The sequence below is a fragment of the Aythya marila genome (genome assembly GCF_965140915.1).
Source record: "Aythya marila genome assembly, chromosome: 15".
NCBI lineage: Eukaryota > Metazoa > Chordata > Aves > Anseriformes > Anatidae > Aythya > Aythya marila.
This window is the reverse complement of record NC_139056.1, coordinates 4,796,000-4,929,502: the sequence shown is the minus strand read 5'-3', so window position 1 is coordinate 4,929,502 and position 133,503 is coordinate 4,796,000. Positions and strand designations below refer to the sequence as shown.

The 133,503-nt window shown below is 55.3% G+C and overlaps 7 protein-coding genes across 21 annotated transcripts; 2 read left to right on the top strand and 5 right to left on the bottom strand.

Annotated features, from left to right (window-relative positions):
• Positions 1-1,281: 1,281 nt before the first annotated feature.
• On the bottom strand, positions 1,282-4,022 carry NHLRC4 (NHL repeat containing 4; the record flags this gene model as incomplete). The annotated part of the gene is made up of 2 exons (XM_082772612.1): positions 4,000-4,022; positions 1,282-2,353 (listed from the first exon to the last, which is right to left on the bottom strand). Exon 2 carries the CDS (start codon positions 2,335-2,337, stop codon positions 1,282-1,284), a length of 1,056 nt encoding a protein of 351 aa, XP_082628738.1. The 5' UTR covers positions 2,338-2,353; positions 4,000-4,022.
• Positions 4,023-9,273: 5,251 nt separating this feature from the next.
• On the bottom strand, positions 9,274-25,618 carry PRR35 (proline rich 35). 4 transcript variants are annotated; one of them, XM_082772161.1, is made up of 3 exons: positions 25,495-25,618; positions 13,495-15,303; positions 9,274-12,767 (listed from the first exon to the last, which is right to left on the bottom strand). In XM_082772161.1, exons 2-3 carry the CDS (start codon positions 15,114-15,116, stop codon positions 11,834-11,836), a joined length of 2,556 nt encoding a protein of 851 aa, XP_082628287.1. In that variant the 5' UTR covers positions 15,117-15,303; positions 25,495-25,618; the 3' UTR covers positions 9,274-11,833. The 4 variants fall into 4 exon arrangements, with proteins under 4 accessions (XP_082628287.1, XP_082628284.1, XP_082628286.1 ...); XM_082772158.1 differs by lacking the exon at positions 25,495-25,618 and adding an exon at positions 23,327-23,463 and having other exon boundaries at positions 13,495-15,306; XM_082772160.1 differs by lacking the exon at positions 25,495-25,618 and adding an exon at positions 23,327-23,463.
• A 27,033-nt stretch (positions 25,619-52,651) lies between these two features.
• On the bottom strand, positions 52,652-97,149 carry CAPN15 (calpain 15). 12 transcript variants are annotated; one of them, XM_082772436.1, is made up of 16 exons: positions 97,069-97,149; positions 93,204-93,556; positions 92,935-93,116; positions 88,590-88,735; positions 83,017-83,336; positions 63,165-64,662; positions 60,332-60,540; positions 59,937-60,120; positions 57,545-57,768; positions 56,456-56,581; positions 56,211-56,363; positions 55,716-55,877; positions 55,194-55,426; positions 54,839-54,999; positions 54,450-54,628; positions 52,652-54,307 (listed from the first exon to the last, which is right to left on the bottom strand). In XM_082772436.1, exons 5-16 carry the CDS (start codon positions 83,190-83,192, stop codon positions 54,130-54,132), a joined length of 3,483 nt encoding a protein of 1,160 aa, XP_082628562.1. In that variant the 5' UTR covers positions 83,193-83,336; positions 88,590-88,735; positions 92,935-93,116; positions 93,204-93,556; positions 97,069-97,149; the 3' UTR covers positions 52,652-54,129. The 12 variants fall into 12 exon arrangements, with proteins under 12 accessions (XP_082628562.1, XP_082628558.1, XP_082628563.1 ...); XM_082772432.1 differs by lacking the exon at positions 97,069-97,149 and adding an exon at positions 96,919-97,025; XM_082772437.1 differs by lacking the exon at positions 97,069-97,149 and adding an exon at positions 96,919-97,025 and having other exon boundaries at positions 83,017-83,315.
• Positions 97,150-103,877: 6,728 nt separating this feature from the next.
• NDUFB6 (NADH:ubiquinone oxidoreductase subunit B6) lies at positions 103,878-105,737 on the bottom strand. Its single transcript, XM_082772456.1, has 4 exons — positions 105,469-105,737; positions 105,292-105,384; positions 105,086-105,130; positions 103,878-104,032 (listed from the first exon to the last, which is right to left on the bottom strand). The coding sequence occupies exons 1-4, from the start codon at positions 105,646-105,648 to the stop codon at positions 103,964-103,966; spliced, it is 387 nt and encodes a 128-aa protein (XP_082628582.1). The 5' UTR covers positions 105,649-105,737; the 3' UTR covers positions 103,878-103,963.
• Positions 105,738-105,936: 199 nt separating this feature from the next.
• On the top strand, positions 105,937-112,198 carry EEF2KMT (eukaryotic elongation factor 2 lysine methyltransferase; the record flags this gene model as incomplete). Its single annotated transcript, XM_082772611.1, has 8 exons — positions 105,937-106,023; positions 106,101-106,163; positions 107,385-107,465; positions 107,694-107,795; positions 107,989-108,122; positions 108,975-109,273; positions 110,601-110,750; positions 111,414-112,198. 8 exons carry the CDS (start codon positions 105,937-105,939, stop codon positions 111,512-111,514), a joined length of 1,017 nt encoding a protein of 338 aa, XP_082628737.1. The 3' UTR covers positions 111,515-112,198.
• A 37-nt stretch (positions 112,199-112,235) lies between these two features.
• ALG1 (ALG1 chitobiosyldiphosphodolichol beta-mannosyltransferase) lies at positions 112,236-123,069 on the bottom strand. Its single transcript, XM_082772454.1, has 13 exons — positions 122,588-123,069; positions 122,429-122,506; positions 122,030-122,133; positions 121,390-121,538; positions 120,262-120,351; positions 119,490-119,606; positions 118,417-118,538; positions 117,624-117,662; positions 116,997-117,056; positions 116,150-116,260; positions 114,995-115,109; positions 114,186-114,261; positions 112,236-113,845 (listed from the first exon to the last, which is right to left on the bottom strand). The coding sequence occupies exons 1-13, from the start codon at positions 122,799-122,801 to the stop codon at positions 113,711-113,713; spliced, it is 1,410 nt and encodes a 469-aa protein (XP_082628580.1). The 5' UTR covers positions 122,802-123,069; the 3' UTR covers positions 112,236-113,710.
• A 1,567-nt stretch (positions 123,070-124,636) lies between these two features.
• Positions 124,637-132,927, top strand: LOC309883940 (UPF0764 protein C16orf89 homolog). Its single transcript, XM_082772455.1, is given in 9 exon segments — positions 124,637-125,039; positions 126,727-126,794; positions 126,798-126,876; positions 127,315-127,465; positions 127,642-127,759; positions 129,197-129,332; positions 129,760-129,864; positions 130,364-130,447; positions 132,540-132,927. Coding segments are annotated over 9 exon segments (987 nt in total). The 5' UTR covers positions 124,637-124,867; the 3' UTR covers positions 132,614-132,927.
• The last annotated feature ends 576 nt before the right edge of the window (positions 132,928-133,503 follow it).

Below are 133,503 nucleotides of genomic sequence, written 5' to 3'. Positions count from 1 at the left end.
TCCCCCGGCTTCTCCCAGCCCCGCTCCCCGCTTGTGTTTCAAGGCCCGGCCTCACGGAGCCGCCGCCGCAGCCCCTGGTGGCTCCGCTCCCCCTGCGGTGCTGCCCCCGAGGCTCTCCCCGGGCTGGGCGCGCTGAGCCCGCTGATAAGCAGCCCCGGGAGCCGATATCGCTCCGGGGAGGGCAGGGCAGGGCCTCGGCGTTGCTGCTGGCACCCCCTTCCCCCTCCCTGCACCCTGCCCCCGTGAATGCCCTGGCCGGCAGCCAGCGGTGCTGAGCTCCCCTGCAGGCAGGCTCCTGGGTTGTGGGGTCAGCAAGGGGAAGAGACCTTCAGTGGGGGTGAGGGACGAGGGTTTGGGTGCCCTGTGTGGGTTCAGAGCCCTGCAGCAGAGCCGCTGCCTTCAGCACATCCACAGAGGCCTCGGTGCTGTTGGTGCACCCTGCCCCAGCAATGCCTGGAGCAGGAGAGGAAAACGCCCTTCCCTCCGCCACCGCGCCCTGCCAGCTCTCTGCTGATAGCGGCAGGGGCTGTGGCACCCCAAAACCCCCAGCCCCGGGGGTCAGCACAGTCCCAGGGCTGTGTTAACATTGCACATGCACACAGGCGGCCTACGCCGTGCAGTAGTCGCTGCTTCCCTGTAGAGGTCAGGAACGCAGCATGGAATGGTTGCCTTCCATTTCCCCTTCTCCTGAAGGCCAGGCCTTACCCCTTCAGCCCAGCTCTGCCGCTGGCCTCAGGAAGGTGGAACTGTGGCCACAGAAAATGTGCGTGTGTGGAAGAGAAATTATTGTTTTATCTTTGAAGAGGCACGCAAGAGGGTGGTGATAACGAGTTTCCAAGACACCAGCACACAACCATTTTTAATAGAATCAAGTCCTGAGTTGGAAGGGACTCGTAAGGATCATTGAGTCCAACTCCTGGGTCCACAAAAGACTACCTAAAAATTAAAACATGTCTTAGAGCACTGTCCAAACACTTCTTGAACTCCAGCAGGCTCGGTGCCATGACCATAGCCATGGGGAGCCTGTCCCAGTGCATGACCACCCTCTCGGTTTTGAGTAACTCAGTCCTTCTTTAGGTGCTCTGGTGGACCCAGGAGGCACAGAGGACATCCTTCGCTGCTCCAGTCCTTGCTTCTGCCACCTGGAGAAGCTGGAGGGCAACAAAGTTAAGTGTGGGGACGATGCCTGGCTGCGGGAGCAGCATCATTTGTGGACCCAAAGCTCCTCAGGGTTGCGGTGGCACCAGCCTCACTCCCTGCCCGGGCACTAGGCTGGGGTTGTCACAAAGTCCCCAAGGGCTGGCGGGGCCTCATGTGGTACTTAAAGACCTTGACACAATTCTCTCCTGTGTCTGCCACAAAGAGGTGCCCAAAGGAGGAGCAGGCCACGCCGGCAGGTCTCCTCAGCCCCGTGGACACCAAGCAGACAGGAGCCCCGCTCTCCGGGAACAAGTGGACCGTGCGGCGCTGCTCGTCTGCCACCACAATGCTGCCTTCCACGTCAACACACACCCCCGCCGGGTTGCCGAACTGGTGTCCGTATTTGCTGCCGAGGGAGCAGACGAGCTGATGGCTGCTCGTGAACACCTTGACGTCCCCGCACTCCTCGCTTATCACAAAGCCTCCGTTGGGCGCGGGGCTGACGTAGCGAGGTCCCTGCAGGTTGGGGACCGAGCGGACGTTCGATGTCTTAAAGGCACGGTCCAGCGCAAAGCTGTGGACTTGCCCTTGGGCATAGTCTGCTACCAAGATCTTGCCCGTGGAGTCTACTCCAATGCCCCTGGGGGAACCGACCTTTCTGATCTTTATCCATTCCCCCTTGGAGGGGCTGGTGTGAGGGTTGAAGACCCAGACAGCTCCGTTGATCATATCGGCTACAGCCACCATTCCTGTCCGAGTCACAGTCACGTCCTCTGGCAGGAAAGTGCCACTTTCCATCCCCGTTTGCCGGCAGGGCAGGGACTGCAGTGTTTTGCCTGTGCTGCTGAGGACGTGGACCCAGGGAGCAGCCTCGGCTGTCACGTAGATGGAGCCCTCCAGGGAGCAGTGGATTCCGCTCACTCCCCCATAGCGGCTGCCTGTGGGGTTGGGGATCTGCCGGACCAGGTCGTCCTGGCAGTAGTGGAGGAGGTTCTTGATGTTGTCCAGGTCTCTACACAAGCTTTTGGTCTTGTCTGCCAGCTGGTGGATGTGGTGGTGTGTCACCATGCCCATGCCCGGCTGGCTGCTCAGCAGAGGGCTGGCTGTCTGAAACGTGGCGATTGACTTCAGCTGGAGGGTGTAGATGGCTTTCAGAAGCTTCTCCTTCTGCTGGCTGCTCTCCAGAGTGTAGTCCATGGCAAGTCTCGTGTCCCTGTTTGGAGAAAGTGATAGGATCATTACTGGCCCTGCCTGCTGCTGTCCCTGGGAACATGCTCTGAGCCCAGGTGTTTGCTGTCCGCCCAGGGCCAAGGTGTCAGTGCTGGGCTGCATTCACCCCCATGCAACAGAGACAAGATTTCAGCCCGTCCCATTGATTAGGTGCTCAGAATATAGAGATAAACAGGGACAGTGGCACAACAATTGAAGAGATGGAAAGCTGGATCCGCAACCAAAAAGGTCCATGGGCTTTGGTCAGAGTTTGGCTGCTGACAGATCTGCCCCGAGGAGTTATGCGTAAGGGAGAGCCCTGCATGTGAGTGTGCTGGATGTGATCTGCACCTCTCCAGTTCATGAGATTAGTGGCTTCTCTCAGCCCTTAACACTTCTTGACCCTGTTTTCTGTAAGCCACATCTCCCCAAAGCATTCTCAGTCCACTCTAGCACCTCAGAAACTGAGGCTAACTCTTCCTCCACTCCCATGTGGTACAATTTCACACTTGACCAGTGCATGCCTTTGCTAAAGGCAGCCCCTCCCTGTCTAAACAAATTAAGTTGTTCCTGAAACAGTTAATGCCTTGACAGGAAGAAAAAGGCAGGTATTGATCTGGTAGCCAGTTTCAGCCTATGCAACCAATTCAGAAACAGGTTAAGCTTTCTGGCAGATGTGAGAGCCACCAGGAGAACCGCAATTTCTTTTTTGCCCACTCTCCCTCTGTTTTAAGAACACAAGTACCAAGGAATGAGGCATCCAGAAAAACAGAGACCACAGCCCTGCTCTGCTATCTGCTCTCCAGGGGCTGGATATCGTATGGCTTCTAACACACAGCCAGGAGCCGGTAAGAAAAATGTGCCCTTATTAAAGTTCCTGAAGAGACAGAAGTTAATTTTGCTTTAAATGTGGTCATCATTATTATTATAAACGGACATGCTCAGCTGTTCTGAGTTGTTTGCAAGCCACTGCTTCACTTTGATTACCCTGGGTCCCGTGAGTGTCTGGTAGCATGTGGGCTTTGGTGCCTGCAAAAGTAAAGCTTCCCCAAACCACAGATAAAGAGTTGTGCTGGGCTAAGGCATCCTGGAGGCAAATTGCCCTTCCCAGGTGCAAATATTGCAATTGTCTGAAAATTCATTCCTTGAATACTTGCAGAGATACCAAATGCAACTACGCGACAGAGGGAATGAGTGTGAATATGGAGGGAATCCAATTTCTTCTGGATCTGGGGCTTGGGGACAGCTTTCCCACCTTGTTCCCTGAAGTACATGTACAGTGGTTGTGCTTCAGGTCCCCGGCAGCAGGGACCTGTTGGTGGAAGCAAGCCCTCCACCAGCCCTCCACCAGCCCTCCACCTCTGCTGCAGCAAGGACGTGTTGGGGTCTTCCTTCGGCACCGAGCAAAGTTCAAAATCCAAGAAATTGGATTTTACACTGGGGGAAACTGAGTGACCAGCTGGGCAGTCACGAGGTGGACTTGCCGCAGCACACCCAATGCCAGAAGTGTCCACCTTGCTTCCCTGACGCTGGGCACCCAAAGGTGCCATCACACCCCGGTGGCGTGTCCTGAGCTGCTCGTTCATGGTCCTAAGCCTGTCCCTGGCACAGCTCAGTGACTGCACGCATGGCCAGGAGCCCAGCTCATACCTCCTGTCCTGACGTCCCAGGGCTGTCCGTCCTTACCCGGTGGCACTGCCCTCCTGCTGGCTCTGTCCTGCTCCCTCGCCAGGCTTGGGGCAGCGGGGCCGAGGGTGCTGCGCTGCCTTGTGTTGTTAGTGACGGACGATTGCCCTTGAGTCTGGATAAACACGACAGCACCCCGTGCTGACAACCAGAAGCAGCAAGATGAGGGCTGATACACACAGCTTTTATTCCCTGCTGGTCTCGTGCCTGGAAAGAAGGTGCCTTTCCTCCAGGATCCGGGGAGGAGTGACCCCAAGGTACCCAGGTGTTGTGGCAATTTGGGGCTTTTATGCAGAGGTCTCTGTGACGGGAGCGATATGCTGCACCTGAGTGAGACAGCTCTAGGAGGTGGTTCAGGGACAGTCCCACAGGATCAGGACTCCTGGCTTGTCTCACTGCTTCTCTGTGCCCCCCTGTGTGCTCCCAGCCTGTGCCGTGTGTGGTTGGGTGCCTCAGTGCCACTGCCCACAGAAGCAGACGGGGGATTTTTGCAGTGCCAGGGTTTGAGGTCCAGTGGAGAATCTCTCAGGAAAGAGCCCAGCTCTTGATCTCCACGTGGCTCAGCCCTGGCTCCCCTCTGCTGGGGAAGGTCATGTTCAGGGTTGAAGGTGGCATTTATGGGTTCTGCTCAAGCAAAGGGAGTGGGGAGTAAAAGCAGAATCAGCTGGGTCCCACCTGCAAGGTGCTGGTCAGAGCCTGCCCTCCCTCCCCAGCAGCGCTGCCTTTGCACAGTGCTTGGTCCACTCTGGCCAGGGCTGAGCTCAAAGCATCTGCCTTAAATGTGGCCCTGGGCTTGAAGAAGTTTGTGTCTGTCCAGTTCTCAGATGGGCCAAAGATAATGAAGTTTGGATCAGGCTCCCCCCACCTTTTGGGGTGCTTGGAGGCGGAGGTGGTTGGGTTTGGCTGGCTGTGGGAGCTGTGGGACGGGGAGCTGCCTCCAAAGCCCAGGGCTGGGAGCTCCTGGCTCGCTACCCGGGGCCCTTCTGGTGCTATCGGTGTGCTCCCGAAGCTCACAGGGTCTGGGGGCTGCTTCAGACCAGCCAAAATTACAAAAATAACCTGACGTGACAAGTACCGGGGCCACTCCATCTGAGGACAGCAGGCAAGCTTCAAAAACCATCTCCCAGGGCAACAGGGCCTGACCTTTTGTTTCGCCGTGGTGTGCTCCATCACCAGGATAAACAAACACAGCCTGGCCCTGGGGCTCCCGTTCACCTTTGCAGGACCGTGCCTCTGTCACAACCCGTCTCAAAGCCACCCCCGGACCTCAGGAGACGCCTGTGTCACGGCACAGCCCCTGCCCACGCCAGCACCGGGAGCTGCAGGGTTCAAAGCGAGGGGCATGGTCCGACTGCCAGCACTGGAGATGGAGCAGGGGGAAGAGAGTTTAGGAGCGATTCAGGCTTTCCTGGAGCATGGCACTGGCAGGCATTAGCAGAGAACTTCTCCCATTAGAGTTTTCCTCCCCTGGCTTGGGGCTATCGGCTTGCCTCAGTGTCCACAAGTGAAGCACAGAGACCGGGGAGCTCAAGCCCTGGATCTCTGCCAGTCCCCGTGCCCAGGGGACGGGCACAGCACCCACCGGGCACCGTGGACATGTGCCAGGAGGTTGGTGCTGTGGGATTGCTACCTAGATGTGGAGCTGTGGAAAAAAACCCAAACCCATCTAGATGACACCTGCGGGGCTGGGGAGAGGGAAGGGGGCACGGGTGGGCACGGCGTCCATGGAGGGCTCGTTGTTCCTGTGGGGAGATTTTGGCTGAGACTGTTCACGGACAGACCCAAAGCAGGGCGGTGGGCAGGGGTCCGGCTGCCCGTGGTGCCAGAGTCGGCCACGAGCTTGTTGTGGCTTTGCACAGACACCAGGCGGCTCCGTCTGTCCGGACACCCAGGGTGCTGAGCCACATTAATTTATCAAAAGATCAAACGCACCGTGCCTGTGCCTCTCTGCAACAGCCAGCGGGGTCCTGGGACTGCTGTGAGATCATTGGGTGGGAAGTCCTAAAACTGCCGTGCCCCCAGCCCCAGGACAATGTGTCCACCTGTGAGACCCCCAGGTCCCCGCTGGCAGTCAGCTGGCCCACCGAGGAGATTCTCTCGTGTCTGATAGTGGCTGAGCTCCCTTGGCAGAGTGATAAGAAAGCCCTGTTCCTCCTGCACAGCCTCCTGCTCTCACGGGGCTCGCCGAAGGATTAGGAAGTTAATCTTCTTCAGGACACCGAGCTCTCTGCTGAGTCTGACCCCAAAAAAGCTGTGTGGAGCAGCTGGGTGCTGGCACAAACCCCTTCCTTCCCTGTGGGAGCTGCCCCATGGGTGAGCCTGGCTGCCTGGGACGCAGCCCCCCCATGGCACCCCTTCCTCATCTGTCCCCGGGCTGGGGGAGCCTGGTTCTGGGTCATGGGTGGCTTTGGGGTGGCACCTGGCCCTGGTGCCCAGCATCTCCTGCATCCCCCGGGGCAGAGGGAGTCCTGCTCTTGCTCTTGCACTTGCTTGCTCTTGTTCTGCCTGGCCACCCCTAGGGACTGTCTGCCCCCTGAGAGAGACTCTCTCTCCCACCCGCTCCCAATGAATCTTCCAAGTACTCAAACTCTTCCCCGCTTCACTCTCCGTGCATTTGATCCAGCTCCAAAGTCAGAAGGGTTCTGCCCTGAGCACACACACACAAACGGTCCGTTCTCATCCATTCGGAGGCATTCAGGACCAGCGAAAGGAGACCTCCGGCTGGAATAACAGATGAGCTGGGCAAAAAAAGCAGCAGGGAAATTTTGTACCCTGTGTGCTCTTATTCCTCCCACGAAGCCGAGGAGGTGGGCTGGCTCCCCCTGCCTGCTTGCCCACTCTGACAGCACGTGGAGGGGGATGGAGAGTACAACTCTTATCCCAGCAGCTCACAAGTTGTGGTCCCAGCAGAGCCCTGGACACAGCAAGAGGGCTGGAGGCAGCGGTGCCACCGAGGCAATTGCGATGCCAGGAGCTGCAGCAAAGGGCTGTGAGCAGCAGGTTCAGGGCGAGCGGGGAGCACTGCGCGTGGTGCCTGCACAGCTTTGCAGATCAGCCACGCATCTCAGCACGTGTGCTGCTTGCAGGTCGCTCCCTGATGTGCCACCAGCCCTGGGGACGTTTCTGCCTGGGGTGGTGGAGGTGGGGAGGGCTGCGTCCTGCCCTGCTCGCTCCTGGCATGCAGGTCCTTCCAGGCAGGGCAGGGACTGAGAAGACCTAAGAGGGGGCACAGAGGATTTTGGTCCCTCCTGGCCCTGCTGATACCTTCTAGGACACTTTCAAAACACCACTTCTCACTTAAGGTCCTGGAGAAGCTCCACAGCATGCACTCCTCTGGCAGAAAGAAAACCTTGCATGCTTTTCCCTGTCCCCTTTCCCCTCGTGGGAAGCACCAGGCAGGCAGGGGCAGGACCCTTTGGGGCGATTCGTGGTGTGTTGTCCCAGCTCCAAGCCCTGCCAGCCTGCTGTGGCTGCCTGCCCTCAGCTCACAGTTCAAAGCCAGCTCGTTGCCCCCTCCTGCCCAAGACGGAGCAGCTCCGCTCCAGGTCATCTCTGCAGCTTCACTCGTCTGCTCAGAAATCTCCTTGCCGACCTTGGCCCTTCTTTAGTCCACGTTCGGTAACTTTCCACTGCTCTGAGCTCCGGCCTGCCCGCGCTGAGGTAGGAGAGAACTGGTTGTGCTGGGCAGGAACCACTTCTCGTGCCCAGCTGGTTCCACCTGGGAGCCCACCGCCACGAGTGAGCGCCCAGCACCCTGCCCACGCCACGCATGGCTCCCACCTCCCCGTGACATCCCCCCGGCTGTGTGCCTCGATGTGCAACACGCTCCGGGCCCTGGGAGGCACAGCGAGCACGCTGCCAGCATGGTTTTCCATGGCAGCACCCTCGTCCCCTGGGCGCAGGGCTGTGCCTCCATCTGCTTCTTGCTGCTGGCCCTGCTGGGCGCAGCCAAACCACCGTGGCTGGGAAAGGGGTTTGGGGTGCAGCAGACCCACCCCCAGGGGCCCAGCTCTGCTCCCGGCTTCCCTGGGGCCACGTCCCTGTGCCAGTGGGATGGGGAGGGTGACAACCTCTTCTTGCACAAGGAACCTTGACGTCTTGTTCCTCCTACTGCCTTGCCCGAGATAAGCCTTCCCTGGAGGGTTGTTTATTAGGAAACTTCCCTCCCCCCCCTCCAACCCCAAGACGTCCTTTGCTCTTGAACCCGGAGGAGAAGGAATACCTAAGAAGGAGCAGCTGTACCCACCTGGGGTAAGAAACCCATAAAAGTCGTGCAGCTCCATTGACCAGGAGCTGCTGGGCTCCACACAGTGCTGGGGACCTGCTGTGACCCCGTGTCCCCCCACCCCACAGAGGAGGGCTGCTGGCCTCGCTGGGCATGGGGGAGAATTTGGCCTCAGCGGGGTCCCCAGTGGGTGATGGGGACCGGCCTTGGTGCTGCAGGAAACTGGGGGGGGGACGTGTGAGCTGGGGGACTTTGGTCAACCGTGACCGGGGAAGATGGCTATCAGGTGGGCTGGCCCTAAAGGGCGGGTGATGGTCAGCTATCAGATGCCTTTAGGGTGACCAAATAGCCGTGTAATGGGCCCCGAGCCCGAGTGGGCTGAGAGCCCCCAGGGTGCAGATTGCAGCCTGGATAAGGCACCCCGGTAGTTCAACTCCCATCCATTATATAAATGCAAAGGTAAATGCTTCCACCTTTGGGGCTGGAATGGTGCCACGGGCTGGCTGCCTCCTGGAGGCACCGGGGCCATGCAGCAGGGACAGCCCCAAGTGGCCATGGAAGGGGGGTCGTCCTCTCCAGTGGGTGCTGCACCACTGGGATGGGGGCAAGATAGGGTGCCACTGGGGGTGCAGAATTCGACCCCATGTTCTTGTCTCTGCTCCTTCCCGTGCTAGCACTGGGGAGGAAGACATGTCGGTGCCTTGCTGCCAGCTCTGAGGATAGGGACAGCCATGCTCACCGTCCCCACAGCCAGACACCAGGTCTGCGTGGCATTTCTGCTGACAGCTGGCTTCAGACAAGGCGGTGGGACAAGCAGGTGGGGGTCTCAGTGCTGATCCGGCAGAAGAAACCTACATACACAGAAATACTGATTGCGTGCAGCCAGTGCCAGCAGCTGGCCCCACCTGGCCGGAGGCTGACCCTGAGCCCCCGAAATCTGGAGGTGGGATGGAGAGCTGCAGTGCCCAGCACCAACAAATAGGACAGCAGCAGCCCCCGCTTGGAGGTTTTTCCCTTTAATGGTTTGGTTTTTGTTTTGTACATTCGTAGAACTGTGAACAATAAATAGTGTGACTGACCTCTGCTTCCCACCTGCCCTCCAGCTTTCTGCGGAGGCGGGAGAGGCCGTGAGCAATGCAGCCAGGGCTGCAGGCACCGGCTGCCACCCCGGCACCGCTGAGCAGGGTGGGTCCCAGCTTGGGGTGGTGGGATGGAGGGGAGGCGACCTGTGTTCAAGCAATACAGCAGCTGAAAAGGGGGAAAGGTGGCACTGTCTGGTGGTCTGGGCACTGACCTCCTGCTGAAGTCCATGGCTGATGGTCACAGAGCCCACTCCCCCACCTGTGTCTCTTGGGCACTCCCAGGTGCCCAAGATTTGCTGGGAGACACAACACGATGCTTGGGGCTGGAAGGAGATGGGGCTCCAGGGCAGGCAGAGGGACACAAAAGTCCAGATATTTCTCAGGGCCAAGTGGGCAGGAATGGATATCACAGGAAAACAGAGCTCCAGCTTCTGTGCTTCTCCCTGGGCCAGGGGCAAGGGGTCTGGCATGGAAAATGCACAGAGAAGCTGGTGTGGGGGAGAGAGCAGGGAGCCCTGAGATGGGATGGGGAGATGCTGGTGCAGGGGAGAGCTGTGGGATGAAGGACATGGGAAGGGGTGGGGTGGCAGGATGGGCACGGGGTGACAGGGGCACAGGGTGGCAGAAGAGGCTGGAGAGAGATGGATAGGCTTTTGGGGAGTGGGTAATGTGAGCAAGGGGCTTGGTATAGGAGAGGGCTGCTGTGCTGGTGATGTTATGGCACCCAAAGATCACAGCACTGTTCAAACCCAGAAAGAAGGACCCAACTCCACCTCTCCTGGGCTCCAGGATCAAGCATCCTGCACTCAAGCCCTGGGATTTCTTACAGTCAGGTCTCCTGATCTTCACTAGCCTTATGGAGCCAGGGCCATGCTGGGAAGCAGCAGGACATGACCCACCAGGAAGATGTGGAGCTGGCCATAGAAGGGCCATGGCGAGTGAGAAATAAACCCCACAGACAAGTTGCAAGCTTTGTTTAGAGAGCAATCTGGTGAGGAGAGTCAGCTTTTTCTGTTGCTTGGGACCACCAAAGCACTTGGGAGCCCCAGGCTGCATGTGGGCCTTGCCTTCTTCAGCCACCCACGGTAGCATTGTCCTCGTTGTGCCCAGAGAAGAGCCAGTGCCTACAGCTCCCGTGCTGGGCTGTATGGGTCCCCTATTTGTGGCATTGCCTTCTGTCCCCTTTGGCTCTCCTCCTGCCCCCATCTGGGTTCTTCTCATTGTGGTAACGAGCAGCCAGGTCAAGTCAGTGGAGGCCCTGGCTGCTGGCAGGAGAACTCGCCATCTCTTGAACAGAGTGTGGAGGGAAAGAAAAAGGGCCAAGGAGAGCATGCTATACCCACCGTGCTAGTAAGAAGCCCAGGAAAGCCTGGCCCAGGCATGGGGACCTCCTGGCCAGAGCAGATGCTGCCCAGCATGGTGGCAGGGGACAGGGCGCTTGGCTCCCCACCTGGCTGGGGAGCAGCTGCTCGGGGTCATTCCAGCATGGGACAGGCCAGGTAGCCCCCTATCCCAAAGTCCCCTTGCAGCTGTTTTTCAGGTGTTTGTCCCTTGAGCAGTGGGGTTCACGGCAGCATCGCCTCACCCATTTTGCTGTCCCATTTAACAACATTTTTGGGAATTAGGAGCAGTGGGCAGGAGCTTGTGGGAGTGGTACCCTGCAGGGGCATGGGTCATTTTGAGGAACGTGCATCGTGTCTGCATGGGGAGAGGCCGAGGGGACAGAGGGAGGGAAGTTCATTTCTGTGGAAAAGGCAAGAGAAGGAGCCAGACACGGGAAGAGCTGTGGGCAAGAACGTGTCCCCACAGCCCAGCAGTCCCACGCATGGCAAGTCCTCATGGAGCCTCTCGGCAGAGGGCTCAGCACCCAAGTATGGAGCTGTGGTTTGAGGCGAGGTGTCTCTCACCTCTTCGTGTCATCGTGGCTGGGAGGATGTTCTTGTGTGTACAGCGTGGAAAATATTTGTCCTCTGGGTGGGTCCATCTGGGCAACCGATTGCCTGCTGTGACCCTGAAGCCACCAGGAGACGAAGCAGCCACGGCTTTGCTCTGTTACAAGGGTGACAACCAGAACCTATTTGAGCACAACCACATCTGGACTCAGGCTTGGCCTTGCAGACACCCGTTTGTGGTCCTGCCCCTGTCTGCAAGCCACGGGAGCTGGGCTGCACAAGTCCCTGGATGTCTCTGATGAGAAGGGTGGACGAGCCTCCTGCTGAAAGCCCGGTGCTTTTAGCAGCTTTCTTTTCTTGCCTGCTAGTGACTTCCCATTCAAAGCAAGCTCCAGGACGGGGGAGCTGAGGCTGTTGAGCATGCAGAGCCCAGGAGGATGGTGGGGAGAGGGGCACAAGGCTCTTTTCTTGGGCCTTGTGGGGTCGGGCGGTGGCGAAGCTTTCAGCTGTGGGGAAGAGGGGGAGCGGAGAGGTGGGACAGGAGGAAGGTCAAGCATGAGGTGGCTAGTGAGATCCAGGAGCTTTCAAGCAAGGTGGGCTTAGGGGTCGGCATGCAGAGGGCTGTGGACGCACACGGCATCTGTCTCGCTGGGGAGGCCGCAGGACAGGGAGCGCTGCATGGCCCGGCAGCCCAGGGGCCCGTCCTCGGCGGCCACCGGGAGCTGCGGGCCCTGGGTGGTGCCGGATCTGCCGTCAGAGCAGAGCAGGACGCTGGAGTCTGCCTCGCACTTGGTGGTGCGGCTGTAGTAGGGCTCCATGACGTGCCGGAGCTCCAGCGGCACGCTGAGCGGCAGCACCTCGGCCTTGATCACTGCGCCCAGGTGGTCCTCGGAGGAGGACGCCCGGAGGCTCTCGGAGCGGCTCATCTTGATCAGCAAGTCGATGGTTTTGTTCTCGGCCTCCAGGAGGCAGCTCGGCAGCCCCTCCTCATCTCCAGCATCACCCGTGGCCGTGCATTTGGTGACGGTGCCCTGGTCTTTGCCGTGGAGCTTCTCGCTGGCCAGGCCCATATTGCATGGCTCCTTCTTGGCCTGCTGGCCCTTCTCCGGACCCTCGGAGGATCTCTTCACCGAGAGGTCCAGAGGCCCCTCATGGGGTTTGGTGGCTTTCTCCAGTGCCTGGTGGATGTGGTAGAGCTCCCTTCGGATTTTGACTAGCTGGTCCCTCAGCTCTTTTTGCCCGGGAGTGTCCTCCTTCGCCAGATCAGACAGTTTCTTCTCCACCTCTTGGTACTCCTCTAAGGTTTTGGACAGGTCCCCGATAAGCACGGTCGTAGCCTCAGAGTCTGTCACGGTGGCAGAAGTCTCTTGTGGTCTGCTCTGCTTGCAGAGGCTGGGGTCTGGGCCAGCACCCCCCAAGGGCAGGACTTCAGAGTCGTTGCCCCTCTCCGGTTCCTCAGGCCAGCCTGCAAGGACATCCGTGTGCCAGTGATCCAGGACCCTGGGGATGTGGCCGGTGTTGGCCCTTGAACCACTGCAGGGGAGAAATGGATACAGTCACTAGGGAGGGCACTTGGAGGGGGATCTCTGCAGCCAGACTGAGAACAGGGAAGAGGCAGGTGGAGACAGAAAAGCACAGAGAGCTTCTCCAGGGAAGGTTCCTCTGGGTGCCAAAAGCTGTGGTTTTGACCGTGACATTTTTCTTGGAGCCACAGCTAGACATGCACAATCAGGGGAGGAACTGAAATTTTGTTAAAAGGAGCTGTGCACATTTCTAGCCCCGGGTAAAAGGAAATGTTTGGAAGCGTGACCCTCCCTCTGGGCTTTGAAACCAGAAGGCAAATCAAAGGAATGCAAATGTGGATGTTTAAAAATAGTCAACAATTGTTCCAGCAACCGTGGGACACTCGGGGACCCCAGAGGAGATTCCCTGGTGCCTGGGGAGAGCAGGTCCACGCTGCACAGACCCCACATAGCTTCTGACTCCGTATGAGATGGGGAAAGCAAGGGGCAGCAAGGGGTGACACAGCCCAGGCACCTGGATATGCCTGAAGGCTGTTCAGGTCCTGGAGGGCTGAAAGCCGTGCCGTGGGTGGGAGCTGGCTGGCTGCTGGCTGGACCACCAGCATGGAGTGTGCTGAGCCCTTGGAGACTCACTGCATGGTCTAGAGGCAAGGGGTGGATCGGGGATACAACAGGGTATGGAGGTGGTGCTTGGGGCCAGCCAGATGTAAGGAAGAGGCAGAAATCAGACACCTTACCTGCTCTGGTAGCTGAGTTTTCCAGGCGTCAGCATTTCAGGTCCTATCAAATCCAGATCACTGGAGGTAAGCTTCCTCTTCAGGTTGTTGCCCGCGGGGCTGCTGGTCTCCAGACAGGTCACTGCTGGCAACTCTGCCTTCCGGACAGCGCTGGGGACAAAAGTGCCGTCCTTCATCCCTGCCAGATTTTGGTAGATGTCAGTGGCCGGCTTTTTGCGTAGGTTGTTGAGGCCCAAGTCTGGGTTGCTCTCCTTCTCTTGGGACAGCCACTTCTCCTCTTCTTCCTGCCCCAGCATGGCTCCGTGGCTGAGCTCGGAGGCGGCCTCCTCCCTGCCGCTTTTGGGCCAAGGAAAAGTCGTTTTCAGAACCGGGACCTTCAGCAGCCCTGCTTTGGTCAGCTCACAGGGAGGTTTGGGCTGGGGAGGTGTGGGCAGGACGGAGCCCACCAGCTGCTGGGCCTCTGGCTTGCTGGAGGACATTTTGCCTTCGGTGGAGCTGAAGGTGTGCTCAAAGAGCAGGGGGTAGTAGAAGCGGGGCAGGAAGGCTGAGCGCTCGGGGCTCTGCAGGGGCTGGAAGTGGGAGGTGTGCGGGTGCATCAGCTGGGCCGTGGAGGCCAGGAAGGGCAGCTGAGCCAGGTGCGGGTGAGTGGTCGCGCTGTTGGCCACGGTGGGGCTCAGGTAGGAGAAGAGACTGGGGTTCAGCGGGTAGTTAATACCCAGCAGCGAGAGGTTGAGGCCCTGAGGTTCGTGGTAGTCACTGTACGCTGGAGGGGGGTAGCAAGGGATGATGTTGCTGTCAGTACAAGGTGGGGAGACCTCAGGTGTGTTCCTTCTTTGCCCATTTGCCACCAGTTTCCACTGCTCCATGAGGATCCCACTGCTTGCCAGGCATTTCTTTGGCACTTTGCAATGCTTTGGCTTAGCTTCTAGGTCTGGGGAGGCCATTTCCCTGCTTTTCATGACATGGTTCTTGAGGGAGAAGACATCCGTGATGATGAAGTCGGGCTCCACCTCCTTGCAAGGTTTGTCTCGCTTGTTCTTGAAACCAAAGACCAAAGTGTTCACTTCTGGTTCAGCTGGGTCACCTTGGCAACCCGCCTCTTCGTTTTTCTCCTTCTTCTCCCCCGCATCCATCTGCCTCAAGAGGCCAGCCACATCCTCCTCCTCCTCCTGGAATGGGCCGCCTTCTTCACCAGCCCCTTCAGCAGGCAGGATCTCCACGCCTGGCATCTGCTTCTCCTCGTGGCCATCCCTGCCAGGGGGCTGCTTGCTCCTCCCCGACCCTCCCAATGTGGCCGAGGAGTCGCAGGTCTCCGGCTCGTCCCGGTGCCCACGCAGCCGGGTGGCCTCGGTGGCGTGCAGGAGCCGCAGCTCGGGGTGGAGCAGGTTGCCCTTCTTGTAGGGCCAGTCGGACTCGATGAGGAGGGAGAGGGAGTTCTTGCACAGGCTGTACTTCATGTGGTTGTAGAGGTGGGACTTCTCCATGCAGGTGAAAGGGCACTGGAAACACTTGTAGTTGTACGGCTTGCCCCATGGCCTCGGGATGTAGTGAGGCTTTTTTGGCTTCCTTTCCTTGTGCTTGTAGACAGAGGTCAGCTTGCAGCCCACGTCATCCTTGGACATGGTAGTGGGTACCTGGAGGCAGCTCCTGGTGAGAATGGAGGGGCCCGGCGCCTGAATCTCCCTGCACCTCCCCGGGGACTGCTGTGTGCCCTGGAAGGAGACAATGTGGGATCTGGTGAGCTGTGCAGCCTTGCCAAGCCCTGCTCGTGCACAGACGTTGTCAGAGAGGATGGTCAGACAGACAGACCTGCTGGGGAGAGGCAGACGGACTGACTTTAACCTGACATTGCTGCTGGATATGGACAGCCCCATCTCCAGATTGCCGAAGGCACCTGGGGCCATGCAGAGAAACAAGCTGGAACACTGGGGACAGCGTGGTCTGAGCCCAAGGGAGGCCCAAGGCAGGGCAGCCAGGACCAGAGCGGCCAGGGCAGGTTCAGGCGGCCGCTCCAAGCTGCCATGGGCACTTGTCCCCACCGGACCGGTGTGCACCCAGCCCAGCCCAGCCATAGCCTGGCTGCAGCACCCAAGGGCTGATTCAAGGTTGCAGAGTCCCAGGTATCCTTAGCATCCACAGGCACCCTCTGCTCATGGGCCCTCCTCATGCCCTGTGCCCCCAGGGACAGTGCCACCAGCCCCGCACTCAGGTGGTGGCTGTGCTGGGCTGGAGGATGCTCTCACGTGCTGGGGGCTCCTCCACGTTCTGCTCACCACCAGGACCAGGTGGCATCACCACCCACCTCTTACGTGGAGTACAGCAAGAGCATTTGCAGGCCAGGACAGGGAGCACCTGCGGAGGACCCTTTCCACTCTCTTACTGAGATCTGTCATCAGGCATCCTGCCTGCAGTGGGGACAGGGGGCAGGGAATGGGACTTGGGGACAGAGCAGTGTGCCCACGTGCCAGTTGAACTGGAAGCTGACCCTGCCACTGAGAAAAAAAATCCCTGTGCCATGAACCCATGTCCCCTACTTTGATTGGAACCTGTTGAAGCGCTGGGGCTCACAGGGGAGCAGCGGGTACAGAACTGGCCCATCTCAGCAGGATGTGCAGGCAGCGCTCAGGGCCTCCTGCCTGGGGGGGTCACCACCACGGGCAATGGCCCCCCAGCACGCCCAGAGCCCGCGGCTTGTCCTTGAGACCTCAGCCACCTGCGTGTGTCATGGCTGGGAGCTGTGGTAGCCAGGCGAGCAGAAGGGATGTGGAAGTGGCTGTGCAGGATGGGTGCCCACCGCGCAGCCACAGCACCTGGCCACATCCTGCCCGTTCTCCCCAGCATCACTCCTGGCTCCAGCCACCAAGCTCCGTGCAGCCTCGCGGGCCCTGGTCTGGGCTGTACCCTGTCCCCCCTCCCCATCAGAGGGCGAGAAACACGGAGCAGCCGAGTGGGAGCCGTGCCTCGTGCCGCACGTTTGCAGGTCAGTTGAACAAACACTTGCTGTTTATACACCAGAGGCAGATTAAATCTTTCCTGGGAGACTGGAACTGCTTGTTCCATTCCTGTACACTTGGTCCTTCTCCTCCAACCCTGCTGCGGGAGCCGTTCCCCCTGTATCTGGTGCTGTGGGGACAGCACGGAGCATGGGGACAGGGAGACGTGGCCACCCCCACCTCCCAGCACAGCGGAGAGGAACGGAAAGGGGGGAGCAGAGAAGATGGGGATGGGGTGGGAAAATGCCCCGCTTGAGAGCCAGGGGTCGGGGGAGGAAGGCTCGGGCGCAGTGCAGGCATCCCCAGAGCTGGATCAGGCCCTGTGGAGCCGGGAGCCAGGCGTTGTGGCTCCTGGTTGCTGAGCAGTTCCCGCACCAGCAGATCTTCGTGGTCTGCTGAGTCTCGCTCTGCCACAACGCATTATTTCCAGTGGGCTGTCAGCTGCGGCCGTGCGGGGCCGTGCCTGGGGGCAGCGCGCGGCAGGGACTGTGCACCTGTGCCTGGGAATTGCAGCATCCCTGCTCTCCTCCCCGGGATGCGGGGAGGGGGGCACGGTCAGATGGAAGGAGTGGAGGGGCAAGGGGAAAAGAAAGAGATGGAGAAACAAAGGGAGCGAAGAAGGGAGAGATGCTCAGGAAAGAGATACGCAGTCTCTGGTGCTCCAGCGCTTTAAAAAATCTCAGACCCAGCCTGAGCTGCAGGGTTATAAGCGATCCATGCAACATTAAGGACAGCTGGACTGGATCTCATCAACAGCCCACCCGGCTCACGCCTCTAATAACAACCGAAACAGATGCCCAGGATGTAGGGCAAGCATCTACGGTACCGCTCCAATTTTCCCCAAACCTCAGCCACCGCAGCTCATCCCCAGGGCAGACACGGTGCTTCTGGGGCACCCGCTGGTGACCCTCCATGAAACTACAGGGGCTTCTCTTGAAGCCTTGGGAATGTTGAGCCCCCAAAACATCCCGCAGCAGGGAGTTCCCTGCACGCTGTGCTGCTTCCTGAGCCGGTTCCTCCCCCAAGTTCCCTTCGATGTCCCCCAATACTTTGGCTGCAGAAGACAGAGACCGCAGTCCCTGACCTCGTGGGGGGAGTCTGAGGCTCGCCATCACACCCCTGCTTCACCACCTTGTTTCCAGGCTGAAGCTGGACACAGGGCCAGCCGTTGCAGCCCTCTCCCCCCTTACATAGCCATATCTGAGCACCCTGCTCAGGGAAGGGAGAGACAAAAGCACTGCTGAAGTGGAGGGGGCTGCTTCAAAGAGGTCTTCACAGCACGTCCGTCGGAGAAGCCCTGCCAGTGTGAACCTGCCCTGATGCCTGTCTTTGCAGACACCTCAGAGCTTTTCTGGCTGGAGCAAGGAGCCCACTCTCAAACTGCTGTCCTCCCTTTGCCATCCAAGTCCTCCAATGCAGTGTGTAGGCTGCCAGGGAGCCACACCACCATGGAAATTGGTAGCCATCAGCCTTTCCCATAGCACAAGGCAAGGAATAAGAGCCATGGGAGAAGCGCTGAGGGTCCCGTGGTCTCGTGAGCTGGTTCCACCCTGCACAGCTGTCACCCTGTGTGTCAGGGACAACCACAGGGGCAAGACATCCCCACACCTTAGTGTCCAAACCGCTCGTGCTCCAGGGGCTGGGCATCGCCACCACCTCTGTGGTCCCTGCAGGGCAATTTGCCAGCAGCATGTCCTGCAGCAGGGAGGTGGCTGCCCAAATGGTGGTGCTCAGCAGGACGGCACAGCAGCTTTTCTATGGGATGTGCCACTTACCCTGATCCAGCCCCACAAACTGCCCCTTTCCTGCCATTACCCAGAACCCCCCAATTTGGTGCTTCCTGGGGGGGTTTATCCCATTTTCAGCAGTGCCGAGCCTGGAGCAGGCAGAGAGGCTTTGCAGGGAGCGGGTGGCAGCGGGGAGCCGCCGATCAATGCAAACCACTTTCCCTACACTACATGCTTTTGCTGCAGGGGCTACTTGGCTGTTAGCGGCTATCGGGTCCTTTTTTGTTTTCATAGCCTGAGGTTGTGTGATTTGAGCTTTTAAGCGTTTATCAGAGGCTGGGGTGAGGGCAATTGGCCATGGCGAAGCAGCAGGCACTCGGACGAGGGGGGAAGCCTCGTGGGGCCCAGGAGCTCCCAGCCTCCCTGAACCTCAACCCGTGTGGGGGCTGAGAGCTGAACTGCTCTCATGTGCCATAAAACAACTGCGTGAGGCCATCCTTTGGGGTCCCTGTGTCAACAGATCTGGGACAATGCCCACCTGGATGTTTGCCTTCCTCCTGCTTGGTCTCCGCTGACAGCACTCATCTCTACATAGTTTTTTCACCTTTATGCAGCCCAAATGGCTTTACAGGCAAAATGTCCAAACCCAATTGCCTAAAAATGTGGTTGCATTTGGATTCCCAACCTTTAGATTTCCAGCATTTTGGAGGACCTGGAGTTTCTGCTTTGGAAAGCTCATGTCTACGGAGAGCTTTTGGTGAGGGCCACCTGCAGCCCCAAAGCCAGTCTGACCCCAAACACCAAGCCATGACATGTGGTGGCTCCCAGACATGAGGAGTCTCGGTGAGCACTGCTACCTTCTGGAGTGAGTCCTGCAAGCACCATGATGAACCCGCTCCCTGCTGCGTGCATGAGCTGCAGCACCTTTGTGCACATAAGCCTTCCCTACTCCTGGGTCCAAATTTTCTCCTCCCTCTTGTGCCCTTGTTCAAGAAGCATTTCTACATCTCTCACCTCTCCTGAGCTCTCTGCCTCCAGCCTGTCCCCAAAAAGCTGCCGTCTCTCCCTGAGCCTCACTTAGCCTGAAGTCCCCCCGAGGCAACCCCGGCATGCCGTGGAAAGCGGCGTGGTGGCGAGCGTTCAACCAAGCGCCGGTGGGTCGGAGCCTTGTCTGCTGCCCTCCGCCCGTGACACGCAGCTCACAGGCTCCAGGAGAGATGAGACGAGGCCGCGAGAGCCTCCAGGCTACTCCCCATAGAGGCGAGCGTGCTCCACCGCAAAAGGCTTTCCTCCCGCAGCCCTCCGTGCCGCAGCCCCCCAGGGCAGGAGGCAGGTCCTGCTGAGGAGATGTAAGTCTGTCTCTCCACATCACATCAGCCACCCGCACGAGCTCGTGTCTGGGCCCCACCGCAGGGTTTCCCTGCTTCTCCCTCCACCTCTGCTTCCACCTGCTCGTGGAGCCCCAGGAGAGCACAGGCACCCTGCCGTGAATTTCGTGGCTTAGTTGCACACAGAGCTGCAGATGTGAAGACAACATCAGTCTCCAGATGAAAATGTGTGGCTGGGTAGAAGGGCAAGTGGCTGTGTGCAAGCCACTAGGGTCAGCAGTGTGGCTGGCTCCCAAAGGCATGCAGAGAAGGTGGTGCCCCCAGCTGGCATGGTGGGCAGGGGACAAGGACAACCATCTGGAGAGGGCTGGAGGGGTTGAGAAGCCCATGAGTCTGGAGAGGAAGGCACTGGCCAGCTCTCCTGTGTTGTGCCTGTGATATGCAGGGCTCCTGGAGGTCAAAACGGCTCCACAGAGTTACCCTGCCTGTTCCCAAGGGCTGGAAGGCTGCTTTGATGCAACCTTCGTGCTTGGTGTGATCCTTGGAAGGTTCCCATAACTTCTTTCATTTTCTGTGACCTCTGAGGTTTCTTTCTCTGCCTACAGGTTTCTTCTTCTCTCGCTGGCCTGATGTGAGGTCTGACAGCCCCATGTTGGTGTCCCACAGCCTGGGACCACCTGCCCTGGGGATGTCCTCACAGCCTTTCCCCTGGCCCACCTCTGGGGCTGGTGGCCCGGGTCCCCATAAGGCTGGGGACACAATGCACCCCACCACCTCCCCTGCAGAGCAGTGAGCTCTGTCCTACAACGGGGTGCATTTCATCACCCCTGGACCCTCCAGAAGGCCCCACAACCTTCTGAAACTTCTGTGGTCAAGTCCCTGAGCACCAATACTAAGACACTTTCTCCTCCTTTCCACTTTCCACGTACCCTTGCTCATTTCACACTCTTTAAATGCACTGGGAATGGGAGGGTAAGAAGTGGAGGAGATCTCCTCCTTCCTTTGCTTTTTCTGGGCTGGCAGAGGGCAGCTCTCGCAGTGTCACCTAAGGCACCCCAGAGGTGTCCCCTTGTCGATACAACCCTGCTCACACCCCGTGCTTCAGCCAGCTCTCTCCCACGAAGAACCTGCTGTGCTTGTATGCTCTGCTCATGTGTCCTGCTCCCCCGAATCAGTCTCAATTTAACAACCAGAAAATTCACCATATTCCAGCTCAACTCCATGCAATCTCCTTTGAGAACTGGGGCACGAAACCTTCACCCCTCCGCTCGCAGCCCACCTTCTGCCTCGCAGCCCAACTTCCTTCTGCTCCTGCACGCGTCCATTGCTGCACCCTCACCTCCTTTCCCTCTGCTCCAGGAGAGGCTCTCCACGCATGGACATCACAAACACTGCCCTCAGCTTTCCCCATCCCTGCCTTTCCATCCCCATTTGATGCTTCCTGCTCCCTTCAGGATCTTTCCCACCCTCGTGTCATGCACCTGGCTCCACAGCTGCCTCATGCCCAGACGTGCTCCTTGCCTGCCGTATGGAGACCACAGCAAAGACCCTGCTAAATCCCATAAACATCGCATCTCTCCCCTATACAGACAGCCCCTTTTCTCCTCACAGCAAGTAAATCCACCCTGGCTGTGCCTGGGCACCCTCTCGGCATTCAGGAGGCTGGCAATATTCAAGGCAGAAGGTGAGGGGGGTGTGGGAGGTGATGCTCCAGCTCTGCAGCACGCAGCACGGACTGCAGCACCAGCCTCAAGGGCAGGGTCCGGTGCAGTTTGGAGACCACGTCCCACAAAATCCAGCCCAATCTCCTCCAGCTGCTGAATAAATAACGGAATGGCAAGTGGTGCACTGCTGTCTGAAGGGGCTGCGGGAGCAGCGAGGGAAGGTGTGGGCTGGGAGGGACCGACCCTGCTGGAGGTGCAGGAGATGAAGCAGCCAGGAGCATGGGATCACCCTGACTCCGGGCCAGCAAGGCGGGGACACCCCAAAGAACTTTCTACAGAATTAAAACGAGTCTTTTCCCGGGGGATAATATGCTGGAAGTGCTGGCTGTCAGCAGAGAGCACCAGGGGACACGGCGCCAGCAGGGAATACCTGCGCAGGAGAGGTGGCACCGCTCCCCGCAGCCGCTTTGCGGACGGCTCTCCCCCAAAACACACATTTAGTCTCGGGCAGGAACATTTGCAGTGCTGCAGGCCACTCGCTCCCCTGGAGGCAGCAGCAGCCGCTCTGCTCCTTGGCGGGGCCGTTGGGTCTGTGTCGGGGTGGATGAAGGCAGCTCCCTGCTCCCTCGGGGCCGCCCCGCTCCCAGCTCCCAGCTCCCAGCCCGGACCCCGCGCCCTCGGCATCGCTGGGGCCCAGAGGTGACCCTGCCTCCAACAGCGACCCGGCCGGGTCTGTATGGGCAAGTAATGACCGGGAAGACTAACGGCCTGAGGCAGAGCCACTGGGGCTGGATGCTGGGTGTTATTAACTGGTGTAAAGCTGGGAAGGCAGCTTTTTAACCTCTTCTGTGCCGTGGGACCACAGAAAACGGCTGTGGAGCCGCATTTTTGTGTGTCCAGCACCGCATGTCAGCTCCGGAGGGGCCGTTTTGTGCCTCCCTCCTCCAACCCAGGGTTGCACCACAGCACTGCTGGGCTCTGAAACACCAGAAGGGGTGAGAAAACCCAGGGGCAGCGCCCCAAGCCCGCCCCGTGTCGGTCCTGGGCTTTGCCACTGCTGATACACATTTGGGACCTACCCACCTCATTTCCTTACCCCCTTTTTTTTAAGAGCCTGAGAATGCTCTGTGCTGTGAAATGCTCTTCATTACATGATCCATTGATTTAATTGTCAAAATTATTGCAAACATTCATTCTCTGGTATGAATTCTCTGGTATATCTCTATTCGGCACCATTAAACATCGCAGTAACTAACCTTCAAAATTCAGCGGCTCAGCTTAGTTTTTGCTCCCGTTAGGAAGAATTTAGAGGGAAAAAGATGGGTAATATGGATAATATTGTCTTACTTCTAAGTCTCATACCTTCCCTCCATTTGTGTTTGTCTTTCGTGATTACAAACATTTATCACATCTCCAAGCCTAAAAAAAAATTGCTCTTCTTGATTTTTCTGTGATCACAGAGAGGAAAATGCAGTCCTTGGGAAAGAGCACGCCAAATGAATCCGTGCCCTGTGCGTGCCCAGCCTGATCACCGACACATTGCTTCGCTTCCCAGTCGGGAGCAAAGTCAGCCCTCCGCAGCACGCCACACGGCAGCGGGGAAAGCGTCCAAAATCCGCCACAAACTTTCTATTGTAAAAGACTCGCGTGAGCAAATTCCCGGCAAAGGCAATTGGACATGTCATTAGGAGAGCAATCCAAGCAGAAAGGCCCCATATGACCTCCCGGTGCCGAGCGCCTTTAATAAGATGGAGCGGCGACACTTTGCAAAAATTTCGGTGGCTGGATCAAAGAGCAGCGCTTTGAAATGATTTAAGACCCGTGCCGAGCGGTGTCTTTCCCCGCAGTGCCCCCGTTCCTACAGTTCACTCAGCCCTTTCCCAGCGCCCACACATCCCTCTGGCACCTGAGCCCCGGCTCACGCTGCCGGGCTCCCCGTTTTCCTTGGGCTGATTTCTGGGGGCAATGCAAACCGGTGGGATACGGCAGCCTTCGCCTCGGGACAGCTTCCCCCTCCGGGTCCTCGGTGGGGTGCTGTCCTCGGGGTCACCCCTGCCCCTCGGCCCCCTTGTCCACCAACCCCTTCCCGCCCCGACGGGCCCCGAATCGGCAGGACTTACAGCTCAGCCTGCTCCCCGCCTGCGCTGAGCGTCCGGCTGGGCCCCTGCTCTGCTCTGGGACGGAGAGGAGCGGGGCAGGTGCCTGCGGATGCTGCTCCCGAGCATTTACAGGGCTGTTTGCAGACAACATCAAACTCGGGAACAGAAGCGCGAACCCAGGAGTCATTCCCCCCTCCCTCACCGTCCCTCCCCACCCTCTTGCTCGGTCTCATTTGTACCGATTTGCCCCGCAGGCTTCTTTCTGATTTGCCATGGCCCTGGCAGAGCTGCGGCCAGGGAGGGGGAGCGGCCGGGGGCTGGCGTGGGGCTGCGTGCCGGGGCTGGGGAGGGCGGTGGGGAGAGGGACAGGCCAACAGGAGCCTGGCTTGCCAAAAGCAGTTCAGACCTAGAAACAGCTTTAATGCGCGCAGACGGAGCAGGCTGGGAGCAAAACCAGCTGGGCTGGAGGAGAACGTGCTCGGGAGGCAGCGCGGCACACTGGTTTGGGGCTGGGTGCGTGAGCAGCTCGGGGCCGGCTCCTCGCACCAGCCCTCACCCCCGTGGGGTGGCGTGGGCAGCCCTGGGTGCAAAAATTCCCCTCCTGGCGTCACCTTCTCCCATCGACACACGATGGGCAGGGTGCCAGGCTGGCTCTCTGCGGCATTAATCATTTACCTGCTGCAGCCCGTGCCCTGATGCCTCGTGCACCGTGCCTCCAGCGGTGCGAGATGACCCCTCTGTGCAGCCCCTCGTACTGGGACAGCCCTGCCATCATCCTAGAGCTTGTGCCCTGGGACCCCTGTGCATAGTTTAATGCAATTTCTGAAAATCCGACCCTCCCCAAACTGCCCAGTGCTCTGGCCTGGCTTGTCTCTTTAGGGCCGAGCGAGGGGACCCTGCATCCCCTCTCGCTGCTGACCCACAGGCTCCCCGTCACCGGGCTGTGTCCTCGGCTCAGTATTTTACAGCTCAGCAGGGCTCTGGTGCCAGTACCGGCTCTGGCACCGTGCACGGCGGGCACAGCAGCGCGGGGACCTGCAGCTGTCCCTGCTGCCCCCTCGGCTCCCCGCTCCCTGCCTTCGCTCTTGTCCCCGAGCCGTGGCGGGGACGCAGCCCTTCCCGAGCGCGTAGCAGGCAGCCGGCCCCAATCTGCCGCGGCACAGGGCCACCTGTGCTGGCTGCCCATGCCATCTGCGCGCGGGAAGGTCGGGGACAGCCGGCTGCCACCCCCTACCCCAGGCCAGTGAGCAGAGGGACAGCTTGGGGCGGCTCTGGGGCACGGCTGCCTCCCCGCACCCCAGGGTGCCGGCACCTGGTGAGGGGAACGGCAACAGCCCCCATGCGAGCTTCTCCGTGGGTCTGCAACCATGGGAGCGGTTTGATGGGGTCTGAGCCCCCTGGGGGTGCTGGATGCCAGCCAGCAGAGGGGACAGGGACAGCTGTGGTCTGTCCTCTTGCCTGTCCCAGCTCGGCATCCCAAGAGCTCCTGGCCGAGCCGGGCACTGGTGAGTTAATTCCCAGCCCCACGGCGCTGCGGCAGTGGCCGCCCGCTGCTGGCCGGCACGCTGGCCTTTGATGAGATGATAACAGAGCCCGCCCGGTGCCTTGCTACAGGTCGCCGGAAACTTTTCTTCGTCACCAGCTGCTGGAAAGGTCAAGGTGTCCTCCTCCCCATGCTAATCCTGGCCCCTGCCCTTTTGCTGCCGTACGCCGGACCCGGTCGAGATGTCTCAATGCAGCCGCATCCCCGGGGTGCGTTGGGAGGGCTGGGGAATGCCAGCTCAGGGCTGGGAGCAGTGCGGGGTGATGTGGCTGGGGTTCCCTGCTCGTCCCAAGGGGTTTGAGCCCATGGGGTGCCCGGTGCTGGGGACACAAAGAGGAGCACAGGTCGGGGGGGGGTCCCTGCACCAGCCCTCACCCAGGGCCCTGTCCTTCAGCACAGCTGTGTGGCAGCCTCCCTGCAGCGGCCAGGCCAGCACCAGTGCCAGCAGGGAGAGTCAGGGGGTGCTGGCAATGATGCACAAACCATCCCACATCTTCCTGCTGCCACCCAAAACCAGGGAGCAGAAAGGGACCTCTCCCCTCCCGATGGACAACAGGGCAGGATAAGGGGATTCTCCCTGAAAATTGCTCTTTGCCCAAACACAGCGTTGTTTTTTTTCCCCCCTAATTCTGGAAAATGGCCAAACCTTCATCTCCAGCCTCTCCCGGGGGATGCTCGTGCAGCTGCGGGGAGCAGTCGGTGTGTCAGTGATGCTGCTGGCCGGGCAGGGACCTGCAGGTTTGCTGCTGCCCCGGGAGCTGTCGGAGCCCAGCTCAGCACACGCAGCTCCAACGGGGCCCCAGAGGTGCTCGGGGCCGCAGCTCGGGGTGGCTCTGCCCCATCCCAGCCAGCTCAGCCTGGCACAGGGCAGCAGGGCCATGGGGCCGGCAGGAGGTGCCCAGGAGGAGCCCAGCCCCAGCCTCCCCTTCCCTGCCTTGCCCCGACTGCATGGCGCTGAGAGGCCTGGGCTGGCTGTACAAAGCCCGGCCTTCCACAGCTCTGGGCCAACCTGAAGAGGCTGAAGAGAAGCCCTGGGGAGCTTTCTCATGCCTCTTTGTTCGTGGAGCAAAGATATTCCCAGCCCCGAACCTATATAGATTGGCCCTTAAACTAAAACAACCTCCGGGGACCAAAGAAACAAAAGTGGGTTTTGGTTGTGTTTTGTTTTGTTTTGCGGTGTTTTGTTTCCTGCGCAGACAGCCTTTGCCCAGGAGGGGTTAGCATGAAAAATGCATGTGGGGATTGGGGGAATGGGGGAGCGCGAGGAAGCAGCTATCGATCAAGCAGCTCTGAAAGCCACACAGCTGTGCCAGCCCCGCTGCCGCCGCTCGCTGCTGTGCCGGGGCTGGGGGCCGAGAGGTGCCGGCACCCAGGGGCAGCCGAGTGCCTCCGCAGCCCCTGCCCGTCCCCCAGGCGGGCTCCTTTCGGGTGGCTTCTCTCCTCCTGTCACTTGCTGCTGCCCCCGGGTCAGATCTGCAAGGCTGGGAGGGCTTGGTGGGGGACATCCCCTGTGGGACCCCAGCTGTGCCTGCCTCTCCCCACGGAAAAATCCCCTCCTGCACACATCAGAAGGGGGCTCAGGCCCTTTTCCCAGCTTGGCAGTGGGATCTGGGGGCTGTTTCCCCAAGCAGTGACAGCACCATAAGGACCTAATACCCAGTGAGTGCTTTGCCTCCTGTGCCGACCAAGACCCGTCCGCCAGCCCCGCTGCAGCACATCAGCGGCTCCTTGCACGTAGCAGGCCCCCAGACCCAGGCTGGAGCTGGGTCTGTGCCACGGGTCCCCTCGGTCACAGCATCAGTCCCGTGGGACTGGTGGCAGGGAGCAGTGAGGGGCCGGGAGGGGAAAAAAATCCCCGCTGATGTCCGTGCTTCTCCCTCTTGGTGGACAGCGAAGAATCAGCACTGCGGGTTGGGGTTTTTAACCCCTCTGAGGGCAAGCAGAGCTTTTGCCAAAGCCTGAATTCTCCCACAGCAGGGCAGGCTGGATATGGGAATTGCAGATTGTCAAAGGGTGTAACACAAGGTTCAGGGCCCCAAAATCTCTGCTGTGGCACCCTGTGCGGCATGTGCTAGTCACCCAAGCATTGCTTGGCTGACTTTGCAGAGGGGAAGGTGCTGCTGCTGGCAGGGTGCAGAGTGAAGCCAGAATGGCAGAAGAAAGAGGGTCGGAAAATCTGAGAGCATCTGCCACCATGAAGGGCTTTAAAAGCTGGAAACACCAGCAGCTCCCCCCTTCCACAGCTGCACGCAGCTGCTGTCCTCTGATGTCCCGCAGACAGGGACCAAGCACGAGCGGGGGGCAAGGGGCTCCCCAGGACTTCCCAGTGGTGCTGAGCTGTGGAAGGGAATTGGATTTCCACCTTTGGCCAGGAAAAGTTCCCGGCAGCAGGGGGATGCTGGAGAGTTTGGCCCAAATTGATGGCACCGCAGGACGCCCTGCATGGACTGCTGAGGTCCCACGAGCCCCCAGCACCCCGCAGGTGCCATCTCCTGCAGTGTCCGGGTGTCCCTGTCCAGCAGGGTCCTCCGAGTCCCCTCTCGACAGTGCAGCTTTAATTATGATCTAATTTCTGATTGCCCAACAAAGAACAAGAAATGCCAATCCTGCCTGGGCAGGCACAGGGCTGCGCAGCACGGTGAAGTGAGCAGGGGGGGAAACTGAGGCACAGGAGCATCCCCTCGGGTTCAACTTAGCCCCCTCTCCTTTTTTCCACTCACACAAATTTTAGCACATATAAACAGAAATCCACAAATGTATTCAATTTAACCTTTTTGCCCCTCTTTAACCAGTTCACAGTGACAGCCGCCTGCCTGGGACCGCAGCAGCTTGCTCAAGTTCCTGGAAGTTCACCGAGGTTTCCCAGCCCCGAATGCAGCCTGGGCTCCTCAGCCCCCACCCCGCGGTCAGACACAGCCAAAACCCCAATGAACGGCAGAAAAAGAAAAAAGAAAAAAAAAAAAAAAAAAGCAACAAGAACTCTGCACGAGCATTGAGACCGTGTAGCTGTTGCTAGGAATATCTGCCATTCAGCAGGGCACAAACTATCCCAGGCACGAAGTCTGTTCCCCCCCGTGTGAGAACAGCTACACGGCACAAGGAAAGCCCCAGCAGGTGCTCTGCAGGGACCCCCCCACGCCCAGACAGACAGACAGACACTGGGTGCTTTGTTTGCTTCGCCGTTTAACCGCGTTATCTCCAGCCCACATCCCCCATTCAGCCCCAGCTGGGAACAGTTTCCTTTGCAAAGGAAATTCCAGCGCAGGAAGGTGAAGGCATCCAGGCAGGCGCTGAAGGATTCAGGCTTAGGAAAAAGAAAAAAGAAAAAAAAAAAAAGGAAAAAAAAAAAAAAAGTGCTTTTTAAAGTTGTTTGCTCTTGTTCTGCTCTGTTGGAAAAGGCAGGGTGCAGGGAGCCCCGATGCCTGGAGATGTCCCAGAGCAGCGCGGGTGTCCCAGGCACAAGAAATGGGAGCGAGCGGAGCTGCTTGGGATGCTCCGCAGCTGACGGCATCTGCAGGGAGCGGGGCTGAGCCTGGGCTCTGCCGCACACCCGCTCCTCACCTCCTCGGCTGACTCACACGGGCACGGAAAAGGATTAAACCCCCCCCCCAGAATCACACCCCGACCCCAGAAGTGCTGCTGCTGGCACGAGTCCCTCGCACCTTCCCCTTCCCGAGCCGGGCTGCAGGCGAGGAGCCGCGGGGACTCACCTGCACGAGGGCTGCTCTCCCGGCCGCCGCTCTGCTCCGCCTGATGTTCGCTCTGTGGAAGTGGGAAGCGTTTTAGATCGTGCAGTAGGTTATATATTGTCTGCAAGTCTGGCCCTAGGGCGTCCATCCGTTGGTCCTGCTCTGCTCCTGCCCCTATATGGGAGGCAGCATCACATGCTGCACGGCTCCCAGCTATCTGCCTGGCCGAAGGGGAGACGGAGAGGAGAAAGGGGGAAGAAAATTAAAAGGATCTTCATCAGCACGAAAGAGACAGAGAGAATTTCTCAGTGCAAAACCCACCAGCCAGAAATCCCTGCCTGACCCGCACTTTCCCCGCTCTCCGTTTGTGATCGTGGCTCCCAGCGGCCCCCTTTCATGTGCTCTTCAAGGCCTCCAGATGTGAAGGCGAGCTCGCCTTGATCCCGCGCCTGCCTCGCCGCCAGAGCAGGTGAGGGGCCGCAGACTCACTTTCAGGCACTCCGACTGCAAAATATTCGCATTGCCCCTGCCTGCTGCACAGCTGGGGCCACCGGGCTGCACCTGGGGCTTTCCAACCATCCTTCCCCAACCCCGGGTCCTGTGGCTTCAGGGCCACCGAGCTCCTGGGTGGACCTCCTGGTGCACCAGGAGGAGCCCTGGGACCGAGGCAGCCGCCTCCACCCGCCCGAGGTGGGGGGCACCTCGGGGAGCACTGGGAACAATGGGAGGCAGCTGCACCCAGTGGGTGCCAGGGGGTCCTGGAGGGTTGAGGACGTTTCTCCTCGAGGGCAAGTGCCCTCTTCCATCCCCAGCCTCCCCTGCAGCCAGGGGCCACACCAGGTGGTGCTGAGCATGGTTTCTCACAGGCACAAAACCCTGTTTTACATCATTCTCCACCAAGTTTCACCTGGTGGCTTCTCTGCCCTTGAATTATTTCTCTGTCCATAATTACCGGATCCTGTTTTTCTTATGAATGTGGTATTTTGAATGTCGTATTTCTTTTTTTTTTTTTTTTTTTTCTTTTATCTTGTTAAGGCTCAAAACCTAAGCATTTTTCATGAAATACATGGTTTGTTTTGCTCCCTTCTCTTTCACTGCCTCCCCTTTCCCCAGTAGCCCAGCCGGGATGGGCTGCTCTGCCATTCCTCTGCACACAGGGGCCGTGGTCAGTGACCTGATGGTGTGCTCACCAGGTCTGAGATCCTGCCCACAATCTCTCACCTGCAATTCCACTTCCTTGAAAAATACCCGGGGAAAAAAAAAAAAAAACAGCTTTGTGCTGCTGTGAGAGGAGCACAGACCTTTCTCTAGCCACCTTCTTGTGGCTGCTGCTGCTAGCTTTTGACTGGGAAGGTCCCATCTCAGGTCATACGGTGCCATTAGGGACAGCTTGATGAAATGGTTCAGGTAATTTATTCCATAGGTGAAGTGGGGAGTTCTCCTCATGAGGGAAATGCTTTTTTTCTCCTTGGTTTCAATGACATTTGGGTCCATTTCAACCTCTTCAGGCTTCCGACGACTCTTCCAGCAATCCTGAACGTGCAGTTCTTATGCTGAAGTTCCTTGCTGCCTCCTTACTTTTCCTGATACTTTGCCACGGTGGGAGATGTTGTGCCAGCTTTCTCACTAGGTGAATGCTCCAACCTTCCTCCAGGAGGACCAGCAGGAGCCTCCATCCTGTGCGGATGCTGGCTTGGCATGAGCTCCCACTGAGCCCAAAGCGTCCTTGCCCAGATAGCAGAGCTGCATTCGGCTTTAAAGCTCAAAGCCAACGTACCTGGAATGCAAACACCCTGTGTCCATAATCCTGCTGCCCATAAAGTGCATTTATGCGCTGTGAACAGCTGCACAACCTTCATGGCTAGCTTAGTGGGAGATGTGATTGCTGCTGCTGAAGGGCCCAGGACCTGGTACAAACTCACACACCTTCTGGCTGTCTTCCTGGGCGTGCTCCTACACAACTGTGTCCCTGCAGCTGTGTACACCTTCACTGCTGTTTGCTTATAGAGACTTGGGAACGGGATGCTTGTGCAGACCTAGCCAGGCACTGCCAGGATGAGAACTTCACCAAGAGTCACTAAATACAGAGAAATCATGTCTGGTTCAGAAAGTCTCAGGGTATGTCTAGTTGGATGCTTGAAAGGCAAAGTCTAGTACACGTTTACTCTGCTTTTTTGCTCTTCTCTGTGTTTCTATTGCCGAACACCACCCAGGAATCACATGAGAAGGGCTTTTGGCATGACCCTGTGCAGTTACTGGCTTCAATAAGGCTCAGATGCTGAACACGAGGGAGACGTCTCAGGGCAGTTTCAGTTCCAGAAGACCCTAGACAATACTCTCCAGCTGTACTTCAAGCTTTCTGTTTCCGTTTGGGAAAGCCAATTCCCTTGACCACAACCTCCCTCAGGTCACCTGTACAGTGGTCAGCTGTTCATATCCATTCTTCAGGAGGAAGGTTTTTCTGTTTGAGGACTAAAGGCAGGACCAGTTCCCACTCCCATTGAGTCAAGCATCTGGAAGATTTTGTCCTTCTGCCTGGAGCTGAAGACTGTTTCCACTGCTTCTCTTTGTCCAACTGAATGTCCCACTAAAAGGGCTTTGATGCAGGCTCTGCAAGGTGTTGCAAAATCTGACTTCTACGTTTCAGTGCTTAGGACAGGTATGGGTGGCCTAAACCTAAAGCCATGAACCTCAGCCTGGCTAAGGGCAGGGGGCTGAGTTCCCAAAGGAACCAGCCTTGCCTAAACCTTGCATTTCAGCTGGCTTCAAGCTGGTGAGATGAACCTGCACAGGAGAGCTGGGAGGAAACCCTCTGCTTTGGGAGGGATTTTCCATGTCTCTGTGACCCCATTCTGTGGGGGTCATACGTGATGGAGCCCATCATCGGTGGTGGAGACCATCTTCAGAGATGGAAATCACCATGAGTGATGGAGAAGACAGAGGCCTGGAGGGGCTGGTGCTGGGAAATCCATCAGCTTTTGCTGTGAGAGAGGAGCTCCGGAGGCTGGAGGCAGCTGCTCCGGCAGAATGAAACCCCACGTCCCTCCCTCCTGCGATTAAAAAGGAGGAAAAAGGGAACAGAGCAGCTCCGCTGGTGACCTTTCCCTCTTGCAAATCTCAGCCCGCCTGACTTCATACGCCGGCACCAGGAGCAAACAGCCGGGCTGGGACCTGGCAGGCCAGTGGTGGCACACAACCACCCGAGGAGCCTGGCCGTGTGTGTGTGTGTGCGAGCGTGTGCGCACACCGGCGTGCTTGCTTTCTTCCAGCCTGCAGGCTGCTTCGGGGAGGGGGGGAGCGGGACGGGTGAGCTTGCCAGCTTCTCCCGAGGTCCACTGAGAGGTGTCTGTAGGGCTCATCTCGAAGAATGTCAGAGTGCATGTGCTCCGCGAGACGGCCTTTCAGAAGGCATCAGTCCCGCTGTCACGCAGCAGACCACAAATCGGGAGTGACAGCTGTCTCCGTGTGCACCATCCATCTGTGGCAAATGTGTCAGCTAGCTGAACACTCCCGAGGAAACTGCTACGGAGCCGGGGAGAGGAGGAGGAGAGAGAGAAAGGGGGAGTGAGAGCGAGGGAGAGGGGAAGAAAGCAGCAGCAACAGGGGTGAAGACCGGCAATGAGCAGCTCAGCAAGGCCGAGGGTCCCAAGGTCTTGGAAGAGAGAGGCAAGGGGCTGCTGCGCAACGGGCACCTCCACTGCTCCGTGGAGGTGCCCAGTAAAAAACAGCCCTTTGCCCTCGCCATCCAAGAACCTCAAAGCACTCCACAAACATGAACGAGGCCATGAAGCTGTCTCAGCAGGTGGTAGCAGCGATAACGGTGTCACAGTGACAATGGACTTGCTGAGACCGTGCTGAAGGTGCAGGTCTGGGAGGAGGATGCAGTCATCCCCAGCCAAGGAACGGGGCAGGCACTGAGGACATGGTGAGACAGCAACACTGTTCCCTCTTCTCCTTCCACACATAGCAGCTTCCCCTTTTCTCTTCTCTTCCCTTCTTGTCCATTCTCTCCAGCCGAATTTTTCATCCTGGGTGAACTTGGCAAATCACAGGCAAGGGACGTGCTGCTCTTTCACAGTCCCTCTGGAGCAGGAGCAGTACGGTTGGCAGAAAGAAGTCACAGCTTCCCTTTACTTTCTCCACTCATCCAGTTCAGTCTTTCTTGGAGAGATAATTTCTTGAAATGGAAGAAACTTGGTACCTATGGACCCTTCACTCTTTAGGTAAAACCTACAACCTTGGGATTGTTGTACCAACTCTGGAGAGCTACCAACTAAATCCTGTCTTCCTTCCAGCAAGCTCCTTGGGCTATGATGCGTGTGATCCCAGAAACCAAGGAACTGGAAATCCCGGTCTACTGGTCATAGCCCCCCCAGCAGAAACCTGTCTTGTCACCATCCTGCCTTGCAAATTAGCAACAAAATGAGCTCCCCTGTAGCTTAAAGGCCAGTCTTCATTTCTGGACAAAAACTAGGTGTAGGCAGGCAGAAGACTTACCTCTTTCTGGTGGAGGTAGGAGGACAGAATTAGAAGGGTGTGTAGGAGATCGAGCTCTGTGTCTGCTGCTGTAGTTGCACCAGTTTCCCATCCCAGGTCCCAGACTTGGCGCAGACTCCTTCTGGAAATCCAGGGAGATGTCCTATGCTCCAAGTGACCACAAGGCACTTCCTATGCTCTCCAGCACTTTCAAACATTCAACATCAGGAACCAGGAACTGCAGCAAGCAGAAGCTCATTTTTGCTTTAAAATCACTGGAGTTTCAAGGAAAACTTTCCAACTAAAGAGGCGTGAAATCCCTGGCACCAGTTAGAAGGAGCTGGACATCTCTCTTACATCTCGGCACTGGAGAGAAAGCCCCAAGGTGCAGGCAGTGACATCTCCCACTTGGCAGGTGCCGCTGGGTGAGCTCAGAGGATTGCACAAAGTCACACGAGATGCTGAAAACTGCAGCTCACAGCAGCTCGTTAGGTGTTGATTGAAATAGTGGGGTAAGTGAAGTAACATTCCTGATGGATCTGAACAGTAACCCCTGTGGTCTTGCTTATTTAAAACATCGCTCAACACCAAAGCAAGCAATTGGCGTAGCTATAATCACCTGTCTAGGACTCAAGAGCTTGTCAGCCAACAAAGGCAGAGGAACGTGTTTCTGTAGGGGAAGCACAGCAAAGGTGCTTGGATAATTCCCAGCTGGTTTCCCACATGTGGGCTGGTGGGAAGGAGAATTGCACTAAGAGGTGCCTGGGTCAGGTCAGTGACTGAATGACAGATCAGGGTTCCCAGCAGTGCTGAGTCCCTCATTAAGAACGGAGGGGACACATAATTGAAAAAGCAAAGCAAGCTACAGGAAGGCTAATGCTGTATTTCTTATTTAGCAGTCAGCTAGGGACAGCTGGAAATCGGGGCAGATGAGTTAAAGAAAGCTGTGAATTAAAAATTATTCAAGGAAATGTGGGAAGGTGAGAGCAGGACCAGATATAGCCCTAGAGTAAGATGTCACAAGTAAACACAGCACCGTGAATCAACCCTTAAACAAATGGCTTCCTCCTGAGGTGGTAAAATTAATAATATTTAAGAATTGAGAGGTCTGGTGAGAAGTTTATCCTGACTAAAAGAATGTTGCTTTCAACTAACAGCACTCTGTGGCTGTTTCCAGCTGCTCACTTCTGAGCTCAGATAACAGCGGCTGCCCCACTGCTCCCGGCTCCACCATGGCCATCTCCGTGTCATCACCTGGCCTCGATAACGTATACAGGGTAGTTTGGAAGTTTGGAGTCCATCCCTCCTGAGGATGGATGCCTAGCTTCATTAACATTGGATTTTTTAATTATTTTTATTTATTTTGCTGTTGTTGCTGTTCTGAAGCAGCATGGGCTGGGTCTCTGCAATCCTTGAGCAGAGAACAGGGCAGCAGAGGGGAGATGCTGCCTGAAAGCTCTTGCAATTAATAAAGCTCCTGTCTGACGTGTGCTGAATTTACTTGGGGTGCCCAGCTCTCCTACAAGCCATCCCACTCAGACTGCAGCTTCTCTGACTGCTGGGCCCACGTTCAGTGGCAGGAGTGCCTCATCCTTGCCCTGCATTCATTTTGACCAAGTACAAATGATCGCGTTAGGGACAAGACACAGGAGAGTTGGGCTGGACTGAATCAGCGGGATGCTGCTCCCAAAGGTGGCTCCCAAAGGTGTTTCACAGAATACTTATGCAGATTTTCAAGGGGCTCCCAAACCAGCAGTGGACGGCACCTTAATCTGAAGAACAGAGAGGATAGATGAGGCCAGTGCAGCAGCACTGAAGAGGAAGGGTGCCCCTCAGATCAATAAAGTGAGAGCTGCTCTAATCAAAGATCTCTGGGACACCAAAATTGAGCAAAGAAAGTGTTGCTGATGATCTGGGTAGTGTAAAATTGAAAGCTGAAATCTTCACTCTGATTGCCTGAAGCTGCTCTACCTTGTACCTACCTCCAATACAAATGGCCAGAGTTATTTCCTTGCCAAATCTGGGCCACAAAGAACAGGCACTTGCCTGGCAGGCACATCAGCAGCGTGGGTGCAGGCATGCCCAGTGACTCGGAGAGAGGAACGGCTGGGTTTGTGTTTTTGTTCAGGGGCTGGGGTCTGGGAGCCCACCAGGAGCGGGGGAGCCGTGAGAGGTGCCGCTCACAGCCACCCTGCGCCTTCCCAGCTCGGCTCACCTGGCTGCCTGGCCGCTCACACCACGTCTTCCAAAAGATGGGGCTGGGTAGGGGGATCTGAAGCGTTTTTGCCTGCATAATCTTCTGGTTCATCATTGTTAAACCCTTTCACAGATGTCCTGGTTGCCACAGGTCTTTCACTGGCAGAGTTTCACAGGGGCACGTGACTTGCATATAAATAACGCTCCTCTTGGCAGGTCTTTTAACTGTTTGTTCTGCCTTTCTCCGTAAAACTCTCCCAGGACTGAGCTTTAGTCTATGCTGGGTGGCTTGGCTATTTTCTTGGCAGCCAGGAGAGATGGAGCCTCAGCCTGCAGGACACCATGGGGCTGACCCGGTGTGCAGGACAGGGACACTGCTGGCACCACAGTGCCTGGAAGGGAAAGGGGCTGGAGCTCTGCACAAGAGCCAGGGTCAAGCAGGAGGCAGGGTGGGCCAGCCTCACTCTCCTGCCTCTTTCTTTTCTTCTTTTCTTTCTTTCATTCTTTCGTTCTTTCATTCCTTCATTCTTTTTCTTTTGTTCTTTTTCTTTCTTTCTTTTTCTTTCTTTTTCTCTCTTTCTTTCTTTCTTTCTTTCTTTCTTTCTTTCTTTCTTTCTTTCTTTCTTTCTTTCTTTCTTTCTTTCTTTCTTTCTTTCTTTCTTTCTTTCTCTCTTTCTCTCTTTCTCTCTTTCTCTCTTTCTCTCTTTCTCTCTTTCTCTCTTTCTCTCTCTTTCTTTCTCTCTCTCTCTCTCTCTCTCTCTTTTTTCCCTACATCTTCAAAGATGGCAATTGCCCAATTTCATTTATCGGGGGTGGGAGTTAGATTCCTTCCAGCCTGTGCATACAGCTGTCCCTGCACGCTGGCCATGCTGGTTGTTGTGACTGGGACCAGCCATGGGGACACCGCACTCGGTCACACCGCCTGGCTCTGCACCCATGGGTATGAGCACCATGCCCATGGATGCACTCCTGCCTCTTGGTCCTCTCCGTACTTTTGGGAAAGATGCTTTTCCTCAGTCCTGGGGGTGAATACCCAGGCTTCAACAGAGCTGAGCCTCCTTTTGCTCTGGTTCCCACACTGGGGGTGTTGATCTCACACAGCTCAGCTTCCTAAAGAGGGACTCAGCTGGGGTCTCGCCACTCTTCTTTTCAAAGTGCCCTTCCTAGGGGACAATTGGCTGGATCCTAGAGCCACACACAAGTGCACTGCTCCAAGTGCTCATTTCCAACCCCTTCTTCCAGGGATCTCCTCGCCAGCCCCAAACCTGACGGAGCAGAAGGGGAACTTCCCCTTCCAGAGCTGGAGGGAGATGTCCCAGCCTGATCAGGACGCTCTGCCGCATCTCCTTTCACCTGCTGCTTGCGTGTGCTCCCCTTACTCCTAAATTTTTTCCCTCGCACTCAGTTTTCTGGGGCTGACCAGCACACACCAGCTGGGTGCAGGCTCTGCAGCCAGCACCCCCAAACCCAAAGAAAGGCACGGCAGGTGGGCAGCCAGGCGGGAGGAAAGCCCCAGCCTGGAGCCCTGCATGCCCTCAGCAGATCCCGTCCTCCCCAGCTCACCTGGTGGAGGGCTGACACTGCCACCAGCAGCCTGTGTCACCGGGCCAGCCCCTCGCGCTGCCTCGCAGTGACAGCAGCAGCGCCGCCGCCGCACGCATGCGGGTGCTGCCCGGGGGCGAGGGTGTCCGCTCGATGCACAGGTTACTCTGCGCTGCCTTATGGGCTCGGGCTGCCTTCAAGAGCCATTAACACCGAGGCAGGGAGAAAGCCAGAAGGAAAAGGCGCAGGAGCCGACCCTTTCACTTCTGGGAAAGTCCTGGTGGGGCTGGGGGGGGCGAGCCAGCAGGGAAAAAACAAATGAGAAGCAGAGAAATGGGAAGAGCCCCTACAAACTGCATGGGAGGCTTTTAACCAGGTTTAGAGGTTGGCGGAAGTGTCTGTAATGAAGAGAAAAAGCTGCAGCACAAGCTTCTGGGTTGCTCCCTGGGTGCGTGTCCCACCCCACCTCGCTTTCCCTCTGTGCCCCCAGGATGCTCCATCCCGTTCCCTCCAGCCCCATCCATCCCACTGGCCCCAGCTCTCAGCGGGACCTCCCTGTCCCTGTCACCAGCCCTTGCTGTGGGCTGGCTGGTAGTCCCTTGGCACACCAGTGCAGCATTCCCTGGGGAACACAGGGCAGCTCTTTGGTTCTGTCCCTCTGGTTAAGCCAAGAATCTTCACAAAACCTGTTCCCGCTTTTGAGACTGACTATTTTGTCCAAATCGGTTGAAATGCGACCAAGAATGTGGGAAGCTGGAGGACTTGGCCCTAGCCCCTTTACAGCAGCCAGCTGATAACGCAGAGCCAGGTTAGAGCTGGAAGAGGGGCCGGGAGGCAAGCAGGAGCTGGGAGCTGCTGGGTTGCTCCTCTGGCACCAAAACCTGGCGGAGTCGAGGGTTGCTGGAGCTGGGCAGCAAGGAACTGAAGATGAGTCCAGGCCTGTTGACACGATCTGGGGAGAACAGACTTCCTTCGGCTAACCTGACACATTTTTGGAGAGGACTGAAGGTTTGGCTGGTGATAGGAGTAGCGCTGTGGCAGGCTGCTTGGGAAGTGCCCGACCTGGTACCAGGCAACAAATTGGTTCAGAAAAGAGGGAAAGAGGAGGATAACCTGCTGTACATTGAACCAGCCAAATCCCAGCTTGGGAACATCTCCCAGGCAGGGAATCATCTTCCTGGCCTGTCTTCTCCTGGTCCACCACTCACCTTCCTTTTAAACTGCTCGTGGAAACCAACCCCAAGACATCTGGGAAGGGTGCAGGGAGCGGAGAGCAGCGCTCTCCTCCTTCTCTGTGACCCGCCAGGGGGGACAATGCTCCTGTTCCACCCTCCCACATCCCCTCAGGCCTTGGCAGGGTCTGGGGTAGCTGGGGGGCACCGGAGCAGTGACCCACCCCTGGGGACACCCAACCCTTTCACTGGACCATGGGAGGGGAGCTCTGGCTGTGTCCTGGGGCTGGCTCCCCGGCTCCAACTCTGCTCTTCACAGAATCACAGAATCACAGAATTTTCTAGGTTGGAAGAGACCTCAAGGTCATCGAGTCCAACCTCCAACCTAACGCTAACAGCCCTCCACTAAACCATATCCCTAAGCTCTACATCTAAACGTCTTTTGAAGACTTCCAGGGATGGTGACTCCACCACTTCCCTGGGCAGCCTGTTCCAGTGCTTCACAACCCTTTCAGTGAAGAAGTTCTTCCTAACATCTAGCCTAAAACTCCCCTGGCTCAACTTAAACCCATTCCCCCTCGTCCTGTCACCAGGCACGTGGGAGAACAGACCAACCCCCACCTCGCTACAGCAGCTTGGTATTTTTTTCCCCACGACCATGCAGAGAGCTCAGCTTGAGCACTGGAGGCAGCGAGCCGGCCTTCAAAGTAGAGAGCTCATGCAAGATAGCTGCAAGAGCTGCAGCCCAGAAAGGCGCCGAAGAGCGAACATCCCTTCCAAGCAGCCGGGGAAGAACAAAATAATCAAAAAACCCACACCGGCTAGAAGGTGCTTTACAAAGTATTTATGAGGCTCGCTCTTTAAAAATGGATAAGGAGTGCTGAGCACCGGCCTTCCCTCGCAGTGAGGGACGGGAAGCGCTGCTGCCGAAGGAAGGCACCGAGAACAAGGGGGCCAAGCGGCGTGAGCGGGCCCTGCACCGCCAGCCCGATCTCCTCCTGCTGAGGACCCGGCCGGGAAGGGAAGCCCCGGGAAGGGCAGCCTTCCTGCGGCTCCATCCTGCAGCAGCAGGGCAGCTCCGAGGCGCTGCACCCGCTGCCAGCTCCGCGAGGCACGCCGCGATGTGATGGGGAACAGCTGCTCCGTGCGGTGCCGCTCCCGCGGGCGGCCGGCCACCGGTGCGAAAACGAGCAGCGCTGTCAGGGCCCATCAGCACGGCCGGGGCTGACGGCAGCGGCGGCGCCCGTGCCAGCGGGGACGTGGGGATGGGGTGGCGTGGGGAGCGGGCAGGATGCTCCCGGGGCAGGGACGCACAGGGACTGGGCTCAGGCCACCCAGATGCCCTGATGGGTGCAGAGTGTGGGGCGGCAGTGGGGAAGGCAGTAGAGCACTGGGATGGGAGCTGCTGAAAAGGAATGGGGATGGTGCAGGGGGGCACCTCGTTGTGTTGTCCTCTGCAATGGTCTGGGTGCAGCTTGGAGAGGCCAGCGGGACTTTCTGGAGGAGGCCATCAGACCGACCTTTTGTCCCAAGAGCCAGGGGCTGGGCTCTGATTTTTTTGGGGTGAGTTTTTCCCCGAGGGTTCTCACTTGGCTGGGTGTTCCCATGCTGTTGCCAACCACAGGACCACGAAGCCTGCCTGGGTCTGTCCTGGAAAGCTGGGCTCCTTGAAGCCTTTGAGGCAAAACCCTCCACCGTGAGGCACACGCACACCATTTCTCTTGCTTCTCACCCAAAACTGCTCTGCACAGGGCAAGTGCTCCAGAAGAGAAGACGCTTCCAGCTGTATCAAGACAATCATGCTGCCAAACTCATTAGTTAAAGGCAAGGCTCAGCACACAAAGCAAAGACAAAGAAACCAAACACAGGGGGTTGAGACCTTGCCCTCAGCTCCGTAACAATGTGGAGTTTCTTTCAGTAGCTGCTGTAGCAAATGTGTGGAGTAAGCACCAGATGGGAGGAGCTGCAAGCTGGAGCTGGGTTTGGACAGGAGATGTGGGGGGGAACACTCACACTGTCCCTGCCTTGCCCTGGGACGAGGTGCCAGGGCTCAGTGGGGCAGATGGGGAGGCTGCAGGTCAGGGCTGTCCATGGCCAGGACACGCCAGTGTGGCACATTGCAGCTCTGGGTGGTGGCACCGGCACTGTGGGGCTGCCAGGGTCACCCACAGCCTCCTTGCAGCGTGACCTTCCTACTGGCAAAAGCCACAGGAAAAATGCTTGGAGGAGCCAGCAGAGTGAAACTGCAGCCACAAAGCACAAATGCTCTTGGATTTGGTTGCTGAGGTATTGGGCAGGGAGTGCCCTGTAGTGCTTTTTCTGATGGGATTTGGTGGAGAGGAACAAGAGCTGCTGCTCCAGGAGGGGTTGAGTCGATGGGAGGACCCCCATCCCTCCTCTGCACAAGCCCCTGCTCCCCCCAGGAAGAACTGCCTCTCCTGAGGTCTGCCCTCAGCCTCAAACAGGGACAATTCCCTGGCAGCTCAGGCTGAAATCTGAGGTCACACACATATCAGACAGCCCCCAGGAAGACTTCCAAATGTTTTCTGAGGATCCTAGGGTCTTTGCTGTGTCTTCACTCAGGCAAATGTTCAACCCTCACCAGCCCCAGAGCAGGGGACACCAGCCTGGCACAGAAACATCCTCATTTATTTGGGTGAATCGCTTTGGTTGCTGGCTGGGCTGTGGTTTCTGGCTGTGCCTGGCCCAGCCTGGATGAAAATTGCTTGTAGCATCCCTGCAGCCCACGAACATCCTTTGTAATCTCACTTAGGACCGTGATGTCCATGGAAACTTTGGAGGCTTCTCCATACCACTGTCCACCTGCCCCATCTTCATCACAAATCATTTTGCTGGCTTAAAGGGTGAAACCCCGTTGAGCTGGCCCATAGCAGCCCAACCCATAGAGATGGGTTTAGTGATCCATAGACCTGACGACACAGAGACCCTGGCCCTTTTCCTGTAGGCTACTGAAATGCCTTCAGGCGAGGAAGGATTTTCACCCATTAGAAAGGCTGGATTGAAACTAATTGCCCAAAATGAGAAAAGCTTGACGTCCCATTCCCAGACCCCCAGGCCTTCAGCATTTCTGTGGGCAGCATGAAATTAGTAAATTGCTATTTGTGTGATTTCCTAGATCCTTGCCCATAGGACATTTTTGTCCTGTCATATAATGTAAACTCCAGGCTTTGGCTGCTCAGACAATCGTAAGTCACTGGAGGGAGAAAAGCAAAGTGTCACCTGGTCCCTCAGCGAGCTGCAGGCTCTGTGCTGCTCTCCCCAGAGCATCTCCAGGAGTACGGGGCTCACACAGAGCCGGGACAGCCCCATGTGCCAGTGGTGACCCTCCATTATCTGCTGCTCCCGAGCGCACCATTTTTACCCCACTTGCTTACTGCTAGGAAAAGAAAAAAAAAAAAAAAAGGTTAAAACCCAAAATTGATTTTTATTTTTTATTAAAAAATATATTTATTATGGCAGATCAGGTCTCTGCAGCTTGTGGTGCCCTGCAGTACATTGCCTACCATGACTGCTCTGAGCATCCCAGCACTGCACAACACCCCCGTGGGATGACCCAGCTGCAGAGCCCATGAGCTGGGCATTTCGAGCACCTTGACCTGGCCAGCACTGAATCTAATGGCTCCTCCTCTCCATCCTGCCATGGGTTCAAATGACAATTCAGGACAGAAAGCCATCGCTGGAAACAGTTATTGGAAGCAGCACTGAGTGCCAGGGTGCTCCTCATGCTGGCTGAAAACAGAGGAAGTGCTGGCATGCGAGCTCAGCCCCTGCTGCAACAGGCAAGGCTGACAGCAAAGCCCCTCCTTCCCACCTCTGGGCACCAAGCTGTCTTGTCACCCAAGGAGCTCGCCAGGTACTTTTGTTCCAGGCAGATAGCACCCATGATAGCAACAGGCACCACCTCACCTACTGCCACATCCAGCCTCTGCCCAAATGAGACCCAAAGTGCTCAGTTTAGGTGATCAGAGCAGGGATGACACACTGCTGCCCTCGTCACCCTGAATGTCTCTGCAGAACCATCCAGGTACAGATCCAGAAGCACCTCTTGACTGTGAGATGCCACTGGAGAAACCTTCTCAGAAGGCCCAAACCCATCATGTTGGAGGGAGTGCGTTAACAAGGGCCAGCAGGGTGGGCACACAGAGGCTGTATAATGGCAGGGGTGAGATGTTCCAGGGAGGGGAAGAAGGTGGTGTCCTCTCCTGAACGGTTCTCCCAGGCCCAGACCTGTGTATGTGTGTACTAAGCACACACCTCCTGCCCTGGGCTGTGGCTTCTGAAGGCAGAGCAGCCTCCCAGGCCAGGCAGCTGGCGATGGGACAGGTCCCCAGCCAAAACAGAAAGGTGCTGCCGTGTTTTCCTAGCAGGCATGAAACGGGCCGGTAAGGGACTCATCTCCTGGCCTACACGCTGCAGCCTCCATCCCCAGCGCCCTCCTGTTCCCACCCCCACCCTCCATCACTTTTAGCCTGGAGGTGCCTGGAAAAAGGTGAGGAGCAGGGATGAAGCTCTCTGGTTCATTGATCCCAACTCTCCAAGGCGCAGTAGGAGCCTCGGCACTGCTAGAGTGGCTGGTTGTTATTGTCGTTGCTGATTTCTGTATTCTTCTGCTTCTTTCTCCCTGACTGGTTTGGTGGCCCTGTCATTACCAGGTTTCCCCAGCTGCCTGTCAGGGTCCTGTTGGCCTCAGTGTTGCCTCAGGCTCTCAGATAACAAACAAGGCACAGAAGAGTTCTTGGGCTTCCACGGCCTTAATTAGCTGGTGTCATTTTAGGGACGTGTGTCCTGCTGGCCGCAAGGAGACAAAGACAGCTCGGGAGGCATCTTTAAATGCATCCAATTAGAGGGGGCTTTAGAGACGGACAGTCAGCTCCTGACCACGCGGGGCCCTGCCAAAAAAACTCATGTCCAAGCTGAAGACTGGTGGTGACTTGTTGTTCCTCTGGTGAGCACGACCCTCCCTTCAGCGCGATGCTGTGCGGCTCTGCCTGGTGTCACCGCCCGGCACCAGCACAAGCGGTGGCAGAACCAAGAAACCAGCACCTGAGTGCTCGCACATGGAGCTTGGGCAGGTGCCTACACCAAACCGTGGCCTGTGTTTTCTCCAGCCTGTTTATGCCAGTCCCAGGCCTCCCGAGGAGCTGCTATAAGTGCTGCCGGGAGTCTCTGGGCACATCCCACCTCCCCGTCCCCTCTTCTTTTGCAGGGGTACCCTGAGACGTGGCTGGGGAGATGTGCTCGCCCTGAGGGGCATCATGAGCAGCTCTGCAGGCTGGGCGCTGTGGGGAGGCCACCACAAGCTCCCTCTCACCACTGCAACAAGCCCGTTCCCAATGGGACCGGTGACCAGAAGGGACACTGATGTCCCCCCTGGCACTGGTGGCTGGCTGACTGCACATGGGCTGCTCCGTTGGCATTGTCAGAGATTCAGAGAATTGCAGAATGGTTTGGGTTGAAAAGAACCTTAAAAGTCATTTAATTCCAACCCCCTGCCATGGGCAAGGACATCTCCCCCAGCCCAGGTTGCCCAAACCCCATCCAGCCTGGCCTTGGGCACTGCCGGGGATGGGGCACCCACAGCCTCTCTGGGCAGCCTGTGCCAGTGCCTCATCATGCTCATCGGAAAGAATTTCTTCCTCATATCTAATATAAACTCATGCTCTTTTAGTTTAAATCCATTTCCCCTTGTCCTATCCCTACACCCCATGACAGAGGGTCCCTCCCCAGCTCTCCTGCAGCCCCCTGCAGGCCCTGGCAGGCCACTGGGAGGTCTCCTGGAGCCTTCTCCTCTCCAGGCTGAGCACCCCCAGCTCCCTCAGCCTGGCTGCACAGCAGAGGAGCTCCAGCCCTCTGATCATCTCCGTGGCCTCCTCTGAGTTTGCTCTAACAGGTCTGTGTCCATCTTGTGTTGGGGCCCAGAGCTGAGCGCAGGATCTCGGTGGGGTCTCACAGGAGCAGAGCAGAGGGGGACAGTCCCCTCCCTGCCCTGCTGCCCACGCTGCTCTCGGTGCATCGAAGCATCCCAAGCTATGTGACACAGATGAGATGGCATCAGTGGAGCCAAGGAGGGACAAAAATGGGTGTCACAGGAGGGACTCTGAGATGCCAAAGCCATCATGAGGATCTCTGCATCCCAGCCAACCACAGACTCCATGAACATGCTCAGGTTTCCAGGCTGGTGTCTCTGGGGAGGTCCCACCTGGGGGGGTCCCGTCCTCCCCCACTGCCCCAGCCCTTGCCTCGCTGCTGCAGCTTCCACTCGCCCTGCAACCTCCAGCTCCCTGCTTGCTGGCCTCCTCAGCAGGAGGCAGCTGGGTCAGCAGCCTCCCTCCAGGTGGAAAATTGGCAATTAAACCTCCCGGAGACGCAGCCATCAGCCCTGCCCCTGGCGTGGTGCTGGGGACACCCAGCTCCATCACGGCTGAGTGGTGCAGCCCTGCTGTGGCCTCTGGCTGGACTCAAAGAGTTAACTCCGAGTGCCAGCCATTAATATTCTCAGTGATAACCCCAAATACCAGCCCTGCACGGCTGTCGCTTTCATTAGCGCCGAGGAAATGAGCCCTTCAAAATAGGACAGGCGGCCGGGGGGGAGGAAGAGGAGGGCTCTGGGGCCAAACACACAATTTTCCGTGCGATCGGCGGCCATGAAACCGCCTTCCCCTGACGTCAGGGGTCACTCGGGTGCTGGTGGAGGATTCCCCAACCCCCCCGGCACCACGGGTGGGTGCCCCCCATGCACTCAGCAGCACCAGCAAGGCGCTGGGCCCGGCCCTGAGTGGCTGTGTTTGGGGAGGTGCGCGGGGCGGCCGTCACATTGCATCAGCGTCGGGCCCACACCGCAGCTGGGTGAAGGCCCCTGCGCTGCACAAGGCTTCGAGGAGCCGGTGATTCACCAGGGAGGCTGCACCGAGCCGCGGCCCTGTGGTCACCGCTGGGTGCTGGTACCCCCAGGCACGGTGGAGGAGGAGGAGGAGGCGTGGGTGAGGGATGTTTTCCCTTTGGAGGTGCTGAAGGGGAGGCGAGGACCTTGCTTGGCATGTGGGATGTTCTCCTTCCTCGAGTTGTGGCTCCTGAGGGGCTGCAGATCTCTTACGTGTGGCTTTGCTGTGAAGGGTGGCCCACCCGCCCCTCCGCATCCCAGCCTTTGAGGGCATCCCGGGAAAGTCGCCCAAATCTGGATAATTCCTCAGCTGCTGCTTCTTCCAGCAGCTCAGCTGCAGCTGTCCCCTCCGCATTGCACCTCCCCGGGCAGGTGGGATCACAGAATCACTGAATCGCAGAATCAACTAGGTTGGAAGAGATCTCCAACATCACCGAGTCCAACCTCTGACTTAACACGACCAAGTCCTCCACTACACCATATCACGTGCCACTGAGGCCATGGGAGCGATTGGATGTGATGGGGAAACTGAGGCAGGAGCTGGATGCTCGGGCAGCACAGGCAGAGAGGTGCGTGCAGGGAGACTGCAGGTCCCTCGGTGCTCCTGCACCCGCACGAGCTGCCTGGCAGAGCTGTGGGTGCCCCAAACCCAGCAGTGCCCAAGGCTGGATGGGGACTTGGGCAGCCCGGGCTGGGGGCAGGGGTCGTGCCCACAGCAGGGATCCAAACCAGGTGGCACCAAGGTTCCCTTTGACCCAAACCCTGCGATTCCCTGATTCCCGGGCTGAGGGGGCAGAGGTGTTACCATCCAGCAGGAGATGAAGCAGCAGCACCCACGCCAAAGTGAGCAGCAGGGTGGCACGCAGCCCTTGGGAGATGCCGCTGGGGGAAGCGGGGTCTGCAGCTTGCTGCCAGCCCTCCTGCCTCCAGGCTGATGCCCCCCACGTGCCGGGAATGACCAAAATTAGGTCCGAGCACCCAAATCCCACTCCCCAGCGTGAGCGGGGCCAGGGCGGGCTCTGCAGGGGGCCGCGGAGGCAGGCTGAGCGCTGGCTGCGTGCGGAGCAGGCGGCAGGCTGTGTGACAAGGCAGACCAGCATGGTGGATGGCAGTAATTACCGTGCCGCCCACAGCTGAAGGGGAGCATATGGTAAGGAAAAGGAAACTAACTTGTATTTTTCCGCACCCCCGGGCTCAGCCTTTCTGGGGCTGTCACAGTCGATTTGTGCTGCCTGAGCTGCTTCGCCCCGGCCGCTTCTGACTGTGGCGGCTCCCTCCCAGGCAGCGGCGAGGCTGCTGCTCGGCGCTCGCTGCTCCTGCGGCCCCGAGCCGGGGTGGCCAGCGGGGACCCGGTGCCACCAGCCCCGGTCCTGCTCCTGGCACCCGGTGCCACCAGCTCCATTCCTGCTCCTGTCCCTGCTGCGAGCCCCAGGGCTGCATGCAGAGGTGGTGGGCACGGAGCTGGACTGTGCCGGGGGATGAGGCCACGGGCAGTGCTGGGCCCCGGGTGGTGTGAGGGGTGTATTCACAGCAACAGCCTTGAAAGTGCACCTTGGGGTGCCCAGGACCTTGGGACTCCTCACAGCCATCCGTGCAGAAGGGTTGGGGTTGGGGAGTTCTGCCTTTCAACCACACCAGGCCCTCCTGGAGGTGGGCTTGCTCCACATCTTCAGGGTCCTGAGCCCTGCCGGGCCCCTAAAAACCACTGCAAAACCTACAGAGAACCCCGCTGAACCTTTGCACTGTGCTGGGGACAGCAAGTCGCCATGGGCTCTCCATCACTCCCACCCTGCCATGGTGCAGCATCTCAGAGAGGCCTGGATCTGGCTGCTGCCTTAATCCTGAGCTTTCTCCCATTCATTTGTCCAGCCCAAATACTCTTGCTAACAGCAAGCTACAAAGTGGCAGATGGAGCAAGCAACTTTGCTTCTTCTAAGCAGGGTGCTTTTCCCACCAGCTGCCCCAGCTCATTCCCAGCAGGGACTTTGCAGGCGCTGGGTGATGCACGACACCGCTGTGGACCAGCCAACAAGGGTTAGGGTGGCTGCCCTTGCCATCGGGTGGCCGTGCTGGAGACCACGAGCTGGGCTGAGCTGCTGCTTCCATGCAGCATGAAGTGAAACTGGCGGCCTCAACTGTTGCATTGAGTTTTTGGGATAAGGGCACTATGTCTGAAACTGGAGTGGAATTTCAGGAGAGGCAAGGACCACACAGCTTGGCTGGTGTGAGGCCTTTGAAGGATGCAGCCATTCAAAACTCTCCAGGCTGCTGCCCTCATGCTGCAAAACAACAGCCAGGTACCCATCTGACCCCAAAGGAGAGGATTTCGCAGGGGTCTGGTACACGCAAGTGGATGCAGACACACAAGGTACAACTCCAGCACCCAGCGGATTTGGTGTCTTTAGGAGTAAACCAGGTGAGCTGGGAGAGCTCAGCTGCTGGGAAACATCAGCAGAAAGAGGGGAAGTGGGGAAGCCCTGGGCTGCAGCAGCGTGCCCTGGAGCTGCATGAACCATGGTGGCGGTTGCCTTCCTGGGCTCATCTCCAGCCCCTGCCAGCCAGGACCCCTCGGTGCACGGCCCCACAGCTGGGGTTAGGGGCAGGGATGGAGCAGCCTTCAGCCATGGGCTGGGCAAGGCAGGTTCCCCAGCTCCCAGTCGGTGAGCTCCCAGGCTTTGGGCACGCTGGGGTTGATGACGAGGCCTGCAGAAGGAAGGACGATGTGGCTCGGGGCAGTGGAACCGAGCCAGCAGGCGTGAGCAGGGCTGACCTGGGGGCTCACAAAGGTCACAAAAGCAGCCACCGCACTCCTTCTCCTCCTCCAGGGATGAGTCCCTCCTGGGACAGGCTGGGCTCGCACCCAGGATGGGGTTGGAGCTGCACTGGTCCAGGTGCCCATGGTCCTGAGCTCAGCTCGGCGTGGGGCTCGGCGCGATCCTGCCCCCTCACAAACCCTGGAGACAAAAGGACCGGCACGACCCACCCGTAACTCTGTGTGGAGGGGATGTGTGCCCAAATGAACTCATTTCTCCCCAAAAAGCAGGAGGAGCAAGGGGGCTGCTCCTGTAAATGCAGGGTCCCCAGCAGCAGCCTGGCCCAGGAGGGATGAGGGAGGAGGCCGTGCCCATGTCCCCACCTCGGGCTGGCTCTGTGCACGGCTGGGCTCTGCCTGCAGGACCCCAAAGGCATAGCCCCCACCCTGAGCTCCCTCCCCAGCCCCTCACCTAGCACAGGAGCCTTCTGTGGGGAATTTATTTTATTTTATTTTATTTTTTTTCTGGGGACAAAACTCCTCCATCTGGGGCTGAGTAGCAGGGGGTGGTGGGCAGGAGGAGAGGCGCAGGGAGGCTGCTCGGTGCCTCCCCGACCCGCGGGTCCCTGCCCGGCAGCCGCCAGCCCTGACCTCCCATTTGCCTGTCAAGAGCGAGCTCCGGCACCGCAACACCCCCTGTCAAATTAGTGAGTCAGAAGACGTAAGAGAGACCACCGCTGCTAATTTGTACATTAACTGGTTCTGACAGAAATATTTCACAAGTGAAAAAACAGAAAATGTGCCTCAAGACAATGTTCAACTTCCGTACCAGCAAACTTCTGCTTAACTGTTTAGCACGGGGGGGGGGGGGGGGGAACCCGTCGCACCCCTGTGCTGGGGGTGCCAGGGAGCGGCGGGGGGGGCTCGGTGCCAGCCCTGCCCTTTGGGAGCCTCCCCCAGCCCCCCGGGGCTGCCCCCACCTCCCCTCCTGTCCCACCACCTGGGGGGTGTTCCCCAGCAGCTGGGGGTCCTGGGGAGAGACTGAAGGAAGCCGAGCCCCCCCCCAGCACCCCAGGAGCACCCACCCCGCTGCCACCCCCCTGGCACACCGAGCCCTGCAGCGAGAGTGTGGCTGGACCTGGCGGAGAAGCCCCCCGTGCCGGGGCTGGTGGCAGGAGCTGGGTGGCGTTGGGAGGGCAGTGCAGTGCCACGTCCCCACTGGGTTGGGAGCTTGGTGGGGACCCAAGCAGCTCCGTCCCAGGGCCAGACGCTTGCTGGGTGCTCACCGGGGTGGCCGATGCTGGTGCTTTGCGGGGTGCTGCCCCACGGCGCGGGCGCGGGTGGGAGCAGGCGCGGGCTGAGCCGGGTCCTCGGGCCAGCAGCATCGAGCGCATGATCTGTTGTGGCAGCTTCCCTGCAGCCTGGAGCCAGCCCCGAGCTAGCACTGATGATGGCTTTAATTGCTTTCAGATTCGATAGCCCAGCCCGTGACAGCCCCGGCGATGCGGCGGCCGCAGCCGCAGCTGTGCCAGCCAGCCCCGTCCCAGCGCGTCCCCACGCCGAGCGGGGCAGGAGGTGCTGAGGGGCTGCCCGGTCGCCCCGCCGGGCTGGGGCTTTTCCTTCCCAACCTGGCAAACTTCCCCCAGCCTGGCCATGCTGCTGTGCTTGCCTGTGGTCCTGAAACCCAACTGGGATGCTGACAGGGAGAGCACAGCCTCCAGGATGCCACTGTGGCCATGCTGTGAAGCCACCCAGCCTTGTGGCACTGCCAGCATGCTCAGGGTGCTGCTCTGCTGTAGCAGGGGTCAGAGGGAGATGCTGGCAGGCTTCACACTGCCATTGGTGATGGGGACAAGGCAGGGCTGGGGACAGGGCACAGGCTGTGCTGTGGGGCTTGGGACTACCCCCAAGGCCCAGTTGGGGGTGCCCAGGGCAGGCAAAGCCGGGCTCCAGAGCACCCAGGTCCCCCCATCTGAGGGTCCGGCTGCCCCCAGCATCGGGTCCTCACCGTGCCGGATTACAGCTGCACAGGGAGCCAGGGGTCACAGGGGTGTTCAGCACCTGCAGGGCCTCACAGTCCTCAACCTCCCTGCTGCCATGCTCCAAGATGCCTCCTGCATCCCACTGAGACCTCCTCGGTGCGGGCAGCTGCCAGCGATGTCCCTAATGGCTCCTGCCTGCTGGACAGCCCGTGGGCTCGAGGGCAGCAGGGCTGGGTGCCCAGCACAGTGCTCAGCCCCACAAATATGAGGCTGAAGGCAGCGAGGGTGGGAGCGCTGGCCTGAGTGGCTGGCCTGGAGCATGGAGCCCCTGCGGTGCTGGTGCCAGCAGGGCCATGCATCCCCGTGCCCTCCTGCCAGCCCTGCGGGAGCTCAGCCCCCAAACCCACTGCCCAGCTCCAGCGCTGGGGCTGAGCTGCCCTGCAGAAGGCTTCATATTTAATTTGAGAGGAGTTTGCTGCCCACCTGGGGACTCCAGGAGAAGCAGAGACGTGGGATTTCTCCTGGCACCCTGCTACCGGCACTCAGAAGACCTGGTTCCCATGCCGCCCCCAGTCCATGACCCTATTAGCCCAGACGTGTGGTGTTTGCTGCTTGGACCAGACCAGAGCTGTGCTCCCGGCAGCACCCACTCCCTCCAAACCCCGCCGTGCGGCTCAGAGCCCGCAGCGATGCTCTCGGCAGAGCACCGGCCTCAGCCGAGGATGAGGAGGGGGCCGGGGGTGCTGGGCTGAGCTGGGGCGATGGCTCCCGTCCCCGATCCATTATTGCGGGCAGTGCCGGCGGGCGGTGCGGGGCAGGGCCTGCATTATTGACGAAGGGGAAGGCAGGCCGCGGTGCAGGCAGCGTGGGCAGCGGCCCCTCCTGCAGCACGCAGCCGCGGGCAAAGCACTTTGCCTGCGCCGCAGAGCCGCAGAGCAGCCCGGCCAGCCCGGGGCAGGCAGAGCCACAGCGACCGCAGAGAGCATCAGCAGCAAGGCGATCCTGCGGCGGCACAGCGCCCGCCTGGCCTGGCACGGGGACGGGGATGGGGATGGGGACGGGGACGGGCAGCTGCAGGCCCCGAGAGGACGCCCGGCGATGCCCTTGCAGCGGCACAAGCCCTGCTCCCACACAGCCGCTGCAGCTCTGCCCCCTCCATCCCAGCGCAGCGCTGGCGATGTTCTTTTCAAGCCTCCCTCTTGTCTCTAGGCGGAGATTTGTGGCGTAAAATGCACAATATGTTCTATCTGCCCTGTGGGAGCCATAAAATATTCACCAGCAGCTCCCATTATAGTCAGAGTGAATCACGGAGAGCGCTCGAGCCCGCGCTCCCCGGTGTGCCCCCTCCCTGCACAGACCCCGCGAGCCCCGGCACGGCCGCAGGAGCCGCGGTGGTGGCGGTGCCAGGTCCTGACAAGCGGCCAGGACCTCGTGGTGCACGTGGGGATGCAGAAGGACCCTTGCTTCTGCCTGGAAGACCCCCCATGGGCTCGGCAGGTGGAGGGAGGATGGGTTCGGCCGCCCTTGCTGAGGGTGAGCGCACCGATGGGATGGCAAATGCCAGAGCAGTGCAGGGCCTGGGGCTGCCGTGAGTGTGGAGAGGACGGGGCTGTCATCGGGGCGATGGGCAGCACTGGGCAGGCAGCGTGGGGGGACAGTGTGCCCTCTGCAGCTTCCCTGCTGCTCTCTGTCCCACTAAGCACGACCTGGTGTCCCCAGCACTCAACATTTCATAGCCCCAGCCCCTCGGTCGGGGTCCCACAGCTGTGCCATGGCACAGCCCCGTGGGACAGCCCCTTCTGCTTGCTGCCTGCATCGTCATGAGTGCGCTCCAACACACCGGTGGCTCCAACACCGCCCTTCCTCGCCCCTCCTGCTGCCTGTCCTTCCATGTCAGCCTGCTCTCCCTGCCCAGCGCCCATCTCCCCCTCGGACCTCAGGCTGAAGCCGTGGCTGCTTTAAGGCACGGCAGTGCTTGCTGATAAAGCAACCTGCTGCTACACAAACAGTAATTCAAACACAATGATATCTTTTTCACGTGCGGTTATACACAATGATTGATATCTTGATATGTAATAATGATATCTTTTTGGCAGGCAATTATAAAACGGGTAATTCTGTCTCTTAACTGCTGCAAGTGTTGCCTCCCGCCCTGCCACGGCTGTTGGCCTCCATCCCGCACCTCTCGGCCACTCTGCGTGCGCCCTGGTGCCTGGGGACCTCTGGCAGCATCACCGGTGTCACCTGCTCCTGGTGACACATCCACACCTGTACCCAGACCCACACCACATCCAGCTGCAGCTGGATGCTGGAGGCTGTCACTGGGGCAGGGGGAGCCACCCACACCCCCGGCAGGGACAAGGCTCCTGGGCCACCACGTGCCACCACCAAGGCCTGGGGCTGTCCCCGCTGTGTGGGTGCCCCCATCTCCTGGGGCAGGACCGTGGTGAGGGGCAGGATTTGTCCTGAGCTCAGGGGGGCTCAGCGGGCTGGGGAAGGCCAGGAGGGCTGTGAGGGACGCGAGGGTTAAACCCTTTCTCCGTCACGTCTCCCTTCCCTGAACAGACCGAGGCGGAGCGGCAGTGCCCTCCCCACCAAAATTAACTCTCCATCTGTTTCTCCCCGGCTGAGGCTGATGGCTTGTGACAGGGCCTCCTGAACGCAAAGATGTTTCGCCCGGGAAAAAAAAATAAAAATAAAATCTATTACGAGTCGCTCGGAGAGAGGCAGCAACCCTCGCCTTCTGTCTCTCCCCGCTGCTCTCCCGAGGTGCCCACCCCGGGCCAGGGGGCGCAGCCGGGACCCCGAGGGGGGCCGGGGGTCGGGGCAGGACCCGGCGGCCTCGGGGGTGTCCGGGGGGCTCCGAGGGACCCGGGGGGCTCCGAGGCGGCGGGGCCGGGGCACGGGGCCCGAGCGGAGCCTCCGCGGGCAGCGGCTGCCCCCTCCCGGCCGCCGCCGGCCCCGGCTTCGCTCTCCCCGATCCCCCCCCCCGGCACCACCCCGAAAGCGGCTCCGAAACTCGCTGGACCCCCAAAATCTCAGCCCCGGCGGCCCCAGAGAACCAGGCAGCTTCAGTAAAAAACAAAACTTTATTTGGTCCGTCAGAACCTGAGTTTGAAAACCACCCATGGATAATTCGTTATCGTACAGGGAGTACTGATCTGCTTTACAATTGATAAAATAGCCTATGTTTCTGAGGAGCTGGACAGTATTTACAGGGTTAAAAATATTCACAGCTCACAAAGACGGAGAGAAAAAAGTGAAGGACAAATCATCCCGAGGAGGAAGGCGCGGGGAAGAGAGAAAACAGAGCGATGAACAGAGATAACCACGGCCAGGGCCTGGCGCAGCATCCCCAGCCCCTGCCCCAGCCCCTCAGGGCCAGGGGGGGGACAGACGGAGCGGCCGGACAGACCCACAGCCCCTGCTGCCGCAGCCTGCCCCCAGCATCTCCCCCTGCCCCCAGAGCTGGGGGGCCTGGGGAAGGGCTGGGGGCCCCCAGCAGACGTACAGACAGACACACAGCCCTGCCAAGCCCGACGGACACCAGGCCAGCCTCGCCACGAAGCCCCCGTAGGGCCGCAGCAGCGCCCAAGGTTCCTACAAACCTCGGCCTTATGCCGCCTGCCGCCCCTCTGAAGGATGGGGCCCACTGCTTCCTCCTCCCAAAAATCACTCCCTGGGGCAGGGCCACCCGCTGGGTGCTGCTCTCCGGCCCCCGGCTCTGTCCCTGCTGCCCCGTGGCACCGCCGCTGCCCCTGGCCCCGGGGGGCCGCATGGCTTCTCTGCAGGCGCTGCGTCCAGCGGCCGCCTTTGCATAGTAACACTGCGAGGGGGTGGGGGGCACGGGGAATCGCCCCCAGCCCCGCTCGCCACCCCAGAGCAGAGGTGGGGAAGCGCACGCCTTCGTTTCGCCCCGAGGTGGGGTGAACACCGACGGCAGCAGCTCCCTGCGACAGCCCCGTGCCCTTCCCAGCCCCGGCACGGGGTGGGGGGCACCACCCCCGGCCCAGCTGCGGCACCTCGGTGCCCACTCGGTCCTGGCAGCAGACAACGAGGGGGGACGGGGGACACAAGACAGTGGGGAGGGCCCAGGGACAGACGGAGGGTCACACAGACGGACAGACATCAGAGGTATATTCTTTTTTTTGTGTGTGTTTTTTGTTTTTTTTTTTTTTTTTGCAGCGCCAGGGCCCTGGCACCGCAGGAGGGGGCAGAGTCCTGAGCGTGGTGCCTGGGAAGGGCATTGACAGCAACCTCCAGCCCCCCCCCTCTCCTGCAGCCCCCCGCTGCCACGCTGCGTGCCCGGGGCTGGCCGAGGGCAGCGGCCTGGTGGGATCCTGAGATGGCCCCGTGCCCCCAGCTGCTCCTCGTAAAGTGCCGTGGGGGCAGCCGGCAGAGCTGGTCCCGGCCCTGAGAGCTCGCCCCAGCCCCGCGGCGCAGGGCAAAGTGCTCGGCGTGGTGCTCAGGCTCTGCCCCGCGGCTCAGCGCTGACAGCTCGGGGGCAGCCCCAGGCCAAGAGGCTGGGTGAAAATCACAGGGGAGAGGAGCAGGGAGGGGGCAGCGTTTCGTCATAGGGGCCGGGGCCCGTGGAGCCCGGCCACCTCGGGCGTGAGCAGCGGGTTGTGGGTGCCTTTCGTCGACATCCAGTCGTTGAGGAAGGCCTGGGTGGCTTTGCGGTGCGCCAGGCGGTGGGTGATGGAGAAGCCGGCGTTACCCTCCAGCTGGGACAGGATCACCAGCACCTGCCTGCGGAGAGAGTCGGGCTCAGCCTTTGGCCACGCGCTGCAAACCCTCTGCCCCCATCTCCCCCCCCTGCCCCGGGCCCTCCACCAGCACCCCTCGGTGCCCCCACGCTGACCCTCTCCTCCCACCCCTGCCTACCCCGGACCTGTGCAGGGGAGGGACGCTGTCCTGCGTCTTGAGGCTGCCGCGCGTAGAGACGACGTTGAAGCTGTCGGTGCAGTCGCACTGGACATGCAGGTAGGATTTGGGGTGCCGATTCTCCACCACCACGATGAGCCCTGCCCAGCCGTGCGTCAAGTAGTAGCACGTCATCCCCTCACGGCCCTGGGGCAAACGGCACGGTCAGAAGCACAAATCCTCTGGGCAGCCCTGCCTCTAAATCTTAACCCCTGGGCCAGCACCTTCCCCCTCCAGCTGAGCCCTGCCCACCGAGGACACGGCAGAGGCAGGGTCCAGGCTCCCTCTGGCACCGTTGTCCCCTTCCCTGCTGCAGGCACGGGCAGGCCAGCCCCTGCCCTGTGCCACTGCACCCACCTCGTGGCGCTCGCCCTTGTTCTCGGTCAGCAGGATGATGGCATCTGCCAGCGTGGTGGGCTGCGCCTCGATCTGCTCCACCATCACCTGGCGGGAGCTGTAGATGGCCAGGATGTAGCTGGAGTAATCGGTGGCCGGCCGGCTGCTGGTGGGACTGGAGGCTGTGGAGAGGACAACACGCAGAGGGGGAGATCACCGAGACCATCCCCAAGCATCCAGGAGCGGGGACTGACTGCACTGCAGCGCACGTGGGCAACCTCCACCCCCAGCAGGCTCTTCCCATGGCGAAGGTCGAGGTATTTTAGCACCTCCGCCTCCCCCAGCAGCCCCACGGGCAGGGTACCCAGCCCCTTACCCTGGGCGGTGGCGGCGGGGCCGGCCAGCACCGTGCTCCAGTGGTTGAAGGCACAGCACACGACGGCGTACTCGCCGGGCTCCAGCATCACGTCGCAGTTGACGAATTTCTTGACGGCCCGCTTGCTGTGAGCCATCAGCCGGCCCAGGCTCAGCTTGTTGCCACTGGTGAAGGTGGCGCGGAAAACCATGATGCACAGATCCAGCAAGTGGCTGTCCACCGTGTCCGACCGCCTGCGCCCCCAGGGGAGAAAGGCAGGCATCAGCTGGGTGCTGCCCCGCAGGGCAGAAAGGCAGACCCACAGTCCTCCCCCTGCCCTGGGGGCCGCCCAGGAGCTGCTGCCTGGGTTTGGGTTTTGGGTTTTCGTAAGCCACGAGGATCAGAGAAATGCCAGCGGAGGCTCATCGCCGAGTTCTGCAACCCCGTGGGATGGTGTGGGGTGAAGAGGTGGGATGGGGACAACTTCAGGCATTTCTCCCAGGGCTGGGTTGCCGCCTGCAGCCCTCGCGTTGCCTTGCTCACCTGCTGCCCTCCTGGAAGAGGGCAAACTCCAGGGTGGCACGCTCCAGCACCGTCAGCGACGTCACCGTCACCGGCCCGTTGGCCTTGTTGGGGAACATGCCCTGCACACGCACCTCGTGCCAGTCTGAATGGAGCTTGCAGATATCCACCGAGTCAAAATACCTGTGGGGAAGCTGGGCTCAGCACCAGGGGGGTCCTCTGCGGGTGCGCTGCTCTGCCTCGTGCCCCAACAGGCTGCAGCTCACGCAGCCAGGAGCTGCGGGCACCGGAATGTCACCCGCCTCCCCCTGGGGATGCCCGGCCCTGCAAAGGGACTGGGAGAGGAGTTACAGCTCCAGGGACCCACTGATGCCCACCACACCCTGTGGCTTTTGGGGCTTTGCCTCCCCTGAGCAAAGGGGTCCCCACGACCCTACATGAAGCACCCCACAGCCCCCCCCCGGTCACGCTGTCTGCTCCCACCCCCCAGCCTCCACCTCCCGGGTGTTACTGTACTTAATGAAATCGCTGTACTCCATCCAGAAGACCCCCTCGCTGTTGTCTTGGGGCATCAGGTCGTGACGGAGGGGAGCAGGCCAGTGGGGCCACTCGTCGGACCAGCTGCCGTTCCAGGAGAAGCGGCCCCAGGGGTTTCGGAGCCGCAGGAGTCTGGGGGACGGGGAACAAGAGTGTCAGAGGCCCAGGAGTAAAGAGGCTTTCTCCTCGGGCTGCTGCACTGCCAGCCCCCACGCCGTGCCCACCTGAAGCCTTGGACATCCCGCAGGTCCAGGATGGAGTAGGCGTGCCGCGGACGCAGCCCCATGCTCTCATAGGCCACGTCGTCCACCTTCATGTTGCCCCCGCCGCAGGACGCGCCCATGAGGAACCTGCAGAGGGGACAGCAAAAGGCTCAGCATCCTGCAAGGCGCGGGGGGAGCTCGTCCCCATCACTGGAGGCACGGGGCAGGCTCCCCGCAGCGGGCTCCTGTGCATTCCCTCTGCAACCACACCGCAAACTCCTCCGGAGCAGGGCCCCGACCCTGCTGGCCGTAGCTCAGCCTGGGCAGCAGCGAGTTTCCTCCATCCCCTCGGGTTTCTGCTGAGCCCAGGCTCCACGGTGAGCTGCTCTGAGCAGCGGGGTGCTTGGCTGGCTCCCAAATAACACCAGACGGACAGGGCAGGGCTGCCCTCCCCGCGCTGAATCCCCCGTCCCTTCCCACCTGCAGGGCTGGGAGCCCCGTCCGTGCACAGCGGATCTTTGCCCAAACCTTCCCCATTTTGTGCCAGGCCCTGGGGTCCTGCCAAGGGCGTTGCTGCTGCACACTGACAGGAGCAACCCTGCCTTCAGCCATCCCCCCAAAAATCACAGTGACTTCCATGGTGCAAAGCTAACCTAACCGCCTTCCTGCTCCTCCTGCTGGGGCGATGAGCGGGAGGATTTTGCTTTTGCTTTGTCTCCAATAGCCCGAACAAATGCCCAGGTAGGGGCAGCAAAGATGCCAGGTACGGGTGGGAGACGTGCAGGGCGCAGGACTCCACAAGACAGAAGACTCGAAGCGCAGCAAGCGGGCTCGATGCCAGCCACTTCCAAACTGTGAGGTAGCGGTAAGCGAGCAGAGGGAAGTTCACCAGGGGTTTAATTATGGATCAGAATGAACCAAAGGAGACCCCGCTTCACAGAGCTCGGAGGGGGGGCTCTGTCAAGGCTTCAGACAAACGCCAGGTGCGATGGACTCCCCCATTAACGCACTAGGACCTCTCCTCCGAGCCCCTGCAGGTGAGTGCAGCCCCCTCGCCCCCCTCTCCGAGCGTCCCTGCTCCTGCCACGGCGCCCTCCTGCCTCGTCTTACCCAGCCTCCTTAGAGCTCAGCATTTTGGCCCAGATGAGGTCAGTGTCAATGGGCTCCTCGCGGGGGTTAGTGGAGCTGACCTGCAGCATCAGGCTCTCGCAGGGGGCACCCGTTAGTGTAGCCAGGCCTTCGATAGCGCGCCCCGCCTGGAGGGCAAAGTACGAACCATGAAGCTTGGCCAGAGCCTTCTCAATGAGGGCGACCCACAGCTGCTTCCTCTGGGCCTGGGGAGAGAGACAGAAACACGTCAGGAACCCGGGCAGGAGATGGGAAGGCAACAGGACCCTGCACTGTCTGTCCAAGTGGTTTAATTCCCACTTGGGAAGACGTCCTGGAGCTGATGTGTAACGGGTGCCTGGATGCCGACACGGCCGCGCCTTAGGTTTTCTACCCAGTAGCACCAGGCCCTTTCCTTCCATCCACCTGGATTTTAAAATGTTCAGTAATGGAAACGGGCACTGAGCACATCTCCCACACACACATTGCTGCGAACAAAACCCACCGCGCATTTGGTGAAGGAGGCTGCCTAGAGCACGCGTGGCCGTGGGACCCATCCCATTACACCCATGGCACTAGGAGGCTGCTTCAAGGACGAGCTCCAAAAACCTCTGTGCAGACATGAAAACTCCCCCGGTTCCATCCCGGGGACAGCAGCAGGATGTGTTTTTGCAGGGGGAAACTCCTCCTGCAGTCCCTTCGCTCCAGGCATCGATCTTGGCATTGCCGAACTGAGGACAGACGAGGTGCAGGAGCTGCATTACGGCACCCAGAGCTCTGCAGAGCCTCCGCCAGCCCCGTGGCGTGGGCTCAGCTCCGCACGCAGCCCTCAGAGCCCTGCCCGAGCCACCACTGTGGGTCCTCAGCGTGCTGCAGGCCGCGGTCACCAGCGATGCTTCACCCCTTGTCCTGGGAGGAGACGCCTCCTGAGGACGAGGGAGCCAAGAGGGGATGTGGAAGCTGCAAACGGAGGAGCGTGGGAGGTGAGGGGACATTTGGTGGCCTCCGTGTCTCCAACAAATCCAGCTCAGCTGGCGATATCAAGCACAGCTCGGAGGGCAGCAGGGTGAAGCAGCGGTGCGTGTGGGACCGCGTGCGGCTCACAGGTGGCAGCCAAGAGTTGGGAGAGGGATGGAAGGCAGCGAGGCAGCTTCCTGACGGGTAAAGAAGGCTTGGAAGTGCCTTTCTTGGGTTTGTTTTTGAATCCCCCACTCAACCAAAATTCACGTTGCTTACTCCTGCCCGAGAGGCAGTCACTGAGCTCTGCTAAGAGCCTGATTTCCTTCAGTTTTATAACCCCGTGTTTCCTCTTTTAGCCCCACGTTCAGCTCATGCACCTCAATGCTCCACACAAAAATCTCATGATGATTCCGATGCAGCTGGAAACAAAGGCGAGGCAAGCCCAGCCCACATGAAAACCTCCAAGTTCCAAAAAAAACAACCAACCAAACAACAAAAAAACCACAGCTTGAAATTGGTAAGAGGGAAAATAAAGCTCTGCTGCCCCACGCCCCTGCCCCAGGGCTGGGCCACCTGCACACTGCGGGGAGGAGAGCTCAGAGCAGGGGAGCTGCAGCAGCATTAGGGTTCCCCAGGTACTCGTTGCCAGGCCCTGTCCTCTGATTTCTGCCTGTCCTCTGCTTCTGTCCTCTGATTTCTGCCTCTGCAGCCCGGCTCAGGGCCCCGTGTGTTTTAAAGCAGGGTCTGGATTTCAGAACCAAGTCAAAGCCCATCGTCCCCGTCCCTCCTGCTGACGGCAGCCCTGCGGTCCGCGTGGCAGATCTGTGCAGCCTGAGCTGCAATGAAGACGTTCTCAGTCTCCTTCATGGAAATGATCCCAGCAAGCGCCCCCGGGCCTGGCAGGCAGGGCAGAATGCGCAGTGACGTCCCGGAGCGGCTCAGGGAGCTTCTTTAATCCTAGCAGATGCCACCCGAGTGTGCTCAGAGCCACCGGGCACTGGCTCGAAACAGGCTGCTCTGTTGTGTCCCCTCCCTCCCCGCCGCCCCTCCCCGGCACAGCCAAGCTGCCAGCCCTTCCTGCCGAGCAGAGGAACAGCTTTCGCTCAGCCCCTCTCAGCGCACAGCCACGGAGGTAGCAGAGTTCCCTTTTGTGTGCAGAATAAAGATGTCTTCCCCTGCTAGCGAGCTGGCCTGCAATGCAGAGAGAAGTGATGGAGAAAAAAAAAAAAAAAAACGCAGAAGAAACTTCTCCGCTGCAGCCTGGAAAACGCCAAAAGCGGCCTAAAATGAGTTGATGGGATGGCCTCAAAGACACATCGCAGCTGTGTCTCTTCCCACTCCACTGCCTTCTCCTGGGCTTGGGGACGAGCCCCCCTTCCCCCAGAGCAGTGCCCACCCCGTCCTGATCCCCTGTTCCCCCCCTGGGGCTGCTGACCTGTGAGAAGAGGAGGTACCCGCACTCGTCGCAGGGCAGCATGTCGTCCACCAGCACCGTGGTCCACGTGCCGTCCTTGCACAGCCGCACCTGGTAGGCGCCCTCGGGGCACAGCGTCCTCGTGATCATCACCCTCTCCACCAGCTCCGGCCGCTCGGCCAGCACGGCCAGGGCGCTCAGGAACCTGCCCGGGGGACGGGGCTGGGCTCAGCGGGGTGCGGGTGGGCGGCAAAGCCCCTGCCCAGCCGCCCAGCACAGGGGGAAGGGGATGGGCAGAGGGTGGGCACGTGCCCGGGGTGTAGAAATGGGGTTGGGGAGGGCTGGGGGGCACGATCCGGGTCCGGACGGTGGGGGATTGGGGCAGGAGGGTGTTGCCCCGGCTCTCGCCTCCTTACCAGCAGTTTCCCAGCAGACCCTGGAGGATATCCGAGGACCTGGGCGTCCGGAACACCGACCACTTCAGCAATCGGTCTTTGAAGATGCTACAGTTGATTTCGTGGGGTCGCAGCCACTGCTTCACCCGCTGCTGCACGCTGTCACCTTCCGGGAATCCCACAGACTTGGGCCCAGGGTGGAAGCTGTCATCTACAAAATTGACTTTGTTCTGCGAGAGCAAAAGGCAAGGCACGGCATCAGTGCGCAGCTGTGTGGCACGCAGCTCCCCGGGGCCTCCGGGAACGGGGCTGGCTTGGAAAGCCACACGTCAGTTTGACCCCTCGGGGCTCCCGACTGCATCTCCAATCTGCCTGTGTGTGTTTTAGGGGAACCTCCCCGGGCAGGGAACATCTCACACCTCACGCTGGTGCTAAAATTTGGGCGGTGGGGGCCCTTGGCCGCCTCTACGAGTGGCGAAGCCCACGAGCAGCAAGGCTCTGAGGAAGCACCTGGCAACCAAGCGCTCCTCGGTCCGAGCCCGTGCCACGGGGCGAGACCCCCGGGGCGGCCCCAGGCGCTGCTGGCACAGCCCAGCCCCGTGGCACAGCTCCGCACCGTGCCAGCAGCGCCTTCCACAGCCAGATTCAGCCCAAACCAAGCTGGCAGCTGCAGAGCCCTCGCTCCCAAGCCCGATTCCACCCGCCACCGAGCACTGAATAAAGTCGGGTGGGCTAAACAGCAAATAACCCCACAAATACCCCCAAATATTAGCCACGGACGTAGGATGGGAGCGCAGAACTTCCCCAAGGGCAGAAGGATGGCTTTTTCGGACAGTTTAACACAGGGTGAAGTAAGAACTGGGATTTCTTTGTTACCGTTAATTATATGGAATTAACTTCTTTCAGCAGCAGCCCTCTCTGATTTAACCGAGCTGTGCTCACCACGCCAGCGTTCGCTCTGCCTCTTGTGTTGCAATCCCGGCTCAGTGATGCGAACATTTCCTACCCGGTGCCTCAATTAGTGCTCCCAGCTCCTGCTCCGCAGAAGGGTGTTTTTCAGCTAGTAGCTGTCACCACTCCCAGCCGAGGCCACAGAGAGTCCCGAGGCTTTGCTGCCTTTCCCCAGGGGTGCAGCAGGCGCTGCAGCTGGCAGGGTGCACGCTGCCAAGCGCTGGGCAGGACGCTCAGCAGACACTGCCAGGCACATGCACGGTCCCCTTGGGGCAGCGAGGCTGCCGCTTGTGTCCCCTGCGAGGGGATAAACCCGCAGACAGGAGGGCTCTGCGGGCAGAAGTGGCAGAGAAGGCGCGGGCAGGCAGAGCCCCGGGCTGTGCTCCTGGTGCCGTGCCCGCTGCCGCCTGCTGCTGTGCAGAAAGGGGAAGGACGTTGGGTCGGACGAGAGAGAAATCACGAGATGGGGATGAGCAAGAAGGGGAACAGCACGAGACAGGATGCAGCAGCCCGGCGCCAAGGGGAAGAGGTCAGCCCTGCCTCCTCCCAGCCGGGCGAGAAATGATAAAGCTGAAAACTGGGGGCCAGGCACCGGGAAGCACGGGGACAGGCGCTGCCAGGACAGCAGAGGAGGCAGCGATCCCTGCAGGGAGCACAGCTGCGAGTCGAGCTGCTTCCCCCGACGCACAGAGACTTTAAAAAGGCAGAAGATTTGGCCAGCCCGATGCTCTCCTCCAGGGGAAGGCTGAGCAGCGCTGCTCCCACCAAACGCAGCCGCCAGAAGCAAGCTTTGAGGCTCCTAACATCCTTCAGGCCCGACTCCACCGCACAGAAGGGCTGCTCCCTGCCTCCACAACAGGCCGTCCACTTGCTTAGAGGGGGCTATGCAGAATCAGGGTCTCCCCGATATAAAGAGCCTGTTAGCCACGGGCACGCAGCAACCAGAACACCACAAACAGCCCCAAACCAGCATCACTCAGCAGCTTCCTTCCCCAGTCCAACGCCTCCAAGGGCACTGGTGAGAGCAGCACAGCCCCGGCCGTGGGAGCGCTCCTCGGCCCGCGCAGGGAGAGCCTCAACGCTGCGTCAGAGCGGGACTGCGGCTCCCTTCCCATCTGGTCCTGAAGAGCTGCAGGCTCGCTCCAGGAGGAGGGCAGGGGAAGAGCAGCGTTCGCAGGAGCATCGGGTGCCGCTCGGGGCAAAAACGGGGCCAGCAGAGCACTGCTGGAGACTGAAGCCCAGCCAGAAACTTCACACTGGGAGGGAGAGGCACTAGGGCATGCTCCTGAGACCCCCACCTGAAGGCAGGATGCAGCCAAACCTCAGCTGTCCTTCCCCAGACGGGGCTGAGCCATTTGCAGGCACAGCTGCGCATTCGCAAACACCAAAACCAGCAGGCTGAGCAGCCCCAGGACAGCTGAACGAAGGCAGGACTTTGGGAGCCTTGAAAACCCCCGGCACAGACGCAGCGGCAGCAGTGTCCTTTGCCTGCACACGCAGTGCTCTGCAGCACCCCGATTCCTGCACCCCCCGCACGCCCTCCTCCCCAGCCCTCCTCACCCTCGGACAGGCAGGGACTGTGCTGATCACCCCGTAACGTTCCCTTCTCTCTCAGCTTTAAAACACTTCCAGGAGCCAGATAACTCTCTGACCTCCTCACCCTTGGGTGGGTGGTGAATGGGATGGGTCACCTTGGAGCGCCCCTTCACCCTACAGACCCCCCCCCGTGGATTTCAAATGCCCCATTTCAGGGTTTCCAGCTGGCACAGGCGAGCAGCTCCCCTGCAACCTCTGTCCCCAAGCCCCACCGGGGCCCTGCCCGCGCTGAGCACCCTCCCGGGGCGTTGAGATGGGGCCTCCCCGGAGCGAAACCAGCAGCAAGCCCCGCTCAGCCCGCGCTCACCTCCCTGCAGAAGGTCACGATGTTTTCCCACAGCGCCTTGGCCTCGCCCTCGTCCGTCTGCCTCCTCTTCTCCACGTGCATGCTCTCCCTCCTCTTGAGGGCCTTGAGGCCCTTGCGCTGGGCCACGTAGTGCTGCGGCGTGTGGCAGGCGGCGCAGTGCTTGGCCTTCAGCTCGTTGAGCAGGGTGCAGGCGGGACAGGCCCACTGAGCCGGCCTGTCCTGGGCTCCGGGCAGCGGGGACGGGAAGAGGCGAGCGACCTTGCGGGCGGAGGGGGCCTTGCTGCCGCAGGAGGGGCAGGAGCCCTTGTCGCCAGCGCCGCAGTCGGGGCAGCGGGGGGACGGCTCGCCCTGAGCGCCGTGCTCCTGGAAGCCGTGCAGCTTGGAGGAGCCGCAGGCTTTGCACTTCTGGGCCACGGTGGGGTTCTTGAGGGTGCACTTGGAACACGACCAGGTGGTGAAGTCGGGGCTGGAGGGGCTGCAGGGGGTGAACCTCACCAGGTCCCCCGCCAGGTTGATGGTGTCGCTGCCTTTCTGCGTGCCGCAGGCCTCGCATTTGCTGGCGCCGGAGGAGTTGAGCAGGGAGCAGGCGCTGCACTTCCAGTGGGACGGGCTGACCTCCATCTCCTCCTCCAGCACGCTCAGCCGCTTGGTGGACAGCAGCTCCTGGAAGCGGGCAGCGGGGGCGCCCCGCGCCTGGCCCTGCGGGGACCCCTTCTGCCCCGCCGCGCTCGGAGCCCCGGGCTGCGGCGCTTCGGGCCCCGGCATCTGCAGCTGCGGGGGCACCTCGCGGCGGCTGCGGGGCACGGGGTTGTTCTGGAGCCCCGGGGAGAAGGGACTGAAGGCTGGCATCTTCTGGGCCTCTTGTTCCATAGCCACCGGGCCCTGCGCGGCCACGGCGTCGCCCTCAGAGACCTCTGCAGGGACCAAAGGCTGCGGGGTGGAGGGGGCCATGTGAAAGCCCGCGGGGGTGATGACTTCAGGGACGACCAGCGCCTCTGGAGGGATCTTGGGCAGGGAGAGCTTGCGCGGCCCACCGCAGGCCGAGCAGGAGTTGGCCACGGGCGTGTTGTGCAGCGTGCAGCGCTGGCAAGCCCAGCCGCTCTCCGGCTCCCCTTCCTCGGGGCTCTTCCCCTCCGACTCCTCGCTGCTGCTCTCCACCTTGGCGGCCTCCTCCCGGGACGTGCCCTTGGGCTCCACGAGCACGGCGGGCTTGGGCAGGACGCCGTTGATGACGGGCAAGGGGGAGCCGCTGGGCCCCGGCTCCGGGGTGAAGCCGCACACCTCGCAGGTTTCTTTGCCCAGAAAGTTCCTGAAGGTGCAGCGGGCGCAGGCCCATTTCTGCTCCTCCACGCTCAGGCGCAGGATGTGGTTGAGGTCCGGCTTCTGGCGAGGGGCCTCGCATATGGAGCACTGCCGCTGGCCGACGGGGTTGAGGAAGGTGCAGCGGGTGCAGGACCACTCGCGCACCGCAGCCATGGAGCCGGGAGAGTGGGAGTTGCTGGAAGAGAGCAGAGGACAGTGTGAGGGTGTTAGAAATGGCTCAGTCTTCACAATAAACATTCCTCACAAGGGTGAGGGCAGGGCCGCCAGGTACGCGTTTTTCCCAGGCTGGCCCAGGCAGGGTTTTGCTTCCAGGAAGGGAACAAAAAGCAATGCAGTCACTGCTCTCCAGGCACTCGCTTCTCTGGCACTGACAGCGTTTCCACAAGTGCATGGCCACGGGCCAGCTTCCACCCCCAGCGCTTCGGGAAGGGCACAAACAGCAGCCCCGCAGCCCCGCTGAGCCCTCTGGTGTCCGTGGGGATGAACCCAGGTGAGCGAGCCCCACGCGGCTGCACCCAGCCCCTACCCACAACTGCTTTGCCCCCCTCTGGCTTGTCTGTAATGCCGAGGCAGCTCCTGTGTGAGACAGCCGACTGCCGGGAGAAAAGGCAGCCGTGGGCAGAGGCAGAGCCGAGCTCAGGGAGCTGGGGGATCGTGGCTGCAGGAAGGGGACACGGGGAGGGCAGGGCGCCCGGCTGGCACGGGCATGCAGAGCTGGGAGCCACCCGTGCCTCTGCTTGGGAACGCCCAACCTGCTTTGCCTTCTTTCTGCTCCCGGTGTCGGCTCTCTCCCTCTTTCAGGGTCTCTCCAGCCCCCCTCCCTTGCACTTTCTGCTCGTGCAGACACAATTATCTGTGCCAGGGGGAACAAAACTGCTGACACAGGGCAGCTCAGCAGCTCCTGCCCCCCAGCCTCCAGCAGAGGCAGGAGCTTTCAGCCCAGCAGGCTCCAAGGGCGCTGCCTCCCCGCTCCAGCCCCACTTCTCCGGGAAGCGGAGCAGCCGTGGAGCACCAGCCCTCGATTCCAACCCCTGGACCTAACGTGGGAAGATGTCCAACACATGCCAGAGCACCTCATTGTAGGGCAGAAACTGATGTTTTTAGGCAGGTTCAATTTTCAGAAAGCAAACAGCAGCGGCAGCACCAGCTCCTGAGGGGGACCTCTGGGCACAGGGAGAGCAGCTCCCCTCAGGGGCCTTCAGGAAGGCGATGCCCCGCTCGCACACAGGTTAAGGAGTGGCCGAAGGAACCTCAGCCCTGCTGCTTGTCCTCTGCTCTGGGTAATTTCCTGCAACTTCCAGTGAAGGTGGGGCTGAAACAGAGTTTCCTGCTTCCTCCTCCTTCACACGAGGACCGGAGAGCTCTCCCCCACGTAAATGCACCGCACGAGAGCCAAGCCTAAAGCCCCGGACACGCAGGGAGCTGCTCCTCGCCCTGCTCCCCTCCCAGCCCCCAGCCCCTGCCCCGTGTGCCACAGACCCCCGGCAGGGCCGACCCTGCAGGAGGAGCCTCCAAGCCCTCAGCTGTCCTGGAGCAAGGAACCCGCAGCTTAAATCACGGGGGGTCACCACCTTCCTAGCACCCCTCCGAGGCTCAGGTTCGACCCAACGCAAACGGGAACAAAGAAGGGAAAGAAACCCTTCTGTGCCGCAGAGGACGGGTGCAGAAAGCTGGGAGATGCCCACGGAGGGAACGTGCTCCTGGCTGGCCTCCAGCATCCCGGGCAGCAGCACCTGCACGGCCGGCTCCCCGAGGCAGCGAGCTGACTGCATTGCAGCAGCGGGGCCTTGCGGGGACAGCGGCTGCAGCAGGAGCCACCCGGGGGGGAGGAAGGTCCCCTCCGGGGCTGGGGACATGGGACACCCCCAGGAGTACCCCAGCAGCAACCTGAGCACGTCCCCAACCCGTGCTCCTGGAGACCAGCCCTCCCTCACGAGATCAGATGCAACCTTCAAATCCCTCCTTAAATCAAATGTTTCTCTAAATAAAGCCCGAACCCAAGAAATCCATTTTATTTCAAGAGAGAGCTCGAAAACTCACGCACCGTGCCTTCCCAGTTTGAACTTTACAAGGTATTTATTTACCGGAGTCCTTTCAAGAACCTTTCCCAGCTAAAAGAAACACAAACATTGATTTTTCTGCCTGAAGTCCTGCAGCTGTGAGCCCCTGCGCAGCGCTCTCCCCGTGGCAGCACCGTGCCCAGAAACGTCTGAAAGGAAAAATCAGCCTTCGGGAAGGGAAGGGAAGGGAAGGGAAGGGAAGGGAAGGGAAGGGAAGGGAAGGGAAGGGAAGGGAAGGGAAGGGAAGGGAAGGGAAGGGAAGGAACCGTGTGCCCAGCTCCGGCAGGGGCGGGGAAACCAACGGGGCCGCCAAGGGCACCGCGATCCTGTCACATCCACTCCCCTCACCGGCTGAGCCGCACCGAACCACGGGCATCAGCAGAAAGCAAGCAAGGGCTGGCAGCAACCCGCACCACCCGCACCACCCGCAGCCATCCCGCGTTGTGCTGCGGGAGCCCCGGCCCCAAAACCAAGCCCTCGGAGCGCGTCGGTGCCGCTTACCGCAGCTCGGCACCCTGCAGCCACCGCTCCTCCTGCTGCATGAACCACGCTGGCCAAGGCTTCTGGCCACGCAGCCACGGGACCGTGGCAAAGCACCGTGCCCCTTCCCGGAGCAGCAGAGAGAAGGAGAAGCCCGGGATGGCCGAGGCAAGACGGGTCCCACCAGCGGGCACAGCGAGGCGGGCGGCATCGCCGGGTGTGCTTGATGTGCACCCAGCGGGGAGCTGCAGGCTCGGGGAGGCTGCACGGCTTCACTCGGCCGGGCAGGAGCTCCAGGCAGCAGAAGGGAGGTGGCAGCAGGACGCTGCAGTGCTCTGCCCTGCTGCTGAGCTGCCTGCGCTCTGCCCCGAGCTCTGCTCCTGGCCGTGGGGAGCTGCTGCCTCTCCCCGGCTGGGTCCCCCCACCCTGCTGTGCCATCCACCCGCTGCTGGGACCTCCAGGCTTTCTCCTCTGGCAGCTCTGAGAAAAACCAAAGCCTCCCAGAAGAGCTTGCCTTTGGACACCTCTTGCTTTCGCTGCTCCCCTGGGGGTCTGGAAGTCCCCTGGCAGCAGCAGGGTGGTGAGCTCTGGCAGGGAGCTCCCTGCTCGCTCGCCCCCAGGGAGGCTGGCACGCTTTGTGGGGTGTCCCACAGCCACACAGCTCGGGTGGGAGACACAGAAACGGGAGAGGATGTGGGCAGGCACCTTGGGAGATCCCAAGCAAGCCCCTGATCCTCAGCCTGCTCCTGTCAGGACCACACTTGGTGGCAGCAGCCCCTGCCCCACGGCTCCCCTCACCTCTCACAAAGGGGCTGGCAGGAGGAGAAGCCCCCCCGCAGCCAGTCCGAGCCCTGCACTTCTCCCATAAAACCCATCTGGCTCCTCTCCTGGCAGGCAAGGAGCCTGCGTGAGAAAACCCAGCCATGTACCCCCCGAGCCCAGCTGCTGTACGACAACACACGCTGCAGCCCCAGAAAACACAACGGAGATGCACATCGCCTGCTGTCTCCCCATGCGGGCGATGGGTTTCTCCCCAAACAGCCACCTGCAGAGCCCCCCGCCCAGGAAAGGGCTTTTTCCTGGGGAGGAGGCACTTGGCAGGGGCAGAGGCAGAGGGCACAGCCTGCAGGGAGGCACAGCCCGGCTCAGCTGAGCTCGTCCTGGTGCCGCAGGGCCCTGGCTCCCACGCAGCCAGCAGGCAAGCCGCAGCTCTCTGCCACCTGCGGGTGTCAGCAGGGACCAAAGGCATTTCTGGAGCCTCACCGGAGCAGGGCAGGACAGGACAGGAAGGAACAGGGAAGAATTCCTTGTTCTGGCAAATTTTATTTATTTAATTGTTGCTGGAGAGCAGCAACAATTAATTCTTTTTGTTCCCAGGGGAGGAGGTGCTGCCCACGGAGCCGAGTCCCTCTCGCAGAGCCAGGCAAGGGCCATCAGGCTGGGTCAGGGGAGGTGTCAGCAGACGGACTGGCAGAGCAACACAGAGGAGCTCAGCAGGGACTTCCCAATTTTTCCTGACTTCTAGAGGAGCATCAGTGGAGAAAAGCAGCCTCTGATTCATGCCTCGAAACCTCCGAGGCTACAGAAGTGCTTGCACCATGCAGTCAGGGCAGGTTGCTTCAGTATTTCCAAATCCTGCCTCTTCAACTCCTCCAAAGCAAGCCAAGAAAATAAAGGGGACTGAAACACCAGCGACCATCACCCAACACAGAGGTGCAGCCGGAATTACAGCGCCAGGAGGGAGCTGCCCCTCTGCGCTCCCCTCCCGATTTCCACCATCGCCGTTCTTCAGCTGAGCGAGAGGAGAGGCCACAGGGAGCCCTTCCCCACGCTCACCCCTGCTTTGTTGGAGGCTCCTATCAAAGCAAGGACGGGAAGCAGGGCACCGAGGCTGCTGCAATGTCACCCACGTGCCCGCAGAGCAGGGCCCCGGCTGGCACCCCAAACCCGCGAGCAAAAGCAGCAGCACACTGCAGGAGCAAGCACCGAGCTGCTTCAGGAGGCCAGACTTATCCCAGGGAAACTCAGCTCCAGAAGGGACTTCTGGAGGTTTCCAGACCAACCTCCTGGCTCCTGGCTGGGTCTCGGAGAAACCCTTGCCAGGCAGATCCTCCAGGGCAGGCCGGGGCTGGGGCTGTGGGCTGAGCTCCAGCGGCACCGCTCTTGTTCCTCAGGTCTGCTGGAAGGGAACCACGGTGGCTACAGCTGCAGAAATTCATCCTTTTGCTGAAGCAGTTGATGAAATAAAGACTTTTTGAACCTTCCGTGCTAATCTTTGAGGACTCCGGAGTTTCGTTATAGATTTATACCTGCCCTCACTACAGAGTTACTCCAGGACAAACCCAACTGGCTTGCAGGAAGCCAGCTTGGATGGGGGGGGACAAAAGGCAGCTGAGGGACCAGCGTGTCCCACTTGTCACACCCTGCCCCAGGCAGGGCTCCCCGGCCTTCGGGAGGTCCCAGTGCAGTGCTGGGGCTTCTGGCAACTGCTGGGACAGGGCGATCACCCCTGGGCAGAACCCAGCATCTTCCCCTGCTCACAGCTGGCACTGATGCAAGGCAACTGGACTTGTTCTGGGCAATAAAGCAGCGGCGGCACAGGCGGGTTGTTCATCAAAGTAGAAGGGAGGAAAAAAAAAAATCTAATTTTACAGCAGAAAACCATGCAAGGGTGAGCACCTGAAGGTGAACGGGGCCATCAGAGACCCGTAACAGCACGTAACCCTTCCCTGAGAGCGCCAAGGGGCTCGGACAGACACCACGGGTTTTCCAAGCTGCTGAAACACCCCGGTTTGTGGGAATTTCTCAGTCCCATTGCACCAGATCTCCTGTGGGTTCTTGCAGTTTCCACGCTTTTCCCACGCTGGACACAGCTGGCAAAGTGCTCAGACAGCTCCGCTGTGCTTCACTGGCCAGGGAGAGAAGAGGCTACAAGTTTTAATAAGAAGGTTCCCAGGGGAAAACAGAACTGCACTAATGAGAAGCCTGACAGGAAAAAAAAGAAAAAAAAAAAAACAACACACAGGCCCCAGCTAACTGGAATTGATTCAGCAGGGTATTTCTGTAGCAGCCAACAAAACCACAGAAACTGCTCTCCAACTGCAGCTCTCCCTGCCGCTTGCTTTGCAGGCACCTCCTATAACCAGGGCTCGCCTGCCCTAAAACAGACAGATGTTAGGGGTGAGGGGGGCAGTTTGCCACAGGATGGGGGAGAAACGATTTCCAAGGCAATGTCAGCGAGTCCAACTGCTCGCAAAGGATGCGAGTGGAGCAGAGAGGGTGCTCCCCGACCCTTCGCTGGCTGTGCCAGAGGAAAGCCCCAGGAAAGCTGCTGAGAGCCGGCTGGGAAATGGGCAGAGGCAGAAGCCCAGCAGGGACAGAAGCAGCTTGAAAGCTCCTGTCAGGTGCATCAAAACCTGGCTTGGATGAAGGATGGAAGGTGAGGAGACCTTCATCGCTCGGAGAGTCCTTTACAGGGCTGAAATCCCTGGCTGGGCTTGGCCTGGGAAAAGGAGAAGAGGAGCAGAGTCTTTGAAGGCTTCAGCCCATCTGAATACGTGGGCACTGCAGCTCCTGGCTTGCTGCTGCTGCTGCAGGAACGCGGAGCAGCCCAAAGCAGCCCGGCTGGCAGGAGCACGCCGCACACTCCCTTTGCCCGGAGGGTGCAGACACCCAGGCAGCAGCATCCCGACCCGGCGTGCTGGAGACGTTTATCAATCTCCACGCGAAATCTTCAAAGCAGAATCCGAATCTGGAAGGCTTGCCCCGTGAGAAAAACAGGAGGTGCATCATTAGCCTTCGGTATCCCTTAATTGCTTGGGTGTCAGAAGATGCTATCTGGGAAGGAAACCAGCTCGGCCAGCACAGCGCCCTGCAGAGACAGGGCCATGCGCAGAGGCTCCTTTGTAGAGAAAAGGTTACCCAAATTTCTGCCCGAACAACAAGAAGAATCCCTGGGGATATGAAAGAAAGAGGCAGAAAGTGTTTCAAGGAGGCTGGCGAAGTCCAAGCCCTGCCTTTGATCAAACGCTGTGAGCTTTTGCAAGCCCTGGGCTCCCTCCCTTCAGAAGAGGGAGCGGGTACGTACCCTCACCACGCCTGCTAGTGCTGCTGCTGGTCCTCAGCTCAGCTACTTCATTTAGTTTTTCCTATTTATTTTTTCCTAAATTTTCCTATTTTTGGGGTATCTGAGGAGATTAAGAGCAAACAGTATTAAGATCCAATCGCATCCAAGTCCTGCACCCCGAGGAAGATTTATGTGCCATTAACTCAGCCCAGCATCTCACCCTGGCTTAAACAGGTTTGACAACGGCTTAATAGATTGATTTTGCTTGAGGTGGTGCTGAATTAACGACCTCAATCCATGCCTTGCCTTATACAAGTGCATTTCCTCACCGACTTTGACTAAAATCCACATACAGCGGATATTTGAATCCACTTAAGGGCAAACACACAAGAGGAGGTACACTGGTTTTACAGTTTTATTCCCAGTTTCATGAAATTGGAGAAATTTGGGTGTAGAAGGGCTCCCTACTGACACCCCGCTAGTGCTAAAAGCTTTGGGAGCGCCTCAGCGTGCGTGCAGCCCCACGAAAGCTGCACTTTCAGAGCAAAAAGGACCCAAATCCTCCAGCAAACAGCACAACAAGCCAAGAACTTACTTTCTTATTGCTAAAAAAAAATAAAATCTTTTTCAACAGATCAATAAGGCTCACCACAGCCACGCACAAGAGCCCTTGTGCTGCACCATCCTCGGCATCCTTACAAATGCTGGAGCCAGCAGAGAGCCCAGGCCTCCAGCAGACCGACAGCGCCGTCGCGCTGGGTGCCGCGGCTTCAGCGTCCTCAAGGCACAGAGCAAGGATGCACGTGGGGAACGTGAGCTTTGGCCTGATAAAATTTGGTTCAGTTACCTTGCATTTATTTTTTTTTGCTTTTTTAATCCTTACACTCCATCTTTGGACTGAAGAGTCTTCCAGAAAGTTTCCCACTTAAAATAAAGTCACCCAGCAAAATTTACAAGCAACAGAAATGGGGGAAGGTTAAGACTGAAGTAAATCCCATAAATGAAGACGATGTGTCTTACAGGCAGGCTACTAAATGAACTAATTACCTGCTCACAAGTTGGCTTTTATAAAAAGCCTCGATAAAACGTTCTGAGAGGCGCCGTACGTCAGCTGCTGGCCCTTCAGACCCCCTGAACGCAGCACGAGCGAGACGCCGGCTGCACACACGTGCCGGGGGGTGCCCCCGAGCCCTGCCTGCTCCCTGATGTTGAGAACAAATCCGGTACAAACGTGTGCTGCCGCTTCCACATGCTCACCTCAACGGCCCCAGCAGGAGGGAATCTGCAATTACTCACGCGTGGAGGAGGCTGAGTGCTGCTGAGGAAAGGAAGGTAAATGAAAGACTTCAAACTCTGAAAAGATCCCCTTGGTTAGGAAGGAACAGTTCAGAGGCCGGGCGGGGAATCTGAAACCTGAGCACCCCGGGGCTCCTTAATGTGGCAGGAGACGAGATCCCTGCAGAGCAGTCATGGCCCTGGCACCAGCAGCTCGCTGAGGACTGACCGAATGGCACCGAGTTGGTCACACACCCAGCAGGGAGCAGCAAGGACACCGCAGCCCCTGGGACAAGCTCTGGCACCAGCCTTCCATGGAGCAAGGTCCTTCACTCCTCAGCGTGTGCCAGGAAGGGGCTGGGTGAGACCAGGAGCACAGGAACCCCAGGACAAAAGCACCCAGAGCATCCTGCAAGGAGAAGCCCTGTCGCATGCTGGGGACAGGCTCTGCTCTTGAAATCCCGAGGGCTCCCTGCTGGTCTGGCCCCAGCTGTGACCAGTTTGATGCTGAACATCACGCAGGTGCCTGAGAAACTTGGTGGTCCCATCAGGAACAAAAACCTGCAAGCCCCCGCTGAAGTTTCGTGCAAGATGCAGAGAAATCAGGGGAGGGGAAGAACACCAGGGAGAGGATTTACAACCACCACGCCAGAGCCAGGAGGACACGCTGGGGAGAAACAGCCGGAAAGATTTTGTTTGTTCCTGCTGCTCTTACACCAACTCATTTCACTACCAAAGGGCACAGAAGTTGGTAACAGCAGTGAACCAGGAGATCCCAAGAAGTGCAACGCCTCGGAGCATCAGCAGCAGTCACCAAACGGCACCCGGGGAAGCTGCAGAACATCCTCTTCACCAGGTTCCTTTTGCCCATACAAAAAGTTTGCCAAACAAACCAAAGCAGCAGGACTCAGCAGCTCGGTGCCCTTTGGAACGGAGGGGGCAGAGAAAGGCTGGGGGTTCCCCGAGCCCTGGGCCTAACGAGCGAGGCGCTGGCAGAGGGAGGAAGCAGAGCCCCGAGCCTCCAGCTCCTGAGCTGTGGCTGTAACCTGGCCGTCATCCTGCCCCCCTCGCACAACTGCTGCCAAAGGGGGAAGCTCCTCAGGACCCCAAGACCACCGAGCTTGGTGGTAGCAGTGTCCCACGCAGCTCCCAGCCGTGCTCAGGGCACTGCAGGCAGGACCTCGAGCGTCCTGGCAGAAGGAAAGGCAGCGAGGCGGCGTGGTCAGCTGCCAGTGGCTGTCAGAGCCCCTTTAGGGTGATTAACGGGCCTTAATGAGAAGCTAAGCCAGCCCTGTGCCTCGGGAAAGCAGCTCCGACTTAATAACCCGGCCAACAAGCTTCGCACTGATCTGCGGGAGGAAAGAAAGATCGCCAAGGGACAGGGGAAAAGAGGTGAGCTCTGGCAAGGGCTGCCAGCCCTGGAGTTCAGCCCACGGTCAGATCAGGGCACGGTGATGCAGCCACCATGGCTACAGGTGGCTGTGGAGGGCGGATCGTCCCGAGCCATTTGCCACCAATGCCCCCGGCCAGCAAGCGCCGCCCGCTCTCACTGTGCCTGAGCAGCTCTGCTCCTTTGGCAAGAAGCAGCCAGAAGGCAGAGCCCAAGGCTGAAATCCTCTCTGCTACCTCAGGAACAGCATCTGCAACCCCTCAGAAGACGAGTGACCCCAGAGGAGGATCTCAGCACACCGAGCAGCAGCTTCGGGCGCTGTCCCAAACGAACAGGGCATCGGAGCTCACGCACACATGCGCCCATTTGCTCTTCCCATCAAGCCCCTGGCTCCAAACACAACTTTCAGGGGCACTTACGTTCACTGCCAGATGTTGGAAAATCATGCAGGGAGGCTCGGAGCAGCCTCCTGCACTGCAGCCACGTTCCTGCCCTTCACCACCATGCTGGGGTGCAGCGGGGCTGAGGGCTCGCGTGGTGAACGGGGCTGCCCGGCCCTGCGGGGACAGCAGAGGCTTTAAAGAGCAGTAAATCCCACCGACCTCACAGCTGGCTCCAGCCTTTCTCCCTCCTGGATCCACCTCCTCCAGCTCTTCCTCTTCCCGGGTTATTTCAGGGCAGAGAGACGAACGCAGCACGGCACCGAATTTGTTGCTGCATCAGGCTCCTTCGGGCAGGCTCTGCGCTCCTCGCAGGCTCGGAGGGAGGAAGAACGAGGGGGGAGGCAGAAGCTGCCTCAGGTGCTGCTCGGGCTCGGGGCAAACGGCCCGGCATCTCCTCCACGCACCAGGCTGGAGAAGCGATTTCTTCTGACAAACGGCGAGAGCCTGCAGCAGGGTGGGCCCCTGCTGTCACAGCCGGTGTTCCACACAGAGGCTTACGGGCTGGAGCGGCGAGGGGAGGGTCCGGGCAGCCGAATGCTCCAGGCAGCACTCACCCGGGGAGATCTCAGCGACTCGGAAGAAGCTGAAAGCTGCTAAAGAGCTGCCTGCCTACCCGGGGTGCCGGGGGCAGCAGGCACAGCATGCGCTGGACACGGCGCTGGGACGCACAGCGGGATGGCTCAGCACCCACCTCTGTCCTGGGGGGGTCACAGCTGGAGCCTTGGGGTCACTTCTGGAGCCTTGGGGTCATTTCTCAAGCCTTCAGCCTCAGAAGGGATCAAACCTTGGGCATGGGGGCCTCTGGGGTGAGAGCCAGAGCTAAGGGGCGCCCCGCAACACGGCACCGGGAGATGCTCACCCGGGCACCAAGAGCTTATCAGAGACAGCCCAGCTGGCTGCGCAGTGTGCACGGGCCGGGAGGTCAGGAACTAAAAGTTCCTTGTTTGTAAGGGCTCTGTGATGAGAAGAAGGGGCTGGGACACCAGGTGGCTCCTGGGGAGCAGCACAGAAGCCCGCTGGAAGCAACTGCAGTCTCTGTTTGGTCCCCAGCAAACACACAGCTAGGGCTGGGCCCTTCTCGCCTTGCAGCGCCCGCCTGCCCGATTACCTTTCCGCCAAGCGCCTGGGGAGGTTCTAGACAGAACCGGGAATGACTTTCCCCCTCCAGCCTCAGAAACACCACCAGCAGCAGGAGTAGCTGAGACCCCTGCCCGCACACACCTCTACATACGGATCCATGCAGCCTGGGGCCTGCAGCGCAGCGATGCTTCTGGGTTCTCCTCCCGTGGGGTGTGTTACCCAGCCAGAGAGCAAGGCACTGACAGGGGCTTGTCGTGCCCAACCACAAAGTCTACACCGAGCCCAGAACCCAAACGTGCATTTCTCAAGCCCTGGCAGTGACCATCCACCATCCTCTAACCCCTTCCTACTCACCAGCTTCATGATTTCCAGCCCTCTGGGGCAGGCCAGCCCAGCTGCCTGCACACAGCGCTGATCTCAGGAATCGAGCAGGTCGAGGACACCGAACTGTTCCCGGCCCAGAAGTCGCGGGGTTTGGCGAGCTGTGAGAGCAGCGTGCCCACTGCCATGCCCCGGGCAGCCACCGCCGGCAGCGCAGCCCTCGCGTGTCCTCCCCAGCCCCCGGGGGAGCGCACATCCCGGAACAGAAAGCAGCTGGAGTCACATCGAGCAGTGCCAGCAGGAAGACGAGAGGCTTCCAGACACTGCTCTGTTTCCGCTGACGCCGTCTTTGTGGGCTCTGCTCCCGCTGCCCCGCACACAGCTCCCCCGTCTGCCGATTTTCCACAGGTGGGAAAACCTGGGAGGTTTCTCCAGTTTTATTTTATTGAAGTAACGGGGGCATATGGTTTATCGCAGCTATTAAGGGGGTTATGCATATACACAAGAAGAATCTTAAGAGAACAAAGCACGCCTCTGAGCCCAGGACTCAGGGAGCTACCGGGACCTGTGCGCACCCCAAAGCCCACGCCTGGCACAGGGCTGGAAAGAAAGGCAACGATGGGCCAATTCCCAAGGCTGCATTGCACAGTAAAGGTTTCCCTGTCCCCAACAGGGAGGGGAGGAGGCAAAGAAAGGAGCAAGCCTCTGAAGTCATTAAGCTGCTCCCTCCAAGGAGCTGGAACAGCGTCAGCCAGGAGGGTGGACTCTTGGGACCCAAGGACGCGATTCCCCGTACGCAGCCACCTGCACTCAAGGGGTATTTGAGGAACCACTCCCAAAGCAACCCCTGCAGGGAAAACAAGTCCGGATGAAGAAGAAGCTCTCTCTGCTGTTTCCATTTCTCTAACTGTCTTTAAGCCAGTTAAGCAATTTCTTTTTGAGTGTGGGTCTGCAGTCTGCCTCCAGGAGCCTGCCCTCCCCGGAGCGCACAGCAGGGCAAGGACAAGACACCTGTCTGGAGTCAGAGCCCCGCCGTCCCTACACACTGCAGGGACTGCTGGCCCCGTGCTTCCCCTCTGCAAATATCGCAGCTATCCCAGGCCCGCAGGATCTCAGGGTTTTCCAGCACAGTTCTGCTCTTGCCTTTCCCCTTTGCACCTCGGTTTCCTCTGGGTACCGAGGCAGAAGCCTTGCTGACCTCCAGCATGCCCATCCTCACAGCTTCCAGCACGTGTCCAGCGTTTTAAGAACACAGCGAAGAAAACACCTTTGAAGCTTCAAAGACTGCAAAGAAGAGGCTAAGATGAAGGCACGGGCTGTACTTCTGTTCTGCTCCCCTAACACCCGGCCTCAGTGCAGCGCAGTCTGTGGAGAACGTGTGTGTTCTGCACCAGAAAGCACCAGCCCCTGCGTGCGCTGGGTAGGCTGGGAGGAACAGGTCTGCTTGCCAGGATGAAGACAAAGACCACCTTCAATAATTTTTAAGAACAAGGAACAACCTCAGACACCACACATGTGAAGAACAGCGACTGCAGCTCCCTCCTGTCCTGTGTTGGAGGCTGTCACACACTCTGCCTTCCAACAGACCAGGTCTCAGCACCCAGTCGAGGCTGGGAGAAGAATTTTCCTGCTGCCGTAGCCCAGACAGCCTGAGGGACACGGCTGGGAAGAGCCAGGCACGGCCAGGATTCCTCCACAGCCCTCACCTCCCGCGTCAGGTCCCTGCTGCGTGGGGAGATGGAGGAGGAGATTTACGGGTGGCCAGCAGCCTGCAGCGCCGCTCCGTCGAGATTGATGCTGCACCTTACAGTGCTGGGAAAACAAAACGCAAAGAGGAGTGGCAGAACAGAAAGAGAGAATGAAAGGAAGGAAGGGGGAGAAATGGATCAGGAGACACAGCGCGGCTCCGAAGCTGTCTGCTCCCATCACTCACAGCTCCACCGAGTAAATCAGCTGCCACTTCCAGCTCTGCGCCCCAGTCCCCGCAGTGCTGAGCCGTGGACTGACTGCGGGGAGGGGTGGGGAGCACAGGCAAAGCCCAGGAGGCAGAATCCCACCCGTCTCCACAGCAGCTGAAAAGTCAGGCTGGATACGAGCGGCACAGGAGGCCTGGGGCAGCTCAGGCTGCTCCCAGGGCAGGGGGAGGGACGCCCCCCCCACCACCACCCCCTGCCTTCCACCTTCTCCTTCCAGCGCTGCTTGGACACAGATGCCATTCCTACACCACGGTCAGAGATGAGCTAAATCACACCCTGCGGCTCCAGGAGATGCAGCTTTGCACACCAGGCCTGCAGGGAAAAGGCTCGAGCAACTTTTGAGAGAGATACCTGAGCTTCTAAAAGCCACCCTGGGTCTTGTCAGAAGGAAGAGAACCAAAGAAAGCAGCATCAGCCCGCACTTCTCAGCGGCACACCGCACAGGGCTCATCCCCTGCCCCTACAAAAGGGCCAGAAGGCAGAAGTGGTGCTGGATTCAGGTCCTTCAGGTGCAAGGAGCCCCTGGTTTCCCCTACAGACACCCCCGCTGGCTGCTCCGAGGAGGACCCCCGGGGAGGTCAGTGTGCCCGGCCGCTCCCACAAAGCCCTAATTCTGCTCTGCAGGACTGGGCGCTGACACACACCCATCAGAATCAGAAGCAAAACCTCCTCAGCAAGCTTTAACAGCTCTGTTACGGGACAGATGGCAGGGAAACACCCCCTGCCCCGAGCCAGCTGCTCCGCGCCGTGCTCTGACACCACCGAAGAAATTCAGAACGGGTGGGCTAGGGGCAGCCACAGCACCCCCGCCCTGCAGCCCTCTCTTTCTGCTCACATCCTACACTCAGGAGCTGTTGCTCGGCCTCAGCTGAGGCAGCCCCTCCGACACGTGCCCTGCTCCAGGGCCAGCCAGCAGAAGTCCCTCCGACTCACACAGCACCCTGGGGGCCTCCAGCCTCGGTCACTCAGCCCCTCGCGCTGTTTGCTGCCTCCTAAAGATGAAGCACGTTGGGGTGAGCGCTCCGACAGGGATCCCAGGCCAAATAAAAGCCCGGGGCAGTTTGTTGGGATGGAGGGAATCTGCTAAAGCCCAGCTCCGAGGGCAGGCTGCCGATCCTTGGGCAGGAGCAGCCAGATGTGCTGCTCGTCATGCGGCCCCAGCCCCGAACAACCGCCCCTCTGTCCCTGGCAGCCCTGCAGCGCCGGGACGGCTCCGCGCGAGGGAACAAAGGGCTGCAGAGGGTTTGCCCAGCACGCGCTGCCCCGTCCCCTCCACGCACCAGCACCGACCTCCAGCCCCGATGGGACCAGCACGGCCTCTCGGGGGCCTCTCGGGGGCCTCTGGGTGCCCAGCGAGCTCAGGGCCAGGTGCTTGCAGCGAGGGCTGGAGGCAGGCGAGGGGGGCGGCAGCTCCACGAGTGCTCCCCTCTCCCTTCCTGAAGCAGCTCCCAGCACCTGACACTTCTGCCCACCCCCATGGGAGGGAAGCAGGAGGCTGCTCTGGCCCCAGCCCCTCTCCCGAGCCCATGACAGACACGTGGGGTTAATGCAGGGCCATCTCCCTCCACAGCAGACGCTGCACAACATCAGTGGAAGGGCCTGGGGCTCTCACCCTGGGTCTTTCACGCAACCCAAGTTGAACAGCCAGTACCCCCCCTTGGAGCACACACACGCACAGTTTCCTACGTTGGTTCCTTCCTCGCAGCCGCTCAGGCAGGCTCCTGAGCTCCCTGCTGTCACCGCACCCATCCGTCAGCTCCTTTGAGAGGACCGGGACTCCTCTACGCCATCCTCTGCCTTCTCTACAGCTCCACAGCTCTAAATAGCCCCAATTTAAACAATTTTGGGGCTCTGAGAGGGAGCGGGCAGCTGGAATAGCCAGCGGGGACAGTGGATGGGGAGCACCGGGAGCAGCCCAGGGTGCTGCCAGCCCCACGGCACCACATGCCCTGCTGGCCAAACCCCGCTCCTGCTGCAGGGTACCTGGGGAGAACCAGCAAGGAAACAGCCACGGGGGCAGCGCTCCCACCAAGCAGGTACCCAGGACCCCTGAGGCATCGTAACCCCACCAAATCCCAGCAGAACACAGCACCACGGCTCCCTGGGGAGCACTGTGCTGCCCGTGGGCACGAGCTCTGCTCAGCGCCATCCCCAGCCACGTCCTGGGCACCGCAGCAGATGGCAGCCCCCTCACAGCTCCGAAGAGAGGGCTCTTTTTCTCTCCTCGCCCCTTTGTGGGTACAGTCAGGGCAGATTTTGGTTATCCTCAGCTCTCCCCCAACCACACACGCCTCTGGTCCTTGTCCAGGAGCTTGGAAGGAGCTGGCGGGTCCCTGCCGGGCCCTGCAGTGTCCTTGTGCAGGTGGGGAGGGATTTGGTTAGCTGTGTGGCAGCGATTCCACCAGCTCGGAGAATATCCCTAAAATCCCCAACCGAGCTCCTCCATGCGTGACCTTGCCTGAGGTTTTGAGCTGCTCCTAAGGCTCGGAGAACAAGAGAAGGGCTGGGAGGGCGGGCGGCGGAGAGGAAATAAGAGCTGAAACCTCTAATGGGTCGAAACGCTGCTATCTTGGGATGAGGAAAAGCTCTTCCTGAGCAAACCGCAGGCAGCTTTCACTCCTGCAGGGTGCAAAATCAACTCTGAGCACACCCAAAGCCGAGCAGGCTGCTGATAAAAAGCAGGGAGCTGCCTGCCCCGACCCCCAGCCTCAGACGGGCTCAAAGCCCCTGCGACAGGATCGTGTGAAGCCACCCGGCCGCACCGACCTCCTCCTCCTCCTCCTGTCCCACACATTTAAGCCGTGTGGTTCCCAAATGCCAAGGCCCCGGCTGGCTCGTGCTGGGAGGGGTGCAGCAAGCGCCCCCCCACCCACTGCCAGCCACAGAAGCGGGTCTCCTCGAACAGCTGCCCTCAAACAGCAGGGAGATTTATTTCTCCACAGCGTTTCAAATAAATAAATAAATAAATCGGTCCCTCCCTCCACGGTCGTTGAGGCCCAGAGGCATTTCATTCTGAAGAGGCTTTTGTAGGAAAACACACAGGCTTTGCGGAATGCTGCGGGGAACGCCAGCTCCCTGCAAAAGGGAGGCACGCGGGGAGCTTCGGCCACATCAAGCGGTGGGCAGAGGCGCCCAGATTCAGCCACACAGATCTTGTGATGCTTTCCTCGAAAAGCCTCTCTTGAGGGGATCAAACCCAAGCAATTCTCGGTGCTCAGAGCCCTGCCACGATGCACCTGAAGGGCTCTGTGAGCCCCACCGGCCGGGTGCTGGCACGCTCACAGCACCAGCAGAGACCCCCCAAAGGCCCACGGGCACCTCTAGCAGTGAAGGGCCCCAACCTCGCGTGGCGACATCAGATCAGCCACCAGGAACTCAACCAGGACAATGTCCCGTGCCCCAGTTCATGAGCGATGGGGGATGGAGGTGCGGTGAGCAGAAATATTCTCTTAAACCTCCCCTGGACGTCAGCTCGGTGCCGTGATCCCCTCCCGACACCAGCCACGTGGCACCGCACCTCGCCGCTGCACGAGGGGCTGGGCACACGGGGAGCCCAGGCCCTGCTGGGCTTCCTCCCCCTCCTGCCACCCCTCTGTGGGGGAAGCTTCCCCCTGCTGCCCACCAAGTACGTGAGCCCCCGTGTGCCCCCGTTTTCCTGCCGAGGACAGGCTGCATCCGTCCCCGAGGCGCGAGACGGAGCCGAGCGGGCTTGGCTCCGTGCTGGCCCGCGGCAGCCAAAGCATTATCGGCTCCGAAGGTGGCCGCAGGCACAGACAGGAAAGCAGCAGGAAAAGCAGAGTCTATCCCCGGCCTGCAGCCCAGCCTCCGATTGACTCCCCAGCACTCCGCTTCCTTCCTGGCTGCGGGACTCTGGGGACGAGGCCATTGAGAGGCAGCCCCACCTCCTCGGGCTTGTTCTAGTTAGTTACCTTTTTTTATATATTTAAAAAAAAGGGCAATATATTTGTCTGTTCCTCTCTGGAAACCAGCCAGCTGCTGCTTGTTGTCCCAGCGGGCTCGCCGTGGGAGCCACGGGCGTTTTGGCCTGAGCTCAGCACCTCTTCTGCACCCGCTGCCAGCACCGCAGCCCGAAGCAGGCTGGCTGCGCGCAGGCAGAGCGGGGCGCTCGGCAGAAATTTCAACGCCTTCCCCAGCTCTCCTCGGGGAAAAGCAGCAGCCTGGAAGGAAGGATCCTGCGGGCAGGATCCCTCTAAGCTGGAGGGGACAAACCTACAGCACCCAGACCGCCCGCCAGCCCCGGTAAAGGCCACAAAGCGGCCCTGGTAAAGGCCTCTTGAGCATCGCCAGGGCCTCAGGCCCACAGCTGAGAGCAAAGACAAGAACCGGTTGCTTTCACACCGCTATCAGCTCAACGAGGGACCCCCAGACAGGGCTACAAAGGAGCAAAGTGCAGCACCACTTGCCTTGGGGTCTCCCCAAGTCGTGCAGCAGACTCGTGGGGACTGGCAGCAGCGATGAGGCAGGAAAACGAGGGCTGCAGCACGGATAGGACGTGACCGTCACAGCAAGTGCTCGCCGTGGAAAGCCACAACAGCTCGGGGACGCTGAGAAGCAAGCAGCTATGCCTAAAAAACCTAGTGGCTCCAAACGGGCTGAAGCAAGTACCAACAGCCGAGCGGGCTGGAATCTACACAGAGCAGGCATTAGGCAACGGCTCCAGCACTGTTAGCACAAAACGCGGCAGCTTCTACAGCCAAGCCCCCAGGCAGAGGATTTTTAGCTGCTGTCGACATACCTCGCAACCTGTCAGAGGCTGAACCAGGACACCCGCCCTCCAGCGTGAAGAAAAACTCCTCACTCCCAAGCGGCTGGCGGGGAAGGGGCAGAGGCAGCGACTCGGGGACACGTCCCGAGATGCTGATTTCACCGAGGGATAGAAACTGGGGGTCCAAAACCCCGAGCTCTTTCTTTTTCATTCTGTTTTGGTGTTTTGTTCCCTGGGATCTGGTATTCAAAGTGTTTCACTTCTTTTTCATTAAAACAGCATCTCTTGCTCTTTTGAGTTCAGAAGCTCTTGCTGCTCATCCCCAGCCAGCCTGGGGTCACAGTCCTCCCCCCGTGACACTCGTCATTAGTTGGGAGGGGGGAGAGAAGCCACAAGCACACGGCCAGCTTGTTCCAGGAACTGAGATCCCATTCCCAGGCAGCCACCTCCGCAGCTTAGGCGAGTGAGGAGGGGCTGCGATGGGCCCTGCAGCCTGTCCTGCAGGAGACATCGGCAGCCCTGTACCAGGCCGCAGGCTGGTGTCACCCAAATCGGGGAGAATTCAGCCCAAAGTTCCACCAGGGCTAGAGCTGAGCCCTGATGGAAGAACCCGACCCTCAGCAGGATCCAAGGCAATTTGTCCCCGAATGCAGCACCCTGGGCCGAAGCTGAGAGGTAAGCAGGTGAGCAGGCTCCTTCCCCTCCTCCTTACCTTCGCACCCGGTGGTGTAAGTGCTGATGCTGCCGCGTTATAAGGGCACTTTCCCAAACAGGACCACTGGGACTACTCCTATACCAGCCCACGGCTGGGTGCCCCGGGTAGGGTGGGCTAGTGAAGCCATGGTCCGACTCGGTCTCTGCGGCCAGCGACGAGGCAGAGCTCCCCATGGCTGCCCCGTCCCCAGGCCACGCGGGGATTTAGCCTAGGTTAGGTCCAAGCCAGCGGCGCAGGCAGCTCGGGTGGAACAGGCGAGGCGCTGCGGCATGAGCTGCTGGAAAGATCCCAACGCGCTGGAGAAAGGAAGGTCGGTTCTGATCAAGAGGTGGAAAAAAAAAAAACACAACAAACAAACAGAGGAAGGGAGGAAAAAAAAGGGAAGAGAAGAGAGAGAGATAAGGTACGGTTCAAGCAACACCCCTCCAGCTTTACAAGCCTATAAATGCATGCTGCGAGCGGGGCCACGTCACTGAAGCCACCTGTTGCTGCCTGCAGGATAGGATCCCTCCAGTGAAGCACCAGGAGGGCTTGGGGGCCAGGAGGAAAGCACAGCAGAGCCCAGCACACAGCCCCTGCCAGCACAGTGAAGTAGCAGAGGAGGGGACAAGCGAGCCTCAGGCAGAGCCCCCACCAGCAGCTCTTGGGAACCTCACACCCAAAAAGGGTTTTCTGAAAGCTCCAGGCTCTAGCTGGCTCACCGGGTTGTTAGTTACCTCAGCGACCAGGAGCGTGATTTGTCTGCAGTGAGATTTCATTTTTCTTGCGTGTGAAAGAAAATCTCCTCTTCCTGTTCCCCAGGAACACCGCAGTAAGACTGAGAGCAGTCTGAGTGGCTACCTGCACGAGTATGCTCCTGTGACGTCTTCACACAGGGCAATGAAATACTTTATCTCAGCTCAAGACAATTTTTAGCAGACCCTGAGCATCCCCCTACCCGCAGAAGCAGGCTTGGGGCTTTGAACGTTCTGCCTTTTTGCCCTCTTTCCTACTTTTTAGGATTTGTTCTTTGAGCATCCTCACAATTAAACCCCAGAAACATTTCTTGTCCTCTCGTATTCAAAGAAGTTTGAACATATATATCTCTCTCCTTAAAGGAAAAAGGCATGGCAATCTGGATGCGTGTCAGGAGGAACAGATCAAGGGAACATTTAACAGGGAAAAAAAAAAAAAAAGAAGAAATGAGGAAGAAAAAAATTAGCACAGCTGAGCTTATTCAATTACGCACCAGGGTTTATAGAGATGAATGAGCTGTAGAAAGACCTTTGCGAAGAATCTACTTTGTGCAGCGAAAAGGCTGAAACAAAGACTCCTAAAATACAGCTTTTCAATCCCAGGGTTGTTCTGAGGGATCAAGAAAGGCCTTGATAGATAACAGGCTCGCAAATGCAGCAGCTCAAGGAGCAGGTGCAGTTCTGCTACCAGCCTAATACTGGAATGTGCCTGCATTAGGCCATTAACTGGGGAACATTAACTACTTTGTCACGGTGGCTTCTCTGTAACCTGCAAAGCCTGGACTAACAAAATGAAGCTGGAAAAAAAAAAGTGCCCAAAAACTGTTTTTCCTACCTTGATTACCTTGCTGTAATTGGTCTGTGTAATTGCTGTGCTTCAGCCAGACTGGAGACAACATCTCCACGCTGTGCTCCCAGCTGCCTGCCCAGCAGCAGGGTTTCACTGACTTCTGCACGCCCAGCCAAAACGGATCCCTGGCGCTTTCCCTCTCATCTCCTGCTGTGTGAGCAGTTAGTTTACAGCCACCCCAATTTTTTGGCTAGATGAAAGCCGGAACACGAGGGGCAGTGCATTTCCAAGCGTCTCCAGTCACACCGGAGCCGATGATACCTGTTGCCCCCCACCTAGGGTGGCTCTGTTCCCCCTGCAGCAGCCCTCGCTGCCCCCACCAGGGCTGTGTGCGCTCCCCCAGCCGCGCTGCATCGCGGCAGCAAAGCCGTGGGGGATGCAACCGAGAGGCCTGCTAGGAGACCAAACTGTCTCTCACCTCCAGACTTGGGTTCTACCACGATAAAATAAATACCTGTGTATGAAATAAAAGCAAGTTGGGTAGGAACACAGCCCCGTGCAGCTCGTCACAGGCAGCGCTAAGCAGAAGGCAGGATGCTCAGCTAGCTCGCAGCCTTCTTCCCCCCGTGCGGAGCTGAACTGCCAAGTGCAGCAGCTCCACAGGCTGCTTCGAGAGCACTTCCTCGGCTGACTCCCAAGCTGGAAAAGCAGAGCCCTTTGCTTCCTCCTCCCACACGCGGAAACGCCACTTTTAGCTCACCACGAGAGGCGAGAGACATGCCTGCTGCCTGCATCGCTGCTGCCTTCCAACGCGCTGCCGGGGCCTGGCCCTTCCTCCTCCGCCAGGGCTGCGGCGGGGAGCCCGAGGGGCTGGGGGCCTGCTTTAAAGCGGGGCGGTAAAGCCCCCCGCGGGGTGGAGCTGGGCAGAGGCAGGCGTCTATAAATAGGTGCAGGATAACCCAGCTAAGTCGCCGTGATCTCCAAGGCTGCCTGGTCTAAGTGGGCTGCCGGGCTGCGAGCGCGGCGTGAAATCGGATTTCTCCGGGCAAAGCGGTAAATCCTCCTCCCAGGGTCACCCCTCGCAGCAGGTGAGAGCGGCCGGTGGGCAGCGTTCAGAGGGGAGCACGGGCAGGGGGAGAGAAGGCAAGGCCGTGGGAAAACAGGAGCGGCATCGCCGCAGCTCGATGCAAAGCATGAACCTGCTTGCCACGCCGAGCCAGAAAACGCCTTTGGCCAACCACAAGCAAATGAAGAGCTGGCGAGATGCGAAGGTGAGAACGAAAACTGCACCCTTGCAAGGGAAGGGGACAATTAAAAAAGCCTCTCTGGAAGCACTGAGCCTTATTTTTAAGGACTGTCTCCCACCAGGCAGGGAGATGCCCCAGGAGGTGCCCTGCAGGCGCACAGCCCGTGCTGAACACGGGAATCTTCAGCCCAGGAGGGGAGCGAGCTGCCAAGAGCTCCTCTGCCTTGGCACGAAGGAACAGGATTTTCCTCCTAATAAATAAAGCACTGCTTCCACCTATCTAATTAGAGCAGGAAACAACAAAGCAAACAGATTGGAGTGCCTTGGGAAGGGTGGATCTCACTCATGGAAATTAGCAGTTAAGCACCTTAGCAAGATGCTGAGTTCGGATTTTGCGTTTTTTTGCCCCTTGCAGCTGCAATAATTATCAGGTTTCGACTGACACTGCTGAACTGCTCCCAAAATATTGCTTCCAAAACAAAAATAGATTTGGTCCTTCCGCCTCCGAGCCGCTCCCGCGCCCCTGCCCTGATTTGGGGGCTGCGAGGCAGACCCCTGGTCACGCTGCCACACCACTGCCACCACGAGCAGCGGGTGCTACAGCGAGGCCAGGGCAGCACAGCCTTCCTGGGGAGCATCCTCCCGTTCCTGGGCGAGCAGAGCAGTCTCCTGGCTGCCAGGTAAGCCCAGCCAGCAGGACTGAGCCTTTGGGGCCCAAACCCAAGCTCTTCCCTTTGGCACGCAGCAGGACGAGCAGGTAGGGGCCTGGGGCTGCCCCAGCCCAGGAAGAAAGCCAGGGGTGGGACTCACCTCAGCTAGTCCCACACGAAGAAGCCCCCTCTTTGTGATGGGATACCCTCACACACTCTCCTTTTGTGATTTATTTGTTCATGAAGCACAAACCAGCCCCTCAGCTCCTGCCTGAGCTTTCCAACATCACGGTTCTTGGCCTCCCAGACCCAGGGCCAAGACTTTGCCCCTCTGTTAACAACTCCACCCTATAAAGTCACCTCTGAGCTGCTGCCTTGCTCTGGTAGGAGCTGGGGATGAAAACACAGCCACCTCGCACATCTGACACCCCCTGTCCACAGGGCCGGGCCAGCAGCCAGCCCATCAGAGGCTGGAAATCCATTGTGCCTAATTCTCATCTACGTGTACCTGGGGGAAAAGCATCCTCGAAGCTGTGCCCAGAGGAAGATGAAAGCCTCCTGCTCTGTGGCTAAGATCGAGTCTGCAAGAACCAGCCCTTCTCTTCCTGCAGCTGGGTAAGCATCCTTGCCTGCGGGCTGCCTCGGAGGGGCCGGACCTGGTATCACCCTCAGCAGGGTTCCTTCAGGGTTCCTGAAGGCTTTGAACTTCCCCACACACAGCCCCGGCGGGAGCAGCCTCCTCTCTGGGCACTGCAGGACGCGATTTGCATTTCTCTAAAAACAAAAAGAGTTCAGGGGGAGATGCAGCTGCAGGGGCAGGAGGCTGCAGGAGACCTCTTTGTACGCCACAAGGACAGGGCGGGCCCTCGGCCCCACGCCAGTTTAAACACCGTGCAGAGGAAGAGATCTCCCCGGCTGAGGTCACGGAGGAGGCGAGGCACAGATAGCAAGGGAAGGCCTCGGCACTGCCCCACCGCTCTGTCCCAGCAGCCGAGCACGCGGAAGCAGCTCAGGGCTTTGTGCACGCAGCGGGTGATGCACAGCCAGGCAGGGCGGGCTGGCAAACCCCGAGGATTTGCAAAGGCAGGCACACGACCTGCAGAGCACGATTTGCATTCGCTGTGCTGAGAGGACCTTGATAAGAGACACCAGGGGAGGAAGGGAGAACAGGAGAACAAGCTCTTTGTTTTTTTTCTTTCCACAAGGCAGGAGAAGAGCTGACAAGCAACAAGACATCCCCATCAGGCAGGAGCAAGCCAGACGGCAATCCAAGAGGCGAAGCCCCAACCCAACAAGAGCTCCGGAGCTCAAACACAGCACGAGCTCCCGTGACTGCCAGCAGGACCCACGTGGCAAAGCAGCTGAGCAACCCAGAAGGCCCCATGCTGAGCAGGGAAGCGTCTCGCACAAAGCTGGCCCCTTGGTGACAAGAAACAAAGTTCTGCTGCTCTTTCTTCCTGCCCTCACCTGGCAAGCCGGCCCGAGTGCTGCAGTCTCGGCAGGAAATTGAGGTGTCAGCAAGTTCCAGTTCCTTGCAAAGTCGCTGGCAGGGAGAGGTGGAAGGTAGCAGGGACAGACTGAGGTGTAACAGGAAGGATGGCCCAGTGGCTGGTGAGCTCGACTGGGACGTGGGAGGCTGTTCCAGCCTCCAAGCTCTGCCACACAGCTTCCCCCTGTGACTCGGGGCGCTGCCAGACCTCCCAGGGACAAGAAGCATCCCCCTCGCATGGCACGAGGATGCCGGGCACCACACGAGCACCACAAATGGGCAGGGAAGGCGGGGAGGTGGAGAGGAAGGTGAAACAGACCCAGCCAAACCTTCGTGCTGGGGGAGAAGAGAGGCCGGGCGGGTTTCTGGCCCGAGATGAAATCTGAGGGCCTGGGAGCTGTGAATGAGCTGTTTTCCAAATCACAGCGAGAAACAAGATCGGTGTGCTACTTGCAGAGATATCATTAGATGCAATTAGCTGCCTGGAAATAGATTTCCAGATGGGCTATTAACGAGGTAACAAGATAATTTTACCCAGAGTCCTAGAGCAGGGCAGAGCAGGGCCTCGTACTTCATGCCACACTTTAGCAAAGCCCAGAACAGCAGCACATCGTTCTGGCCACAGACATTGACATGCAAAGGCAAGCTTCAGGATCTTTACCTTCGTTCAGCTGCCTTGAAACTGGTTCTGGCTCAACTTTAACACAGAAGAAATTCATACACATCAGCTGGGTTGGGCTGAGCTGCACTCAGTGCCCAGCACTGACTCTTCATAAGTATGCAGGCAGAGGAAGAGGTGTCCAACGCCTGAAGCAAAAGATTGATAGGAAAAGTAGATTTATTGCAGAGCCAGCTTAGCCACAAAGCAATTAGCGTCAAAGGCTGGAAAAAGTTTCTTCTTCTCCCTCGCACAGCACACTGTAAGCAGTGACAGATCACCCAGTGAGCTTCTGGAAATCTATCACAGGCACTTTCGGAGATTTGGAAGTGGAAATCGACGTCTTAATTACAAACTCTGGGGAGAAGAAGAGGGTCAGGAAAGTTTCTTCAAAATAAGGGTTAACTCCAAAACCCATCTCTGTTTTCAACCCAAGAACAGGAAGGTCCTTATCTGAATCAGCATGAAAATGGCAACAAAGGCACTGCTGAAGCATGGTCTGAATACACACAGATTAAAAAAACAAAACAACAAACACACATCTCTGAAAACCTGGTGCTCTAATAAGTCAATTAACGTGACTTCAATGAAGTTCAAGAGGACCACTTGTACCTTCCAGCTTACTGGCTAATTGTGGCTGGTTTCTGAGCGGGGTTAACAAAAGCACACAGGCCAGCACGGTTTGTCTCATTAGCAACATCTCAGGAACACCACAGAGAGCAAGACAAGAGGAAGAAATGAACCAAGACAAGCCACAGCATCCAGTCTTGGGGAGCCTTACCAGCGGAGCTAATTCCCAGATCCTTTCCTCTGTGCATTTCTAATCCTTGCAGCACAGCTCTGTCATCCCCCTCGGCCCACAGACTGCCCCGGCTACAAAACATGTCAGGCTGAAAAATCACCTCGACAGCCCGCCTGCTGAGGCTAGCTGCATTATAAAAACCAGGAAGCTTTTACTTGCCTGCCAGCAGCGTGCTATAGATTTACCAGGAAGTCGCAGAAGCAGGGATGCTTTGCAGGAAGAACACACACACAGGCCTCTTGCCAGGAAAACGCATCTTGAGCAACACATGTGCTCTTCGTTTCCTCTTTTTCTTTTCCTCCAGATAGGTTTAACCAGTCTCTGGGTTACCCAGCAGCAAGAAAACAATTTTTCCCCCCTTCTCACTCAGAGCAGAGTGTTGATTGGTAAACAGCAGATCTTCCTGTCTGAGGCTGTGCCAGCCTGTGCAGAACAGAACTGTTGTTATTGCACATTCACAGCTCGAGATAAACATGAGTAAGAGCCATGAGTAAGCGCCAGGCACTGGCTCTCCAATGCATTTGCTTTATCAGTTTCACCTTGGTTCGACTGTTTCTGACATCGCTCCCTCCTGAAGGGGCAACACTGCAGAAGTAGCAAGGACAAAGAAAAAACCCAGCCAGAAGTAACGGGGACGCAGAGAGCGATCCTCTGTATGCACCAACACTCACAGCTGCGCGGCTCAGAACTCCACCTGCACTTAAAACACTCAAAAGCACGATGTGGAAACACGCAAGCCCAGCAAAGCCAACCTCCCCAAAAGAAACAATAGGAAAACAAAACAGCTTGCACAGCTCTCAGGACAAGTCTGCACCGAGAGCCATGGTTAGCGCAGGCCGGAAAGGTTACGGGGAAACAGGGAAGGGAAAAAAATTTGCAAGTCATCTCTCATCTGCAAGATGACACACTGCAATGGCACAGGAACAAGAAACTACCCTGGGAAAACCAGATGCTGTAAGTCACGGAGAGCTTCCAACCTTTCAAAGCGGAGAGCTCTGGCCCAACCGCTCCAGCAGCGCTGGGGACAAAGCACGGAGTTAGCTCCAAGTTAGTTCCTGGTAGGGTTCACGACCCGCACAGATGACTGGTGTCAGCAGTGTTAAACTAGACTTAGCCCTTCCTGGGCACTGAGAAAGGCAGATCTCAGCCGCCTGCTATCAGCTGGGTTCAGAGGGCCGGAGGTGCCCAAGCACAGCACAAACACAAGGTCAGACCCAGAAGGACATCGGGGATTGTATCTTCAGATCATGCTAAGCTGACAGATAAGCAGATGAAGAGCTGGCCACTGAAGAAGAGAGCTGCAGCGAGAAGAGGAGCCTCACAGCCAGCGAAAACCCAGGGCACAGACTCCAAAAGCAGTCTCAGGGGAAGAGGGAGGAGGAGATGTCCCCTGAGCGCGCTGGCCCAAGATAGTCCAGCCACAGCTTGAATTCAACAGAGATTAGAGAGAAGACAAATACACGATTCACCCAAGCCACATCCAGTTGCATTCCTTACTAGAAACAAAGCCCGGTCTTCACTGTGCTGCCCTGTCCAGAACCAAAAACACCTCCTTTCACAAGGACAGCAGTACCTGCATGTCTCCCCCCGCCATTTTTACATAATTTGGACTTTCTTGGCTTTAATCAGGCATCGTGTCCCACCTTCCAACCAACTTAAACACTTAAACAACCACGTCTCTTGGCTGTGCCTCGGGAAAGCACAGAGGCAGGACCAGCCTGGCAGCCACCAGTGGCATTTGGCACGTCCATCACAATCAAGCAGGAGCTGAAAGCACGAGACTCACTGGGAGGTGTGCAAGGGGCTGCCACCCTTCCCGCGGAAGGAGAACAACGAGCAGGTGGGGCAGGGAGTGAGACAGAGAGGCCACAGAGGTGATTTCTCTCCCGGCACAGCTCGGTCCTGTGACCTAACGGGGAGCATCACGTTACTGCTCGCCCCTCTGTCCGCATCCAGGTTTCACTTGTCATCCTGAAAGACGCACGAACCCTGCGCGCTGCCAGCCCAGCCACGCTGGCATTTCTGCTGACGCTGCCCCCGAGGTTATGACCGAATACCCCCGGTGTAAGGGAGCGACGGAGGCACACAGCAGTGCCTGACACCACGGCGACGTTCCCGTTCCTCGCTGGCGCAGCCGTACTGGATCCCTGGCTGCACGGCAGGAGGCTCCTCGTCAGCTACAGCCATACAGCTGGAACTGGGGGATGTGCGCAGTTACACACGGCCTGAAGCAACAGCTGCCCATGAGAGCAATTATTTGAGCAAATACAACGAGCACACGAGGAAAACACCGCGCTGTAGATGAGAGGGCTGTAAACTCCTGCAGATGCTTTCGGTGAGCAACTGCCTCCGCTCCCGCAAAGCCCCTGCTGGGCCACCCAACACACCTCCGACGGAGCTCACCTCTCCCCCAGCACCAGCCAGCTGCTGCCTGGAGCTGCCTCAACCCAAACAGGCAGATGGAGAGGAGACTGTGTGCTACAGGAGTCACCCACATGCCTCTCGAGATGCGTCTCAGCCTCCTGGGGTGCTGCAGACCCCCAGCCTTCCCTCCGCCAAGCTCTGCTTGCTAAAGCAGCAGGCACAGCGAGGTCAGGGAACGGGAACAAGGGCTTTGCACGCCCACAGCACCACTCACGAGAAACCCCAAGGCTGCATCTAACCTGCTGCACGAGCAGGGACGCTGCTGCCCCAAGCACCATTGAGAAGTAGCCCCGGCACAGCTCCCAGCTGGCACCCACCTGGTGACAGCCACCACTCAGCGCGTCTGCCGGGCTTCACCAACCCCAAGATGTGAAAGGATTCCTACAGACCGGAGACCAAGGGCACACAGAACTCCAGCTAGCCCGCAGGCACCCAGGCAGACCCAGGCGATGCCAGCACCCATCCAATTAACCCAAAGCCTCCTGCCTGGGCTAAGGCCATGTCAGCTCAGCTCATTCCGACGCAAGGCCAGCCCCACCAGACTCTGCCCTGCAGCAGACACCACGAGCGTGCCCTGAAGGCAGCAGCTCCGAGCAGTTGCCCCGCTCACCGCCTTGCCCTGTCTCTGCAGAGTGGCCACGAGCCACCAGGCTAAAAGCAGCCCGGCTGTGTAAGGCACCGCGTGGCCACGCTGCCGTCCCAGTGCCGTGGCAGCTCCCAGCCTGGCGCTGTGGTTACTGCAGGCAATGCAACGCACAATTCCTTCAGTTAATTTGTTTTCCTGCCCATGCATTGCCTCAAACACGTGCTCAGACAGCCATGCAGGCTCCACGGTTTAAGGTTGCAAGGTCCTGGATGAGCCCTCGTTTTCTTTTCCACCCCTACAGCTTCTTCCTCATCAGGAGAAAACCAGGGGACAGCAGCATCCCCACCCGCGAGAGCGTGTGGCCCTCACACAGACGGAGCAGGGAACACTCAGAAGGAACCAAAACGAGAGAAGAGACGAGACGAGAGCACGGCAGAGAGGAAGCGGGGTAACCACACTCACAACACACAGCTCTTCGCCCTTCCAGCCCCTCCCGGCCCAGCCCAGAGCCAGCTGCAGACGGAAAAGCCTCTCACCCGACCCGGCTGCTGCTCTGCGGAGGCGATGCCCGCCCGGTGCGAGGTCAGCCCGGCGTCCCCGGGATCGAACGGCTGCTGCTGGCGCCAGCTGGACGGCCCGGCTGGGGCATGCTCCGCGCTCTCTGCACCGACCCGCCGGCACCGCTGCGCCTGCCAGGAGGAGCGGCAGCCGCGCCGAGCTGCCCAACGGAGAGGAAAGGCAGGTGAGGACAAAGGGCTGCCGGGACCCCGGGCCCGTCGGCGCCGCAGCGGCACGCGCAACCAACCTCACATTTTGGGTCGCTCACTCGGCGTCCGCTCGAACCGCGGCTCCCAGAGGGCTCGGGGCTTCCTGCAGCATCGGGCCGGCGCTCGATCCCACCTGGAGGCAGCAGTCGCGTGCTTTGGGCTCGGCTCGGGCTCTTCGCTCTGCTGTCAGCACCTCAGGCTGTGGCTGCACGGTGCTGCTCCCTCCGCTGGCCTTGGTGCCGGGCTGTGTCGGGTAACGGAGCGCCTCACGAGCGCCGCGGGGTCCCAACGATAAGGATTCTGGAGAGCTCTCGACAATTAGCAACAGGGCAGGATCCCCCAGGAGATCCGCATGCGAACGGAGGGACGTCTGGAGGGGCACGCGGCCTGGCTGTTCAGATACAAGAAGAGATGTTAATTACCGCGCACGGCCAGGACATCGTTAGCAGGTACAGATACTGCAAATTCAAAAGCAGAAATCCCTCGGATTATGTCCCATGTGCCCATCCCCATACCTTCAGATGACGTCTGAACGCCTGCCTCAGCCAAACCAACAAACCTCCCTCCCCCAGGACGTTTCCCCTTGCCCCTTCAGACCCTCTGCTCTCGGAACAACCTGTTTTAATTAAATTAACTCTCTGTGAAAATGCTGTCTCCTTCTGGACTGGCTTCTATAGGACAGCAATAGGAACCCTTGTCCACAACATTTTGGCTAAATCGCACATTTTTCCTTTCTCTATTTCAGACTGGGGAGAAGGCAAAAACAAACAAGGAAGGTTTCAGCACACAGCACCAACAGAGCCCATCCTGTGCCCACCACCTCACCTCCTCCCCGCAGCCTGGGCAGGGCACGGGGCTCTCACGAGGAGCTTTTCTCTCCACGCGCACTGCTGAGACCCCCGGGCAGCGGGAAGCAGACAACCTGCAGTGAGCACCTGGGCCTGCAGCACGTGCTGCTAAGGACAGCAAAACAGCTCACGAAAAGCACCGCAGGCAAGAGGTGCCGCTCAGGAACCAGCGAAAAAAGTAACCAAGGGACTGATTGAGGTTGGAAAGGCCCACCCCGAGCCTTTCAGCCTGAAGGTCTGCACAGCACAGGCTGCACAAGGATCTCCCAGCCCAAAGCAGCGCCGGGCACTCAAGCAGCTTACGTCCCACAGAGCTGAGGAGGCAGCGAGCTAAGCACCAGAGGACGGAGCACCCCGTGAATACGTACGTCGGTCTACGTGCCACCGCGTCACTTTTCCTGCAGGAAACGTGCTCGCAGACGCATTGTCTGGGAGGAGAAACCGCTTAACTGCCAGGGCTTACAGTAAAACCTTCTGGCCGTGCTGCAGCTCCATGGGCTGCCCGAGACCCCCGCCGGCAGGCAATGGGTGCGGACAGGCAGCGCAGAGGGACCTTGCCCGCAGCGGTGCCACAGCACCCCCGGAGAGCAAAGTCCCCCCGGCACAGCGCCGTGCCCGCTTCCACCGCCCCGTGCAGCCGCTGGGGAGGTGCCGCCTCGCCTGGCAAAGCTGCCCGAGGTGCAGCCCCTATGCAAACAGCTTGGTTTCGGGAGCAGGGCGATCTGCGGGCAGAGGAACGCAAGCTGGGGCAGGCTGGGAAGCTGCCGGCCACCTCCTGGGTGCCCCAGACCCACCCAGGCTGGCGCTGGGTACGAGGTGGCCCAGAGGAAGCACGGCAGAGATGTGTTGGGGCGATGCCACCGGGGGGGACGACGCCACCACCGACCCCAACACGAGCCCTGGGCTGCTACCAGAGGGGCTGCACTACAGGCAAGAAGCTGTTTCCTCCTGACAGACACTTCTTGGCGTCTGCCCTGCTGGCGTGCGTTTGTAGGGGAGCAGAAATGTGGTTCCAATCCTGCCTTTAATGCACAAGCCTAAAGACTCGGCTTCAGTTTTTAGAAATCAAACTTGATCATCTCAAGCTGGCAAAAATAGCCCTGTGTTCCCTCAAGTTATTTTCTTTTCAACTAGGCGGGCTACGGCACAATAGGAACTATCAGCAGTTATGTACTCAACCTCCAGAAACCCGAAGGGCCGATTCTAGCAACCCACGGCAGCCTTCCAGTCCTCGCTGATCTGTTTGCTGGAGTTAGCCTGAAAAGCGTGCTGCCCCCGAGCCGTTCAGCAAAGTCCCCGTCCTGCTAATTGCATCAATATAAACGTATTATCTCGGCTGTCAAACAGGACTTCGCTCCGCGATGTAAATGCTGAAAACCGATTGTTCTTTCTGCTTGCAACACATTGCTTCAGATCTTATTTCCTTCTAGGACTTCCTCCTCTGCACAGGCACCTGGGCAGCGGCATTTTTTCCAGAGCAAGAGGAAATGGCACACAAAACCCCTCCTTATCTTTTAAGCAACCGAGTGTGAGCGAGGAGTTTCGGGAACACCCTCGCTTCCCCCCAGCCCAGCCGAGAAGCACAGAGAGGGCTCACAGGAGCCGTGAAGGCCAGAGTTAAACTCGTCTCCAGCACAGACAGCAGCCCTTCTGCCTTCCTCAGCTGCCACTGCTGAACACCAGGCGAGCAACACCACCCCAAATAGCAACCAGAGTGCAACAGCAGTTCAGGGGTGGCCTGCTCCTCCCTGGATCCAGCAGCACTGAGCCAAACGCGGGCAGAAACAGGAGGCTCCTGGAGGGCAGCACGCAGCACAGCTCGCTCTGAAGAGCAGGATTACGGTGGAGAAGCAGGAGGAAGCCCCCAAATCCCCCATACAGCATGCTTGCCCAAGGCTGCACTACACGTGATGGTTCGGGGAGCCCCAGGTTCCAGCAGACCCGCTGGCCGTGCTGGTTTCCTCCCCGTGCTGCTCACTGGGAGCGAGGCGCTGCAGGCAGCCCTCCTGCAGGACACCAGGCTCCGGCGTGCGCTTCCCAAAGCGGCCACAGATCCCAGAAAGGCCCGACATCAACTCAGAAATGAACACAAAGCGGGGCTCCCAATGAAGCAGGGCAGAACCCAGCACCTCTCCGGGCAGCGAGTGACCCCGTACACACCGCCCGCGTCCTGTGCAACCCCTGCAAACCCCACAAACCCCCACAGGACCCAGCGCAGGCTCACCCCATCCTCCAGCCAACGCCAGCAGCTCCACGCCTGGGCAGGACGCCCGACCTTTTTTTTTTTTCCTCCTGTGCGTGTGCAACTTTAGCAGTTTTGCTTTTCGATATTTATTGCGATGCCGAAGCCCTTCTGCCTGGCACACGCCTCGGGCTCCCCTGCACAGTCCGGCACCGGGCTGGCGCAGGCTGCCCCTCGCTCCCGATGGAGGGAGCCTCACCCGGAGCCTCCCAAGGCCTCTCCAGCCCCAAACCCCGGCCGGGGAAGGGAGCGGTGCCGGGTGCTGCCTCCTGCCTCGAGCTGCTGAAGCCTCGGCCACGAGCGGAGGCTGCCGCAGCGCTGAGCCGGTGCCCGACCCCGGGCAGGCACAGCCGGGATCACCCGAACCGAGCCCCCCCCGGTGCCCGTTAGGGCGACGCTGACACAGCCGGGGGGGCTCGGGGCCGGGCAGGCCACGCCGCGGGCCCCGGGGGGCTCCGAGGAGAGGCGAGGAAACGGCGAGGCCGCCCCGACCCGAACGGCCCCCGGCGGCGCCTCAGGGAGCCGGGCACTGCCCCCGGGGCTGCCCCGAGCCCTGCGCCCGCCTGAAGGACGCCGGCGGGGGGCGAGGCGGCCCCCACGGTGCCCCCGCGATCCCTCCCGGTCCCTCCCGGTCCCCCCCGGTCCCTCCCGGTCCCCGCTCACCTGTGCAGCCCCAGCGGCCTCGCTGCTCCGCCGCCCCCCGGCCCCCTCCCTCCCCTCCCCCCCCAGCGGCTCCCGGCCCGCTCCGCCGCCGCCTTTCTCCCGCTCCGCCGCCGGCCCGGCGTGCCCCGGAGTCCCCACGCCCGCCCTTACGCCGCCGCCGTGGCGTAGCGCCCCATTCCGGCCCCCGGCCGCTACGGCGCGGAAACGGCGCAGAGGCCGTCGTGAATAGCGCGGGGAGACTACAAGCCCCAGGGGGCGCCGCGCGGAAGAAGCGAGCGGAAGAAGCGCGGGGGGGGAGCGGGGCACGCTGGGAGTTGTAGTCCGCGGGGCGCCGAGGCGGGGCGCGGCGCCGCGGCGGGGCAGCGGCCGCGGGACCCCCGCGGCGGGCAGCGAGGAGGCGGCGGGAGCGGGGCAGAGAGGCGGCGGCGGGCAGGGCCCCGCGCCGGGCCGGGGACTACAACTCCCAGAGTGCCTTGCGGCCCGCCCCGGCCCGGAGCTGCCGCGGGCCTGCGGGCACGTGGAGCAGCCCACCGGGACCGGGACCGGGACCGGAGGCTCCGGCAGCCCCCGGGTCCCCAGCAGCCGGTGCCGGCGCTCCGGGAAAGGCGCCGCCCGCGCGGAGCCGGAGCAGCGGGGCCGGGCTGGGCCGGGCCGGGCGTGCCCCGCACGGGGACGGAGCCCCGGGGCTCGGCGTTCCCGGCTCCGCTCCTGCCCGGCTCGCTAATTGCAGCCCTTTAATGACCTGGCGGCGCATGAAGCAAACCCCAGATTGGCACCGAGCTGCCTCGTGCTGCAGCTCCCCGCGGGGACCTGAGGACAAAATGTGTGTGGCTGGAAGGAAAAGGGCGCTTTGTATTCAGGGGACAGCGGCTTCAGGCTGCTGGACCCGTCCTGGCTCATGCGTTTGTGAAGGGATTGTGATAGCAACACGTGCTGGGCCTGGCAGGCTCCTCTACAGACAACACAGGGGCCAAACGCTAAATAAATGAAGTTTTTGCTTCTGTTCACCTCCCCATAAGAAGGAACTGCTGGTCGTTGTGACGCAGTTACCTGTAGATGTTTCTTCTCTTGGGGCTGCAGAAACAGCCCTCCCTGTGTTCTTTGGGCACAAAGTGGGGGTACAGACCCTGCTGCCCCCACTTCCCAGCAGGTTTCCTGGGCTGGGGAAATGGCAGAAAGCAGCAGTCCTGTGTCTGAGCCCAAGGGCAGCACAGGGCAGGATCCAGGCATGTGGGCCCACAGGGGCAGCACCCTAAAACAGCCGCAGGGCTGCCCTGACTGCTGCAGGGCAAAACCTGGCAGGAGCCCCAGGGGAAGTTGCGCATAGAAAGGCACCGCTGACTACAGGGTGGTGGCTATTTCAGGTAGGAGATGTCATGGAGATGTCCACACATCCAATAGGTCTTGTGTTGCAGATGTCTTCATCCATGATATCTTCAACCTTACTGAGTGCATCTGGAGATGAGGAAGGAGCCTCATAATACCTAAAATCCCTCTGTCTCTTAGGTGTGACCAATTCAGTCAAGTCCCTTTGCATAGAATCATGGAATATCCCGAGTTGGAAGGGATCCACAAGGATCATCGAGTCCAACTCTTAGCTCCACACAGGACCACCTAAAAACCAGACCCTATGTCTGAGAGTGTTGTCCAAACACTTCTTGATCTCAGCAGCTCGGTGCTGTGACCATGTCCCTGCGCAGCCTGTCCCAGTGCCTGACCACCTCTGGGTGCAGAACCTTTCCCTAACCCCCAGCCTGACCCTCCCCTGTCCCAGCTCCATGCCGTTCCCTCGGGTCCTGTCGCTGTCCCCAGAGAGCAGAGCTCAGTGCCTGCCCCTCCGCTCCCCTCCTGAGGGAGCTGCAGGCCGCCATGAGGCCTCCCCTCGGCCTGCTCTGCTCTGGGCTGAGCAAACCCAGGGACCTCAGCCTCCCCTCACAGGTCTTGTTCTCTTGGCCCTTCACCATGTTTGTAGCCCTCCTTTGGACTCTCTCCAATATTTTAGGCCCTTCTCATATTGTGGTGCCCAACCCTGCAAGCAGTGCTCGAGGTGAGGCCGCAGCAGGCAGAGCGGAGCAGGACGAGCACTCCCTGAGCAGTGCAGTGCCGGCCTCGGAGCACCCCAGGACACAGTCGGCCCTCCTGGCTGCCAGGGCATGCTGCTGGCTCAGGCTCAACCTGCTATCAACCAAACCCCCCAGATCCCTCTCTGCAGAGCTGCTCTCCAGCCTCTCATCCCCCAGTCTGTACATACAGCCAGGGTTGCCCCTTCCCAGGTGCAGAATTTGGCACTTAATCTTGTTGAATCTCATGAAGTAGGTGGGCAATTGCCCAGCCCTCTAGTCTCTCAATATCTCTCTACAAGGCCCCTCTACCCACGATAGAGTCAACGGATCCTCCCACTTTAGTGTCACTTGTGTTGTTATGTGTTTGATTATTAATTGAGATGCAAGAGGAAGCACAGCTGCATAGTATGGAGTGAAGGAGGGGAAAGGGAGGAATCACCACACACTCAGTGGGTTCTAACACCACATCCACCTGGAATCATAATGGCTGGAAAACCCCTCCAAGATCATCTGGTCCAACCCTTCCCCTACCACCACTGTCACCACTAAACCCTGTCCCCAAGCACCACATCCAGCCTCTCCTTGAACACTCCAGGGATGGTGACTCCCCCACCTCCCTGGGCAACCCGTCCCAGCACCTGATTGCTCTTTCTGAGCAGAAATGTCTCCTCATTTCCAACCTGAACCTCCCCTGGCACAGCTTGAGGCCATTCCCTCTGGTCCTATCACTGGTTACCTGTGAGAAGAGGCCGACCCCCGGCTCCCCACCCCTTCCTTTTGTGCTGAAGACCCAGCTTCTGACATCCAGCTCCGCTGATGTGATGAGCCTGAAATTATGCTTGGCCCTCAGAGGCACACAGAACAGACTTAGTTACGAAGCAATTTCAAGTACTGAATGAATGCCAGGGTGTTCTGTTACAAAGCCAGATGAACGGGGATGCACATCACCTAATTTTAGGTATCTAAACTGAGGCATTTCAATTGTACTGACCATCAAGTTTTTATCTATGAGCATTGGAGACAGACAATTCCAGAGGGGGATTCCAGTTATTACAGCACCTGAGATAAGTTCCTATTTCTGTCTTTGATTTAAAGAGAAGCAAGTGTTCAGCCAACGCACCAGAGGCATCAATATTTCAGTGAACTATGCTCCTGGAAACAGATGCCTTAGCGGCACTGAAAGCCTTGCTGAAGTCAAGGTAAATGGCATCCACTGCTCTGCCCTGATGAAACCTGACCATCTTACCACAGAAAGCAACCACACTTTTCAGGCACAAAATCATAGTAAATCCATGCCAACTGCTCCCCATCCCTATCTTCATCTGCCAGAAATGTCTTCTACAAGGAGTCATTCCATGGTTTTTCCTTGGGACTGAAGTGAAGCTGGCTGGCATGGGCCTTCTGTTGGACCTTTTTTGATGAAGGCAGAAAATGTGATCTGGTCACGAAGGCTTTCCCCTTGTCAACATGGCTTTTCAAAGATGGTAACAAGCAGCTTTGGAAAAACATCAGCCACTTCTCGGAATACTCTGGGCTTCAGCCTCTCATGGATTTGCATAGTCAAGATCCAACAAGCAAATGCCACACAAAGCCTCACAGCTTCCACTGTACGTCAGTGTAGACAGAAGTGCTGAGAAGGCTCCAAATCTTCAGTGTCTCCTCCTCATGTAAATGATCTTGCTAGGCACTGATCATGAGCTAATACTCCAAGGGATACTCTGTGGGATGGCAGAAGCTGGGGGCTGGCCTGGAGCCCACCCAGCTCGCCATGCATCAAGGATAGCACGCCCAGCGGTGAAGAACACTGGAGGATGCATACAGGATTCTTGGCTATGAGTTCTTGCAGGTGCTGGAACCAGCAGCTCCTGCTTGAGGTGCATCAGGTGAGAGAGGAAGGCTGGGGTGGCCAACCAGCTGAGGATCTTCCAGTCCTTGTCTCCCAAAACATCAACCTTTTAATGACTCCATCCCTACCTCCTGTTTTACCCTAGTTTGAGACTGGCAAGCAGCTATTTTCCACACTGTCCTGGTACCTGGCCTCAGTCTGAGGAACACGCAGGTCCTGATGGATCTCCAAAGGGTTGGTTGGAGAAGTCATGGCCCAGAGCATGAGATCTATCACCCATATGGGATATCTCCTCTATGAGTCCTTGAGCTTGCAGTGGAAGGCTTTGTGCGACGAGAAGGGTGCAAAGAATACGTAACAACTAAAAATACATTTTATATACATATGCCTATCACTGACCAGAGATGATCTAATACTTTTTACCAGGTAGGCATCTCAAAAAACTGGCATGGAATAGATGTACTCATGCACATACATGTGTATATGGGGTTTTGTGTGTAACACAGGATGTTTAAGGTATTGTACAAACCCCGAATCACTTTGATTTCATTGTCAAGGTAACACGTCACCCACATTGAGGGATACAAGACTCAGAAGGATTTTTCTGAGAGGTCCAAACAAACCCCAAGGTCCCCAAGGGAAGAGCCACACTGTGTTTGTAGAGAGGAACCTTCATTTCACGGACACAACACGCTGTTAGCACTACGGTGTCTTGCAGTGGGTGGTTAGTCCCGCTCACCGAGTCCCACATTCTGCCTTCTTCAGCAGGACAGGCGAGGTGCTGACGATCAGTTCTCCTGCCATGACCATGCCAGGACATGTTCCGCGTCACGCAAAGTCTTTGTTGGCAGGGTGGTGGTGACAGTCACATCCCTCCCTGGTCTATGGAGAGGTGTCTGCTCCCTCCCTGTGGTGATTCTGGAGCCCACGTACCAGCCCTACATGTGCCTGTTGGCCCAACACACCCGTTCCTGAGACTTGGGACCAAGTCTGTGACCTAGAACAGACACCTGGGCCCCTCCTCATAGGTACACAGGGGATCACGGGTGGCTGTGATGTCCCCTAGGGGTGCTGGAGCTCTGACATCCATGGGATTTGGGGTGCTGTGAGTTCCCTGTAGTCCTGTGGGATCTCTCACTAGAGGGGAAGAGGTGTCAGGGTTTCCCTGTGGGAGATCTGGGAGCCCTGGGGGTTCCAGGCATCCTCACAGGTATGGGGATGTCCCCAGGAGACGTCAGGGTCCCCAGTCCCCCACAAGCACCGCAGAAGCATGCAGAGAGACCTCGGAGATGTGGGGCACGCCAGCCAGTCCCTCACTCGTGTGGCCGGGGCACCAGGGAGCTCCCAGGGGTGTTTTGGGTGTTCCCAGCGGGCACTCACCAGGGGGGCGGCGGGCTCGGATTTATCCTGGGAGCACGACGTGTGCAGGCGGGGGCCGAGGGAAGCCTCCCTCTCTGTGGAGCTGTCAGAGCTGGCCAGGCTGAGCGGCAGCAGGTTGGTGCAGGCAAAGGTTCTCTTCAGGTTGTAGCAGTTTTGGGCCGTGCTGTTCCTGCGGAACTCTGCGATGGGGGGACTGACACATGGGGCAGCGACCCCCGTGACCATGGTCAGGAACCCCCCGAGACCCTCCCAACCCCTCCATGACCCCCACCAGCCCCTATTGCCCCCGATAACCCTTCATCACCCCGCTACCTCCCAAATCTCCCCCTTAACCCTCTATTTTCTCAGTGCCCCCAGCAGCCCCCGCTGACCCCACACCGTGCTGGTGACCCTCTAGCTCCCCAGCATTCCTCCCCCGAGCCTCCCCATGGTGACCTGAGGGGGTCCTGCCGCCCCTCGCCACCTTCCTTCACCCCAGTGCCCCCACAGCCACTCCCCAGTCCCCGTCCCCACGCTGTCCCACCCTGAGCTGCCTTTTACCCCGGGGAGGAGATGGCCGCGTGCCTGGCGAGGGCCTGGGAGGCCCCCGGGCCCAGCAGGGGACAGGGGACGGGGGGCTGTGCCTGGCTGCCCAGCGGGGGCTCCATGGCCTCCAGGAGCTCCTTCGACTGCAGGAGGGTTTTCACCCCCGCGTTGGCCATGGCTCTGCCGGTGCGAGGAGCAGCGTGCTCGTGCAGGTGCCGTCCCTACCGGGGGGGTTACGGGGGTCTGGCAGCCCCCCGGGGGCTCCTGCCCGCAGCCGTGACATCACAAGCATCGGCGGTTCCATCAGGTCACGGTGCTCCTGTCCCAGCCCCTTGCCTTCGTTGCCTCCAGTTACACTTTGAATTGCTGTTTTAGTCATTTCTAGCCCCAAACGAGCCACCAAAATACTTGTGGGTTTGGCACTAGAGTAGAGGGCAATATTCCCCAGTGCAAAGTGCCACGGGTGTGAGGGGACAGTGAGAGCAGGACGACTCTGAGTCAGGAGAGGCTGAAGTCAGAGATTAAGTGCTAAAGGATAAAGAATTTTGAATAAAGAATTTAGTAAGAATGAAGAATTTTGACTCAGCGCTTCCAAACCTCATCTCCCTACTTCCCTTAAAACAAACTAACAGGCGGACCTTTTGGGAGGGCTCACGAATCTCTGCTCTGCTTCCCAGCCGGATTCTTTGCTCAGGAAGAGGCAGTTTGGGGCAGACTAAATTCTCAACGTGCTGATTCACAGGCTGGGATAGGGGAGGCCAGTGGGGCACCAGGTGCCACTTCTGCTACCCTCTGCTGGCTGGGATGGGGGAAGCCACGCAGGTGGAAGCTTAACTTTAAGTCTCTGTTGGTAGCAAAGGGATTGCGAGGCTGCCTGGAAGAGGACAGCTGTTGTGTGCGGGTGCGCAGGAGCTTGCCAAGATACTATGTGTTTGAGCAGACAAGGAAACCTACAGCACCTCTGCTGTTACTGCAAGGCCCCGTTGTCCTACCGTCAGAGCGTGTCAGAAAAAAAAGGAGGTGGGGAGGAAATCTCAAGGGTTTAGCAATAAAACTCACGGAAAGCAAAATAAACTCCCACAAGAGTAGCAACTGGAATAGGTTGGACTACGGAGGAAGTTAACAACAGAAAAGACGAGGCAACGCAGGATAAAGACTTTTATAGAAGTGAACGAGCAGCTGGCTGCAGTTCTCGCCTTGTTTGCTCACAGAGGAAGTCGGTTTTCAGCCATCAGTGGTGCCCAGCAGATTCGTCTTTCAGGGGTGGAATAACTTCTCCTGTCTCTAAAATTCTGTCCCCCTAATGGGATGAGAGAGCATGGTGAGTATTTTCTCTTACAACCAACCTATGCCTTTACACAGTTCAGTCTTTCACTTAAGCTGTGACTGTCCCCGCTTCCAAACAAAAAAATCTTACTTCAGTTTACCCAGAACATTCTCATTCACTCAACATGTCCCAGGGTGCTGGTAAAATATCATAGCCAAGTTATCCGAAATCTGTACTTGCTTTACCCTTTTCTTTTCATGCCATGGAAATACAGCATTTAAAGAGAACATTGTTTTTAAAATTTGCACCAGATTTATAGCACTGCATAACCACCTTCACAGCACCACCCTTAGTGAGTCTCCAAAGCAGTCTCTGTGGCACACAAAGAGCTGCATAATCCCTCAAAGAAATCAATCCAGTGCCTGACTTTTGTTTATTAAAGCTTTAGGCACTGCTGTGGCCTGCTGAACTGACCTTACTCGAGTGGTTGGGCTGGTGTCAGAGACCCACAGCTTGACTGCATGTTGCTGTGTGGTTGATAGGGGCGGAACTTTCAAAATTGTATTTTATTTTTAGATGAAGCAGAAATAGCAGAGCCAAACTGATATGAGAATATTTGCCCACCAACTTGCTGCACTGATCAACGAGCTGCAGCTCAGAGCAGTCCAAGAACCACTAAAGACCAAACCACCTGACAGACACTGGGCAAACCAAGAACCTAAGAGGAAAGCTTTGGGCTGCGGTGAGCCCTGCGGGGTCTGCATGCTCCGGGTGCAGACAACATCAGGGGACGTTTGTGTTTCCTGCCCAGGGTGGGCAGTGCTGCCAGCCAGGTACCTGAAAGTCTGCAGTTACAGAAGGGAAATGCCAATGAAACAGGAGCTGTCTGCTCTAAGAATGAGACAAAAACTGTACAAAAATACCGTGAACATAGTGCAGTGCTGCTTCAGGACAAGCTGCCTCGTGTGCATCCTTCTAGAAATCCTCTTTGCAGCTGCTGCACAAACCTGTGCTTCTCCTCACGCCTTCCTTCCCCTGCCTCTACTTACAGAGCCGGAGGGTGGCCCAAGCAGTCAGCAGGCTTACCGGGAATATTGCTGGGTTGGATGAGACGATTCCGTACGGCGCCCTCTGAAAGCACGAAAGGAGAGAGAGAAAAAGGAGCGTCACCGAGTGGAAACCTCAAAGACCTGAAAAGCGCCCAGCCCTCCCGAAACACGACCTGCGCTGGGCGCACGGCCCGGTAACCCGGTTACTGAACCACGCGAAGCTGAGGGGAGCCCGGCACGCACCATGACGTGGTACTTCACGTAGTAGTGGACGAGCCAGGCGGGGATCAGCACCTGCGCCATGAAGAAGCCGCCGGCCTGGTAGGCCCGGAACACCTGCGGGGCACGGAGCGGGTCAGTGCTGGGGGCCTGGCTCAGGGCTCAGGGCCCGGGGCCGCCCCCCTCCTCCCCTCCCCTCACCCGCTGCCGCCAGAGGCCGCCGGGCTGCAGGAAGCGCTCCCAGAAGGCGGCCACGGGCCCCAGCTGCCGCCGCGGCAGGACGGGCTCCCGCTCGCTCAGCTCCTGGTCCCGCAGCCAGCGCCGCCGCAGGACGCGGAGCTGCTGCACCCGCAGCCGCTCGTCCGCGCTGAAGCCGCCCATGGCGAGGCCCCGGCCCCGGCCCCGCTCCCGGCCCCGCTCCCGCTCCCGGTCCCGGCGGGCGCCGTGTCCTTGGCGACGGCGCGCGGCGATGACGGCCCCGGGCCGCGCGGCGCTGACGTCACCGGGTGGGCGGGGCGGGGGGGCCCGTCCCCCCGGGTGGCTCAGCGGGGGCAGCGCCGGGCTGCTAACGGCAGGGCCGCGGGTTCGAGCCCTGCTCAGGCGGAGCCGCGGCTCCTCCTCGCTGCTTCCTCTGGGCGCGGCTGCTTCACGGACAGCGCTCCCCGGGCCATGGAGCAGGAGCTGGGGCAGGAGCTGGGGCTCTGCTTCCAGCGCCGCTTCTTGGCGGCCCGGCAGCTGCGAGCCTTCCCCTGGCCGGTGAGGTGAGGGCGCGGGGGGCTGGGGGCAGCGAGGAGGGCCCGGCCCGGCTCAGGTTTGGTTTCCCTGTGCTGCAGGAGCTCGAGCAGAGGCTGAGGAGCGCCCCGGGTTCCTCCCTGCTGGCCGATATCCTGCACCAGGTGAGGGCCGGCATGTCGCGGCTATCGCGGTTATCGCGGCTATCGCTGGACGGGCAGGGAGCTGCCGCGGGGCTGAGGTGCCTCAGCAGCACAGGGCAAACCTCACCGCGGTCAGTTACGTACAATAAGCTCGGATATAACAGCTCTCGTTATTCAGCCAGCCTCCTCTGTGAGAAAGCACCGACTCGTGTCTCCAAGCCAGGCGAGAGGGCCCTGGGGGTGCGCCAGGAGATGGGTGAGGGGCTCGCCTCAGCCTGCCCCTGGGTGCGGGCGGGCCTGGGCTGAGGCAGGGAGGTGAAGAAGGAGATAAAGGACCCACAAACTGGGTCCAACACAGCGAGGAAGGCTTTCAAGGACCACCAGAGACCCCCGAAAGACCCCAAGTGAAAACAATGTGCACGTCAGAAACATTCATGTATTCTAATGAGTTACAAGAAATGGCATGAGTGCATTAACTATGACTACAGATATATGATATCTATATTCATATATATATGAAATATACATATGTATACATTTATATATATATTTTGATTGTATATAACCCCCATAGCTTGAACAATTCAGCATACACACTAGGTGGATTGATCCCCTGCACATCCATCTCTGCAATTAAGGAATGCCTCCTTGCTAAAGCTCCAAACTGAGTCTTAGAGAGTTTCTTTGGCTGACTCTTCAGTAACACTTTTGCCAGCCTTACTTCGGACCCAGCAGGACAGATCTCTTCCTTTCCTTCCTGTTACTTAGCTGTTCTTTATTAGCATCAAAATCAAAGCTCAGTGCACCTGGGTGGAGATGTCCCTAATGCCAGGAGCAAACCTGCCAAGCTGATTTCACATCCCTGTGCCCTGGATGTTAAGAAAGCAGCAGGTGAGCCAAGCCACCCAGGGAATCCCTAAAGCCTTACCATGTTCTGTCTGCATGCTGACAGGAAATCACAAATGAGGCAGCAAGGCAAAAGGAAGAGAAAAGCAAAAGAAGGAGCACTAGTCGGACTCTTTTCACTCAATTTTGCTATTTATTTTTTGAAAAGTGAAAAATACATTTGTTGCCACAGGTCTAACACACTGACCAGAAATCACCAAATTTCTTTTTCTGGCTCAGCATCAATAATTCTAGCTTCAGGCTCAAGTCACTGTGCATTTTGAGCCCTCCCTAAGATCTTCACTTAGTAATGGGTTTCAACTGCAGCTGTTGATTTTTTTTTTTTTATCATTTTAGACCATTCTCCACCCTCTGTGTGTAAAGTATCCCCCTTCCATCAAGTACAGAAGATGCTTCCTAACTGAACTCATCAAAAAGGTAACGCTTACTTTCCATGTTGCTTGTAACTCTTTGGTTCATCTTGGGATGGGTCTTCTTGAAAATACACCATTGTGGGCCAAGCTGAATTATTCTTAATAATAGAAAACAGCATTTAGTGTAAAACATTACAGCCAACAGTGTATTAAAGTGGTATTTAACGTGTGGGTTCTCTGTTCCATGACTAACAATTTGATAACTGAAGCTGTCCTTTTCTCTTCCACGCAGCATGAATCCACAACAGCTGAACCCCTGGATGAGTTGTACGATACACTAGCAGATATTTTAAATGAAAAAGAATCTACTCGCTGTTACAAAAACTACTTACTGGTAAAAACTAATGTACTGCTTTGTTATAAATCACTTTTAATCATCTAAACTAAGCAACAGGTGGCTTTAAATGTCACATCCAGAAACCCAGAGTGCTTCTGACTTTTTTTTTCTAGGCAGTAATATTGACTGTTAACTGCAAAATCAGTTGTCTGTGCTGATCCATCTTTCTCCTCCTCTGCATGTCCTCCAGCCTACTGGAGAATCCGTTACTCTTTCTGAGAGCGAGGCAATTATCTCTCAAGGAACCACAGGGCTCGTCACGTGGGATGCTGCTCTTCATCTTGCTGAATGGGCAATGGAGAACTTCACAGTTTTCAGTAACAGGTAAAAACAACATCACAGACAGAAAGATGAGGAAAGAAACCAAAGTATTTTCATTCATAGCATAAGTGAGTTATATGCACAACTATAATTTTATAATGCACAATATTTACCCCCAAAATAGATAAAATATTTGAGTTGGGCTACCAGCTGTTGCTTTTTTCTGTTCTGCAAGTTGAACTTTAATTCATGAGATGACTTTATAGTTTAAGATTGGCTTCAAGATGAAAACCATTACACCAGATAGTCTGGCCTGCTCTGTATGTTTGCTGCTGAATTTTACTGGCTAGGCAGCAAGGTAGCTAACTTTAATTAGTGCACTTCCCTCTTGGATGGGATTCATCCCATCTAACTTCAAGTGTTTGTAGTGCAGATGTGCACAGCTAATCTCATCACCTTGACTTTATTTATAATCAATGGAGATGAACAAGCACTTTTGGGGAAAGGTTCAGCTAAGCTAATTTAAAGTATCCACCTCACAAGAAAGGAACTGTGCTCCAGAATCATTTGTCTCTCTCCACTGACTAAGAGAAGAACTGTAAAACCAGTTTAAGTGGAGACAACCATGCTGCAGAAGTCAAGGAACACATGAAATGTGTCTTGCTCCAGTGATGGAAGTACTTTGTACCACATGGAAAAGCAGGAGAAGTACTTCAAGTGATGCATTTTTATGCTTATAACTGCATCTTGTTTACCATCTTTACCAGATATTTTAAATAAAGATTATAGATGGCTTACTCAAAAAATACTGAAATAATTTGTAGTTGATTTTTACCATTAGATATAATTTGAACGTTTTGATGTCATAACTCATAGTGTCCTAATCAATACTTACTTTACTCCATTAACCTTCAGGACAGTCTTGGAATTAGGAAGTGGGATTGGCTTCACTGGACTGGCAATCTGCAAAACTTGCAACCCCAAGGCATATATATTTAGTGACTACCACCATTGTGTTCTCAAACAGCTGGTGGAAAACATCCGTTTGAATGGCTTTGCCGTGCAGCCTGAAACTATTGAACCAAAATCTGAAGGGCAGGAGGCAGAAGGGAAGAACTACCAACAGCCGAAACTAATTGTTGCAGAGCTTGACTGGGGCTCAGTTACAGAAAAGCAACTGTTGGATCTACAGCCAGACGTCGTCATTGCAGCAGGTACTTTTCACTTCTGATTATACCAGATTGTATGGCATCGTGCAGAAATAAATAGGTAACAGAAACAAAGGTATTTGTTTGCAGGGCTCAGCCAACCCTACTTTGGTTACTGTGTCTGGAGAAACATCTCCCAGTTCATTTCACCACTTTGTATTTTTCAGCTATTCAACAGTTGTTTACCCAATACTGAAGAGCAAATTATTTGTCTTTTTTTTTTTTTTTTTTTTTTTTTTTTAAATCCAGAAACAGATGATAAATCTGCCACCCTTGAGACCCTTGTCAATTTTAGCTGGAAGCATTATCCTTCTCAAGAGGGATAACATTAAAAAAAAAAAAAAAAAAAAAAACCTACCTTTTTGGAATTTGCTTGTATTCAAATCTTGAGGGAGTCCATAAAAATCTATTAATGGTAAATATAGCAATAGTGAATTTTGGAACTGTGACTACATGATTTTACTCTCCAGCTTAGGGGTTTTGCAAAGCAAAACCACCTAAGAATTCAGGTAAAGAAATGGTAAAATGTAATTGTCATCATGATTACAATTCTTCGTAAGGTATCACATGTGATACATCATATATGTGAGTTCTATAACATGAAGTCACTGCATGTATGTTAACTTAAACCCAGCCATACTGTTGACAGAATGCACAAAGCAGCCTGATTCAGACTCATGAAGGCGAGGCAATTCAAAACAGGGTAAATTACATGTATCTACTATTTGCCAGTACTACAGGACATGCTTCTGCTACATTGCAACATGTGTTAACTTGTACAGGTATCTCAATGTTACTGTGTAGTAAACAGCCACCTACTAAATATCAGTTCATGAACACAACTGACAGCTTTCAAACTCACGGTGCTAAGAAGTGAGGCTGATTTTGCAGCCCTTAATGGTAAGGTTTTCCACCTTTCATCAGTATTCCTACTTGAGGAAAAATACTGAGAATAAAAAGCGTTGCAGCTGAAATCAGGACTTTTCCACTCAGCCTCTGAAATAGACTTCTAACACCATGGTTTTGTCCTGCTAAGGACAGCCGTAACACTACCAATGCTCAACTTTTGTGCAGTCTCCCTGAACACAGGCTTAAACACAGGGTCTGACAATCCATGACAAAAAGGAACAATGATCTTTAGTGATTTTGGACCAATAATGGAGATGAGGGCAATTTGACATAGTACATAAAATACTGTGTTTTCTAAAATCTCTTCTTGGAAACTTGTAATCCCTTGATAGAGCCATTCTTCCTTAAGTAAATACTTTATAGCTTTATTTCTGCTTCTTGCTCAATTCTTAATAAATATTGAATATTGCCCTTTTTTTGGCAGATGTGGTATATGATCCAGAGATAACTGCAAGCCTTATTGGTATGCTACAAAAGCTCTCTACTTTCAGAGCAGATGGAAAACCTCCTGAGGTCTATATTGCTTTCACAATTCGTAATCCAGACACGTATCATCTGTTCCAGGCTGAACTAGGTAGGTACCTTTTTCATCAACTGTATCAATAATTGTGGCTTTTTTCCCCAATTACTTATCTGTAGCAGAGGGAAACTTTTTTTTTTCCTTGTAAAGGGTACTGACCAATAACAGGATTCTTGTATTCAAGAGCAATAACCTTTCCAAATGAATTTGGTCAGGAAATTAAGCTTTAGCTTCTTGTTACATCCTATCACAACTCTCAGTTGTTAAGAATGTCAACTTAAGATGGATTGCAAGTGTGGAGGCATAGGAAAAATTGTAAAGGTTAAGCTTGAAGGAGGAAAAACATCTGTGCTGCACTGCCACTGTGATAATGTTTCAGATGCAGCCTAAAACTCTTAACTGTTCTTTGAGGGTTAAAAAAGCTAGAACTTTAAATAAAAGGGGAAAGGATTTTTTTTTTCCTTCATATGCTTCAGAAGTCCATCTTTTCCAGCCTAGTAGCTGTACAGCTGGTCTACAGCCATTGGCTGATCAGAATCAGTGAAATGCTGAATGCGCAGCACAAGCATACCTGTTAACTTTAAAAAATACATGCTCAAGCATTTGCCTGTAGCTTGCTTTACCAGCATGCTAAGATCTCCTTGCAGAACTTCACATGCAACTTTTGCTCTTCATTTTACTAAGCATAAATATGATTCCCCATGTTTCTCTTTGCAGATAAAGTTGGAATCGGATGGCAGATTATTCCAGTCCACAGCAACAGTATTTTTCTCTATGATACTCACTCAAATGTAACTATTCTGCAGCTATTTATATAATTTGGTAGATGCAAGTAGTTTTCAGACCAGCAAGTGCTATCTCATCCTTGCAACAAGATTACCTTGAATTCCAGAAACGTACAAGAGAGGCATGCACTGAGGATACACTTCTATGCACAGATTGCTGTCAAAGTAAGCTACTTTTCTTTCTGCAGTTGCCAGCATTCATGCAAGAAAGGAGATGCTTCTTAGAAGTATCTGTGTATCTCAAGCTGTAGAAATAAAGAAAGCCCTAATCGTAATGCACTCCGATTCTGTAAATCGGAGTTCAACAATTTGTTCAAACATATTTTGATTTGTAAATAGCAGACATATCTGTGTTACACAGAGCCATGATCTGTGATCACAGGATGAGTATCTCATACTGACAAGGGAGCAGAACAATGTTTTATAGTAATAAATGGTTTTTAATACTAAAGCTAGTTGTAATTACTTCTTTATGCATTTGCATGCTTGCTATGTGGGTCATCTTAAAACAGACCATGACTGTTCGTATTAAGTTGGACATACAGAAGTAACCCTGGACATACTTTTTTGTTTTAGCTACCTCTCCCTGAGGAGGAGGAGGGTAGGAGGAAGGTGCTAGAGTAAATGTACACTAACAGCCTAAACAGGAGTTTCTTTTATCTTTCTTGTCACAAAAGTCTTCAAATTGTTCTGCAAGGCTAGACGGCTCATTTTGGGTCTAACCAGGAAATCTAACCATTTATTACAGGAAAATCATAGAACGCTTCTTGAACTGTCAAGCTCAGTGCTGCGACCATGGCCCTGGGGAGCCTGTTCCAGTGCCCAACCACCCCCTCAGTGGAGAACCTTTTCCTAACATCCAACTTCTCTAAAGCTTTCAGCATCACCATTTGCTTTAGAGAAATACTTGATTTACATCCATGCGTACATTGGGCCTGGCCATACCCTTGTACAAGAATTTGCTGCAAAACAGGGGAATCAGCAAGTATGTCTCTATAGATGGTTCTTCAGTCAATGAACTAATGAAACTGCCAAACTCCTACAGTAAGCAGCTTGGGTTCTTATCATCATCTTCCCACCAGTGGAACCAAATCACTGTCAGAGCTCTCTTTTCAAAAGAGAGTATCTACTGTAACCACGGTGCAGGAGGAAGGTAAGATTAGCAAATGGCCGCCTAGCTTGGCAGAAGCAGGTATTAAATGATTACTCTGTAAGCTGGTTTAAAAGCACTGGTGCAGAATCCAGCCCAGGAACTCTGAAGAAAGCTATGCAAGCAGCAACTGTATGATAAAACCATTTTATAAAGAATCATGAAGACGAAAAAACATCTTGTAAGCATTAGGTCCATAGGAACACTAACAATAAAAAAACAAAGGCCAGACCTGAATGAGTGCTCAGAAAGTAAAGTGCCCTTTTACTAGATTATTGCATACTTTAAATATCTTTTCTATTCTATTATAGGGATAAATTTTACATTCTTTCTCAAAGTAAATGGGCACATTTACTCCAATGCATGAGGACAACATTCACTGAAAGGCGAATTTCCCTCTTAAGTGTTCAATAAAGCTGTCACATACCAGTGGCTGTGCCTTTTTACTCTTGCACACACTGTAAAAAAGAACTATCTAATTTCAAAGTTGTTTTCCATCTCCATAAAAACATATAAGAGTATAGTCAGTACTTGTCTAGGGAAGACTATCCAAGAATGTTAACTAAATGAAAAAAAGACAAAAAAAAATGTATCCTCGATTCAAATAAAAATTCAAACTAAAAAAGTCTCTCCCTTGCAGAAAAATAATCACCTACTTAAGTGTTTATTGTACAGTAGGTATAACTGGTATAATTTGTGTATGTATTCAAGTACTTTCAGCTAAAAGTAACCAACAAGCAGCCCAGTTAAGCATATTTTATACAAGTTCCTAGAGTACCTAAACCTCCCACATTCATTCCAAATAGTACAAGAAAAAAAGGCAGATGGCAAGGATCAACCTCTTCAGCATGGGAACCACATTTTCCCAAGATTTACAGACAACAAATAACCTCAACTGCACCTGCAGCACTATTCTTACTCCAATTGTAAAAGAAAAGGTTCATCAAAACAGGCCCCGAGATGAAGCAATTAAAAATTGTAACCACAGATAACAAAGAGCGTTTATTCACCGATTGTCACATCTATGCAACTGCAGGAATGTGTTAGCTTTTTGGACACCCTCCTCTCGCCACAAAAAGTCATTCACTCTGCATAAACAAGGGAAGAACAGTCTGGTCCCAACTCTCATCCCAACGCAGCTGCTTGGATGCACAAAGGTTTTTTCTGAAATTGTGGAGTTTGCCTTCCAGTGTGGGAAATTCCAGGAAAAGCATCTGTAAGTTTAAAACAAAACAAAACAAACACAGAAAAGTATCATGTTATATTTTGGATTAATTCTAGTTTCTCAGGGGTAACCCTCTGGTGTGACCCTCTGAACAGTTTAATATCACAATATTTAGTGCATTCTTGCCAACTTCATATTTGAATTCAAATAGAAATGTGGCCAGTAATATCCATATTCAAATAGAACTAGGGCCAATAAGATCCACCAGGCAAAGAAGTAACCTCTGAGAATGCAAAATACACAGAGGATTATCACACGAGAAGGTAGCTTACACGGTAACACCTCTGTGGTTAAAGCTAGCGGAAAAGGAAAATCTGTCAAGACTTTACCTTCAGTTGTTCTGCAAGTTCACTGGAATCCCTGAATATCAGACCATTTTCATCATGTTTCACAAGTTCATGTAAACTGTGTACAAAAGTAATAGGAAAAAAAAAAAACAAAAAAAAAACAAGAAAAAAAGAACAGTGAGTGGGTCATACACGTTTAAAAAGTTGCACAGTGTATCTGTAGAGACATGGCTATGCCTTACACATTAAGAACCTAGATGTCTAGATATGAACATTACATTCCTGACAAAATGGAACAAAAGGCAGTTATAAAGGTTTAATTTAAAGATTGTTCCCCCCCTATGTCATACTGCTGTTTACCATTACAGTAGGTCCCCCACTTTGTCATTGTGCCATTTGTCTGCACATGCATCGCAGATCAGGGCAACATTCTACTTTAATCACATGGAAAATCTACATGAGATCTCCACAGTGAATACATCTTTAATTGAAGGACTGGAAGTTATAAGTCTAACTGCATACATTCACCCCTTCACAGAAGAGAGACATGTCTATGCAGAAGGATTTTTTTAAATGAAACAAAGGATTACAGGGGAATTTTTTTTTTTTTTTTTTGAGGCAGCTGGTTGCAATAAATGGTCCAAAGTCTGTAAAAACTGGTGCTATTTTTTAGCCAACCTTAAATAAAACAACCTTGACTTCTGAAGTTTGTCTTATTGAATCAAAAGTAAGTTGTTATGGCATAGTACTGGAATCTCATCCGATACATGCAGAATGTAGAAAACTCTTTGTCTTGTTAGAATAGCATCTTATATGATCTACTTAAATTATCAGAATAAGCAAGCTCTTACCATTCAAAATATATTGCACATACAGGTAAACAACAGCCAAACATATCTACCACCTTCATAGGTAAATCCAAACCACTGGATGATTTATGGAGACACACACCCAAATCTGCTGAGCCTGAGAAGCAAACAAAACACACAAGAGCCTAAATTCTCTGAAAGCATCTCTTCTAGTCTTATTGTGAACCCTTCTATGCATGTATTTCTTTGGGTGATACGAGCTAAATATAAGCTATTTTCAATACTATCCAGACTGAGTCAATTTCAAGCTTGTAGAAAACGTATGTGTATATGCATATATAATATATTCACACACACACAATATACATATATACACACACACACACTAAACTATATATTTACTAAAATTAGCCAGGCTTTAGAAACATACCAAGCAAGTACATATATTAAATTAAGGGGAATTTTAAAACCTCACGTATCTGAAAACAGCCTTGCCGTCTCTTAATCTGCGAAGAATGGGTAAGTGCAGAGGAAAACTGCCACAATTCAAACAGGACATGCTGCATTACTCATGAGCGACTTCTTCCAGTTCGAGTGATTTCAAGACAGAGAAGTTGCAACGCCATTTTATAGGCGTTATATTCATTCCTTTAAAATTACCCTATAAACACCGTGTTTTACAGCCACATAAATAGGCAGGTTCGAAAAACGAAGAGCAGATCTACTTGAAAGTGTAGTTGGCTACTGTATTACGCTTACTGACACTTCATGCTAATACAATGAACATGCTGAGGGAACACTATTCCAAGACATGTTCATTTAGAATTTCAGCTTTTTTGGGTGCTCAGCCAAAAGTTTACGGTATCAGGTACCGACCTGCCCTGTAAACCGGAACACAATCAGGCAAGCTGTATTTCAGCATAGAAGTATAAGTAACAGACTGAAATACCAATGCAGGTATTATGCCTATTTCTTGGTATAAGAGTGAAAAATGCAGTTAAAGAAATAAGCAATTTTGCTTGCCTAGGTCAAAAACACAAGTGGTATACATGTATATATCATCATTTACCAGCAAGTTCATTTTCTTACTACATGTATATTCTGCTATCTCCTGCGCATAATGTCTATCAGCTATTCACAACTCTGCTAAATTGTTTTTCACACATTATCAAATGTCTTTCATAATCCTCTGATTACCAAGCAAAAGAGGGTAATCCTCAGCTTCAAGCCAGGGTGTACAGATCTGGATATGTCTGAAGTGCAGTTTCTTTATCAGTCCATTATAGTATTCTTTTAGTGGCCCTTTGCCTGTTTAAAACACACACAGAAAAAAAAAATAATAATGATTGTATCAGGATGATTGAAAATAAAGTGCTGTCTGCGCATCTTGCTGTACAGATGACAAAGTCCCGTTGCCTCAGACATCTCAGAATATACCAACCACGATCACCCCACAGATTAAGTCCCATTGAAAAAAAGGTGAACCTATATTTCCTCTCTTAACTTGGTATTTAAAGGAGCCTACTGTCAGTGCTGCCCAGTCTTTACCTGCATTTTCTTTACAGACATAAGACAACCCAAAAATACAAATTTGCTCTTTAAAAATCACACTAAGATTTAGTCTGCTATTAATGAGAAAGTTAACCAACCAGCATTCATTCTGCGCATACTGTTTTACAAAAAGATGTTTGATGAGTAGGTTTCTTCCTGCATTAAGAGAACCTTTCTGCTTGAAACACTCCAAACATGCACCTTTATGTGTCTTTGGCTGCGGCATCTCAGTGTTCAGAATGTTGAGATTAAATTATTTTGAACGTGGCATAACGCACAGCTGTGCTACATGTAGATAGCCAGGCTGAGAGCTTCTCCTCTTTAAAGATGTGCCATGATTACAATGCTGCAAGAATCCAACTGCTCTGATTTATAATCAGACAAAAACAATTCTCCTCTCTCGTCATCATCATAGAAGACTCAGCATAGTACAAAAGTGAAAATGAAGTCATCTCTATTAGCAGAAAAGAAAAATTATAATGTGAACTATTACCTGTTATCACACATACTAAAGCTGGAAGCTTGATTCCCTCATTGATATACTGCTCATAATCTGGAAAAGATAAAAAACTGTTCAGAATTGACAAATAAATGGATGATTTATTTAAGAATGGTCATGGTCTATGAATCATTCAGCTTCCTACTTCAAGTAATTTCTTTATAAACATATACCTAGTAAAATAGCAGTAAATTTACAAATACTAAAATTGACAAGTTTCTATAGAAATAAATTGTGATATGTTTAAAATGTACTATTCATAGAAGGTTTCTTTGACTACACCATACTGGTTGTTTCAATTTATCTAGAAACTGCAGCTGTAGTTTTTAAATAGACAATGCACATTCCCTTCTTTCCTATTATCAGATACCCATGGAAAGTACTCATAGCTTAGAAAACTGCAATTTACCAAGAGAAATATAATTCTCTCCGGACAACTACTCCAGTTGAATCCAGATGTTTCACTTCTGTTTTTTAACTCCTAAAGTACTGCAAATCAATCAAATATGCCTGCATTTTCGTTTGAATATGGAGGCACTGTTCTTTAGAGAAACGCCTCGTAACTGTCCAACATACAACCATTCTCCTTGGAATAGGTAAGATGAATTCCTTAGTACCTACCTTCTAAAGCTTTTAAAAGGACTGAAAAGTCTTCATCCTCTGAAAGAAAAGGCTTTATTAGAGATATTCATGGTTCTAGCATTTGTAACAAATTATTATATGTAAATAACAACAAAGATTTTCTTCACCTTTACTTGAATGATTTCAGTACGGCACAAGCTCTTCCTACTAAAAATCTGCTGTAATTATTTTCATAAAAAAGAGTCCACAACCATTTAAAAAATGTATTTGTTCCCCTTATTGACAACATGGCCAACAAGCCACCAATGGACTCTTTTGAGGATGTGCTATGTATCACATTCATTCTCTAGCTTTTGAAACCAGAATTTTTAAGAGTGGAAATTGCTCTGTTAATTCAAAAGGTACAGACAATTCTGCCATGGTTACTAGCAATTGATTTGTTTCACCTTTCTTTTCCTTTTCTCATATAGAGAAAAAAAATGGAAAGTGAGAAAGTCACATAATAGATGTTATCAGAAATAAAGAAGTAAAAATTTTATAGTTTTTTAAGCCATTTTACACCACCAAACAAGACACTATGTCTGGAATGAAAAAAAATATATATATATTTCCCGCTTCTTTTTTTTAATTCATTTTTAGTCACTGAGGTATATCATGTACAACTTGTCTTTAAATTCTTCCGGACAAATGAAGAAAAATTTAACTTTGCCACTCACAATACAAACATGCCTGTATAACACATCAAGTTTCGAGTGTGGGGAAATATAAAGAGCCCCAGTTATATCTTTTGTTAAAAGGTAACGAAATATTAAAAAATAATCTGCTTACAAACCTGTCCAGCTTGTGCTGCTGATGAGAAGAGCTGGCCGTCCTCTGGTTTTTACCACACGTCCATTTCTTTTATCCATTTCTGTAAAGGCAGACCTCTCAGCATTCGAACTGACAGACTCTGTACTACGTAAACAGAATGTTCTGAATATGGACTACACAAACACAGTCTACAAACACAGAAGGAAATGTTATGCTTAACTGACATGAATTTCTAAGCACTGTTTGAGACTTGCTACTCGATTTCTCTGGAAATAACCATTACTGTTCTGATTTGCAGAGACACACCCGATCGTAAGAAAGACAGTTTTTTTTAATCTTTCCTATTACTACCATGAGCCTAATGACACCACTATCATAAGCACATTTCTATCTTCTCACAGTGTTTTCCTTAAAATGTTGGGAAAACAGTCTCTCTTTCCAGCTCTGTCCCAAATACATCCAAAGCATGGGAGCCAACAATGCTTTTATTCAATTAAAACTGGAACCTTTACATTCAGTGGTGTGCAGCTCCAAAAAGAAAATGCCATACAGTATGATTCTCTCCTCCATTTTCAGGCATTAGTTTGGTAAACTAACTGCCTGTTGGACTATCTACTTAGCAGACATCCTGCACACAGCCAGAGAAGAACACTTAAGTTTATAGCGCAAGATTTTGAAAAGCCTCCACAATAAAGGAATGAGGAGTTTACTATTAAAACAATTGCTAAATTAATGCTATTAACGAAGCATCCAATCACTGTCATCCAGTTCAATGGGAACCAGACAACTGCTTTCACCCTTCATGTATTTTATTACTTATTTCCTCAGAATTTACACCAACTTTTTCTTTAAACAAACAAAACCCACCAATTTTACACATCAAGCAACATGGTATCACCCCTCAATGATTTCACTTACTCTGTCCTCTCCAGCAACAATTAAGCAGACTTGCACAGCATCTGCTACTGGCTGAACGCATGCAAAGACCACTGTCTGCTGCTCTTCAGAAACTTGTGATCCCATCCAAAGATATTTCTGGGCACTAAATGCCAATTTTTAACTGAATGACACAGAATAATTGCATGTTTTACTTACATATGCTGTGCTTTAAATGGTTCATAGTCTTTTGCAAGTTTCATGTACAACTGATGTTGAAGCTCTAGTGGTGTTTCCTTGAAATAAGAAGCTGGCCTGTCATACAGCGTTACTGCCCTGTAATGAAATAAATTCACAAGTTAAATAAAAAAACAGATTTAAGAAAATGCACGTGGTAAAGAGTGACAGGCTACAATATAATGCAGACAGCGAATTATTACAATAAAATGATGATTCAACTCAACTTTCTGTATTCCTGAAGTTTGCTGGTATAGATCAAGCTTGATATGCTGTACGAAAAGGATCCCTATATGCATATTCAAGGGATGTAACACAACCATAAAAATCTACAGACATCATTGTCCTGATTTTTAAACCTATAAATTAAGGTTTCCTTAAAAAACACCTTTTCCTTTTGATTTTAAAGCCCTGTGACTGCAAAAGAAAAATCTGCAGGGTTGACTAATCGTTAGCAAATACAGTGATGTTTGCCTTTTTTTTAATTTCATAGGCAGTGCAGCAGCAAGTCTTCCATAACATCTGGACTGCCACCTCCTAGACAATGAAGCGTTAATTATGAAGGCTAATGAAGACTATTCAATACCCACACTCCACTAGCTCATAACAAAACTGACTAATTGGTTCCAGTGGTGCTGAACTGGCTTAGGAAAAAGTTGCTTTTGTTAAGATTACTCTGAATTTAGATTCACAATTACGTGCTTTCATTTCACTTTGAGTATGCACGTAATAATGTTAGAGGTATTTCACTTACTTTATTTTGCAATTCACCCATAGATCTTCTTTCATTGCATTAGTGACACACAAGTTATAGTCCGACAAACGTCCAAAAAGCTTCTCGTACCTGACAAAAATTAAATCTTAGTTAGAACCTAAGACAATCCCAACAGCCAAATACACTGGCAGTCTCCAGTGCCAATGCTCATTAAAAGCCAAACAAAACCAAAAGAAACTCAACCACCACCCAATAACTGAAGTTTAACTAACAATTAAAGATTAACTCCTTGTGCTGTTATACTGAAGCCATAACAGTTTATGAGAAGGGATACAGCATGACTTCCTTATCCTTTAAAACCTAAGAACACAACAATAGAAAGCTTCTTAAAGCTGTTACCTGTAGGTAACCAGCTAGACTGAGTAAGAAATAGAAACACCTTTGCAGATGGACTGGAGTGTAAAGAAGTGTTAAAGAATAAAAAAAAACACAACACTAGACAAAGTCACTGCAATAAGATCAAGTTTGCGTATGCAACATGACTACTTCAAACAAGAACAAAAGAAACAGGTTTAAACCATGTGAGAAAATCTTTTCGTTCCTTTAACATTCACACACCTACTTTAAGACAGGTTTCTAATTACTTTATTCTCCTATTTCTAAGTAGCTCACTTGCACGAGAGTTTGCATTGCATTGGGATACCATATTTCACCTACAATGAACATAAATTTCCTTATTTTGTTACAGCCTAGGCTTCTTAGAGAGCATATCCTTTGCACTCTGCCCTTACTATATACATACATACAGCAGGCAGAATAATGTTCCTAACGTTAACAATGAAAGCACATAACAGAAAGTAAAAGAAAAGTATTTTTTATAAGTTACTCATAATTAACTTTAGAGAACAACTTAATCCCTTTAAATCGCGTACATCATTTGTTTAGGTAAATTTATTCTATAAAAAATTTTTAGTGTATTTTACAGTATAGCACCTACCACCACCTTCCTATGTTTAACAAAGGCATTTTAAAGAATGTGCTTCCTGAAACATAATAAATTCTTGATGGAAACAGCCCTTTGCTAATTATATTCTTCTTTCTGCTTTCCATCCTTCTGAGCTCTGCAAAGGTGCATAACTTGTAAAGAGAAGAAATTTCTGTACAAACCATTTTGCAATGCGTACTAGCGGGTGATTTATTCCATGACTCAGACTCATTATGGTATATCCGTAGTTGTGCCAATCAATTATCAATTTGCTTCTCCAGATAAGACATGCTACCCAGGCAACAGCTATACTAGGTAAACCTGGAGGATTCTGTTTAATAAATAAAAACAAGTAAAAACAGGGTAAGACTGTGGTGAAATGATAAACACTTAGCAATAACGAGAAAAAGAAAATCGAATGACTGAAATAACATTGTTTAAAGGGATCTTAATGAACAGGGACGATTTTGTTTTGACCAACTACAGAACTGCCAGTTTCTCCTGGGAAGGTTGGCAGGCACTTCAAATTTGCCTGTCGGATCTGGGTCAGAATTCCCATCCAAAACACATACGAGTATTTCTGTTAGGATTTATTCTTTACTAGTACATATGCCAATGAAATTCAAAAGTTCAAAAATTAACAAGAAGAACAAATGTGAGCTCACAGAAAAAAAAGTCTAGAATGAAATAAGTAGTTTTTATATAGGTTTATACCATGGATTGGGCCAATTTTAGCTCTCAAATACTTAGAGCAACATCTGAGACTGCTAAAATATTCCATAATGCAAAGCTATTAAGATTAATTACACACAGAACACGTACCTGAAGGAGAATATAGGATGGCCGCTCCATTTTCAGCATTGTGTACAGCAGCTGCATCGCCTGAGCAATGACTTTTACAACGTACTGGAGAATCTTTGGGCCAACTGCAAAGGGACAGAGAGCCTGTGAGGACACTCCAGCGCTGCAAACAGATGTGTGTGCGGTGCAGAATGAGCTATTGGGAAGCTTTAAAGCAATGGCACTTCGTAAAAACAGAAACCTGATGTCACAGAACCACCACAACACCCCCAAGTCCCCATTCTGCTTTTTATCTAGAGGAAAAAGCGAGTACCCGCAGATGAACACACGCACAAAACCGTGAGCAAAACATGCACCCGACGACCCCCGGGCCGGTTTTTGCCCCTTCTTTCCCCCTCCTCGCCCCCGGCCCGCACCCACCTCGCAACCACCGCAGGTCGGAGAGCGGCACGACGCGGATGCGGTCGCTGCCCAGCACATCGCCGTGCGGCCGGGTCTCTGCGGGAAAGGACGGAGGCTGGGTGAGAGCCGCGACCCCACCGGCAGCACCCCCCGAGCCCCCCGCCCGCCCCAACTCACGGAGGTAGCCCAGCAGCGAGACGCCGCGGCCGTGCCGGGCCAGCGAGAGCGCGTGGTACTGCATCCGCGGGCTGCGGCCCAGGTCGCCCAGCACGGCCACGCACACCCGGCCCTCACCGCCACCCGCCCGCCGCCGCCACAACCACAGCGCCGCGGCCGCCGCCAGCACCAGCGCGGCCCCGATGGCGGCCAGTGCCCCGCCGCCCGCCGCCATCTTGAGGGCCCGCGGAGCGGGCAGCGCCCCCGGGCGGTGCGGAGGGCGCGGGCTGAGGGGGGCGCCCGGGTCCGCCTCACGGCACGAGGCGGAGGCCAACGGGGTGATTTCTAAATTAACTCATTAATAATTTATCAATAAATTGTTATTTATTTATAAATAACAATTATAACAAATTGTATGTATTTTATTTTATTTTATTTTATTTTATTTTATTTTATTTTATTTTATTTTATTTTATTATAAAAATTCAGCACGGCTAAGTGCCGGGTCCTGCACTTTGGCCACAACAACGCCATGCAGCGCTGCAGGCTGGGGGAAGAGTGGCCGGAAAGCTGTGTCAGAGGAAAGAGATCCGGGGGTGTTGGTCGATGCTCACCTGAACATGAGCCGGCAGTGTGCCCAGGTGGCCAAGGAGGCCAACGTTATGCTGGCTTGTGTCAGGAGTAGTGCAGCCAGCAGGAGCAGGGAGGTGCTCGTCCCCCTGGGCTCTGCTCTGCTGAGGCCACTCCTCAAGTGCTGGGCCCCTCACTATAAGGAGGACATCGAGGCCCTGGAGCGTGTCCAGAGAAGGGCTACAAAGCTGGTGAAGGGCCTGGGACACAAGTCCTGTGAGGAGCGGCTTAGGGCAGTGGGGGTGTTTGGGCTGGGGATGGGGAGGCTCAGGGGAGACCTCATTGCTCTCTGCAACTACCTGAAAGGAAGGGGTGGGGAGCTGGGGGTCGGTCTCTTCTCACAGGTAACCAGTGACAGGACCAGAGGGAATGGGCTCAAGTTGCACCAGGGGAGATTCAGGTTAGAAATGAGGAGACATTTCTGCTCAGAAAGAGCAGTCAGGCATTGGGACGGGTTGCCCAGGGAGGTGGGGGAGTCACCATCCCTGGGGGTGTTCAAGGGAAGGTTGGACGTGGTGCCTGGGGACATGGTTGAGTGGGTGATGGTGGTAGGGGATGGTTGGACCAGATGATCTTGGAGGGGTTTTCCAACCTTTACAATTCTGTGATTTATCCAAGCGTGCCCACTCAGTGTCCACAGCTGTCCTCATTTAATGAGAACAGGAGCAGTTCCTCGGTTTTCTGTCCCAGCGCTGTGTGTGTTCTGTCACACTTCTCCTCCATCCGGAGCAGTGTCATCAGGTGCGGGGAACTGGCAGCACCGCAGCTCTCCTGAGGGCAGCCTGGGGCCCGGCTACCTGCAGGCCACACCACCCACAGCCTTCTGATGGCCCCTTTACACCATCCCTCTGAAATAAATTATTTTCTAAAAAATAATTAAAAAACAAATTTTGCTTAGAAACCTGGTGAACTTGGATAATTTGCTTCATTTGACATATGTAATATCTTGTGAAGCAGCACAGAGTTAGCACAGCGTTTCCTTCATCTCTATCAAAAGACTAACCCTAGGTATGTGGTAAATGCATTTAATGTATTTACTGCTTAGGGCTCACAGCAGGCGGTAACATACAGTGAAGCCCTTCATTTCCAGACATGCAGACTCCTCTTTCCACCCTTATCCCAGGTGCAGTGGCAAAGAAAGGCCTTGGTGAGCTGCTCACTACCTCGCACGGAGCAGAGGTGACGGCAGGCAGCCCATATCTCACCGTGCCCTTCAGCAGTCTGACCACCGCAGTGGGCTCAGCACACATGCACACAGCCTTGCTGTAAAAGTGCTCTAAATAAATGATTTCTCAGCACCTTCTTCAAGAACGCTGTGCACACTTCAAAAGCTGTATTTTTAATTGCAGATGCACAGTCTTTTACCTCCCCTTACCTCTACGCATGACCAAGAGCTCCCTCTTCTGATGGCAGCTACAACAATTTTACTGAAGGCAGGGAAGAAAGACTGGATTTGATCTGCTGAGTTGTACTGCCAAGTGTGTTGGCTGACATTTAAAGGCACAAGATATTTGCTAGCATTGAAGATGACAGTCAAGCTTTCTGTGAGAATACAGCGGCATACCTGTGGTTAAACTGTTAAGGGAAAGTATTCCCTCACACACAGCAGGACCTGCTGTGAGCAAGGGGTATTGATTTAGAAGTTACACAACCTCTTTGAGCAGAGTAGATATGCTGCATACTTTCTTCTTGCTGATTTTTCTCTCCAAGGCCAGCTTCTTGAAAACTGAGCCTAATGTGAGGAGCTCTGTCATTTCTGCCCTCGAGAAAGTGACTGTCTTCATGGAGAGTCGGTATCAGGACATCAATTTAGATGCAGTGCTGGGATTTCATGTTTTGCAAGGTATTGTGACACAGTCTGGCTTTTTTTTTTTTTTTTTTTTTTTTTTTTTTAGGAACTAAGCTGATACCAGCTTTCTTGACTTTAGTCTTTACATTACACAGATTTGACTGCTAGTAGCATGATATATCTATATTAATTTCTAAATTCATTTTTTACCCTGTTTTAAAGATTCAGCTCCTTAAATGCACTAACAGTAGTAGTGATCCAGCTGTTATTTTCATCAAAAGTACGCCTTAGAAGGAAACCTTGATTCTTCTTGTTTTTAAGAGGACTCACCTGGGTTACCTCTGGCTTGGGAGGAATGCAATAAGCTGTAAGAAGAATATTTTAAACTATTTGTTAATACTTGGCATTATATTCCCCTGTGGGATCCAAACCAATTTGGATAAGAGTTGCCTCTACACACAAATTTTAGGGCCATTCCCTAGTTTGGGATCAGAAGTTGGTGTTCTCAGCATCCACCTGCTTTGACACCTGCCTTACCCAAAGTGTGGGTGCAGCAGAAAAGGCAGAAGCAGTCCCTAAGCCACATCCACATTTTCCGGTGCACTGGAGGAATTTGGAGGTAGGTGATAACCTGGCTACATGGCTACTTTATCTCTGTGTGAATTCCAGTCACCTCCAGAAGGGGTCAAGATCTGATCTTTGTAATAGATATTCTTCATAAAGCAGACAGGAAAGGTAGTTACATGCTATCACAAACGTAAATTTGGAGTGCAAACAGACCCACAGCCAGACAGCCATAGAAATTAAAGGGCTAGCAGAATGCACCACTGACTCACTGTAAACAGTCTGCCAAACTCACAGAAGCACAAAGGGCAGGAAGCACATGTAACAAGAACAGTAATTATCTGCCACCTTGTAACTCATTAAACTGTCTTTGCCTGTAGAAGTGTGAGCAATCCCTTGGGCAATACAGAGGGCTTTTTTGACATTTGAGAAGTCTGTCTTTTTTTTTTTTTTTGTTATTTTCTCCATATGGATGCTATCCATTTCACAGAACAGTTGAGATTGGAAGGGACCTCTGAAGGTCACATTCTCAAATCCCTGCTCAAGCAGGGCCACCTACAGCAGGTTGCCCAGGACCATGTCTGGGGCTTTTTGAGTGTATCACTGGGAACCTGGTTCTGTCCTCTGTGCACCCTCCCTTCAGATAACTGTATGCATGGAAGAGCCACCCCCTCCCCAGCCTTCTTTTCTCTGGGCTCTACTCTTCCCTCTGTGTCAGGACAGTTTGAACATTGCTGGAGCATCTCTGGATTAGCAGCCATTCTTCAAAGGAAGAAAAAAAGAGGAGGGCTATAGGAGAGCCTGACTACCTCTGCAACATCTTAACATACTCTCTTATAGAGAACACACTAAACATATTTCATAGCTTTCTTTTCTTCCTTGTTTCTTCATATATCAAATAATAGTTTGGCGTCTAATTGCAGTAGCATAATGCTCTGCAATAAGATACCTACTAACCATGTCAAAAGAGACACTACTTAGGTATAATATAGTCTAGTACATTGGGTTACCTAATAGGTTCCAGGGTAAATCTTGTTTAAAAAATGTTGGCTGTGAGGAGAATGGCTGTCACCAGAGGAAACTACAAAACTATTTAAAAAGGAAGGGAAGAAAAAAAAAAAAAAAGAGTGGGCAGAGAAGTTATGGTAGCATACAAAATGAATTTTTGTTTCTGCAGGCTATTTGAAAGGAGCCCTAGAAAAGTGGCCTTCAGAACATGAATTACTTGCCCAGCGTGCCCGAGTTTAAAGTGTGGTGAAGAAGTTGTCTTCTCTGATTGAAAAAGCAACATATTCTCTAGTGCAGAATGATCCCAAATATTTCAAAGGTAAAAATAACAAGTATGGATGGCATTGAAGAAAAATAGTTCTCATTCAAGCTCAAGGTATTCGTATTGCAGTGTTTTGCCTTTATGCAGTGACCTATGAAACAACAAAGATGCCAGAGTTAATGAAAAGAAAGAGTTTACTTAGAGTTTGGTATCCATCCTGCGAGTTCTTATGAAGGAATGGCTAGTGAGCCGAAATGGAAACACAAATACTAATTCTTGGAAGTCTGCTGCTGATTTTTTGGGTGGCCTGGAGAAAAGCACTAAAGGCAGGTCTGCACAGTAGGGATATTCAGCTCTGAAAGCCATAGAGAGGCAATGTGCAGATGCATGCGAGGGTACCTTTGGGTGTAGACAGACTGAAGAAATCAGGCAGGGCCCGAGATCTCCCTTGACTATATCACTAATTACAGGCTCTCTTCTTTGATTTGCTTTCAGAATTTGCACCAATTTTAGGACCACATTTCTGGGTCTTTCCCCGTTCATGGAACCAAACGGATACCTTACTGGCCTATACTTCATTTGGTAGTTCCAAGTGTTTTACAGAGAAAACAAGTGACACGTGCTATACGTATTTGCTAGGAACATGGTATGTTTCTGCAGTATCACTGGATCCTTTCTTACTGCCACTGTTTTATAAGACTTTTCTATTGTCTGCTGGCAAGCAGAACATGAGAGTTACTGTGCCCTGCAATTGTACAGAACAGGAATAGGCCTTCCCTTAGCAGACTCTCCAACTCCATCTGTATTGCTATTCTTAAACAGGAAAGAGAATGGCAAGTCCTGCGTTGTCACAAGCACCTGTAGGAACATAATGACAAAACTTGGTTGCTCAGGTTACTCCTTGTCCCATCAGCTTTTCTACTTCATGTTTGCTGATATGGTAAGTGAAAAGCTTTATCATACAAGATTTATTAACCATGACAGTCAATATTATACATGGAAAAGAAAGCAATACGACAGAGTAGATTGTGTGATGGGATGTTAGAGATAACAAGGAGGAACAGTAAAGTTTTGCTAAAGGCGCTTTCTCAATACCTGTATTAGGTAAGTATCTGAGTGCAAATCTGGTGGTTTGGATTTCAAAGGTAAGCAAAGTTCAAAGACTATTTACTTGCCCTCATCTAGAAGTAAAGAGGAAAGACAGAAGTGGCAGTACGTCAAAGAAGGCCAATATTTTCTCTATAGTACTATAATCAAATTATCCTGAAGTGTACAGGAGCTTGTGAGAGGTAAAGAAATTCTTGGTGGAGGTAAACCTGTAATCTTGTGAGAACTGAGTGAATGAAGGCGGTGTATGGAAATTTGGGCAGTGGTGTGCCTGAGAACAAATATGGAGGAAGGTGGAAGGCTCCGCAAGAACTAGCTTGTTGCCCTTTGTCTCGGAGGCAACTGATCATTCCAATGGATTTGAATATACTGGGAAAGCACTTAAGTTGTGACAGAGAAAGTTATGATTCTGCCTAGTATCCATCGAGGGAGACAAACCAGGAACTTAGAAATTACCTTTTCTGACTGAAAACAGGTTGGAGTAAAAGAGAAAGAAGCAGCAGAAGGGGCTGCATTGCAAGGAAGATGAAGAAAGAGAATTGAGGGATGAGAGGTTTCTCTGAACACAATTTCTAAACCTAATTTAGACAGAGCAAAGGCTCTGTGCTTTTTTGATTCCACTCACAAATACTCTGAACTGTAGCAATATACCTAAAACACCTAGGAACATATTTATGATTTTATTGGTCACGTTTTCCCCAACTTCTCAACTTGTTTGTAAGGCCACTCCTTTCCCTCCTGATTAACACCAATATTTCAGGTATGTGCCTCATCACAGATCTGCAGAACAGACATTCCAGCTGCAAAGGATAACACGTACCTTATTCATGCAACATGTTACCAGTATCACGCTACTGGTGACTGGTACCTAACTTGTGCGTAGCCACCAGGCACTATGTCTATTGGGACAACTCTACTGAGAGATAACCAAACAAGCTGTTTGAAAATACTATTTCACAGCTTATTAGCCTTGAAACAGATTGGCGATGAGGGTCCCTACCTGCTGTGTAGGTACCATATAATGATAATTCTTTTCCATTCACTCAAGGCTGGACGTTCACTCAAAGCAGGACACATGATGCTGTAGGGATCCTATAGCCCATGAGATGCATCCTGCTAAAAAAATAACATTTCAGTTGTCACAAAATATTTGAATCCAGTCTAAGATTTCCAATTGCAGTTCACAACTCTTAGAGCCTCTCTTCCCTAATCCAATTTAGAGGGGAAAAAACAAAATGCAGTGCAATAGTCAAGTTTTTTCTGTATCTAGAAAGGATGCTCTGATCATCTGTTCCTGAGGAGCCAGTATTACAAGAATATTTTCTGTGCTAGCATGATGAAAATAAACTTGCAGATCGAAAGCAATGGATTTGAGTCTTCTTCTCGAGACCTCTTCATGGAAAACAGTACGTAATCTCTTCTCAGTTAACCAACACTGTTGTAAATGTTATTGTGAAATAAAGAAAGCTAAGCTTTTTCTCCAGTAGCAATGAGCCATCTAAGAAAACTGAAGAAAGATTTGGTACCTTAATCAGTTATACAACATTTAAAACTCCAGCCTCAAATATTTATCTTTAATTTTACAAGCTATTTTTTAATCCAAAATTAAGATGTATAAAGTTTATAGTTTAGTTACATTAACTATACTTTAATGGACATTATTTCCAAACTTGGAATTTATTTGCCTAATTCTGCTGTTAACAGTGATTTTTAGGATTAACATGGCATGATTTTAATTAAGCTTTATGGGCATGTTTCTTGCTGGAGATCAAGCATGTGAAGCCATAATGACAAAAACAGCTGTGGTTTTCTGTGCCATTTAATTTCCCCTAGTTATGCTCTGTGGCATGTCTGGCTTCTCTGACTTCTACAAACTCAGATGGCTGGAGAAGATTCTCGCTTGGCAGAAGCCTAAGGAGGGATGCTTTGGGGAACCCAGTGAGTAAGCCTGACCCTACAGGAGGGAGGTGTTGTGGTGCCATGCCTCAGTGTGTAAGATGTGCATGGCCAATTGAAGAGCTCTGTTACAGTAGTTCTCTAAGGTCTTAAGGACAGCTCAAAGGGTGCCCCTTCCCCGCCCCACCTCCACTGGAAGAAGAACAATTATTAGTGTTTTTCCCATGTACAAAATCTTTCACAAATGCTACATGGGCTTCAGCACAAAGAATGTGCCTGGACATGTAGTTTGCCAGAACCTTAGTCGATCTGTAATACGTTTCCTCAGTGGAAGACTGTTTGGTGAGCTGTAAGGTAAGGCCAGTGCCTCATGCTTCACGAAAACAGAAACCTCAGAAACAGAGGTGTTAAGAAGTCTTCTTCACTGAGAATGACAGTGCTCTCAGCATTGAAGGGCAATCAATTTCCCTGTATTTCCTTTTAAAAAATAAACAAAATAACAAGGAAAAAAACCTTACACACCACACTCTTCTCTCTTCAGGTGAAGATTTTGAATACTCTGCCGGAACAGAAGACCAAAAGAAGCCGCTAAGGAGAGTTAAGAGACGGGAAAAGATGTTTACAGGTATTTAAAGGAAGGTGTATTTTTTTGAAAAGCTTTGTTCCAGTTGCTGCTGAATAACTGTGCACGAACTATTGAATAGCACACAGTTGTTCCCAAGGTAACTCTAACTTCCTTTTTTTAAATGTACAAGTGACTTTCTTTTTTCCCTAAGAATGTGTGCAGAAAGAAGGTGTTACAGATGTTTCCATTAACAAGAAAAATTATTCTGCAGTAGTCCAAGATTTTGTCAGGGAACAATCCTACTCTTAAATGGCAGTTTGTAGACAAATATCACAGCATGAACACAGAACAAAAACTGCAATTTGTGCCTGTACTGAATAAGCCACCATAATGAGAGCCTATAACAGGCCTGGAAAAAATACTCCGAATTACAAAGACAGGGAATAAGAGTCAGCCGTGTCCTAAGGGATGGCAGGCAGCAATAGGCCAGGCAATGATCTTACCTACAGCACACGGTCCCACAGCAACCCTAGCTGGGTGAGAGGAGTAGCGTGGTGGCAGCAGGTCCTATTGACAGCCTGGTAATCATCACCCTCAAGCAAGGTAACAAGACGCAGGTCCATCCAAGAAATCTAATAAATAAATAAATAATAGTAATAATAGACCACAACTGGAAACACGTACATCTGCAAATTAGTTCAGGAAATAATTGAAGGCCAGGTCAGTGATGCAGTGAAAACTCAATAACCAAAGTTATTAAGTTATTAATATTCTTTATTATGGCACTGCGTGTGCGGGGGATCGCTCTGCCTAACACACACACCAAGGGTTACTTCCAGTGTGCTTATATTAATGGGATATATACATATTTGTCTCACTTCCCCATAAGTCTCTTGCATATTCATTAGGTCTCAGAAGAACCATTAACATCGGTTCCCGCCCCTATTCAGATACGTGCTGGAGTCCTCAGGTGGTCATCCAGTGTGCTTTGGTAGTCTTTTGATGAAGGCCAGAAGTCTTCCTCACTGCTAAACTTCTGACCCTTCCTTTCTTTTGCAGACTTCAGCATTCCAGGCCAATTCTTGCTGGTTCTATTATTGTGCATGAAGTCTTCCCTTATCTTTAGAGACGTCCTGTCCTTGTACTCCCTGCCTCAGCCCTGCCCCTGGGGTTGATATAAAACACACAGTTGTGTTAGCGAAAACCTGTAAAATCAACATCCTTTGCCTTGTTCCCTGTCTCACCTGATTGTAAATGAGGCTTCTAGGTCCATGGGTGAAGGCCCCTGGCAAGGCTGGTCAGGACAGCTAGGACCTATTGCTGCACTCAGGGTCCTACAAACCTGTGCTTCAAAACACCAAGTCCATTTTGTAATTTGTGAGCAAAGTTGGTTAAATTTCTCAGTCACCAGTTCACCAATGTTATCATTTTACCATGAATCCGTCTAGTCTTACACACACAGATGCACAAAAAAAAGGCTCCTGGAAGGCACAATTAATAAGGCATTTGTAAAATAAAACACTTGAAGTAGGCAGAGAGCTAAGAGAGCTAGTGTTCATTATCATACACAAAATGAGTCAAATGTCTCCCTGATTTCTATGGTAGTAAGCCCAGTGCATGGGAAATTCAGAAATCTTTAAATCCTCATATTTTCATTTCATGTGGCAACGCCAGTATTAATCTACCTGGCTGCCCACATTTCTGATCCGTGGAAAGGATCCACAAGTCTTGCACACAGGGATATCAACTGCTGTGCTACAGATTCATAACATGAAATAAAATGTTTTCTTTTATATATAGTTTTTTTTTTAATCTCTCTCTCTCTTTTTTTTTTTTTCTTCCTTCAGTGTCTATCAAAGTAAAGGCTCGCAATATTCCTGCTAAGTAGAAAAATAGGATTACTCTTATCTCAGCAGCTGGGTACAGTATAACACAGAGTATTTTATTTGAGGTCAAACACTGAGCACAGGGTCACACACAAATCATGGGGCAAAGCAGCTATAAAATCCAGCTGAAGTTCTGCCTTGCAGTTTGACATTTGATCTCCCTGACTAAACTTTACTGTAGCCTTCCACATGTACATGGTTTTAAAATCAGTGCAGATCATCACCTATGCAAGCCATGTAGCATTATTCAATGACTTTCTCCACAGATGGATGTTCCTCCCATTCCACAGCTGTTGCAGTAGGATCGCTCGGAGGGTTCCTGTACTACTACTGCTGCTGACACCAACAGCGCACTGCAGACTGTCAGCAGGAAGGCCACGTGCACAGCGAGGCGATCGGTCCTTGAGCAGGACTGGTGCTCAGTTTGTAGTGAAATAGGATTAACCTTCAAATCAGTCTTGTTTTGCAATACTAAACCTTGGGAGCTGTTTTTTAATTATGGTAACGCTGGATAGTTGTCCACTGTGTGTGTTTTCTTGTTAAGTTTTCAAGTATCCCAGAGAGGGATGGATTACTGTTAAATACACACATTTTTCTGTAGATCAAATTCTACTGGAAGATTTTCACCTTCTAAGGAGATCTTCACCTTCACCGAATCTGAATTAATATCCTGGATATTTCTGTGACGTCTCTAACTTTGCTGTCTCAAGTCCCAATCCTGCCAGGTACCTGCCCTGGTTTTAGCTGAGATAATTTTCTTCATAGCAGCTAGTATGGTGCTACGTTTTGGATTTATGATTAAAATAGTGGTGATGACATAGCCACGCTCTAGCAGCTGCAGAGCAGTGCTTACACCAAGACTTTTGTGCTTCCCACGGTGCCCTGCCAGCGAGGAGGCTGCGGGTGCACAAGCAGCTTGGAGGGGACACAGGCAAGGAAGGAGAGTTGATCCAGGCTGACCAAGGGATGTTCCCTGCCATATGGCATTGTGCTCAGCAATGAAAGCTGGAGGGAATGAAAGAGGAAGGGGGGGGGGGATGGACGTTCGGGGTTATGGGATTTGTCTTCCCAAGTAATGTTACGCATGATGAACCCTGCTTTCCTGGAAATGGCTAAACATCTGCCTGCCGATGGGGAGCAGTGAATGATTTCCTTAATTTGCTTTGCTTGCGTGCACAGCTTTCCCTTTACCTATTAAACTGTCTTTATCTTAAACTATGAGTTCTCTCA

Excerpts from the sequence above, each read along its gene's own strand:
- PRR35 (XM_082772161.1), bottom strand. The coding sequence starts at position 15,116 with ATGTCCAAGGATGACGTGGGCTGCAAGCTGACCTCTGTCTACAAGCAC. Across the intron at positions 12,768-13,494 it reads AAACTCAGCTACCAGAGCAG|TGGTTCAAGGGCCAACACCG; the intron begins GTAAGGTGTCTG and ends TCTCCCCTGCAG.
- CAPN15 (XM_082772436.1), bottom strand. The coding sequence starts at position 83,192 with ATGGGGAGCTCTGCCTCGTCGCTGGCCGCAGAGACCGAGTCGGACCAT. Across the intron at positions 60,121-60,331 it reads GGTCTGCTGGGAAACTGCTG|GTTCCTGAGCGCCCTGGCCG; the intron begins GTAAGGAGGCGA and ends TCCCCCGGGCAG. Across the intron at positions 54,629-54,838 it reads ACAAGGGCGAGCGCCACGAG|GGCCGTGAGGGGATGACGTG; the intron begins GTGGGTGCAGTG and ends CGTTTGCCCCAG.
- NDUFB6 (XM_082772456.1), bottom strand. The coding sequence starts at position 105,648 with ATGGGCGGCTTCAGCGCGGACGAGCGGCTGCGGGTGCAGCAGCTCCGC. Across the intron at positions 105,131-105,291 it reads ACGTGAAGTACCACGTCATG|AGGGCGCCGTACGGAATCGT; the intron begins GTGCGTGCCGGG and ends TCGTGCTTTCAG. Across the intron at positions 104,033-105,085 it reads CCAACCCAGCAATATTCCCG|GGGGACAGAATTTTAGAGAC; the intron begins GTAAGCCTGCTG and ends TCATCCCATTAG.
- ALG1 (XM_082772454.1), bottom strand. The coding sequence starts at position 122,801 with ATGGCGGCGGGCGGCGGGGCACTGGCCGCCATCGGGGCCGCGCTGGTG. Across the intron at positions 121,539-122,029 it reads CATCCTATATTCTCCTTCAG|AATCCTCCAGGTTTACCTAG; the intron begins GTACGTGTTCTG and ends TTTATTAAACAG. Across the intron at positions 117,057-117,623 it reads CCTTTTAAAAGCTTTAGAAG|ATTATGAGCAGTATATCAAT; the intron begins GTAGGTACTAAG and ends TATCTTTTCCAG.